This window comes from Hemibagrus wyckioides, linkage group LG13 (assembly GCF_019097595.1).
Source record: "Hemibagrus wyckioides isolate EC202008001 linkage group LG13, SWU_Hwy_1.0, whole genome shotgun sequence".
NCBI lineage: Eukaryota > Metazoa > Chordata > Actinopteri > Siluriformes > Bagridae > Hemibagrus > Hemibagrus wyckioides.
This window is the reverse complement of record NC_080722.1, coordinates 24,822,181-24,956,129: the sequence shown is the minus strand read 5'-3', so window position 1 is coordinate 24,956,129 and position 133,949 is coordinate 24,822,181. Positions and strand designations below refer to the sequence as shown.

General features: G+C 40.2%; 11 protein-coding genes across 14 annotated transcripts in view; 2 read left to right on the top strand and 9 right to left on the bottom strand.

Annotated features, from left to right (window-relative positions):
• slc35g1 (solute carrier family 35 member G1) overlaps nt 1-1,017 on the bottom strand; it is an 8,985-nt gene extending 7,968 nt beyond the window's left edge. Inside the window, exon 1 of the mRNA XM_058405929.1 lies at nt 326-1,017. Within this exon, the coding sequence (XP_058261912.1) occupies nt 326-635 (310 nt within the window). The 5' untranslated portion in view covers nt 636-1,017. The remainder of the gene's footprint in view (nt 1-325) is intronic.
• A 203-nt stretch (nt 1,018-1,220) lies between these two features.
• Nucleotides 1,221-7,118, bottom strand: lgi1b (leucine-rich, glioma inactivated 1b). The gene is made up of 8 exons (XM_058405926.1): nt 6,548-7,118; nt 6,390-6,461; nt 3,626-3,697; nt 3,464-3,535; nt 3,287-3,358; nt 3,037-3,206; nt 2,795-2,959; nt 1,221-2,619 (listed from the first exon to the last, which is right to left on the bottom strand). Exons 1-8 carry the CDS (start codon nt 6,739-6,741, stop codon nt 1,802-1,804), a joined length of 1,635 nt encoding a protein of 544 aa, XP_058261909.1. The 5' UTR covers nt 6,742-7,118; the 3' UTR covers nt 1,221-1,801.
• A 7,733-nt stretch (nt 7,119-14,851) lies between these two features.
• Nucleotides 14,852-30,459, top strand: fra10ac1 (FRA10A associated CGG repeat 1). Its single transcript, XM_058405930.1, has 14 exons — nt 14,852-14,989; nt 16,481-16,560; nt 16,862-16,954; nt 17,026-17,071; nt 17,972-18,048; nt 18,726-18,809; nt 18,886-18,970; nt 19,070-19,115; nt 24,407-24,520; nt 24,954-24,996; nt 25,129-25,259; nt 26,096-26,140; nt 26,898-26,982; nt 28,820-30,459. The coding sequence occupies exons 1-14, from the start codon at nt 14,960-14,962 to the stop codon at nt 28,860-28,862; spliced, it is 1,002 nt and encodes a 333-aa protein (XP_058261913.1). The 5' UTR covers nt 14,852-14,959; the 3' UTR covers nt 28,863-30,459.
• A 64-nt stretch (nt 30,460-30,523) lies between these two features.
• Nucleotides 30,524-41,905, bottom strand: pde6c (phosphodiesterase 6C, cGMP-specific, cone, alpha prime). Its single transcript, XM_058405923.1, has 22 exons — nt 41,282-41,905; nt 40,155-40,307; nt 39,533-39,622; nt 39,304-39,444; nt 39,145-39,219; nt 39,004-39,068; nt 38,840-38,906; nt 38,624-38,671; nt 37,646-37,795; nt 37,428-37,571; nt 37,291-37,356; nt 37,027-37,173; nt 35,888-35,995; nt 34,512-34,621; nt 34,347-34,434; nt 32,563-32,663; nt 32,373-32,480; nt 32,210-32,273; nt 32,063-32,137; nt 31,874-31,957; nt 31,617-31,761; nt 30,524-30,966 (listed from the first exon to the last, which is right to left on the bottom strand). The coding sequence occupies exons 1-22, from the start codon at nt 41,747-41,749 to the stop codon at nt 30,914-30,916; spliced, it is 2,550 nt and encodes an 849-aa protein (XP_058261906.1). The 5' UTR covers nt 41,750-41,905; the 3' UTR covers nt 30,524-30,913.
• Nucleotides 41,906-45,758: 3,853 nt separating this feature from the next.
• Nucleotides 45,759-47,253, top strand: rbp4 (retinol binding protein 4, plasma). Its single transcript, XM_058405933.1, has 6 exons — nt 45,759-45,904; nt 46,031-46,139; nt 46,228-46,364; nt 46,457-46,563; nt 46,773-46,985; nt 47,066-47,253. The coding sequence occupies exons 2-6, from the start codon at nt 46,038-46,040 to the stop codon at nt 47,080-47,082; spliced, it is 576 nt and encodes a 191-aa protein (XP_058261916.1). The 5' UTR covers nt 45,759-45,904; nt 46,031-46,037; the 3' UTR covers nt 47,083-47,253.
• Nucleotides 47,254-47,398: 145 nt separating this feature from the next.
• Nucleotides 47,399-52,976, bottom strand: cep55l (centrosomal protein 55 like). The gene is made up of 9 exons (XM_058405928.1): nt 52,851-52,976; nt 51,617-51,826; nt 51,260-51,532; nt 50,403-50,447; nt 50,141-50,291; nt 48,865-49,175; nt 48,599-48,670; nt 48,384-48,509; nt 47,399-48,187 (listed from the first exon to the last, which is right to left on the bottom strand). Exons 2-9 carry the CDS (start codon nt 51,812-51,814, stop codon nt 47,990-47,992), a joined length of 1,374 nt encoding a protein of 457 aa, XP_058261911.1. The 5' UTR covers nt 51,815-51,826; nt 52,851-52,976; the 3' UTR covers nt 47,399-47,989.
• Nucleotides 52,977-55,837: 2,861 nt separating this feature from the next.
• prrt2 (proline-rich transmembrane protein 2) lies at nt 55,838-61,799 on the bottom strand. Of its 2 annotated transcripts, none has more exons than XM_058405931.1 (5): nt 61,619-61,799; nt 60,644-60,949; nt 59,034-59,347; nt 57,704-57,833; nt 55,838-57,391 (listed from the first exon to the last, which is right to left on the bottom strand). In XM_058405931.1, exons 2-5 carry the CDS (start codon nt 60,873-60,875, stop codon nt 57,375-57,377), a joined length of 693 nt encoding a protein of 230 aa, XP_058261914.1. In that variant the 5' UTR covers nt 60,876-60,949; nt 61,619-61,799; the 3' UTR covers nt 55,838-57,374. The 2 variants fall into 2 exon arrangements, with proteins under 2 accessions (XP_058261914.1, XP_058261915.1); XM_058405932.1 differs by having other exon boundaries at nt 55,845-57,391; nt 59,034-59,344.
• Nucleotides 61,800-63,284: 1,485 nt separating this feature from the next.
• Nucleotides 63,285-72,309, bottom strand: kif22 (kinesin family member 22). The gene is made up of 13 exons (XM_058405925.1): nt 72,124-72,309; nt 71,463-71,655; nt 71,055-71,182; nt 69,432-69,586; nt 68,395-68,604; nt 66,899-67,292; nt 66,691-66,811; nt 65,304-65,424; nt 65,000-65,201; nt 64,595-64,680; nt 63,784-64,005; nt 63,632-63,691; nt 63,285-63,535 (listed from the first exon to the last, which is right to left on the bottom strand). Exons 2-13 carry the CDS (start codon nt 71,651-71,653, stop codon nt 63,506-63,508), a joined length of 1,920 nt encoding a protein of 639 aa, XP_058261908.1. The 5' UTR covers nt 71,654-71,655; nt 72,124-72,309; the 3' UTR covers nt 63,285-63,505.
• A 2,784-nt stretch (nt 72,310-75,093) lies between these two features.
• On the bottom strand, nt 75,094-101,715 carry arhgap27 (Rho GTPase activating protein 27). The gene is made up of 17 exons (XM_058406632.1): nt 101,554-101,715; nt 99,196-100,017; nt 84,458-84,925; nt 83,912-84,136; nt 83,738-83,818; nt 82,192-82,299; nt 81,046-81,117; nt 78,280-78,347; nt 78,067-78,154; nt 77,878-77,979; nt 77,693-77,791; nt 77,477-77,582; nt 76,529-76,753; nt 76,096-76,173; nt 75,883-76,011; nt 75,697-75,802; nt 75,094-75,518 (listed from the first exon to the last, which is right to left on the bottom strand). The coding sequence occupies exons 2-17, from the start codon at nt 99,958-99,960 to the stop codon at nt 75,344-75,346; spliced, it is 2,895 nt and encodes a 964-aa protein (XP_058262615.1). The 5' UTR covers nt 99,961-100,017; nt 101,554-101,715; the 3' UTR covers nt 75,094-75,343.
• A 3,724-nt stretch (nt 101,716-105,439) lies between these two features.
• plekhm1 (pleckstrin homology domain containing, family M (with RUN domain) member 1) lies at nt 105,440-116,371 on the bottom strand. 2 transcript variants are annotated; one of them, XM_058406960.1, is made up of 13 exons: nt 116,213-116,371; nt 114,673-114,770; nt 113,614-113,855; nt 111,274-111,798; nt 110,519-110,990; nt 110,237-110,411; nt 108,536-109,152; nt 108,201-108,459; nt 107,662-107,807; nt 107,383-107,576; nt 107,177-107,240; nt 106,625-106,782; nt 105,440-106,184 (listed from the first exon to the last, which is right to left on the bottom strand). In XM_058406960.1, exons 2-13 carry the CDS (start codon nt 114,760-114,762, stop codon nt 106,076-106,078), a joined length of 3,051 nt encoding a protein of 1,016 aa, XP_058262943.1. In that variant the 5' UTR covers nt 114,763-114,770; nt 116,213-116,371; the 3' UTR covers nt 105,440-106,075. The 2 variants fall into 2 exon arrangements, with proteins under 2 accessions (XP_058262943.1, XP_058262945.1); XM_058406962.1 differs by lacking the exons at nt 114,673-114,770; nt 116,213-116,371 and having other exon boundaries at nt 113,610-113,834.
• A 7,601-nt stretch (nt 116,372-123,972) lies between these two features.
• Nucleotides 123,973-126,008, bottom strand: LOC131363246 (interferon a3-like). Of its 2 annotated transcripts, none has more exons than XM_058405581.1 (5): nt 125,739-126,008; nt 125,566-125,640; nt 125,310-125,456; nt 125,091-125,168; nt 123,973-124,429 (listed from the first exon to the last, which is right to left on the bottom strand). In XM_058405581.1, the coding sequence occupies exons 1-5, from the start codon at nt 125,868-125,870 to the stop codon at nt 124,316-124,318; spliced, it is 546 nt and encodes a 181-aa protein (XP_058261564.1). In that variant the 5' UTR covers nt 125,871-126,008; the 3' UTR covers nt 123,973-124,315. The 2 variants fall into 2 exon arrangements, with proteins under 2 accessions (XP_058261564.1, XP_058261565.1); XM_058405582.1 differs by having other exon boundaries at nt 123,973-124,426.
• Between the last annotated feature and the right edge of the window lie 7,941 nt (nt 126,009-133,949).

Below are 133,949 nucleotides of genomic sequence, written 5' to 3'. Positions count from 1 at the left end.
GTTATAAAAGTTTAATAAAACAACCGCGAGTTTAATAAAATAAACGTTAATAAACGTCTCTAACGCCGTTCAGGTGACACAATAAATGACAACTTCTGGAGCTTAAATTTGAAAAAATAAAAACCCGCCTCAGCATCACTTTAAAATGAAAGTATTTAACTGAGGAAGTCATTTACAAAGAACAAGAACAAGAAGTTCCTCTAAGTGAATGAGGCGCTTTTAAAACATCTGCGATCTCTAACTCCACGGTTAAACAGATCTATTTAAGAGAACTAGTGAAGTTTTACAAGTACACTTGACCCGAACGGGAACGAGATCAGTTTACCGCTCGGAGCTGCGCGTGCCTCCGTGCCGTCCTCGTGCTCGTGCGCTTTTCTCACACACCAGCAGCCCGTCCAGTCGCGTGAGTTTTTCTGTGACATCTCGGCACCTCCATCACCTCCCTCGAGTAGTCTGAAACTGCCTCGTAACCGAGTTCCTCCGTCCTCCTCCTCATTCTTCTCATTCTCCTCCGCATCACCGTCAACTTTCAGAAACGCCGCGTCCTCCTCTCTGAAGGGGACAACCGATAAAACCGTGTGTCCGCCATCGTCGTCGTTTCCCTCTCTGCCATCCCCGTGTCTCAAATCATCCATATCAAGACGCAACAGGTGCTCATATCTCGGCAACGCGCCTCGTCACACTGTTCCCTGAGCTGCAGAAGTTAGCTTAATAATTAACCTTGCCACACGCTGACTGGCAAACGCCATGTTCTGCCACTAGAGGGCGAAAGCGCGTGCACGAGAGTTTTTCGGCCGTGTCCCAATCCACACGATACCTCACTATACTACGATTCCTGGTACCAATGTTGTTTAACATAGCAGTTTTTTGGAACTATAAACACACTTAAACACTATAGCGAGTACGTGAGCGGTTTTATGTGAGTTGATATCACAGATTTGCAAAAACACTTAACTTCAAACCGGAGCGTTTTTAAACACGACCGTCACTTTGGAAAACGGGCCCTAAAATACGGTGGCCAAACGAGCACTTTCCCTGCGTTTTCACCCACTGTAATGAGTGACCACTACAACGGCCAGGTGGTTATTAGTGCCACGTGAATATGATTTCTACTATCCAATATCATGCTTATAATTATGAATAACTTGCTTCATATTTAATAAACAAAAGCCACATCAGTTTGTAGGCTTCCCATGCTTAATACAACAACAGATATCACCTTTATATTAAAAGTGGTTTATTATTTCTACACAGTAATGACAAAGAAGAAACACATACAAGACTAAACCTTCTTTCTAAAATTACATCACCACACAAAACATCTAAATTCACTGCATTATGCTTAAATTAGCCTAAATTGTCCATTCAATCTACTCTAATTAGCGTAGAAAAAAAAGAAAACATTAGCCAGATGAACCATTTTTTTGTTGTATAAAAGTTACAAACTGCTCAAAACTACAGTAAAAAAATCTGTCAACAATTTACCGGCCAGCCTATCACAACGGGTTATTCCCTTAAATTTTCAGGTTTGTGTTTATTGTACCTCTGAAACGTCCCGCTAGCTTTTGTTAGCAGGAAGATAATACATGAACAACAGCTTTTGTTAAGAGGAGAAGGGGTTAAAAAGAGTAAAAAAACTGAACAGACTAGATGATGATAACAATGGTGAAAGACACAAAGGACTTCTAGAGAGGGAGTCATCTGGAAGCATCATCAGTCATCTAGATAACACGCGTGAGCGAGTGTCGGACAGCAAGCTCGTCTCGGTCAGTCTGTCCCGCTGCACTTTCAGCAAAAAGCCTCAATTACTCAGATCGATGATGAGGTGCTCGTAGATCTGTGTCCTCCCTTTGAAACTGGAGGCGAGCAGGAGCTCATGGTTGTCAATGGATACCATGGAGAAAGCCCTTGGTGCTTGGACGTTCAGCTCCTGGAAGTGGACAAAGCGGCCCTTCTTGGTGTCCCACTGATAGACCTGCGTGAGCGAGTAGTCGCTGCCAAGGATGGCGTACTGCCAGCTTCCGACTGTCACAGGCTGGAAGACCATGGAGCCGCGTGATGGCACACTCTGCACCTCGGTGAACATGGCACCATCCCATCGCATCACCTTGGAGTCGCCAATGAAGCGTGTCAGGCAGATATAAAGCTCGCCCCTGGCTCGGAAGTGCTTGACGGCATATACGTCCTCCGTCTCGGGGATGTCTGTCCGCCGCTCGAACCTCTTCGGGCCCCGGTTCCACTGATAGATAACGGGCCGCTGTGAGCTGCTAGACAGGATCAGATGGGGCTTGCCTCCGATCTCTAAGTACTCCACATCCGTGTCGCGGTGCCACAGGTGGAGAGACTGGTGCGAGTAGAATCCGTTGCCGTTCCACTTGTACACCGTGGTGGATCCCGCTTTGGAGCTGTCGGCGATGGCGAAGAACCACTCGCCGTCCAAGCGGAAGGTCTCGACGTCATTCGGCTTGCGGATCTTCAGGATATCGATGTCTTGGATCTTGATGAACTTCTGGGCTGACGTGTCCCGTTTGTAAATGTGCGAGCCGCCGAAGAGTTGGGCAACGATAACGAAAAGCTGCTGGTCGATCACCATCGGCTTACAGACCACGGTGGAGGTGCCTGAGGAGAGGCGGAAAGAGAAACCCATTAAACACAGCATCATGGTGTGACCTGATACGTAGCATTCAGCACAGGTAAACATCTCTACTGGAGCTTTAGCTGATTAAATCATTTTTTAAGACTTTATCGTCCTTTAGGGAACAAAATAAAGCAAACATTCAAAACCGTGTCTTACTTTCTATACTGTCGAAAGGTCTGAACTCCATGTTGACATGGTCCCATTCCAAGAAGCTGCACGTTCCCGCGAAAGGCTGGGCAAACACCACGTACTGATCGTTCCCAATGCTGAAGGTCTCTACTGAGATCGACTCAAATTTCAGGGTCTTCTTGGAAACGAACTCTGGAACAGAAAGCTGAATTTACTGCTGGATATTTCTCGTTTAATAAGCAGAGTATTAGAAAGGACCGTCGCCTCACCCGCAGTGATACAGTCAAACGCCTGAGGCATCAGCTCATTGATCTTCTTCCCTTGATAAAGCGGCGGCCCGCTGCAGTGTATCTGGTCCACTGTCGCGTTGGTGTTGTGCATCCACTCCACTAGCCATTTCAGTTTACAGTCACAGACAAACATGTTTCCTCGAAGATCCCTGAGAGTACACAATCTTTCCAGTTAAGCCGATGTCAGGAACATTAAAACCACAAATCATATTTTTGTGTCAAGACATACACTTTTGTTAAGGCATCCATCCCCTTGAAAACATCTTTGGGTAACGTCTCAAGGTTATTATAGGCAAGGCTCCTGATCAGTGTAAAAAAAAAAAAAATACAAGATTATAAATATTAACACATAAAGCTTTTACACACCTGATTAATCATTTGTTCTCCAGTAATAAATTACACTCACAGATGAAGGAGAGATTTCAAACCTCTAAAGGCCAAAGGTGACATGGACTCGATTTTATTGTTTTCAATAAACCTGTAATAGATTGTCACATTTAATGAAAGCGATTATATTCATTCCCTGCTTTAAAAAGTAATAAAATGGAACAAAACACACAGTACTCACAGATACTCCAGATGAGGCAGACCCTGAAATGCATCTTCATTGATAGAGTCAAATGTATTGGCTGTAAACAAGCTGTAAACCAAATCAGCATATTAATGCCACACACACACACACACACACACACACACAATTGTGATTGCTTTCATTTTCTCAAAATACCTTGCTAGAACTCCTGAATCTGTAGGGTATGAGCTTACAGAAGATGTTTGGGCTTGAGTAATCATGGCTTTGTATTATTTATCCCAGGAGGGCGCAGGAACATATGGTTATAGTCAGAGTAAACACATACATGCATCAGATTTCACATAACCACATGTGAAGAGCTTTTTTTTTTTCCTGTACTGCTCCAGGGTTTGGAGTTTGGATAAAACTACAAAAGACACACTTTCATTCCCAGCTTTAAATTTGTCTGATCATGTAATGCATGTGAAATGTATGTTTACTGAGAAATGCTTTATATATCTATATATAACTCTTAAAATGTAAACAAGGGAGGCGTTTTTCTGTATTATCCTTTTAAAGAATTGTTTTTTTTCCCTTACACTATTACTTTAAAAGGAAGTTTTTTCAGTGTTGTTACTATGAACAAATTATTTGTTCCACTTCTTTCTGGATCGTATCCTGTTAATATGCATTTCATATAAATCTCAGCTCCTTACAGTCAGACCTCAGCGCTCTGTGGTACGTGTTATAAATAAGACAATCTTCATTTCTTCCTGACATTTAACATCATCACCTATTACTAATGCTTCTGGTTGTCAAATGAGCCTTAAAGAGACTTAACATGTGGCTAAAATGTGTCCAGACCGCCGCCTCCTGAACTGGTTCAAACAAACAGACTGAAATCTGTTGCCAATGTGTCTTTGGATTGCATTCATTTTTATTTGAATATTTTTTTGGATAATCTGGATATAATCCTGACACCCAAAAGCAGATGAAAGGACCAAATGTAAAAGGCGGTACATACAAAATAATAGTTATCTGCTGTGTGTAGTCTACTCTGTGTTTCTGAACGCGTAATGTAAACGAATCGCAAAATTATTTGGGAAAATTCTCTTAAACTGGACATTTTAAGGCGGTTCTGGGAGAATTTTAATCATTCCATTTTGAGAATAGAGTAGTCTATGGGAGTATGATTGGTGTCATGACTTCTGATGTTTTTCTAAAAATCTAATAAATAATCATTCATTTATTCGAGCTGTGTAGTTGTATGCACACTGCCCACTGTTGGGCGATTGAGCAAGGCCCTTAACCCTCTCTGCTCCAGCGGCACTGTATAATAGCTGCTCCTGCCCTCTGACCCCAACTTCCTCAGCTGGGATATGCGAAGAAAAGCATTCCACTCTGCTGTAATGTATGTGTGGCGAGAATAAAGGCTTTATGCTCACAGTTCTTCTAAAACATACAAGACCAGACCAATAGAGCAGCTGCACTGCATAATTTACACACCACAACACACTGTCGTGTTGCCAGATTGGGCAGAATTTCTTTATTTCAAATATTTCAGTCACATTTAAGCTAGAAAAGAAAATGTCTTATGGCACTGGTGCTATATAATTTAACAAAATTTAGAAAGGGGAATGGTGGACTGCTTTAAGCCGTCATAAAAAGAGGCTTGTTATAGTCTACACATTATAGACTGAAGAGTTAGAGATAATTAATGTTGGGCGGAATGGGTAGTCTGAGAATCTAGACTTTCCTGCCATAAAACTTGGCGAAGTTCTATGCAAATGTGGTTGTAGAAACCTTTTATAAGTTATAGGAAAATATAATAATAGTAAGGAGCAAAGAAAAAAGGTGAAAAATCACAGCGTGAGCTGGTTCAACTGTTCAACCATCTTAAAGGAGTTATTTCCAGCTTCATGATTACTCACCTCAGCTGACCAGTACATACACTCGATGGTTGTAGCCCAAAGAAAAATAATAGTTTATAATAATATACACTATATGGCCAAAAATTCGTGGACACCTGACCATCGCACCTATATGTGTGATTTCTGTAAACTGTTACCACAAAGTTGGAAGCACACAAGTATATTGTACCGAATGTCTGGAAATAAGAGACTGTTCCAGCATGACAATGTCTCTGCGCACTAAGCAATCTTCATGAAGATATGATTGGTGCAGAAGAACTCAAGAGCCATGACCTCAACCCTACCGAACACACTTACGGATGAACTAGAACCCCGACTGTGCCCCAGACCTGCTGTCCTCAACATCAGTGCCTGATCTCACTGATCTCACAGCCCTTGTTGCTGAATGCTCAGAAATCCCCACAGCTACGCTCCAACATCTACTGAAAAGCATTCCTGGAAGAGTGGAGGCGGGACTAAATCTGGAACGGGGTGTTCAAATGGGTGTGATGGCCAGGTCAAACTTTTGGCCTTATAGCAATTTCGGATTGCGCTTCTGATTTAATTGCACTGTTCAATCTGGCAACCCTATTTAAGCGTTTTAAGTGATTAGATACGGAGCTTAATGGACTCCTTAATATTGCAGGGTTCTGGTGAAGGAACAGACAGTGCTTGTTTACAGACATTTGCATACCTAACATTGCAATCCAGCCTTCAGTAATCAAGAGCAGACCCACAATAACACAAAAGGTTACGCACGAAAGTAATGAATGAATGTTTCAAAGGAGAACGCGGCCACTGGGTTGCCATGGCGACGCCCAAGCCTGCGTGGGTTCCCTGTTAGATTAGTATTAAAGCCACTTTTCATCAGGGTAATTATTTGGGGGTAATTATTGCATAACAGAGCTCACAGAAGCTGAAGAGACGGCGTGTGCAGGAAGCTTCCTGGGGCAATTTCACTGAATCCAGACTTCACGAACGATCTGTTGGCGAGACACGTAAAAGTACATCATTTATTTATTTTTAATGTTTACGCGCAGCCCCTAGGCAAATCTCCAAGAAAACTTACAAGGAGACGACGTCCGGAGGGAAGGTGTGCGGAACGGTCCTGATGTTTTCACACAAGGCGTTATCTTTGGTGCATGTGCATCCCACAGGGCACCGGGACTGCTTATTCCCCCTGCGGCTCTCCGCCGAGAGAAAGACCGCGGCGGCGCAAAGCAGCGTTACCGTGAAGCCCAGCGTCCCGCCGCTGTGTCCCATCCTGATCCCCCGGTTCACTTCAGAGTCAGCGCAAGAGCTATTCCCGAGGATGGATGTCACTGCTGTGAGCTGTAGTCTTGTGAGGATGCGCCTCGGTCAATGGGTAAGGGCTCAGAAAAGCATCCAAGCGTCTCGACCCGAATATAAAGAGGCGCCAGTGCACATGTAAGACCTCCAAAGATAATACACCAAATCTAATACAATCTAATAACACCAATCATAACTGGACCAAAAAAACCCACCCAAAAAGCCCGTCAGCCTCGTGTACAGTCCATGCCAGCCCACCAAAGCGACACTGATACAATAAATAATGTGAGATGTGTCCAGGGTCTCAGCCAATGGTCTTCTCCTGCTTTCTCTCGTCTCCTGCGATTGCGCATGAGCGCTTCCTGGGAATTAAACTCATCAGAATATTCATGAGACAAAAAACACGCACCTGAGTCCCAAGCTGGGAGAAAAAAGGGACGCTGCCGGGCTTTGTAGCTTCATTACCCCGTGATTTATGTCAAACATTACACACAGAAAAAGCAGAAATAAATAATGTGCTTACTAATGTATTTACACTCATCTTGATGTTGTTATTGTGGCTGTAGCTGGCAGTGTTTTTGTTGTTGTAGCAGTAAGTTGACAAAGCAGTAGTAGGTTGTTTTTGTTATTGTAGCAGTACTATGTTGTTATTGTTGTTATTGTAATAGTAGGTTGTTGTTGTTGTTGTAGCAGTAGTATGATGTTACTGTTGTTATTGTAGCAGTTGTATGTTGTTATTGTTGTTGTTGTAGCAGTAGTATGATGTTACTGTTGTTATTGTAGCAGTAGTATGTTGTTATTGATATTATTGTAATAGTATGTTGTTATTGTTGTTATTGTAGCAGTTGTATGTTGTTATTGTTGTTATTGTAGCAGTAGTATGTTGTTATTGTTGTTATTGTAGCAGTTGTATGTTGTTATTGTTGTTATTGTAGCAGTAGTATGTTGTTATTGATGTTATTGTAATAGTAGGTTGTTACTGTTGTAGCAGTTGTATGTTGTTATTGTAGCAGTTGTATGTTGTTATTGCTGTTATTGTAGCAGTAGTATGTTGTTATTGTTGTTATTGTAGCAGTAGTATGTTGTTATTGTTGTTATTGTAGCAGTTGTATGTTGTTATTGTTGTTATTGTAGCAGTTGTATGTTGTTATTGTTGTTATTGTAGCAGTAGTATGTTGTTATTGTTGTTATTGTAGCAGTTGTATGTTGTTATTGTTGTTATTGTAGCAGTAGTATGTTGTTATTGATGTTATTGTAATAGTAGGTTGTTATTGTTGTAGCAGTTGTATGTTGTTACTGTTGTTATTGTAGCAGTTGTATGTTGTTACTGTTGTTATTGTAGCAGTAGTATGTTGTTATTGATGTTATTGTAATAGTAGGTTGTTGTTGTTGTAGCAGTAGTAGGTTGTTATTGTTGTAGCAGTTGTATGTTGTTATTGTTGTTATTGTAGCAGTAGTATGTTGTTATTGTTGTTATTGTAGCAGTTGTATGTTGTTACTGTTGTTATTGTAGCAGTAGTATGTTGTTATTGATGTTATTGTAATAGTAGGTTGTTGTTGTTGTAGCAGTAGTAGGTTGTTATTGTTGTAGCAGTTGTATGTTGTTATTGTTGTTATTGTAGCAGTAGTATGTTGTTATTGTAGCAGTTGTATGTTGTTATTGTAGCAGTAGTATGTTGTTATTGTAATAGTAGGTTGTTATTGTTATTGTAGCAGTAGTATGTTGTTATTGTAATAGTATGTTGTTATTGTTGTTGTTGTAGCAGTAGTATGTTGTTAGTGTTGTTATTGTAGCAGTAGTAGGTTGTTATTGTTGTTACTGTAGCAGTAGTAGGTTGTTATTGTAATAGTATGTTGTTATTGTTGTTATTGTAGCAGTAGTATGTTGTTATTGTAATAGTAGGTTGTTGTTATTGTAGCAGTAGTATGTTGTTATTGTAATAGTATGTTGTTATTGTAGCAGTAGTATGTTGTTATTGTAATAGTAGGTTGTTGTTGTTGTAGCAGTAGTATGTTGTTATTGTAATAGTATGTTGTTATTTTTGTTGTTGTAGCAGTTGTATGTTGTTGTTGTTGTAGCAGTAGTATGTTGTTATTGTAATAGTAGGTTGTTATTTTTGTTGCTGTAGCAGTAGTATGTTGTTATTGTAATAGTATGTTGTTGTTGTAGCAGTTGTATGTTGTTGTTGTTATTGTTATTGTAGCAGTAGTATGTTGTTATTGTAATAGTAGGTTGTTATTTTTGTTGCTGTAGCAGTAGTATGTTGTTATTGTAATAGTAGGTTGTTATTTTTGTTGTCGTAGCAGTAGTAGGTTGTTGTTGCTGTAGCAGTAGTAGGTTGTTATTGTTGTTGCAGTAGTATGTTGTTATTGTAATAGTTGTATGTTGTTATTGTTATTGTAGCAGTAGTATGTTGTTATTGTAATAGTAGGTTGTTATTGTTGTTGTTGTAGCAGTAGTATGTTGTTATTGTTGTTATTGTAATAGTAGGTTGTTACAGCATTGTGGCTGACCCCACACACCCCTCACACACACTCTTCATCCTCTTGCCATCTGGAAAGAGGTACCGGAGCATTCGGGCCCTCACAACCAGACTGTGTAACAGTTTCCTTCTTCAAGCCATTAGGCTCCTCAACACCCAGGACTGAACTGTTCTACACTCTCTCTCTCTCACACACACACACACACACACACACACTCAGGACTGAACTGTATATCAACTCTCTGTCTCTCTCACACACAGATACACACACACTCTCTCTTGACTGTGTAGACACGCACACACACACGCACACATAATTTATATTGTTCATTACTTATTGCACTACCTCTACCTGTCATCTGCTGCTTTAGTCATATTTATGTTTATTTCTATTTGCACTACCTCAACCGCTGCTGTGTATTTTTGCACAATACTTTTGCACAATACTTTTTTTTACATCATTTCACTTTATCTTATTTTATTTCACTTACATTCCATTACCCATGTTCTTTTCTTTCTTTTTCGGCGCTAAGTGTCCTGTGTTCTTTTGTGTTGTTTTTCTTGTATTTATTGTCTTTTGCACTGTCTTGTCTATGCTCTGTTTGCACCTAGCTGCACACTGTGCACTTTACGTGGCTAAGACAATCTTTGGTCCTAGCTCTGTGGTGTTGTTTTTGTGTTGAACTTGTTGTTGTATGTTTATGTAGCACCAGGTCCTGGAGAAACGGTGTTTCATTTCACTATGTACTGCGTCAGCTATATGTGGTTGAAATGACAATAAAGCTTCTTGAATCTTGAATTTTACTGTTGTTGTTGTAGCAGTAGTAGGTTGTTATTGTTGTTATTGTAGCAGTAGTATGTTGTTATTGTAATAGTAGGTTGTTATTGTTGTTGTTGTAGCAGTAGTAGGTTGTTATTGTTGTTATTGTAGCAGTAGTATGTTGTTATTGTAATAGTAGGTTGTTATTGTTGTTGTTGTAGCAGTAGTAGGTTGTTATTGTTGTTATTGTAGCAGTAGTATGTTGTTATTGTAATAGTAGGTTGTTATTGTTGTTATTGTAGCAGCAGTAGGTTGTTATTGTTGTAGCAGTAGTAGGTTGTTATTGTTGTTATTGTAGCAGTAGTAGGTTGTTATTGTTGTTATTGTAGCAGTAGTATGTTGTTATTGTTGTTATTGTAGCAATAGTATGTTGTTATTGTTATAGCAGGTTGTTATTGTTGTTGTAGCAGTAAAAGGTTGTTATTGATGTTGTAGCAGTAGTATGTTGTTATTGTAGTAGTAGGTTGTTATTGTTGTTGGTGTAGCAGTAAAATGTTGTTAGTGTTGTTGTAGCAGTAGTATGTTGTTATTTTTGTTGTTGTAGCAGTACTATGTTGTTATTGTAGCAATAGTATGTTGTTATTGTTGTTATTGTAATAGTAGGTTGTTATTGTTGTTGTAGCAGTAAAATGTTGTTAGTGTTGTTGTAGCAGTACTATGTTGTTATTGTTGTAGCAGTAGTATGTTGTTATTGTTGTTATTGTAGCAATAGTATGTTGTTATTGTTGTTATTGTAATAGTAGTATGTTGTTATTGTTGTTATTGTAATAGTAGGTTGTTATTGTTGTTGTAGCAGTAAAATGTTGTTAGTGTTGTTGTAGCAGTACTATGTTGTTATTGTTGTAGCAGTAGTATGTTGTTATTGTTGTTATTGTAGCAATGGTATGTTGTTATTGTTGTTATTGTAATAGTAGTATGTTGTTATTGTAGCAGTAGTATGTTGTTATTGTTGTTGTAGCAGTAGTAGATTGTTGTTGTTGTAGCAGAAGTAGGTTCTTGTTGTTGTAGCAGTAGTAGGTTGTTATTGTTGTAGCAGTAGTAGGTTGTTATTGTTATTGTAGGAGTAGTAGGTTGTTACTGTTGTTGTAGCAGTTGTATGTTGTTATTGTTGTAGCAGTAGTAGATTGTTATTGTTGTAGCAGTAGTAGGTTGTTATTGTTGTTGTAGCAGTAGTAGGTTGTTATTGTTGTTGTAGCAGTAGTAGGTTGTTGTTGTCGTGGCAGTAGTAGGTTGTTATTGTTGTTGTTGTAGCAGTAGTAGGTTGTTATTGTTGTTGTAGAAGTAGTAGGTTGTTATTGTTGTTGTTGTAGCAGTAGTAGGTTGTTATTGTTGTTGTTGTAGCAGTAGTAGGTTGTTATTGTTGTTGTAGCAGTAGGTTGTTATTGTTGTTGTAGCAGTAGTAGGTTGTTATTGTTGTTGTAGCAGTAGTAGGTTGTTGTTGTCGTGGCAGTAGTAGGTTGTTATTGTTGTTGTTGTAGCAGTAGTAGGTCGTTATTGTTGTTGTTGTAGCAGTAGTAGGTTGTTATTGTTGTTGTAGCAGTAGTAGGTCGTTATTGTTGTTGTTGTAGCAGTAGTAGGTTGTTATTGTTGTTGAAGCAGTAGTAGTTTGTTATTGTTGTAGCAGTAGTAGGTTGTTATTGTCGTTGTTGTAGCAGTAGTAGGTTGTTATTGTTGTTGTTGTAGCAGTAATAGGTTGTTATTGTTCTTGTTGTAGCAGTAGTAGGTTGTTATTGTTGTTGTTGCTATAGCAGTAATAGGTTGTTATTGTTGTTGTAGCAGTAGTAGATTGTTATTGTTGTTGTTGTAGCAGTAGTAGGTTGTTATTGTCGTTGTTGTAGCAGTAGTAGGTTGTTATTGTTGTTGTTGCTATAGCAGTAATAGGTTGTTATTGTTGTTGTAGCAGTAGTAGATTGTTATTGTTGTTGTTGTAGCAGTAGTAGGTTGTTATTGTCGTTGTTGTAGCAGTAGTAGGTTGTTATTGTTGTTGTTGTAGCAGTAGTAGGTTGTTATTGTTGTTATTGTAGCAGTAGTATGTTGTTATTGTAATAGTAGGTTGTTATTGTTGTTATTGTAGCAGCAGTAGGTTGTTATTGTTGTAGCAGTAGTAGGTTGTTATTGTTGTTATTGTAGCAGTAGTAGGTTGTTATTGTTGTTATTGTAGCAGTAGTATGTTGTTATTGTTGTTATTGTAGCAATAGTATGTTGTTATTGTTATAGCAGGTTGTTATTGTTGTTGTAGCAGTAAAAGGTTGTTATTGTTGTTGTAGCAGTACTATGTTGTTATTGTAGTAGTAGGTTGTTATTGTTGTTGGTGTAGCAGTAAAATGTTGTTAGTGTTGTTGTAGCAGTAGTATGTTGTTATTTTTGTTGTTGTAGCAGTACTATGTTGTTATTGTAGCAATAGTATGTTGTTATTGTTGTTATTGTAATAGTAGGTTGTTATTGTTGTTGTAGCAGTAAAATGTTGTTAGTGTTGTTGTAGCAGTACTATGTTGTTATTGTTGTAGCAGTAGTATGTTGTTATTGTTGTTATTGTAGCAATAGTATGTTGTTATTGTTGTTATTGTAATAGTAGTATGTTGTTATTGTTGTTATTGTAATAGTAGGTTGTTATTGTTGTTGTAGCAGTAAAATGTTGTTAGTGTTGTTGTAGCAGTACTATGTTGTTATTGTTGTAGCAGTAGTATGTTGTTATTGTTGTTATTGTAGCAATGGTATGTTGTTATTGTTGTTATTGTAATAGTAGTATGTTGTTATTGTAGCAGTAGTATGTTGTTATTGTTGTTGTAGCAGTAGTAGATTGTTGTTGTTGTAGCAGAAGTAGGTTCTTGTTGTTGTAGCAGTAGTAGGTTGTTATTGTTGTAGCAGTAGTAGGTTGTTATTGTTATTGTAGGAGTAGTAGGTTGTTACTGTTGTTGTAGCAGTTGTATGTTGTTATTGTTGTAGCAGTAGTAGATTGTTATTGTTGTAGCAGTAGTAGGTTGTTATTGTTGTTGTAGCAGTAGTAGGTTGTTATTGTTGTTGTAGCAGTAGTAGGTTGTTGTTGTCGTGGCAGTAGTAGGTTGTTATTGTTGTTGTTGTAGCAGTAGTAGGTTGTTATTGTTGTTGTAGAAGTAGTAGGTTGTTATTGTTGTTGTTGTAGCAGTAGTAGGTTGTTATTGTTGTTGTTGTAGCAGTAGTAGGTTGTTATTGTTGTTGTAGCAGTAGGTTGTTATTGTTGTTGTAGCAGTAGTAGGTTGTTATTGTTGTTGTAGCAGTAGTAGGTTGTTGTTGTCGTGGCAGTAGTAGGTTGTTATTGTTGTTGTTGTAGCAGTAGTAGGTCGTTATTGTTGTTGTTGTAGCAGTAGTAGGTTGTTATTGTTGTTGTAGCAGTAGTAGGTCGTTATTGTTGTTGTTGTAGCAGTAGTAGGTTGTTATTGTTGTTGAAGCAGTAGTAGTTTGTTATTGTTGTAGCAGTAGTAGGTTGTTATTGTCGTTGTTGTAGCAGTAGTAGGTTGTTATTGTTGTTGTTGTAGCAGTAATAGGTTGTTATTGTTCTTGTTGTAGCAGTAGTAGGTTGTTATTGTTGTTGTTGCTATAGCAGTAATAGGTTGTTATTGTTGTTGTAGCAGTAGTAGATTGTTATTGTTGTTGTTGTAGCAGTAGTAGGTTGTTATTGTCGTTGTTGTAGCAGTAGTAGGTTGTTATTGTTGTTGTTGCTATAGCAGTAATAGGTTGTTATTGTTGTTGTAGCAGTAGTAGATTGTTATTGTTGTTGTTGTAGCAGTAGTAGGTTGTTATTGTCGTTGTTGTAGCAGTAGTAGGTTGTTATTGTTGTTGTTGTAGCAGTAGTAGGTTGTTATTGTCGTTGTTGTAGCAGTAGTAGGTTGTTATTGTTGTTGTTGTAGCAGTAGTAGGTTGTTATTGTCGTTGTTGTAGCAGTAGTAGGTTGTTATTGTTGTTGTTGTAGCAGTAGTAGGTTGTTATTGTCGTTGTTGTAGCAGTAGTAGGTTGTTATTGTCATTGTTGTAGCAGTAGTAGGTTGTTATTGTTGTTGTTGTAGCAGTAGTAGATTGTTATTGTTGTTACGAGAATTTCTACTGGCATGTTGTGTTATTTTCTAAAAAGAAACTCATCTATGAGTGGTCATTTGGAAATGTTGTCCTTTCCACCACCTAAAATACAGATGTTCTACCAGTTTGATCATATTTTGGCAGCTGGTAGCTGGTCTGTGTGAGCTGGGCTTTTCAGTGGGGACACAAGAACCTAAACATTTCTGTTCATTCACTCCATTTATCATACCGTAATAATTTGACAGTCATGGTGAACTCCGTATGGCCGAGCCATTCTCTGTTCCGTTCACTGTGGACATTTTTCATCTTTTTCCCAAAACGATTTAAAAACAGTCAAGTTTTTGTTTCCAGGCTTGACCCGCTGCCCCTCTCTCTCTGCAGTTCATTCATCTAGAACATTTCACAGAATAAGAGAGCGGTTGTTATGGTCTGACAAGAAAATGCATCCAGACCTCCTCCTCCTTTTTCCTCTGTGAATATTTTCATTTAGAGATGAAAACAAAGCTAGTCTATGTGGCCGTGAGACCTTTTCTCCACAGACAATTTAGCATTTCCGTTTGTGTATAGTAAACAGATATTCTTATGAATAGATGAATCATATTAATTATTGTTTAATGAAATGCAGCACAAGCAAGAACCGTCTATTCACTAATAGCATAACTACTAACGAGAAGGGGGGGGGCTTTTCGTTTGATCAAAACCGGAAGTTGTGGGTGCGAGTAGCTTTTCAGACTGTAAGATGTGCGCTCGTTGTGTTTGGATTTTTTTTTTCATACGTCATCACTGCGCGCCTCGAACTGATCGCTAGCGCTGGCGCGTAAACACAGAAGCGAGGCATGGATCAGAGTGGGCTCGACCTCGTCAAGGTGGTTATTAATAACAGAGTTTAAGCGATAAAATGATGCAACCACTTTCTAATATCATATCAGATTGTAAGAGTTTGCTCTAAATAGGGTTGTGTCGCTTAGTTTCTCGTTTTTGTTTTGCTCGTGATAGTCTCATAATCCGATACATGTCTACTGCTTGTTTTTTATAATATTGGCGTACATACCCAATGCATATCCGATAGGAAATCATTTAATCCTCAGCTCTGATAGTTAGCTAACTATTTTGCATGGACGCACTGCATGCGTTGAAGTCACAGCATTTCTATCTTTATTGTGTTTAACTCTTCAGCCCCTCAACTGCATTCATCATTTATTGAAACCTCAGTAGAGTTACTGCATCTTATTTCTACAGCTGAGCAGTTGAGGGTTAAGGGCTCTTTAGTAGTAGTAGTAGTGGGATCTGAGTGATCTTTTGATCAGTAATCCAACGTCTTACCCACTAACCACTTCCCCAGTAACCACATTATCTTGGTCAGGCTGGTGGTGGATCTGGAGTCTACTCTGGGACCACTTTGTGCAAGGATGCATGGATACACCCTGGATCCATTTTTTTTCCCATTTCTATACTTGCTTTATTCCTAATTAGGGTCACAGGGATCTGACCTATCTCAGCACACATTGGGCGAAAGGCAGGGGTACACCCTGGACAGGTCACCAGTCCATCACAGGGCCACACATATAGACAGACAACCACACACACTCACACTCACTCCTACAGGCAATTTGGAATTACCAATCAACCTAATGTACATGTTTTTGGACTGTGGGAGGAAACCGGAGTAAACCCACGCAGGCACGGGGAGAACATGCAAACTCCACGCAGAAAGGCCAATGCAACAGTGCTAACCACTAAGCCACCGTGCTGCCCCACCCTGGATCCAGATGCACAAAACTTAGAATAGGCAATCCACCTACAGGAATGTTTTTGGGACATGAAAAGAGGAAACCCACATGAAAACACGACAGTAGCTGAAGCTCAGGGTCAGATCTGGGACCCTGGAGCTGTAAATTGGCTCCATCACGATGCCACTCCTCTTTTCCCAACACTAATGCAAGGCAGAACTGAGTTTTAAGGGAAGTGAAATGTACATCATTGTCATTTGTGAGTCTATCTTTAGTCATTCGTCTTCATTCCATTATATTCTTAATGACACAGAGGAAAGGGGAATTGAATGTTACACAAAACGGCTGATCCGGATCAGATGTACGGCACATTGCTGAAGTGGAGTTTCTAGTAGCTGACATTCACTTCCTGTACAGATGACAAAGCATTTCAACTCTTTGGCATCGTCTGTAAGCCTTTCTGCTTGATGACTCATGTCTCGTAAATGAAAGATGACCTTACGGATCTTTAAAACCCAATCGTTTGCAAATCCAACGATGAATCATGGCTCTGTTACAGGGGATAGATGTCTTGTGTATTGCTTTTCCACCAGTTGATGACGTGTTATAAATATCATTGCTGTATAGGTGCATGGAGGCGGTGGTTATGACTCGGATTTCAGCGACGATGAGGGCGGAGGAGGTTCATCACAACATGGAGGGAAGAGGTGAGGTGTTTTTGTTCTGTTTGCATGTCGGACAATAATGTTTCTTAGATATTTATATTTATAATAATAAGTCAGTATATCTAACAGATTCTACACTGACATTTCCTTAGTGCTGAAACCTTTTTAATCTCTTAAGTTTCTCCAGGTTTTTCTGAGCTCCTTGTCTCAGTCATGATGACTCCAAAATGTTCTTGCATCAATCAATAAAGAGTGTTTGCTGACTGATTTTTGTTTTTCAGTGAAGACGAAGAGAAGTACAGACACAGGATTGTACTGATCTGTAATTTCACCTCATTAACAGGGCACGTGAAGATGAGCTGCTGCAGAAGCCTTTCCAGAAACGGAAACACTCCAAGGTCGCTCACAGAAATGTGGCTGCGGAGGAACTGGACAGGTAGAAGAGACAGAATACAAGGTGTAAAGTGTTGGTCTGTAGCTGTGTACTAATCCCGGTTGATGTTACAGGGAGGAGGCCAAAAATCGGCGCCACCATCTCATATCCATGAACGCCGTATCCTTTCAGCACTGAACACTGATGCATTTCCCTGGAAGAGTATTTGATAAAATTTTGCAGTTTTAACCGAATATGTCACTTTAGGTTTATGTTTATGATTCTATAACCTGGGCCCGTATTCTTAAAGCTTCTAAAAATCATCTCAGAGAGTTTTTAATTTAGATTAGGATTCTTAGCCTAAGAGAGATTTAGGACTAAACTCTGAGCAAGGAAAAGACAAAAACTTTTTATCTTAGAAAGGAGGTGGCGCTGAACCCTTGGCTATGTCTGACACATTCCTTTCAAGACTGTGAGCTCCAAATATCTTAACATGTTGACTACTTTCATTTCTGCTGCTATAGGCATGTCTGGGCTTTGTCCGAGAGTGTATATCTAATAGGGTTGTTCATGATCATAATCCATACACAATCTAATCTGTTGCATCTTATTAACTGGCTGTCATTATTAAATACTCTCTGCAACATATTTCTTCTCCCTCTTCACATTTCAGCCATTTCCTCTTTTGCTAAAGAAACTCTTAACCCTCTTAAAAGTCCTACTCCTAACACCTTTTGATCTTAAGAGCTCTTTTAAGGGTTAAGATGCTTTGTGAATAACTTTTATCTTTACTATCTTTATCTTCCATTTCATTTTAAGCGGAAACGCCCACATTTCCAAGAATTTAGTTACTCAGGTGTTCAGTATTTCATTAAGCAGCCCTAGGTTTACAAAAAGCTCTGTGTTATCTAACTTAACGATGATTGTGTATTCGTTAATGCAGTGACATCCTCGTTAGCTGTTCTTACAGGACAAGGTGGTACAGGTCATTGTTCAGAGTCTAGTATGCGTTATAAATGTTTGATCTCACTGGCTTGAAGGTTTCTTCAAGAGCTGTTGATCCTTGATGCTGGCTTTCAGTTTGACAGGCATAAGAAGTTTGTCAGCGATTACATACTGTACTATGGAGGAAAGCTGGAGGACTTCAGAAGATCCATGTGAGTATCAGACACTGGATTTGACTTGATATTTATCATATAATTAATAAATTATATTATTATAATTAATAAAACCGCAAGCATATACAGATTCAGAGAAAGGATTCTTGATCTCTCTATGTTCATGATGACGATGGGGGCGTGTCCTTTGTTTGTCAGTCTCAGTGAAGGAGGCGTGGCCTCACAGTGTTACCTCTTTTTTTTTTTCTTTTTTTTTTTACTATAGAGCTGCGCAGCATGACAATATAATCTGAATATTATGGTAAATTATGTCACAGTACACTTTTCTGGTATATGAGCTAAAATGATATTTTTTTTGTATTATTCCAAATTTATTGGAAGCAGCAAATTCCTTTAATATTAAAAAGAAGAAAAAAGATTTAGTATTTCTTAAATATCTTTTAAAAAATTAATATTTTTTCAGTGTTAAATAAATAAATAAATAATTCCGAGACTATTAAGACTCGTCTACTGTAAATATGCTGGAAATTCCTTTACTATATAGAGAGACATATTTTATATCGTAGAAATGTCTTTGTCCCATCAGTGTCTCCGGTATGAATGTATTTTGTATACAATGTTTATCAGATATTAAGTAAGACACATCCGTCATCTTATTCACCTCATTCATTTTGCTGTGAGTTTAACCCGTCTTACCCATCCCACACTGCGTGCAGGGCAAAAGACAAGACGGATCTGGACGTGGTCCGAGAAAATCACCGCTTCCTCTGGAGGGACGAGGATGAGGACGATATGACGTGGTAAATTTTCATCTTACATTCCTAAAATCTAGTTAAATCACCTACTTTTGTTCATTAACAGATTTGCCCTTTCCAGGGAGAAAGAGCTGGCCAAGAAGTACTATGACAAGCTCTTCAAGGAGTACTGCATTGCTGACCTCAGCAGATACAAAGAAAACAAGGTACGTCTCCTTCTGCATTCATGCCCGACTCACCCATCCGTTTCAGGAGATGATGATGATGATGATGATGATGCGCTTTATTATGTTTTTACATTGTAGTTTGGATTCAGATGGCGCATTGAAAATGAAGTAATATCAGGAAAAGGTCAGTATTATTAAGGCACTAGTGTGTTTCCTTACACAGAAGAATTTATGCATATGAATTTCCCAATTAATTAATTGATGTTATGCTATGATATTACTGGAACTAATTGATATTATTAATGAATAGAATTATATCATGCTATTATCCAATCATTTATCCAATCATTTGGCAGAAGAAATATATCAAACGTTTAGGTAGTTTTCACATAAAAACATCACAATAGGAGAAAAATATGACTCATGGAATTGTTTTTTGGTGCTGGTTTGAGTTTTTAAGAAATTTCTGATCTGCAATTTTTACACACGACAGTATCTAGAGTGACAGAATGGTGTGGAAAGCAAAGAGGAGAGAGAGAGAGAGAGAGAGAGAAAAGAAGATCGGTTTGATCTGTGGAGAGCAGAAACGCAGAAAAATGAGCTACAGCTACAGAAGATTATATCGAGCTCCACTCTTTTCTGTACAGAACAGGAATTTCTGGCTAGTTAGCACAGGCTCAAAGAAATCAGGCAGTTTTAAGACCGTAACCAGACCAGGTGATGTCTGAACCTGCACTTACTGTATCCTCAGACTGGTTTATTTACATTTTACACACAAACTGAACACTTTATTACGACATCCTATACACCTCCACATTCAGCTTCAGTTAATCATACGTCAGAATGGAGTGTCATGACAAGGTTGTTGCTTTGAGTATTTCATAAAGTGCTGACCTCCTCGGGTTTTCATACACAAGAGAGACATGTTTCTGCAGGTGGAAATGCCATATTGATGAGAGAAAATAGCCAGATTAGGTTAAGAGAAAGGATATAATCACTATTTACAAATGCGGTGAGCAGAAAAGCATCTCAGCGTGTATAACACATCAGAGCTTGAGCTACAAGAGCAGAAAAGAAAATGTCAGGATTTACTTCTATCTGCCAGGAACAGGAAGAGACTCTGAAACTGGATGGAAAAAGACCAGGAGATTTTATTCACTGTATTATTTGAGTCTGTGACCATAGGTGGCGCTGGTGGCTCAGTGGTAGGCTGGTGGCTCAGTGGTAGGCTGGTGGCTCAGTGGTAGGCTGGTGGCTCAGTGGTCGGTTTCTCGCCTACCATGCAGAAGGCCCGGGTTCAATTCCCAGCCACTGGATGCAGTGCCGGACCCAAGCCTGGATAAAATGGGAGGGTTGCGTCATCCGGCGTAAAACCTGTGCTAAGTTGTTGTGCGGACCAGTTGGTCCACTGTGGTGACCCCTCACACACAGGGAGCGGCTGAAAGATCAACAACAACATTTGAGCCCACTGTAGCCTCGGATTAGGTGAGGTTATGTGGTGTGTCGCTTTATCCACAGACTGAACCATGTTCCTAAACTAGAGAAAAGTTCTGATATTTGGCTCTTTTCTTGTGGGATCTTCATCAACATGTGAATCTCGCTTCACTCTTAGTAGCTCTGAGGCCTAATAAACGCTGCCACTAGATGGAGCTAGAGCTTCAGACTTCATGATCAATAAATCACAAACACATTCTTATTAATCACAGCTTCTTGACTTTTGCAAGAATGTTTGCACGACTTATATATTTTATGTCATTCTATGATTGTGAACTGAAATAATCCTTACTTTTCTTTTTTTTAAATTTACATATTAAAATGTACAAAGTGTGGCCATTAATTAGTATGTAAAGGCCATGAGTTATCCTTCTTGAGATCTATTTTGTGGCCCCAGAGTATGGTTCCATAACATTTTTGAATAATTTAGACACAGATAAATGAATTGAATTAGACCATTCTGACATTTTTGGAATAATACATTTTCGGTCAGTCCGGGACACTTCAGTATGTTAATACGTGGTTGTTTATAGAGACGAAGAAACCTTTTTTGATTATGCAGTCATTTCTTCAGTTGCTAAGTAACAGATAGGTCAATCAATTGACTCCTAGTTTGTATTTCCTGAGCAAACCTGAGCTGAGATGCTGTAATATACCAGGGGTTTAGGTGCAGATCAGAGGATTGATATACTGTGTATAGATGATATAGCCAAAAGTTTGTGGACACTTGAACATCACACCTTTAAATCTTCCTTCTCCAAACTGTTGAAAGCACACGTCTACAATTTCCCTACACAGGAACTAAGAGGGTCCACAATGTCCGCTGTGCACAAAGTGAGATCTGTGACCAAACGGTTTGCCCGTGTTTCCTTTTAGAACCTTGACTGAACCCCCCAGACCTCCTCGCTTCAACATCAGAGTCTGACCTGAGTAATGCTCGTGTGGCTGAATGAACACAAATCCTCACAGCCACAATGCGACATCTATAGAAGAGTGGAGGTTATTATAAGAACATCTAGAGAGAACATCTAGAATGTTCAGAAAGCACAACAAGGCAAATTTAACGGTCAGGTGTCCACTAACATTTGGCCATTTAGTGAAGGTTTGTGCCAAGTAAGTTAAAAATTTAGATCTGGAAAAATGCTGGTGATAAAAAGGAAAAATAATATATAAATAATGAATAAAAAAAAAAAAAAAATTAAATAAATAAATAAATAGAATTTGAAAATAATAATAATTTTTTTTAAAGTGTAAACAAAATGCCAAACTGATATGAGCAAGAAAAACAAAACTTTTATGAAATTTTAAGACAAATTAAAGCACACCCAGAGATGTTGGTTAGTTTAGTTTCCCTGAAAATAACATTGCAAACACCTACAGCTATTTGATTATTAAAACCATGACTAAAGACTTAGATTTGACTTAGACCTTTCTGGGGGGAAAATGTAACTTGACGTGATCCCGGCGCTGACAGAGAGACACTTTGTTGTCCTTTACTTCAGCTCAGATAAATGCTCAGCTGCCTGAATTCTTAAAATGGCGTTACACATTTTAGCTTTCCTGAACGAATAACAGAAATAGTGTGTGTTTTTTATTTGGTCATTGGTGTTGTGTTTGTGTGGCATTTATCCAGGACCTATGTTTTAAGACCATCTGTTAACCCAGGTCAAGCTGGAGGAGTGATGTGGCATTAACCCCTCCCACAACCAAAACACACACACACACCCTAAAACCAAACACACACTTACAAGCTCAAGCAGCCACTACAGAATAAATCTACAGATGTATGTAGTACAGGTGACGACGAGGACTGTTTGTTCTGAAGCAGAGGATAAGGGGGGTAAATTATGTTAGAGTGTTTTTACTTGTTCCTCACGATGCTTTTTGGCAGATTTGCAAGCCTTAACAGCTTGACCACAGCTCACGTGAGCTTAAGCAAAGGGGAACCAAGTCACAAACACGTCACTGCCGAGATGAGATAATCCGTGCAACATGATTTGCACTAAGTCACTCTCGCTACCTGAAAATCATTCAGAAGCGACTAAAGGTCAGACCTTGCTCGTGTAAATGGAGAGCCTTTCTGTTCTCCAAACAGGTCAGTTGAAATGAGATCGAAGGTTAGCAAAATGTCAACAGCATGCAGGCTGCAGAGATAAATACTTCCCTTTGGATCATTTTTAAAGGTGTCAGTCTGTAATCATCCACTCCCCCAGCTCATGGCTCCATTCCAAACCCCCGGGCTCCGTCCTGTTAGCTCGGAGCTTGCCTAAACGTGCCTGAGGTTTCTCACAGGTATCTTGAACAGGATTGTTCAGATCCGTACTCCTGATGTGTACAAAGGTCACTACGAAACATCAGTGAGTGATCCGTTAGTCATGTGAAGGGAACGTGAAGGTGAAGCTGTCTTAGATGCTTGGGAAAGCCCAGCAGTGGTGTTCTCCCTTATGACGCACTTTGAAATCCAGCAGCAATCTTGAGGATCCCTTATTAAGCCTCGGACGGCTAAAGCTAGCCTTCTGCTGTCCACGGAGTAAAAGGCCGAGTAAAGGATAAAGGGAGCGTTCTTTGTCTCTCTCTGTCTCTCTTTGGTGCCTACATTCACGGTTATTATTTACAAATATCCACATAAACAGCTAACATGGCTGACGACCTTCGAATCCCCAACCGTTATTAATTAGAACCGTATGTAGTCAGTACGTTTTTGTTGCACCCTGACGTTCCTGTCTACTCCTTTTGACTTTGAATTTGAGGCGTGAATCTGTCTGTTTTGAATTCCGCCCAGGTTTCAGCTCCTTTATGCAATTTACCCACTCTGCTAACTCGCTCCTGTAGCTTCTGTTATCTTTTTTATTCTTTTTATTATTGGCGTTGCATAATTTATAACAAACCTAGTTGGTTCTGTTTCCCAAAATAAACATAGAATTGAAACATTGCCAGGTTTTTGTCATACACTGGGTCTTATTTGTCTTCTAGTGAAGTTGTGTAGGACCAACCTGAACTTCGAGGCTTCTGACGGAGTTAAGAATTCTATGGAGCGTGTGGATTTAGTGACAGACAAAACTCCATAAAAGTGCACAGAGAGCTGGGAGAAATATTACAATCCAGTTAAAGGATAAATAACAGAAGTGGAAGTTTTTGACTTACTTCTGTGCAGCTAAAAATATTTAATAGTATATAATAATAATAATAAAAATAATAATAATTAGTGATATGTTACAGATAGATAGCAGCATTTCCTTTGTCATAATTAATTTTTTTTTTTTTTTTTATTAAAAAAAAAAATCTAATTTAATTGAAAATAATTAATTCAATTATTATAATTAATTTGTTTTGTCTTTCTTTTTTTCTGATGTTTGTTACTGCTAGAGGGTTTTTCTTTTTGTTTTGTTATTTGTTTTGTTTTTTTGGCTGGGTCTGTATCCAAAATGCAAATAGTGCAGATTGACGACCTCACCATCATATTTCACGTCTCCTCAGGGCTGAGGCGTCAGATAGCTGCCAGCTTTTATGTAGGATGCATTTTATCTAATAAATTACAACCTGCAAGCTAAAAGAAAAGTAAACAAGGTATAAAAAGATGAAGTGTGAGCCAAGTTCCAGAAAAAATGTGTGCGTGTGTGTGTGTGGTGGGGGAAAAAAAAGAAATTTATGATTTGTTACAAAAGTATAGAATTATTTATAAAGTGTATAATTATATAAAGTATAGTGTATATATATTTAAAAAAGCTTTATTAAACAATAGATTTTATTTGTTTAATTGCTATTATTTATTTGGCATTTAATTACCTCAATTTATTTAATTCTATTCCTATATTTATATAAATTATAATATTTTTGTTTAACTCATTTTTCTTTTATTAAATATTTTTAATATTATTTAACACCACTGTGCCATCTTGCCTTCCGTATTTTAAAACAACATATAAGTAAAATTATTATTATTATTATTATTGTACATTATGTATGCTGGTGTGTTTGCAGGTCAGTTCCTGTGTGGGAATAAACGCTGTGAGAAGAATGAGGGTCTGAAGAGCTGGGAAGTGAATTTTGCTTATGTGGAACAGGGCGAGAAGAGGAACGCTCTGGTGAAACTGCGTAAGGCGGCAAAACGCTTTTAAACTTCCTCTGCATGATCCTCCTCAGCAGGTCCTCGGTGGATCTCAGCTCATTACATTAGACTTGTTTGATAAATTACTGGCATACTGACCGACACTTTGGAGAAATAGAGTTTTAAATCACTCGAAGAACAAAAGGTTAGATCTTCGGCCTGTCTCTCTTAGAGAACGTTCCGAGCTGAATTTTTTATCAGCTTAGAGCCAGCAAGAACTAAACGCTTCTGTCTATTTAAGACATAAATAACCCTTAACAGTACACAAATTGAGTATTCATTTTATATTAAAAATTCCTTTAATTAATACCATTTAATGTTTTGGGAGAAATTCTATATACTGCTGTGCTCTTGTTCTATTTATTGTATTATTTAGTAAGATTTTGGCTCTTGGGTCACTCTCTGATACTTCTTCTGTAGGTCTCTGTCCAGAATGTTCCTTCAAACTGAACTACCATCACAAGTAAAGAGATCTTCTTTACATTTTATTCACTTGATCTAAAATAGCCACAAGGCTAAATATGAAACAATTCAATTGGTTATCATGATTAGATCTGTCTGTTGGGATTCCGATCTATTTTCGTCTCTCTTTCAGGAGGAAAGAGGTCAAGGTTAAGAAGAAACGCGGACCGAAAGAGAACGAAGATGAGCCACAGGCTAAGAAGTCCAAGCGCAAGTCCAAACACAAGCCCAAAGAGAAACACAAATACAAAAAGAGACGAAAAGGCAAGACTTGTTTTTATGTACACTCTCCTTTTTATCAGAGGTTTCACGTGCCATCGACCTTTGAGTTATTGATCGTTCATGTTCTCTGAAATGCCTTCAGGTCAGAACCCATATAGACAGATTCCTACAGGACCTGCAGTGTGGTTCAGAGCATTCTTTACAAGACTTCTGTGAAAAACAGAAGCAGGAAAGCATTCCTCTACCTGTCCGTACTTGTAGTTGAAATCTAGCTTGTTGATGCGTTTTGCTGAACACTCCTATTACATTTCAGTGCTTTAGCAGTGCAGAGTCATTTATTAGAATGGTGTTTAAGAATGAATACAGTGGAACCTTGGCATAGGAATGTAATCCATTCTGGAGGTGAGTTCTTGAGGTGAAAATGTGTATAGAAACGAATTTTCCCATAAGAAATAATGTAAATGCAGATAATCCGTTCCAGCCTCCCAAAAATATGACCAATATGTATGTAAACTGTATGGCTGCTTACAAAGAACTGACCCAAGCCAAGCATTCCATGTCAAGGCTCCTCACAGGAAGTAGTGCTAATAAGCTTGGGCTAAAAATAGAACAGACCGCCCAATCTGTCAACAAAAAAACACCTGAGAAATCACCTAGCTTTTGAACGCATGCTGAAGGCTACGTCGGTATTGTGGGTTGGCTTTGATTGGCTTTCCACTTCAGTTCGGTCGTATGCCAAAAATACTTCGTGTGCTGATGCAAATTTCTTGCAAAATATCAATTCTTAAGATGAAAATTTGTAAGGGAGGGCATTCGTATGCCAAGGTTCCACTGTAATATAACATGGTGTAACAGACTACATTTTCCTCTATCTACAGAACACTCTTCCTCTAGTTCTGAAGATTCCCATGAGTCTGAGAAAGGTTTGTGTTTTTTTTCTGTTTCTGTTCTGCTTTCTGCTAATCACCTAAGCACTTAGTAAAAACATCCTGAACTCAAAGTCTAATTGTTTATTTACTGTTTATTATTTATATATATATATATATATATATATATATATATATATATATACACAGTATATATATACACAGTATATATATACACAGATCAGGCACAACATTGTGAGCAGTGAGAAGTGAAGTAAATAAGACTGAGTATCTCCTCATCATGGCACCTGTTAGTGGGTGGGATATATTAGACAGCAAGTGAACAATTTGTCCTCAAAGTTGATGTTAGAAGCAGGAAAAATGGACAAGCGTAAGGATTTGAGTGAGTTTGACCAAAAGGGCCAAATTGTGATGGCTAGACCACTGGATCAGAGCATCTCCAAAACTGCAGCTCTTGTGGGGTGTTCCTGGTCTGCAGTGGTCAGTATCTATCAAAAGTGGTCTAAGGAAGGAACAGTGGTGAACCGGAGACAGGGTCATGGGCGGCCAAGGCTCACTGAACGACGTGGGGAGTGAAGGCTGGCCCGTGTGATCCGATCCAACAGACGACCTACTGTTGCTCAGATTGCTGAAGTTAATGCTGGTTCTGATAGAAAGGGGTAACAGTGCATGATGGCAGGTGGTCATAATGTTATACCTGGTCAGTGTACAACGCTACTGTGTTTGGGTTGGGTTCGATCCAATCTATTCATTGTTCAATCAAACCACAAATTGAAACTTCTCTTATTATCAGATTCAGAAAGTGAAGAAGAGACTCAAGCCCCATCAGATTCAGACTACTGGAAAGGTCCAGCTCCGACTCTGGAGGAGAAATCACGGTAAGTTTTCAAGTTCTGCTATCTTACTGAGACATATGGACATATTTCCACAAAAATCTTGCTCCAGGGGTTTCTTTGTAAAACCTATTCACGCATTTACTGAAAATTTGAACCGCTGACAAAGGAATTCCTGAGCTAAAATAGAAGGTGGGGTTGACCACCCCATATATATATACAGTGAGGGATAAAATGATTTGATCCCCTGCTGATTTTGTACGTTTGCCCACTGACAAAGAAATGATCAGTCTGTAATTTTAATGGTAGGTTTATCTGAACAGTGAGAGACAGAATAACAACAAAAAAATCCAGAAAAACACATTTCAGAAAAGTTCTACATTGATTTGCGTTTTATTGAGTGAAATAAGTATTTGACCCCTTTGCAAAATATGACTTAGTACTTGGTGGCAAACCCTTGTTGGCAATCACAGACGTCAGACATTTCTTATAGTTGGCCACCAGGTTTGCACACATCTCACATCTCAAGGAATTTGGGCCCACCCCTCTTTGCAGATCCTCTCCAAGTCATTAAGGTTTTGTGGCTGACCCTTCAGCTCCCTCCACAGATTTTCTATGGGATTAAGGTCTGGAGACTGGCTAGGCCACTACAGGACCTTAATGTGCTTCTTTTTGAACCACTCCTTTGTTGCCTTGGCCGTGTGTTTTGGGTCATTGTCAGGCTGGAATATCCATCCATGATCCATTTTCAATGCCCTGGCTGAGGGAAGGAGGTTCTCATCCAAGATTTAACGGTACATGGCCCCGCCCATCATCCCTTTGATGTGGTGCAATTGTCCTGTCACCTGGGGATGGTGTACTTGGGGTCATAGGCAGCATTCCTCCTCCTCCAAACACGGCGAGTTGAGTTGAGCTGGATTTTGGTCTCATTTGACCACAACACTTTCACCCAGTTCTCCTCTGAATCATTCAGATGTTCACTGGTAAACTTCAGATGGTCCTGTACATGTGCTTTCTTTAGCAGGGGGACCTTGCGGGCGCTACTGGATTTCAGTCTTTCACGGCGTAGCGTGTTACCAATTGTTTTCTTGGTGACTGTGGTCCCAGCTGCCTTGAGATCACTGACAAAATCCTCCAGTGTAATTCTGGGCTGATTCCTCGCCGCTCTCATGATCATTGAAACTCCATGAGGTGAGATCTTGCATGGAGCCCCAGACCGAGGAAGATTGACAGTCCTTTTGTGTTTCTTCCATTTGGGAATAATCGCACCAACTGTTGTCACCTTCTCACCAAGCTGCTTGGCGATGGTCTTGTAGCTCATTCCAGCGTTGTGTAGGTCTACAGTCTTGTCCCTGACATCCATGGACAGCTCTTCGGTCTTGTCCATGATGGAGAGTTTGGAATCCGATTGATTAGTTCCTTCTGTGGACAGGTATCTTTCATACAGTTAATGTGCTGAGATTAAGATCACTCCCCGAGAGTGCTCCTACTGTAATCTCAGCTCCTTACCTGTATAAAAGACACCTGGGAGCCAGAAATCTTTCTGACTGATAGGGGATCAAATACTTATTTCACTCAATAAAATGCAAATCAATGTAGAACTTTTCTGAAATGTGTTTTTCTGTTTTTTTTTTTGTTGTTATTCTGTCTCTCACTGTTCAGATAAACCTACCATTAAAATTACAGACTGATCATTTCTTTGTCAGTGGGCAAACGTACAAAATCAGCAGGGGATCAAATATTTTTTCCCTCACTGTATGTGTGTGGGTGTAGATATCTATTTTTGCTTATTTTTTATGAAGTGTCTTTATAATTCCGTTCCTGAATGCTCAGCTCTCAATAGTGTCCAACGTCATATGACCGATTCGTTTCTGTTTTCCAGGGAAGAGGAGTTCGATGAATACTTCGAGGGAATGTTTCTGTAAGCAGGAGCAGTACTTAGCTGACCGACCGAATGACCGTTTCATCAATGCTTATGTACAGAGAGAATAAAATGCCCACTGCTGTGCTTTTCTCATGTAGATTAAACAGTGTTCGAGGAACATGTCCATGTCACAGATCTGCTACTAATATCATATGTTGAATGTTCTGAGTTTTTTTATATATATATATATTTTTTTTTTGTAATAATTCTTGTGTATTTTAATAAATAGTAGCAGAATGTTTGAAACAAAGTAAATTGGGGCCGTCTACAAAGGTGTATATCTGTTATCATTTCTCTCCCAGACTGAAGAACATTGTGGGTTCGTAGACCATATCTACAACTTGTGTGTGCTCACAGAGACATGGAGGTGAATATTCTGCCTACTTTACAATCAGAACATCTAGACATCCATCCATCCTCTACACTGCTTATCCAACTGAATTGTGAGGAACGTGGAGCTTATCCCAGGAGAATCTAGGCAGGGTTCACCATTTCACAGGCTGTAGATTCCAAACAAACTCCATTGAAAGCTCTTTGCACTGTAATGATTTGTGATTTGAACGGCAAGTCTGACCTTTAGAGTTCGAAAGATCCAGGGTTTGACTGAAAACAAGCTGCTTCTACTCTCGGCCACCGGCCACCTGAGCCTCTTTACTGTGAGATGATCCAGCTTTACTAGATAATCCCTGAGTTGATAGAGATGTGTCTTGGTACCTTCCAAGTTCTCCTTGTGTCCTTTAAAGAACCTGACAGAAATAGCTAAAGCGTATGTATGAAAAGATCAGTAGAGAGCGGATCTTCGGGAGATCGTCGAACCACTCGTTTATTGATGGTGTGTTTTTAGAGCAATGTGTACACGTGTCAGAGGACATTTGATGGAAAATCTTTTCTTTCAATTTTACACAGGGTGGTAATTTGTTCCATCAGGGTATTAAATCCAGCCAAGCATTTTCCTATCGAAGGAAACGTATTCCTATCAAGACCTTCATGACGAAAGGAAGCAGCATCGGTCAGTTAATGGATCAGAGGTCTATATCGATTTATCGGCTGTTTGGTGTTGCGTACATCGCAGTGTAATATCCTGATATCGCGAGCAACTGTGAGATTAAATGCCTGTTTTTAGATGTAAACAAAGTCCTGTAGGTGTTCATGGATCTGGCTCACACTTATATAACACAGGTCCTGCTCTAGGATGAAACATGAAGATTAAACCCGAATGAACTCCTCTCAAGTCAGTACAATCTTCTTACAACATTTCAGTTCTGTCAGGACTTGCTTGATCCTATACTTTGTTGTTGTTTTTTTAAGAGTACCACTTTTTTATCTTATACCCTAGATCATAAATCATGTCTGTGTAATGTGTGTAGCTCTGTCAGTCTAGATCTGAGCCACTGTTATCTCCATGCGTTATCATGCCCCATTAAAGAAGTGACGATTACAAAATCCTGTGCATCAACCTGAAATATTTCCCTCCTTTTAGTCATGTTCTGGCCTGGAAACCTTACATCAAGTCATTCTAAATATTTTTTATTATTATTATTTTTTCATTTTTATTATGTATCAGGCAAAAAAAATAAATAAATACAAGTTGGCTCTTGGTTGTTTCTTTCTCTGACACTGTTTCTTCCAGTTTAAATAAATACATTTCTTTTTGATATAAATATATATTTAATATATAAATATGATCGACCTACTAATCAAGTATTATGGACAGCATTTCTTTTCTGAAATAATTCCACGTGGTACAATTTAAGCCGCTACACTGCAGCCTTTGTGGTAGCTACTGAAAAGTCCATCTTAGTTAAAAACTAGTGGTACGTGAAAGAAACAACAGAAAACGACTGTACATTATGTTCCGGTTTGGCCGGTGTTCTGTGTAGACATGCCTTCCACGCCAGAAGCTGTTTTCAGAACCAGCCCTTTCATCTGTAATAGATTTAGTGTTTTTTTTTTAAAAGTAAGGGGGAAAAAAACAATCCTGAGGTCCAAAAAGACCTTCCACTTGCTGTCACATGGAACTGACTGGTCAGGATCTTTGTCCAGTGGTGCATTTTAAAATATGGTGCATGTTTTAGACTTCCCTCCTTCAGTAACTTCTGGTCCAGCTGGAGAAAGAAAAATGTAAGGGTTAAAGCAAACGAATGAAATGCTCTTATCATCACATGAACATCTTTAAAGTCTTTAAAGTCATAGGGTCACCGATCAGGTATAACATTATGAGCAGTGAGAGGTGAAGCGAATAACACTGAGTATCTCCTCATCATGGCACCTGTTAGTGGGTGGGATATATTAGGTAGCAAGTGAACATTTTGTCCTCAAAGTTGATGTTAGAAGCAGGAAAAATGGACAAGTGTAAGGATTTGAGCGAATTTGATGAAGGCCCCAGTTGTGATGGCTAGACCACTGGATCAGACCATCTCCAAAACTGCAGCTCTTGTGGGGTGTTCCCGGTCTGCAGTGGTCAGTATCTATCGAAAGTATCCTTTAAGACCTGTAAGTGTCTTTGAAGCCCATGGAGGCTTGCAACTTAAAGGATCAGCTGCTAACATCTTGGTGCCAGATCCCACAGCACACCTTTAGGGATCTAGTGGAGTCCATGCCTCTACAGATCAGGGCTGTTTTGGCAGCAAAAGGGTGACCAACTCAGTATTAGGCCGGTGGTCATAATGTTATGCCTGTTCAGTATATGATGTGATGGGTTTAAAAAATGAATTGCATCTAAGTGAAGCATGTTGATCAGTGGCTTTAAAGACACCTTTTTTGTCTTCCAGTTTCTTCTTTTCATTCTCAATGGCATCTAGTTTAGCTTGATATGCATCAGCCAGCTCTTTCCAGTGGGCTCTGTTGTTGTTCAGACCATCAAACATTGGCTTGATCTCCTTATGGAATCTTGAAAATTCCTATGTGAGCAAAAGAGTTCAGTTTCTCCACATGTTTAGAATCTTGCCTGCTAGGAGCTAGAGCTTAGACATGATCTGAACATCTCACAAAACAAAAAACAGGTGAATTCACCTTGTACACGAACGAGCAGACAAAATCAATGAAGCCACACTGCATCTTGGGCAGCTCATCTGCCTTCTTCCTGTCCATCATGGGCTAAGGAAAGATTTCCCAACAAACATTTATCGGCTGCTGGACACAACTCTTGAGCTTTCAAGATTTATTATATTTGGATACATGCTAAAAATTTCAATTGCTCACAATAGGTTCTTGCTCAAGTACACTCCTCTCTAGGTCTCCCTGCTCCCAGAATTCAGCAGCCACCATCAGAGCCACCTACGAGAGAAAATAAACAGTTGCTTGACAGATCAAATACATCACCGGTTTGTAAATCTTCAGTTATTATACCTTGCTTTGGACCTCCCATGGTTTTGTGATGGCAGACAGATCACAGCCAGTCATCATCATCGCCCTTACATTCAGCCAGAAAGAACAAAATTATTACTGTGTGTCAAAAAATAAAACCTGATATTTTACCAATATTTCATAAATACCCCGTAATATTATTTACATGATGATCTCTTTCCTTATGGGATTATTGGCTACATAATTAATGGCTTCCTTCTCGTCTGTCATCGGTTCTGTGGCATCAACAATCTTCTGGAACATTGTTCTTTTTCTGTGAGGTATAGAAACATCCGAAAAATCAGTGTTTTTTAGGACAGATTGATGAGAAGGAGAAGAATTGGAGCAAGACCTACTTGAAGTACAAAGCCAGATCTGTGGCAATAATGCAGACATCGTGTAAATGCTGTACTGTTTCAAACTGCCGTTTCTGTAGGCTCTGAAAAATGTTTAGGTTCTGCGGGCGAAAGAGAAGAAAACGGATCATGAGATGGACCACACACACATACATGTCTACACACATACATGTCTACATACATGTATACACTCTGGACAACGGATCATCACAACCATATATGGTTTGTCACCAAATTATCACCATAAAATTGGAATCATTGTATGCAGTCACTGGAACATTGGGACTCAAACATGAGCATGAAAATGGTCCTGTTCATAAAGTATGGTCCATGAAGATGAAGGTTGGAGTGGAAGAACTTGAGTGTCCTGCACTGATCCATGACCTCACAAATTCTCAAAAAAATCTAATGGAACACCAGCAGGTTATTATAACAGCAAAGAGGCGACTAAATCGCTTGGAACTGGACTCGGATGTCCAACAAGCACATCGCATGGACGTGATGGTCAGGTGTTTGCAAACCGGACATACACTACTCACAAGGATATTCGGCTTTCGGGTGAAATTTCAGGATGCACCTAAAATGCACTATAACCTTTACAGGTGAACTTAATTTGACCTTCTCTACACTTTTGAATGCACATGTCCAACTGTTCAGTGTTTCAGTACTTTTTGCATAGCTTGCTGTTCTCTAACAAGGTGCTTAACGGCAAAATTCACAACTGGTGTTTGATCCATGAATCGACCAATAAATTTTCTGGTTCAGTTAGAATTGTTATTTATCCTCTTCATCATGCTGTTCACATTTTGACATCATGAGACCAAGACCACACCTAACAATTGATCAACAGTACCTCTTCGAAACCGTTTACATCAGCGTGGTCTGCGTGCTAGACGACCTGCAAGAGTACCTGACCACACCACCAGGCACAGGCATCGGGCCAGGGAGCATTTACGCTGGACGAGGGACCAGTGGGCCTCAGTGCTGTTCTTTGATGAAAGTCGATTCACATTGAGCAGAAATGATGGCCGCCAACCATGTTGGAGACGTCAAGGAGAGCGCTATGCATCCGCCACTGTTGTGGTGGTGTTACAGTCTGGGCAGGTGTGTCTACTCAATACAGAACTGCCCTACATCTTGTGAATGGTACAGTGACAAGCCAATACTACCTGAATAACATGATTAATCCAGTCATTGTGCCCCTGCATGAACAACACAGGCCTAATTTCATCTTCATGGACGACAATGCTCCAGCTCATCGAGGTCGCATCATTAGGGAACGGCTGCTGGAGGCTGGGGTACCTCAAATGGAGTGGCCTGCACTTTCTCCAGACCTGAATCCCATAGAAAACCTATGGGATCAGCCGAGTCGCCGTGTAGAGGCGCGTAACCCTGCACCCCAGAACCTCAATGACCTGAGGGCCGCCCTTCAAGAAGAGTGGAATGCCATGCCTCAGCAGACAATAAGTCGACTCGTGAACAGCATGAGATATTGTTGTCAAGCTGTAATTGATGGTCAAGGGCACATGACAAATTATTGAGACATTGAGATTTTTTGTTGTGGTATACCCACCACTGTTGTTGGCTTTTGTCTCAATAAATTGTTTGAGATGAGGAAATCACCATTGCAGCTTCTACTTAAATGCCCTACTTTCATGATATAATATCACTGTAGCATGAACTTTTTCCATTTTCCATAAATTTCACCCAAAAGCCAAATATCCTTAACTTTTTGTGAGCGGTGTATATTCTACATAGCAGATATACGGTGAAAGTTTCCAAACCTCTTCTGCCATAAGAGTTTTGCTATATTCAAGATGATGCCTCTCCAAAATAGAGGATCCATGAAGTTTGGCCAAAGGTGAAGCACTCCTGCAATGGAAATGGAGATTATTATAAATGAATCTGCAACAAGGACAGGTCAAAATTTGTGATTAAAAGATTCATACTTTGTCTGATAGAGATTGTTGGTACCCCTGTGGTCAATATCATGGCAAAAAGCAGCCGCCACCATCGCAAAGGCATCGAGGTCTGAGTAGTATTTTCTCAGCTTTCCAGTCTGTTTGGAAAGGTCAAGTAACAACACACTATTTAACACCAGACAGAGTAAAGGGGAAAAGGGGAACAAATAAATAAATAAACTTGCTTATTCAAAAGATATATCATGTCCAGAGGTCTTTGTCTTCCTCAGATGATCTGTACTCATTATGAATGCTCTTGTGAACTTGTACCCACTGGGAAAGCTACATGTTTGAAGAGATCAAGGTCAGCGTCTGTTATATACTGATGCAACATGACGTGACTGACTCCACTTTCGAGAGCTGAATGATTCCCATGCCAATAACACACCTTACTCATAACTTCTGTAAAACTGGTCATTCTTGTAATTATCCAGTCAGTCATGTGGTGGATGGATTTCAGACACTGCTGATTCACACACTGGAGTCTCACAGAATGGTGTGAAAAACATTTCCGTTAGTTAAAGAGGGAGGTACTGGTTTGACCTTACAGGAAGGGCAAATCTTTTTTTTTTTTTTTTTTTTTACAAACAATGGTGAGAAGAAAAGGATCTCAGAACAGGACAACACATCAAACCTTTAAGCAGATAATAAGCTACAACAGAAGAGGACCACACCAGGGTCCAATCCTGTCAGCCAGGAACAGGAATCTGAGGCTATAGTGGGCTTAGGCTGACTGAAAGTGGACAGATCTTCTGTGACATGCAGATTTAAGGGTCAGAATGAACTCATATTTGTGCAAAGTTCAAGGTGATGGTGGTGCTGGTGGTTTCTTGAGCATCTTTCCCTTAAAGGCCACTATATAAGGACTACTTCCAGCAAGTCACAAAGTCTTCTGAAATGGTTGCTATAAACCTGAGTGAAGCATTATTATAGTAACATACACATCACAGCACATCTTCACATATCCCAACTTAAGGGCTTTGCTCAGGGTTACGGTTCTTGCTTAGGGTCTCTACAGTGGCAGCTTGGTGGTGCTGGGGCTTGACCCCTGAACCTCCACTCAACATCCCAGAGCCTTAACCACTTGAGCTACCACTGCCCTGGGTACAGTGCACTTCCGTGGCCTCCTCAGTCACCAGATCTGATTCCTGAGGACCTTTTGGATGTGGTTGAACAGAAGATTCCTAGCATCACTGTGCAGCTGACAAATCTGCTGCAATTACATGTTGAACCAAAATCTCAGAGGAACGTTTCCAACACCTTGAGGAATCCATGCCATAAAGAACTGAGTAGCTCTCAGGCTGTACTAAACATAGATAGGATTATAATATCTTTAAATTAGAAACTGAGTAGAAACGACTCACCTGCAGTAAACAGAACATGGTCTGACCCACGTTGAAGCCATGCCTCCAGTTGTGGTAAGTTATGTCTCTGTAACCCTTCCTGACTGTGTACATCCATCTGGTTAGAACCTAAGGTATGTTTTGTGAAAGTCACAAGGAGATGCAAACTAGAACTTCTGACTTCTGACCATTCTACGGATTAACGTCATATCAAAATTCTGACTAGTCTGGCGTGTTCAGCAGTTTACCAACAAATAACAACAGCAAACTAAACAATCACATGAAATTACCAGCACATATAATCCCCTTAGGATCTTTAAATTTATTAACTGATCATTGTAGAATATACCCCCACTGTCCACTTTACTAGGAACACCTGTAGACCTGCAGTGCATACAATGATGCAGATTCAGGTCAGGAGATTTGGTTCACATTTACGTCAAACATCAGAATGAGGAAAATGTGATTTCTGTGGCTTTAACTGTGGCGTGATTGCTGGTACGAGATGCCTTGAGTATTTCAGAAACTCATTTCAGTTTACTCATAATGGTGGTGAAAAGGGAAATACCATGTTCAATAAACATTCTTTACAACTGTACTGAGCAGAAAAGCACCTCAGAATGGAATGTATAACACATCAAACCTTAAGGTGGATGACCTACAACATCAGAAGACCTCATCAGGTTCCAATCCTGTCAGCCAAGAACCTGATGTGGTCCCCTGTAGCTTATCCACCTCACAGTTTGATGTTTTGTTCATGCTGGGATTCTCACCAAGCTGTTAAAGTGTAAAACTAAGTGAAAAAAAAAGTCGCTCAAAGTAATCCTGGATGTTTTTTGTTTTTTGTGTAAACTCTAGAGACCATCAGCAGTTTCTGAAAAACTCAACCCATGTGGAAACATTTCATTTGTAAAGTCACAGAGATCAATCACAATTTTTTTCCCATTTGACGTGAACATTAACCGAAGCTGTTTCTTGGTGAATATTATGTATTGTACAGCCGTTCCTAATAAAGTGGACATCGAGCATATGTCAGTGCTGTTTTAAATTAGATAGAAACATCTAATATCTGTGTATGTAATATTACAATATAAATGGCCAATTATGCATAAAGTCTATTCACTGCAACAGAATGCAAATGAGATGATAATGTGTCTGACCTCTGGAGGAACTTTGAACTTCTCCACCACACCGAGTTCGAAGAAGCAGCGGATGCCACACTTGATGAGGTCGACTTCAGACAGGGGAAAGTCACTGAAGTGGAACTCCAGCAGCTCAACATCCTTGGCTTCAGGTATGTTTGCCCTCTGTTTATGAGCATGTGCGAGAACATAAAGCCCACCGTCGGGAATCACGCAAACCTCTTGAACAAAATATCCAGCGAGTGGATTCTCATTGTGGAAAGACTAAAAAAAAGGGCTTACCAAAAGTTTGTACAATTCTTTTTGATCACACTCCTCGGGTTCTTTGTCGAACTTCTCCTTTGTGTTCTGCAAGACAACGTAAGATGGATAAAATAATGGCCTGTACTGAAAATAAACTCACTGTATAGTGGACTCACCAAGATCTCCTGGACCTCACTGTTGGTTGCTCTTGTTTGATAAAGAACCATTTCCTGTGCAATTTCTTTCCTCCACTCCATTCTGTTCAGCTTATCGTAAGTGTCACAGTTGAGCACGGACCAGCCCAGAAATTGTGTGAGAGCCTGCGGGAGAAGTAGCTTGTGAAATCAAACTCAACAACTTATCCAGCAAGCGGTGATGGTTGTGATGGTCTCACCTCAGTGATCTGCTCATCTTGCTCTTCGAAAGGCTTCCCATCTTTCCGGTTGAAGAAAGTGGCAACACCTACGATTTCCTCTTTTTTGTTGACGATCGGAAGAGACAAGACGTTCTTGATGACGAAGCCCGTTTCGTCCACCGCCGTTTTCTGAGGTCAGAATAAACAGAGAGACACTGACACAGATGCATATAATAAAATCTGGACTGATGTTAATATTTTGTTGTGTGACAAATTAAATGAAAAACAACAACGTCAAGTGTGTCTGTAATGTTTTGAGCCACAACGAGTGCCTGTTAATATACAGGACATGTTCCATCACTTGGTCTTTCGGCGCTCCGATATAATAGGGATATATAATAGGGACAGATATACAGTATATAATAGGCAAAGTTATATATATATAACTTTACAAATAAAATTGAATATATTGCTGATACTATCGCTACTTTCTGCCCAAATGTATGGAAATATAAAAATTCTGAATAAAAGTGACAAATTCATATTTATCCCTAATGAGCAAGCCTGAGGCAAAGGTGGCAAGGAAAAACTCCCTGAGATGACCTGAGGAGGAACCTTGAGAGGAACCAGACTTGAAAGGGAAGCCGTCCCCATCTGGGTGACACCAGAGAGTGCGATTATAAATACTTTTTTTTTTGTATATAGTTAAGTAGAGTTGTGTATCTAGGAGCAACTTATATAAATATGAGCATCGGTGTAGGAGGTAAAGGGGGCGGAGTCCAGGATAGAAATATTTCATTGCAGGATAAAGCTGATCTTTGCACATCCTTGAACCCAAACCTTGCTAGCAAAAATAAATAAATAGGCCCAAAAGTATAACATAAATTTTTTTCTTTTAATTTGTCACCCATTTTTATAGTTTTTATTTTGAGATTCCTTAAATGTTATAGTTGAGGTTAACAGTATAATCACGACATATTCTATAATAACATGGGTTCTGTGTTCTGTGTATCATACCTGAAATGTGAAATATTCATCAGCAGCAACGTTCATCATGTTACAAATCTGCAAACGGCAAACAAACACACTTTTTATTAATTACAAAACACAAATACACAGCGAATCTCACATCTAGAGACTCTCATTTATAGACCATATGGTAACCCTTTTAAGACGCTTAGTAAGTATTATGTGTCAGCATGAGGGTATTATTTTATAAGGAAAAGAGCTTACAAAGCCATTTTCAGCTACGTAGCTGGGGAGTCCACTAACAAGGGCCCAGTGATCTGCAGGCGGTCCCCTATCAAGAAATTAAAACCAAGGCACAATACAGCTTAGTGATCCTGCGCAGCGTACAGTGAACACAGCGGCTCTGCTAAAATACAAACAGTACTTACGGTATGACTTTGATTTCTTCCTTCCCTTCTAAAAGATAATCAATGATTTTGTAGAAGTTGATTTCCTGTGAAACGAAACAACAAGATCAATCCAGATTTTTAAATAGAATAAAATAATAGCGGAAAAAAGAAGACACGTACCCTGCCATCAGGTGTCTTGGGCCCCTTGTACGGTTCGACGTCTCCGAGTTTAATCGGCCACTCGTCATAGAATTCCTAAAACCGGAGCGACATAAGGAACGAATGAGAACATGAGAACATGCGCTAAAAAGGTCCTCAGGTCCTGTATGAATGTCATACCTTCTCTTTGGTCATATCCAGTAGCCCGACAGAATACCTCTCACACTGCAGGTAGGTCCTGACAGTGTACAAAACTTTGTGAAACTGTCTCTCAATGTCTGTCAGCTCCTCGAACACTTTGCTGGCAGACCAGAGAAGAACCTGAGAAGAACGACACCCGTGTGGTCTCGCTGTTGGCTTTAAACATTACGGCAAATTTACGGAAAGCTTTCATCTGCTGACGAGTTACCTGACTTCTTCTGGATTCCACGTTCCACATATAATTGTTGTAATGCTGAAGAGCTATGACCGAGGCAAAGTCTAGGTACTTGTTGAAGAGCTTTGAAGAGAGCAAAATATATATGAATAGGTTTTAACAGATTGTGGAAATCGAATCAAAATTACATGAGCAATTTAAAAGGAAAGGGCACATTGTGGCATTCCTGAAGACAATGTCCTAAATCCATTTCCATAGCAGCCTGCCTGGAATTTGGGAAAGTTTGCTTTCCAGTTCATGGTGTTTTAATAAAAGGCCTGCTTGTGTAGTGATGAGGTCACTTCCCATGTGAAATATATATGACTCTAGAACATATTTCATCTGAAACTGAATCTTCAGCTTTATTATAACAAATATCATTTTGGTGGATTGTTACACCTTCTATTAATCTCCTTGCAAGTTAGTAGTCTAGTTTGCAGATGGACCTGCTGCTTAGTGACACTAGTGTGACCCTCGGTTACTCGTTACTGGTCAGTCTTGTAGCAATACACACTAGATGCTAGATAGATTAATATTTCAGATAACGGTATACGCCAAATGAACACACATGAAATAATATGGTGCTAATTTGACCGTCCGAACTATTTCCACTTACTAATTCGTCTGCTTTGGAGAATTCTGTTGCTCCAACTTTGTTTAACGCCATGATGACTCCCAGCAGATCCTTTCCACTCAAAATGGGAGCAGCCATCATGTTTTTGGTGGTGTAGCCTGTCTGGTTGTCTACAAAGTCACTGAACCGGGGGTTCTTGTTAATAGGGGAGAAAAGATTCAGAAGAACATTTACTGAAATGAACTGATGGGGTCATGATCATCACATGTCAAACTGCAATAAATGAACAACTAATTAAATGGAGGAATAAATAATGAGAGAAAATGAATTTTTAACTTCTGGAACACTGCAGTCTTTTATGAATAATTATCTTAATGAATGCAAACTACAGTTTGGTGGAAATTTGGGAGCTAGGAGGTATCAACAAATGAGCCGAATGAAAGGCAAAAACAAATCGTAACCCTAATGACACGCAGGAAAAAAACGTACAGTTTTAATCGGCCTCATTCATTCATCCACCATGACATTCTCATAACTATAACTGAATAAAAAAATTGGAATAATAATTTCTGCTTACGCCTCTTAAGATCTAGCACCTATTTATGCTCTCTTGCTGGCTGCAGGCCAAACAGAGTTTAATCTAATTGGCTTTGTCCATGTAATGTTAACACACCATGAAGTAATGCTGTAAAACGAGTAAACTAAAACAAAACAAATGATACCTTATTAATATTAATAATGCCTTCCTAAAAAATCATTAATCAATACATATGAGCCAACACTTCATATCATTATGACACTGTTTCCAAGGAAACAGAGAATCCTCTCATTCCAAAACCCAAAATTTTTTAATTTCCTTCGGCACACTGAGATAAAAGACACAAGCTATTTGCCTCCTAGGATACTTGCTATCGTTTATAATGACTGAAATCCATGTGTGTGTGTGTGTGTGTGTGTGTGTGAGTAAGGATTTAGCTTCATTTAAATAATTCTGGAAAACAGCGCCTTAAACAGTACAAAGCTCATTTCACAGGTTTTTCTGAATTTTTTAGGATACAACATACAAAGTGGTGTGTCTCTGTTTGGCCGAATACAAAAAAAATCATTATCAGTTAGCCAAAGGAACACATTATAATTTTTTATTTAAATGTTCGGTATCATGCGCTCACCTGCTTCACATCAGGTATGCTAACTCCTTTTTTGTTCGTGGCTATTTGCCCGACTATGCCGATGTCAGTAGGGAACACGATTTCAGAAAAGGGGTTGACCAAATTGCTCTCGTACGTGGAGGTAGCAGTAACATCAAAAAGACATGTGGCCAGCTCGGGGATTCCGTTCCTAGCTCGAGATATAAAGTAGCTGCACCGATCTGCGTTCACCAGCAGACATATTCTCTGGAGGACCTTGTGCATGCTCTTCTCCATGACGATTTCACCCTGCAATTCCTTGACCAGATCAAATATGATAGCAGCCTCCTGGACCAAGGAGACATCTTTGTAGGAGGACGGCTCTTTGATCTCGAGATTCTCCGTAAAAGCTGCGGCGATGGCTTCGGGCCGGATCTTCTTATCAAAATACTCTTTTGCAAACTGTGGGTTATTCTCCAGGTATTTTTCCACACTGTCCTTGTCTGCCATCTTGTATCAGGTGTATAACTCTCAGGACGTCCTTAAAGAAGATGCATCACATGCAGAACTCTAGACGGGAGAAGAGGAACCGGATTGCTTGATTTATTGGACTTCTCCTGCACCCAATTGCATCCTACGCTGTAGAGCTGCATAAAGGACGAAAGGCTCCCGGTCTCCTCTGTCAAGCTGGAAGACTACGGTGGCTTACAGGCTGAAGGGATCAAAGCAACCGCTAATTAAAGTGACGTCATGACATTAAACCTCCTAAGCTTTCTTAACCTGCAAATCCCCACACTGATCATTTTACGTTCTACAATCCAATCAGCCGCAAGTCTTGTTTTGTGCCGTAAATGTCAGGATGCGATGTGTTACACGTCGTCCGTGTCTCTGAAAAAAAGAAAGACGCTTGAATATTATTGATAATCTCTAAACTTGGACCAGGGTAATGGAGCAGTTTTCCTTAATCTGGTCCTCGGATCTTTCAGGTATGTTCACGGCATACCTGAAGTGAGCAATCAAAAACACTGAGCGCCTTCTTTATCCGTCCAGTTAATCCCAGCTAAGTCTTGAACTGACACTACTGGAAATGGACACAAACTTATAAATGCTATAAAAGCAACAAACTTTTATAGTTTTGTATGTTACACTGATGAAGACAATTTGCATTACTGTCGTCAAAAACCGTCCCAATAAAGTTTTGGCTTAAGAGCAGCAACGAGAAGTGACATTCAAAACCGTGGGCTATATTTAGCCAAGTCGGTGCCAAGGATCTATTTCCAACAATGGGATTAAGACGGACTCATTATGCTGCTGAATGTAAAAAAGGGTACAGACTTTTTGAGGGGGAGGCAGAGGATGGACCAGAGTCAGACAAGCAGGAGGCTTTGCATCTTTGGTAACTGGCACAGAAAATCCAGGATTAAGTAAGAGGTGATTACTAGGATGTCCTCGCTTTGCACAGCTGATTGTTAACACACTGAATTTTACAGGCTGGAGCCTCCAAATAGCAAATAAACCAGTGTTGAAAAGATTGATGTATTAAAAAATGCAAGCTCTCAGAACCATGATGTTAAGGATTTTGACAGCTGAACATAGACGCCCATATAGAGAGCAACTTGCATTATATCTCCATGCATCTTCTAATTAGAGTCACACTGGGCACACCCGGGACAGGTCGCCAGTCCATCACAGGACCACATATAGACACTTTGGAATTACCAATCAACCTAACGTACATGCTTTTGGACTATGGGAGGAAACCGGAGGGACGAGGAGAACAGGCACTCCATACAGAAAGGCCCCTGCCTGTTTAAACCCGGGATTCGAACCCAGGACCTTCTTGCTGTAAGGCAACAGCACGAACCACTAAGCCACCATTCTGCCCCTTGCAATAGTTCTCATTTTATACAACTGAGCAATAAAGAGTTAAGCCCCTTGCTCAAAATTCAAATCAAATTCTAGTGTTATTCGTCACATACATAATCATACACAGTATGATATGCAGTGAAATACTTACACGACTGTTTTGGCCCTTAAAAAGAAAAGGATAAAATATAAAATATAAAAATCTACAATTTTTTTTATAGTAGGTAAAATAAAATATAAATAAAATTTATATAAAATATATATAGAATAAGGTATGGTATAATATGTATATAGAATATGTATAAAAAAGTAAAATGTAAACAACTGTAATAAATAACAAAAGTATGTAAAGTGTGTGGAATGTGCAGACAGCAGCAGTACGGGGTGGTCATGGAGTGAAATGAGATGATGAGCAGCAGTGTTATTGTCCAGCTTTAAAGTGCAGGTGTGCACAAGTCCTCTTTATGAGTAAACAGGAGCTGAAATGTACAACATATATGTTTTATGTACTGTGTACTTCAGTCCTGCAATGTGCAAATGTACGGTGTGGTTGGTTTTGGTGTGTTCCAACACATGTGTGAAGGAAACATCGTGAAACATTGAGTGAAGGTCAGGGAGCTTGGTACGGATGATGCGCTCAACTGATCGCACCACCCTCTGAAGAGCTCGTCTGTCCTGCATGGTGCTGTTCCCGAACCCAATGGTGATGTTTCCCATCAGGATGCTCTCTATGGTGCAGGAGTAAAAGTTCCTAAGTACCTTAGCGGGCAGCCTAAAGTCTCTCATGCGTCTGAGGTGGAAGATACACTGTCAGGCCTTTTTCACCACAGTGTCGATGTGACAGGACCATGACAGATCCTGCATGATGTGAACACAGAGGTATCTGAAGCTGTCCACTGGGCTCTCGTCGATCACGGAGGTCTGGTAGTTCCTCTCCTCTCCACTATCAGCTCCTTTGTCTTGCTGACGTTAAGGAGGAGGTTGTTCCTCTGGCACCAGTTCTCTAGATTGATAATCTCCTCCAGATAGACCGTCTCATTGTTGTCGGAGGTCAGTCCGACCACAACGGTGACGTCAGCAAACTTGATGGTGGAGTTGGTCAAACTCACAACCTTCTGATCGAAAGTCCAACACCGAATTTAGCACCAAATCCAATTTCACATCAAAGTCAAAGTGTTTTTCAATTCTATCAATGTCTTTTTGCCACTGTAGCATCCAAATATCTCCTGAGAAAAACCCTTCCATCCATCCATCATTACTCTGGAGGATCATGATATTCCTATTCACACTGAATCCAAAGATATAAAAATGCTAGTAGCCTTGGAGTTTAGGCTTCTGCGGGTGATTTCTACAGAACGACTACCAAAACATGTACAAATCTCCTGCTCCAAGTCGTCCAAGGGTACATCCACATAAAGGGAACATAACTACCTAGGCTTAATGAGGCTGAAAATGGGACAAGTAAACGTTTTTCAGCTTGCAAACACTCTCACCACCCTGACCCGGGTTTGATTTCCCAGGCAGGGAACCAACCCAGTTACCGAGGGGGTTAACTCTCAGTGCCGGTCCCAAGCCCTGATCAAATAGGGATGTTGCATCAGGAAGGATATATGACGTAAAACAGGGGCCAAATCAAAATATGTGGGTATCAGTCACTGTGGTGACCCCGAACAGAGATCAGACGAAGGACGACAGCAACAACACATATTTTAGTAAGTACAGATTATCAGCGTGGAGCAGAAGATAGTGTTGTTTGCCTTAGCTCCAGGATCCCTGGTTTGATCCTGAGCTTGGGTCTAAAGAGTGTCTGTCACATGCTCTTTCCCTGTCCAGTTTGATTTCCTCTGGGTTTCCTGGTTCGCTCAGACATCCTGAAAACCTGCTGGTATGGCAATCAGCTACACCAGAAGTGCCCCTATTTATTGCATTGACTGGAATGAAGGATTCTCATCCAAATAGTATTCCTGTCTCCAGTGTTCCCAGGATATCTCTGTGAAACAAATGTATCTGTTTACACACTGTAACGAACTGGGTGCGATATTATTTCATTCGTACTTTCAGCAGAATGGAAGGCTTACAAGAATTTCTGCTAAAAGCAACACAGTTTCCTTCATAAGACTGTATATATAATCTATTTATGAAGATGTGGTCCTTAATCACAGCAGAATGGGACAGACAGTCATGTTTAAAAGGTGGTAAACAAGAGGAAATGAACAGGAAGAACAAGTCAGAACATGCAGCCAGGGTTGATTCTTTTTCCAGTGATTAAAAAAAACCCAGAGCTCTGTTCAGAGACTGCTGGTGAGTGAATGTATTCAGTACATGCTGAACAACAGAGCTGAGAAATCTTCTCACAAGTCTGGGAGACTCTTGTTGGATGTATGGTTAATAAAATAAAGAGCTAAAAAAAAAAACAACAGAAGCCTATTGACCATTCTTTTCTTTTCTTTTTTTTTTTTATCTCAGTTTGGTTTCACTGAAAGTGTTGTAAAAGACAAATATTGATCATATGTACAGGAACAAAGTGTTGTTTTCCAGATGTTTTATTACCTTTAACATTTTGTAACACAGTTATGCAAGTTCTCAGGGGAGGGACAGATCAAGTTGTGTTGGATATATGAGCTCTTTCACTTAGTTATGCAAAAAATACTGTCCAATGAACAAAATGCTTAGAGAGAGAGAGAGAGAGAGAGAGGGCTTGTGGTCTCTGGGGTTGGGATTGCGCAATTCTCAGCAGAGAGTCTGCCTTATATAAGCCGAGTCTATAACTGTTGCGCTTGTACTCGTCTAATACTCCTGGTAAGCTACGGTCTAGTCTAAATGATCCTTAGGGAAAAATCTGGAACACATCTGTGAGGCTATTGAGTGCTTTATTGTGTTAGTTGAACTCTAAAAAAAATCTGTGACCTTCATGCTGTTTTGCAGATCCAACATGCTGAGGCTCACTATTGCTCTTTGTGTCCTGGCCATAGGCTGGGCACAGGATTGTCAAGTTAGCAACATACCAGTAAAAGAGAACTTTGACAAGCACAGGGTAAGTAAAGCTTTTATTTACAATAAACCTATTGATTCTATCCATTTGTGTGCTGTTCTGTAGTCTCAGTCCACTCTGCGTGTTGCAGTTCGCAGGAACGTGGTACGCCGTCGCCAAGAAAGACCCTTCAGGACTTTTCCTTCTGGATAACGTTGTGGCTAATTACTATGTGGACAACGAAGGCAGGATGACCGCCAGTGCTTCCGGCAGAGTCATCATCCTGAAGTTAGTTCACTTTTTTTTTTGTTTCGAACACTTTTTCCAATTTCATGAATTATTATAAATTTCACGTAATTGAAATTCTGCTTTCCTTCCAGTAACTGGGAGACATGTGCCAACATGTTTGCCTCTTTCGATGAAACCCCAGACCCTGCCAAGTTCAAGCTGAAATACTGGGGTGCAGCCGCATATCTCCAGAGTGGATGTACGTAAAACTGGGATAGAATAGAATATATAGAATACTTCATTTGTAAATAAAAGTATTACGAAATAGTCTGCTTTCTTACGTAAAAAGAATTACAAACATATTGTAATAAACAGGTCATGTCATACCCATGAGATCATTTCATTTAACACGTTTAACTCATTTGACACCTTGTATTTTAACCCTGTTCTTTTGGACTGTCCCACCAGCTGATGACCACTGGGTCATTGATACCGATTACGACAACTACGCCGTGCACTATGCATGCAGAGAGCTGGACACAGACGGCACCTGCCTGGATGGCTACTCCTTCATCTTCTCCCGTCACCCGACCGGTCTGAGGTCTGAGGACCAATTGATCGTGACACAGAAGAAGCAGGAGATCTGTCTCCTCGGAAAATACAGACGCGTCGCTCACAATGGTAAGCATGACGACTATGGCTTTCTAAATAAACCACACCGCTCTCTCATACGATGCTAATCTCCTGGATTTTATTTGCAGGTTTCTGTGATGCCTGATTCCATCCTGCTTAAGGATTTCCTATAGCTTTTTTTCTGTAAATAAAAAATCCAAAATTAATCTGAATATAATCCCTTCTCTACAATAGGAGCATGTAATTAAAACGAGTACATAATAACTCTGATGTATTCTGTAATCTGAACTTTTTAAAATAAAATGTTTTTTTTGGACATGATTGGGTTTTTATTGCTAATGTAGTAAAAACATACAGTATTATGACCAGAGTTTGTATGTGAAGGTGTTAAGAGTGTCTCCAATCCAGATGTTTAGCTTCATAAGGTGGAGCTTTTTACCAGAAGCAGATGAAGTGGAAGTTCTGGTGATGTCATAAAACCATAGAAAATCAGAAGCCTTTCTCTTTAACCTTACTCAGCAGTTCCATGTGAGGTTATCCCACCTGGGTGTGTTTTCTGAACCGAGACATCCTTAGCCTCCTTTCCCCTGCAGTCTCGCTAATCTGCTTGCTTTAAATAGGTCTAATACACGGATTTACACACATGCAGCCTAATTCAAGACGGATCTGATTTCCAGCAAAACTACTGAAAGGGGAGTCTCTGTGTGCCACTTCAACACCTGTAAGGGAAGTGTGCCACCAAAAAATAAGACATGATGTGAGTTTAATGTATTTAAAACACATTATGAAGGAAAAGGTACGTTATAGAGATACACCAAAAGCACGAACATAAATTAAAAATTTACCTTAAATATGCTCCACAATAATACACATACTCGAGAGACTGTCACACACAATGCTGATCAATCCAAAAACAGTGGAAAATTTCTTTGGAATACAAAAATAAAAAATTCTGATAAAAAGATATAAAATAGGAAGGGGGGAAAAAAAAAAAAAAAAAGCATAAGCATAATATTAAACCCTAATCCTTGTTTTTTTTTCCCTCGGTAGTCTTAATTAAAGCAGTAGTCGAGATGTGCAAGGAGCTCTCGGTGCTGGCTTGTACGGTACGAGGCCCTGCAGTTGGGACACTCCAGAAAGCTCTCGTCCAACGTGTTGCTCTTTAATGGAGATGTGGGGTTCTGAATGGTCATCTTATCCAAATCCAGCCTGGTGTACGAGCTGGGCTCAGAGAACCGGCTCTCTCGTTTCTTAAAAAAAAAAGAAGAAGAAGAAAAGTTGATTTGGATTGAATAGTTAAGGATTGTGTGTCTGCTCAAGAGACTAGCCGTGTCTTAAATATCAGTTTAGATCCCCTGATGGTAACACCTACTGACATTCCAAATTAACCACTCGGCTCACATAAGAGCCAAGATGATCAAGCATCTCTTTAGAAAGTGGACTCACCGTCGTCTCCAAGCGTGTGATCTGGTCTCTAGCTTTGCGTAGCTCCTTTAGCACTTTGTGGAGCTGGTGCTGTAGACTTTGACGGTCCAGTCTCTCGTTCTCAAAGTCTCGAGCGGACATTTGGATCTGCCAAATGAAATTAGAAATGCTTTAGAGAATCTTTCCAGGATCTGCTCTGGGATTGTAAGGGGTCATTGAGAGAAAAATGTTTTCACCTGTTGCTCTAAAACAGCCATCTTTTTCTGATCTTCATGCTGAGTCAGTAGAGATTTCTGAAGAAGGTTCACCTTTGAAAAGGAGAAAGCAACATGCTTGACATGGACAGTGTAACTGACCTGCGTTATACACATCAGGTGTTTAGTGATGCTTGGAAAAGGTCTTAGGATCTAAAGATTTGATCTAAAACATCTCAAACATCCTGACACACATCCAAAAATGGTATCTATCAGTATAAATGCCCATGCTGCTCAGTCCAGCGTACCTGCAGTAGCAGCTCTGCGGCTCTCTTCCTTTCCTCGTCAAGCCTTACGTCAGCCGCCTCTAACTCGCCTTGCAGTCTAGCTACACGCTCCATGTTCAGCTTCCGTTCCTCTGCCAGAGTCTGTCGGCCACTTTTGCGCTCTTCTTGCAGCTCCTCCTGGGCTCGGGTCACCTCACGGCTCTTCTCCTCATACCTGGCCTTCAACTCCTCGAGCTCGGCCTGCAGATGGCTCGTCCTTTTGCGCTCCTCCTCAGTCTCTTTCTGGATCTCCTGCAGCTGCTTCTCCTGCTGCTTGGAGGCAGATGATGGACCTGGAACCCAGTAGAAACAGAGACCTTTGATGAAGTTAAGGGAAAATTTCATGAATTTAAAGAAGCTTAAAGCTTTGATAAACCTCAGTTAATAATGCAAGAGTATAATGCAGCAGCATGATCTTGTTTCTTTAATGCTAACTACTGTGTCAAGTCTCAATGATTCATTATACCACACACTATACACTATATTCCCAAAGGTTTTGGGACACTCCTCCAAATCATTAAATCCAGGTGTTGTTTTTCAGGGCTTGGACTCGGCCGCTTAGTTCCAGTGAAAGGAACTCGTAATGCTTCAGCTTCGTACCAAGACATTTTGGACAATTTCATGCTCTTTGTGGGAACAGTTTGGGGATGACCCCTTCCTGTTCCAACATGACTGCACACCAGTGACCAAAGCAAGGTCCATAAAGACATGGATGAGTGAGTTTGGTGTGGAGGAACTTGACTGTCTTGAAAGAAACCTGACCTCAACCCCATAGAACAACTTTGTGATGAATTAGAGTGGAGACTGCGAACCAGGACAAAACTGGGACATCTGCCTTTACATGTACATGAATGTAATATGGAGTTGTCCCGCCCTTTGCAGCTATAACAGTCAAGTTCCTTCACACCAAACTCACTCATCCATGCTCTACGTATGTGCAAATATTTTTTGTCCACTGCTTGTGCAACCTACTTTTCTAAATATCTAAATATCCCTGCCCTTTAGCTGTTTTGTTGCACTGTGCACTAGCTGAATTGATCTGACGTTTGTGGACCATGTAGAGAAGACAAAGGTGAAAAAAGGTAGCATATACATGGAAGATTAGGATGTCAGCTAGAATGACTTACTATCCATCAATGAGCATGTGGTCACTGCTTAGATAACAGAAGACATTTATCATTATAGAAGAAAAAGAGCAGACCTTTAAAAACATCTGTACAGTTTCAATCACTTCCTGTTATATTCTGTGAGGCCCTACCTTCTGAATTGGCCTCTTTGTGCTGTTGTTGGAGTGTTTGCTTGGCTTGGTTTAACTGCTGTTCGAGCTCAGTGCTTCTGGCCAGAATCCCCTGAACATAGGCCTCTCTCTGCTGGTCATAAACAAGCCATTGCTGATTTTTTTCCAGAGCCTTACACAAGGGGAAAGGAAAAAAAAAACCATGTCATTAGGTAATGTCTTTGCCTTTAAGAATCGCTGAAAAGAAACAGAGAAGAAAATCTCATGCTGTTTGTCGACTCACATCTCGCAGTTGCTCCTGGACCACGGCAGTCTCACCTGAAGGAACCTGTTCAATACAGCCATTTATGTGAATCTTCAACTGAAGCAGGATTAAACTACAGCCGCATCATAAAACATTTCATTTAACTCACTCGGAATTATTCAATTAAAAAAAAAAAATCATTTATCTGGACAGTGGATTAGTCTCCAGAGGAAACGGCAGGCTGATGACCGGTCAGTCCAGTGAGGGTTAAAACACATTAGCAGAAAGATTCAGTTCGTTCATTATACCTTTCATTATCTTGCTATTTATTTGTCTAACACACTTACGGAAAGTCTAAACATATAAATCAGAAGTTAGGAGTTGGGTCAAGATTTTTGTGGCTATTGGGCAGTCCTGGAATATGAAGTATTAAACCGTACTGGACAGTAGATCCTACATATCATCTGTTGATTTAAATTGCATAAAGGTGAGGGGGAAAAAATATGTATTAATAAATATATTCCTGATATTTGTAATATGCTATTCGATTTAAATGCAATTTAATTTAGATTTAAAAGGCACGTGAACGTGTTGTATGGACAAGTGACAGGGATTATAAAAAATAAAAAATAAAATAATGCCATCTAGTGGTGTGAATAGAACACATCATACAAAAAAAAAAAAGCTTTTTAAGGGAAACAATAAACAGCATGTACTAACAGAACACGTCACTGTATATAATGCAGGGGCTTTAACAGTGTTAAAATATCCACCATGAACACCACTGTGCCAATATGAAGAATTTTGGATGCTAGTTTTATTTCATCATACACTAAAAAAATGAGGAAAACCTTCACAGACAGGTTCTGGTTATATGCAGACAGGAAGTTACTGACCTGTATGTCAGTACTGCGATTTTCGAGTGTTTTGCACTTCTCAGTGATTGCCAGCAGTTTGTTTTTCAGGTCCTCAGTCTCCTGTGAAAGGTTGTGAAACAGTTTCTCTCTGTGTTCTGCCTCCTGCCTTTTCTGATCCAGCTGGTTCTGCAGTGAAGCCACCACCTCTCCACCTTCAGCTTTCAGCTGCTGTTTCAGCATGGAGACCTCCTTTTCCTTAGCCAGCAGCTGCTGTGCGTTCCTCTCCCTCAGCGTCTCCAGTGACAAAATCCTCTACGGCACACAAGAGCATTCAGTTGTGTTAGGGGGAAAAAGAGGAGTCCATCGTTTATAGTCTGCAGACAAAAAGAAACTCACCTCCAACAGCTTGGTTTTATCCGAATCAGGACGTGTAGGATGAGGTTTTCCATTTCGTTTTGAAATTTCATCCAAAGTCTTCTTCAACTGGCCATTTTCCTTCTTCACTTTCTCAAGCTCAGCTTCAACAGCCTTTGAGCCGCTGCTTTTGAATCCTAGTTTATTTGCGAAAGATTCCTTGGTTGCTTTAGTTGCCATCGTTTTCGTTTCCTAGAAAACAAATATTTATATATCAAGTACCCAACAAATACACTATATTGCCAAAAGTTTTGGGACACCCCTCCAAAAATCATTGAGTTCAGGTGTTGTTTTTCAGGGGTTGGACTCGGCCCCTTAGTTCCAGTGAAAGGAACTCTTAATGCTTCAGCTTCATACCAGGACATTTTGGACAATTTCATGCTTTGTGTGAACAGTTTGGGGATGACCCCTTCCTCCAGTGTGGAGGAACTTGACTGGCCTACATGCACATGAATGTAATATGGAGTTGTCCCGCCCTTTGCAGCTATAACAGCTTCAGCTCTTCTGGGAAGGCTTTCCACAAGGTTTAGGAGTGTGTTTATGGGAATTTTTGACCATTCCTATAGAAATGCATTTGTGAGGTCACACAATGATGTTGGATGAGAAGGTCTGGCTCACAGTCTCCACTCTAATTCATCCCAAAGGTGTTTTATGGAGTTGAGGTCAGGACTCTGTGCAGGCCAGTCAAGTTCCTCCACACCAAACTCACTCATCCATGTCTTTATGGACCTTGCTTTGGTCACTGGTGTGCAGTCATGTTGGAACAGGAAGGGGTCATCCCCAAACTGTTCCCACAAAGAGCATGAAATTGTCCAAAATGTCCTGGTATGAAGCTGAAGCATTAAGAGTTCCTTTCACTGGAATTAAGGGGCCGAGTCCAACCCCTGAAAAACAACACCTGAACTCAGTGATCTGGAGGGGTGTCCCAATACTTTTGGAAATAGTGTAAGTGTTAAAGAGAACATTTATTCACACCAGAGTGACATTCAGAGAGCTAGAAGTATACTAAAAGTAGTAATTTTAACATTATATGTTAATTTAAATGTTTAGAGTTCACTTTTTATTATAGAATTTTCCCAGAAGAATCTAGCCATAGCTCAGGGTGTAATAAAGCTACACAACATAGCTGTCTGACTCGCTGCTAAAAAGCTAATAAATCACTCTAATCCTATTTTAAATAGAAACGAGCAGAAAAATAAACCCAGTTTTCACTTACGGATTTGGTGTTTGATTGAGAATGTGAAGCTTAATCACAGTAAAACATCGCTCGATAACAGAAACGGTCTCCTGATGTCACACTTCCTTATTGAGAACAAGTTTAAACGCGGCGCCGCGTCTTGCGTCACTTCCTGTATATTTAAATTCCGGGTGTGTTCTTGATGCGGACTTGTTTTTCTTACCCGTATTCCGACAAACTCCGCCCCCTCTCGCGAGCTGGTTATGCGGTGTTTATTTATTTATTTATTTATTTAGACGTGTATTTTATTTTATTTCAGATTAGGTTATAAATTATTGTTCATGCTGGATGTTATGATGATGATGCAGTTCTAAATTGCGAATATTTAATGTAAATATGTATTACTGAGCAGAAAGTCTCCCAAATATCCCTAAACATAATTTATAATAGGTTTATGTGTATGAAATACCCAGCGGTTTAAACAGTCTGTAAACATGACACAACTGGGTTTTTATATATATAAATTTAGCATAATTTAACACAACTTCAGCAAACAGTGTGTAGAAACATGCTTTTTCAGTAACATTGAACATAAAACTACCATTGAACCAACTATACAACAACAACAACAACAATTATGGCGGGTGTTGTTGTTGTTGTTGTTGTGTGGTATTAATTATTGGATTATTTTCCTATAACAGCATGTCCTGAAGTGTTTTATTCCTCTTATACCACACTGATTTCTCAAAAGTGACCTTTTTAAATTATTAAATTAAATTAATTATTATTATTAAATTATTATTAAATAAAAACACGCATCATGCTTTTCAACCTTTTGCAATCGTCAAGCGTAAATGTGTTAGCATGAATAGCCCTTACCTCATAACAGGCATAAACAGTTGTTACCTCATAAGCCTGACTAGGTCAAAAGCACAATCAACAACAACAACAACAATACAATAACACTTATAGTTCATGGAAAGTCCGAAAGGAAGAATTCTGTCAGGAAATAAAATACACAATATTGCCAAAAGTATTGGGACACCCCTCCAAATCATTGAATTCAGGTGTTGTTTTTCAGGGGTTGGGCTCGGCCCTGGCCCCTTTCTTAACTCTTAATGCTTCAGCTTCACACCAAGACATTCTGGACAATTTCATGCTCTTTGTGGGAACAGTTTGGGGATGACCCCTTCCTGTTCCAACATGACTGCACACCAGTGACCAAAGCAAGCTCCATAAAGACATGGATGAGTGAGTTTGGTGTGGAGGAACTTGACTGGCCTGCACAGAGTCCTGACCTCAACCCCATAGAACACCTTTGGGATGAATTAGAGCGGAGACTGTGAGCCAGACCTTCTCGTCCAACATCAGTGCCTGACCTCAGAAATGTGCTTCTAGAGGAATGGTCAAAAATTCCCATAAACACACTCCTAAACCTTGTGGAAAGCCTTCCCAGAAGAGTTGAAGACATCCCAGTTTTTGGAATGGCTCAGAGTCTTTGAACTAATTCACTCCAAAGGTGTTCTATGGGGTTGAGGTCAGGAATCTGTGCAGGCCAGTCAAGTTCCTCCACACCAAACTCACTCATCCATGTCTTTATGGACCTTGCTTTGGTCACTGGTGTGCAGTCATGTTGGAACAGGAAGTGGTCATCCCCAAACTGTTCCCACAAAGAGCATGAAATTGTCCAAAATGTCTTGGTATGAAGCTGAAGCATTAAGAGTTCCTTTCACTGGAACCAACCCCCGAAAAACAACACCTGAATTCAATAATTTGGAGGGGTGTCCCAAAACTTTAGGCAATACAGTATAGTGTAGTTTTTATTTCGTTCTCTCACATAGACACTAATTACTGAGAGACACAAACTGTGTGACTGTATCCTCAGGATCACAGCAGGGAGATATGATGAAAAGACATTTGTTATGCAACAAAACTAGAACAACACCCATTGTTACAGGAGTTAATATTATTTGTGTAGGCTACTGTGAAAAAATAAATGTTGTGAATATTGTTTATTTATTTTTCATTGCTATATATTGTGTAGGTTGCATGCCAGTATAAAACAAGTAGCACTCAGCAGTGGTTAGTTTAAGATGTTGTCGAAAAGGACAAGGAAGTGTACAGCTGTGAGATTTGGGCAGCCATTTTCTTTGGTATTCTGCTGAACCCATCATTAGCCTACATGGTCTTGTTTCTGCCAGCAAGTATTTGTAAATTCTCAGTGATCAGGTGGTTCAAATGTTGTTTCCAAACAGTGACGCCATTTTTCAAGATGGTGAGGAGCACCAGTATGAACTTCAACATCCAGCTCAATTACCTGACTTGAATATCATCAGACCAATGTGTGAAAATTTGGAGAGAAGAGTGAGAAGCACTTGGATGCTCCAACCTCTCTGAAGCAACTAGAAGATATTTTGCTACATGAAGAGATCCAGTAGGAAATGCAAATGGTGGTCTAACCCCTTATTAATAAAGAGATATTACATTACATTTCATCTGTGTTCACATTATTTTGTCCAACTCCTGTATGAGAATACAAAGCAATAAACATACACATTGTTCTAAAGACAATACAAATGATGAGAATGTTCCCTTTTAAAGCTTCTATGCTACCTCTAAAATATTTCCCCATTCATCTGTAGTAAATTTTAGCCCGGGATAAGACACATACTGCTGGACGTCTGCTTCCTTTCCTCTCTCTCTCCACGCTTCACTGGGTAATGTCCGACAGCCTCACCTCTTCCACTCTCCCCTCTCTGGTGTATTTATTTCTTCTCTCGTGAAGATCTCCTGGGAGGTTTCCTCTCCATTTCAGAAAGAGCTCTTATGTTTGTTACACACTGGTTTTATTTCCTTTTCTTCACAATTTCATCCTATAATGCATATAAAGCCACACAGATACACAAACAAACTGGTATTTGTCATCTGCCGAACTTTCCATCTCCATTCTTGCCACTAATAACATTGTAAAGTTCAATATGTCATTGAGAACTTAACAAAAGCTGACAGTTTTCCAAGCAACCGAAAAATCGATCAATCCGTCTCACAAAGAGAGAAAGAGAGAAAGAAATGGCTTCTTAGGCGTAATAACAGATATTTACAGCAGTTTATTTCTCTTTTCCCTTTCAGATACACACTGTGAAGGTTACAGGACTTAGAAAAAAAGATCATGCAAATATAAGTGCCATGCTTGTTTTATACAATGCAAAAAATTGTAATAAATAAATAAATCAAGCAAAATCTACCATGTTGTCTTCTTAGGGCAGTTACTGTCCCGTAGATTTAAAAAATACAGCCAGTTCATCAACTTTGTGACTAGTCATATCATATTGTGTATTAGTAAAATGATTTTTTTTTACTGTAACTGCATTACAACACACAACGTTAGAATTAAAAATACTACTCTAAATATATATATTCTTTTAAACTAATATAAACTGAAGCTCAGGAATCTGGTATAGAAAGGGTTAATAATTACGAGTAATAGATAGTGTGAAAAAAATGAGGTTTTGTTGTTAGTCCACGAGTGATGAAAGTTGGAGTTTTAAAGGTTACACAGTGCTCATATGTAAGTCCTACAATACCTTTCAGTACAAAAAAATCACAGCATAGAAAGTCTATATACAACAACGAGTGGCACTGGTGTCCTAGGAAACCCTCCGAAAATTTTTTCTTGCATACTTTCTATGAAACAGGCTACATCACAGCTTAGATATTTTGTAAGAAATCAAGAGAAGTGAAAATTGTGTAACTGCGTTATTGCATTTTTAAGGGCTAGATTTGTGACACTATTGGTTTAAATGAATACAAAAAGGAAAATCTACGGAAATCTGTCAAATTCAGGCAAGTTATTCACTACAGTTTGTGAACATCGGATCGATCACAGTGAAGAAAATAGATTAAATACGTAAAAATAAATTTCTTAAAAAGGAAAAAAAATGACAACATATTTTTTCAACATGTTTAAAACAAACTAAAAATATTTGAACATTTTATATTAACAAATAAGCTGCCGTCTTTCTGCCTCAACTCCAGCAGGGCAATGCCTCGTTCGTTTTTCACATTAAAAAAATGAGTAATTTTTTTCACGTCTGCCAATGTGGCCGTATCGTTTTACACTCTAAAAGAGCATTGTGTATTCTCCTCCTCTTCACATGTCAAGGGAACGTCTCAAGATTTATGCTGCGTGGGTTTGCGTGATGCAGAGCCATTCTCACAAGTAATCTGATCTGAAACGTGCTTCCTGACCAAGCCCTCCAAAAAAGAAAAAAAAAAGAAAAAACAAAACCCTGGACTGTGTGTGGACTCATGATTTTCATCAAGTGCTTTTGGCTAGAACGATCTTCAGCACAACTTCATGCATTTCTCCTTCAGGTCTCATGATTGAGATTCAGGTTGAACGTAGCCTTGAATTAGTATTGTTATTAGTTAGAGTGTGCTAGAAGAAGGGAATAAGGTGTCAGCTTACTTATTAGCCATCTAGCTACAACTGTGATCACAGGATAGCCAGATGTATGGTCTTCTGGTCAGTAGCGTGATGTGAAGCCGGATTTCAGGCTCGCCTCAGGATTTCATGTTAACTGCAAAACACACAGTAAAAAAAAAAAAAAAAAATCAAGCAGATGAATTTAACGGGTTAATGTAAATGAAGTAATCTGATTAAATAGAGCTGCTTAGTTGTTTTTGAACAAGACACGCAACATTAAAAGGCACTAAATATTTAAGTAGCTCTAAATCATTTATACTGACAATCGATGTGCTTGAATAACTGAGGCACTTAAGATATGGCAGTGATGTCTTTGGGAAGAAGAGCTTAAAAACGTTCATCACTAAACAGTGTATTAGAAACTGTATTCATACTTTAATAAATAAAAATGGAAGCGGTCACTTACTTGATAAATTGACAGCACATGCCACTATGATGATAACCCCGCCCACGATCGAAACGACGGACAGTAGCTTAGCTACCCGGCCCAGCCGTATGGCCCCATCGATATTCCCCTGTTCCAAGCTGTTGCGAGACTAAACACAGACAACAGTGACAGTGATGTCAATGACATGTTCTGCCAGACACGTCTACACACAAGCTGACTGTAGCGCTCTTCTTGGAATTTAGACTACAACCTTCCACAAAACCTTAACAAGTGAATTACTATATTGTCTTCAAACTCCATAATAAACTAGTCAGACCTTTAGACAGAAGGTCTAGACTCCATAGCAGCTATTTTTTTAGCCAAGGACCACCCAAGAGGTCTGACTGACATGTAAAGCAACCAATCACAGCTCGTTTTATTCAGCTTCAATGTTTAGGGACGTGAAAATGTAACCTAGATGTCACTACAAAAACAGACCACGGATCTGGCGTTTAGCTGACCCTCATAAGCGCTCACTGTCACAGTTGTAAACATGACAACTTCCTTCTTCCATGACGGAAGTAGAGCATCACGAAGGCAGAAAAAAGTGACACACGTTTTCCAGAAATCCTGCAGAATCCAAAACAGATGACGACCTCGAAACTCCTGAGGTGTCCGGTGTGCATCAGATGTTTAGCCATCGGTTCGTCTGAAGCTGAGACTAATAATCAAACGTAACCAGTGCAGTCTCAGAAGCTCTGGATAAGGATGTCTGACGAATGAAACATATAAATGTACACGTACACCTCAACACCACATCCATACGTGTCTGGTTTAAACCCTGGGCATAGTGGGGGTATTTATTTCTATAACCTCCACTTTTCTGGGAACTAGATATTAGAATGTAACTGTAGGAAATTGATCATTCAGCGACAAGAGCATTAGTAAAGTCAGGCACTGATGTTTGCTGAGGAGATGGTGTTCAATCGGCCTATTCAATCGGTGTCCAATTCATCCTAAAAGAGTTCAGTGGGGTCTTTGCAGGACTATCTTCTTGAACCTTAAGGTGAACCGTGACTCATGGACCTCACCTCACCTCACCTCATTACACACAGGGAGTGACATACTAGAACAGGTATAGGCCTCTTAGTGCCAGTGAGAGGAAAGACAGTTTATACAATTATGTGCTTTCTGGCAACAGTTTGAAGACCAACATAAGGCTGTGATAGACACCATAGTGTATCAACAATCATACTGGTTTTAGATTTCTACATGTAAATTGGGTTTAACAATATTTATGTACTTATGTATTTGCTTATTTCTCAATCTCACCAAAATGAAACAAACCTAACCCTAAATCTTTGCTCACCATGACAGAGTAGACAAATCCCACAATGTTAATTGGCCAAACCGGGCAGAAGCAGGCAATGATTGCCAGGATGAGGTAATCTTTGGGTTTGGAGCGATCCAGTGGTGGGTTGGTTGCCAAGCTGGAGTGGCGGGAGATTGAGGGCCGTGGGGAGAACGCCGTGTATGCAATGGAGCTTGATCTGCTACCTTTTCGTGTGCGTCCAAAGTGAGGAGGTTGTGCGTGGGGTACGGAATGATGACGCCGAGGTGGAGAGGTGAGTCTGGGAACTGATGTTTTTGCTTCTGGAGGAGAGGAATAACCTCCTTGACCTGCTGACAGAGATTAGGGATCAGTACAGAATAATCACTTGTCATGGAACAGCTCTTCTCATGATCATACACTATACTGCCAAACGTATTGGGACACCCCTCCAAATCACTAAATTCAGGTATTGTTTTTCAGGGGTTGGACTCGGCCCCTAAGTTCCAGTGAAAGGAACTCTTAATGCTTCAGCTTCATACCAAAACATTTTGGACAACTTTGTGGGAACAGTTTGGGGATGACCCCTTCCTGTTCCAACATGACTGCACACCAGTGACCAAAGCAAGGTCCATAAAGACATGGATGAGTGAGTTTGGTGTGGAGGAACTTGACTGGCCTACACAGAGTGCTGACCTCAACCCCATAGAACACCTTTGGGATGAATTAGAGCGGAGACTGCGAGACAGGCCAAAACTGGGACGTCTGCCTTTACATGCACATGAAATTGTACAAAATGTCTTGGCATGAAGCTGAAGCACTAAGAGTTCCTTTCACTGGAACTAAGGGGCCGAGCCCAACCCCTGAAAAACACCATCTGAATTCAATGATTTGGAGGGGTGTCCCAAAACTTATATAGTGTACATGATAAAAGATTAAATAAATAAAAGGTTACTTGAAGTCTGCCCTGATCACATGTCCTTCTATTCTATCTGAGAGTGACAGAAATCTTAGATCGTGTATTTTAACTAACCACCAAACAAAATAATGAATGTGCCAATCTTCATAACATCAGGATCTCCCTCGCTGCTCCCGACAGGACGCTTTTAATTAGACTGCACAAATTTAATTACATTAAGTGTGCACACTCACGGAGGAAAAAAAACACATCTTGCTTTTTACTCGAAATGACCTTATAAACGACCGTCTCACTGGCCTTTTAAATAACGCAAACATCCGACTCAGCAGCCTGTCAGCTCACCACAAACCATGCAAATATACAGTGGCTACTTACAATACACTGTCACTCGTAATGAATGGCAAACTATTTATAGGATGCTACATTGACTTAACAGTTAACCAGAGTTTCCATCAGCCTTGACATAAAGTGCTCCCTGAATAAATCACTGTTGCTTTCAGGTACACAAAATGCTTGTGTGGTCAGTCCAGCAGAATAATTTATTGCTGTTTATCTACAAGCATCTGCAATGAAAAGAAGTCTTTTATGGAATATCTATCGCATTCTAATGTAATGTTATTATGAGAAGCTTATCGTGGTCATGGTGCCAGGCATTTAAGGATAAATGAACAACCCGAGGAGACAAAACATGCATTTCATACAAGAAGAAGGAGAAAGATCACACTACTACCATTTGTAGTCTTTTGTTTGATGACTACTACGACCTCTCCAGAGTCGTGTACATCTCCCTGGGCTTGCTGATGCAAAGAGAGGGGTTGAAGGCAGGGGAATGAGTCAGATTTGCGTGCACAGAAGGCTGCCTCGGTCGGTTGAATCGTAACAGGGCCTGGGGTCTGGCTGACTGATTGCTCTCTGTCCTGGGGTCCAAGCAGTGAGTCTGTCAGTGTCTGGTGGTTGTCCATTTTGTTGGAGAAAGAGGTCAGAATGTCCAAATTGATGATCGTCTGTGAGGTCTGAACAGGGATAAGATAACCACCTACAACACAGCACAGAGCAATAATCATCGGCACTGATCTGATCAGAAATGTGGAAATATTGAACAAACAAACAAAAAAACCCAGCATTTTTTCTTTTTGCCCTTTTCCTTTTCTGTATTTTCACATCCTGTCTTTTTCGAATCACATCATCACACTTTTCTCCCTTCCAACCATTCGGTGAATATTTCAAACAGATTAAGCTACAGAGGATCATATATAGCTTGTCATAAAACCTTTACCATAAAGAGACGAGCTTTTTTAAGGGATCATGAGAGTGCATTACGTGTGTATGATGACTAGTCTAGAATAAAAATGAAGATCTGAAAAGATTAGGGCAAAGGAACAAAGGCACAGGAAAGAAAAAGAGCCATTTTAAATGTAGAAACACGAAAAATACTCTGGAATGTGAAAAATAAAAAATGATAGATCACATCGTGCAGAAGAGACAATGGGTGGGGAAAAAAAAAGAGGATTTAGATGCTCGAGACAACACCACAGGTAGGATGCACCTTAGGAGGATACAAAACAAGACAAAGAGCCCCCTCCCCCAATCCAAACACACACACACACACACTCACTCTCTCTCTCTCTCTTTCAAATGCATTCCTATTATCCGCACCTATTCAGTCCAAATGTGTTATAAGCTGTTATAACGTCTATAAACATACCTTATTCACATTCTCCACTTCAAGCCAAAACGCAGATTTCTCGTCTTTCACCTTTAACCCTTCAATTTGCATTAGTAAAAAAAATCCTTCCAGTGTGTATTTGTCCAAAGAGCATATTTGTTTTGATTAGATCTGAAATTAAGAGATGCACGAAGGCAGCATCCATCCCAGAGAGGCTACTACTCACAGAATGAGAGAAACAAGGGGGTGGGGTGGGAGGGGAGGGGAAGACACTAGGGCTACGTCCCAATTCACATAATACCTTTTAAGCAGCCTGTTAAAGTAGTGCCCGTGCAGTGTATACGCACTATTTAGGTAGTGTGAGGATTGTGACCAAGCCAGACCGATTGTTTATTTACTGTTTGATATGGATAAAGGACTGATATCCAGGTCACGTGCTCAATGCATTATGGCTGTGACCAGACACTGACCATTTTTTCTCCCTTTGTGTCTGTTTGGACATTGTGTGCTACTTGGACATACTAGTGAGTAAGGAAGTGTGTATTTTGAGACACTAGCTGGGGGAAACCCCTGCATGGAGGAGAGGAATAACCTCCTTGACCAGCTGGGGGATATGAATAAAGGACTGATATCCAGGTCACGTGCTCAATACATAAGACTGTATTTATAATAACCAGACACTGACCATTTTTCCACCCTTTCTGTCTGTTTGGACATTGTGCACTACTTGGACTTACTAATGAGTAAGGAAGTGTGCAATTTGGGACACGAGATGGGGGAAACCCCTGCATGGAAAATTGTGGATGGAGGTTGTGATGCATGAAGCATTTCTTTATTATTATTATTATTATTATTATTATTATTATTATTATTATTATTATTAGAAAAAGGTGAGGCAATTTCTTCTGGGTAGTTGGACCCAAAAAAATCTTGATAAACACAAGCTCAGCTCTTAACGAGCACGGGACGAACAATGCAATCTTTTTAAAAGGTACTTTTGTGCTTTTACGCCCCCTATGGACTCAAACAAAATATTACAGTAAACGTGCAAAATAACACGTTGGTCTTTTACACGTACACAGAGGATCATTTAAAGGATTAAGCAAGTGTTAGTAATGTAACTGTGCTACCATGAGCCCCCTTTAGCACTGGTTATACATCTTAACATTAATACATGAAATATTTCTTTAGTGTATTGATGGTGGTGGTAGTGGGGTCAGAGGAGGAGGTCTTTAACCAAAATCTCCCATTAGGTTGGGATCTGGTTTCGCTGAAGGTATTAGGACATGATTTACATTCATTTCTTCCTCATCCTGCCATTCAATGAGCTCTTCTGCCCTATGGGTCAGGGTGGGGTCTTTGTGGCAGAGCTTCACACTGATTCACAGTGACTCATCTCTCTATAGGGAATAGGAGGCAGAAAATATCAAACACCCAGGGCTAAGTCACTATAATAACAGGATAGGGAATACTTTCTTTCTGCATTATTAATTATATTAGACAGGTTATCATCTACACAAGACATTTCTATTGCTGAATGGTGAGTATTGTTCATGTCTTTCCATCAGGTCATGAGATTCAGCTAGACAGGGAAAAAATTGCAATGTTCTGCCCCTTATTGATGAAACAAGTCTGGACAAATGTCATCTTAATAAAAGTGAAACCATCAAGAACAAATAAACATGACAAGTGCAATGCGACTCTGCAGCAGCTTTTATTAAGCAAAATGTTTATCGCTGGATTAAATCACATCATGAACGTATAGTGACAATTAAATACAACTCTAAATGTAACCACAAATGTTAAAATATGTACAGAAAAATTCAAGATTAAAAAAATGGAACATTTCTTCACACGTGGTGTCTCTCTCTGACTCATTCACACGCCCACCCCACCCCCAATTCACACACACACACACACACTCACTCACTTCCCCATGGCACTTAGAATGTTGGCCTGTGGAAGAGGAAACAAAATGTATTAATTTTACAGACATGAAATAGAAAGCAAACAGTCCATTTATTTGGTTTCTATGTTTATGTGCAGTCATACCTTAATAAAAGACGAAAAACGTTTATCTGTAATGCCTTCGATTTTCTTTAAATCTTCCACCTAGCAAAACAGCAGCCAACACACAGTGAACATCAATAGCTCAATTGCATGCTTCAAATAATTCATGCCAAGCTTGGGCTTTGTATCCCTACCTGTGTGAAGTCTCCATTGATTCCCCTCCAGCCCAGGATGAGTTTAGCCTTCTTGTCCCCAATGAGTTGCAGACTCTTCAGCTCTTTGAGCGAGCCCGAGTTGAGTGTCTGGAGAATCTTTTTCTTGGACTGGTCTAATAGCGACGAGTCTAACCTCGACTCCCAGTTTGCCTCTTCCTCACAGGCTGGTTCCAGACCGCTGTTCTCCTTACCGCCCGAGATCTGGACAAAGAAACCATGATGGCACAAGATGACTTCTTAGCACCTGCAACTTTTACATTAGAAAAACTGAAGCATGGTATCAGTAGCACACAAGCCTAGGACAGCATACATCTTTAAAAATATGCTGATTTCAAGCTTGCTGGATTCATTTTAATGCATTTAGTAACGTTTCAGGTTTGAAGAGAGTGTAACATCAGCTGTATATATTTAGAAACTGCTGCAGCAATCATGAAACCCGAACTCGACTGTGGGTTAAGTGACACTGCAGTATCCAAATTAATTGGCCTTGCTGCTTAATAGTTTTGGAGGAATTGATTGTGAGCACCGACACACGCAGTACCCTGCACAGGAGAAGCACAATCTAACATCAAATTTGAGGACAAAATGTTGACTTGCTACCTAATACATCCCACCCACTAACAGGTGCCATGATGAGGAGATCATCAGTCTTATTCACTTCACCTCTCACTGCTCACAATATTATACCTGATCAATGTATAGCTATCCTTATACATGTATAAGAGATTTTATCTCTTATGTGTTTGCATATATATATGCAAACACACAATACTAAAAAAAAAATACTGACCTCTGTCTTGTGTTTTTTCTTCTTGTGGATAGGTTGAGAAGTCTTACAGACCACAGCACAGTCCTGCAGGGGCTGCACCTGGGACACTGGGCATAGAGAGGACAAAAGAATATGAAGGATACACATGCTTTAAATAGCAAGCTATTCCCAAAATAAGTGATGAATATAGATTATCTGGTTTTCAAGAAATAAGCTTAACCCACCAAATGTTATTTTGTTCAGTTTACAGTCCTTAAATCTTTGCTGTCATACATGCACAACATTGTTCAACACCTAGTCCAGTATCCCACAACCCCTCCATCCCTCCCCAAAAACAGTACTGTTCTACATTACAGAATATTTTGTTGGTACATCTCTGGGTTAAATTTTAGTTTATTCCTGTTTACTACTTCCTGTGGATCTTACCCTGTAATGGGGTGACAATTGCCTGCTGTTTCCTGGGTCTTGCAACTGACTGTTTCCTCTGGAGGGGGGGCAGATCTGTTTTGAAGAGAGATAAGCTACTTGTGGTGTCCACCTTTTCATCTTTTGGTCCGTTTTGTCCTCCTGTTAGTTTGTTCAACATCTCTGCCTTTTCCTCCAGCTCCTTTTGCTTCTCTTTTAATCTCTGTAAACAATACAATTCAGATGAAGCACCTCTGAGTAACACAGAACCAGAGCTATATCAGACTAACTACAATAAATAAAGGAAGATTTAGCATGCAGGAACCTGTATCTCTTTGCGGGACTGGGCAACAGTTTTGAGCAGCTTGAGTCTCTCTCTCTCTGGCGTGCCCAGCATCATTTTCTCCAGAGCCATAAGTCTATCCATAACTGAGGAATCCACTGGGCTGAAAGACAGGATTACAGAAAGACAAGACAATGTAGCTCAACACTACGAGACGTTTGTATTCATCAGTACATCAGATGTTAATTAGCATGTACGCAAATGTCACATGCTTTAAACCAGACTCATATTTTCACAAGGCAGAAACGGACCAAACTACAGCTAACCTTGGAAGTGTATCCACATGAAAAGGGTCAGACAGGCCATAGATTTTGTGTTTGATAAATAATAAATTGATAAATAATCAAGTGGGTCCAGATTTATACATCTCTTCTAAATACATGCCTTTCCTCTTGGTTTCTATGTGGTTACTGAAACATTTAATATTATTCATATAAATAGTAAATATAGTATTAATATACCAACCAGGCATAACATTATGACCACCTGCCCAATACTGCATTGCTCCCCCTTTTGCTGCCAAAACAGCCCTGACCTGTCCTGCACTGTGTATTCTGACCCCTTTCTATCAGAACCAGCATTAACTTCTTCAGCAATTTACTATTTTCTTCAAATAACAGGTGCCAAGATGAGGAGATACTCAGTTTTATTCACTTCACCTCTCACTGCTCACAATGTTATACCTGATCAGTGTATGTAGTAGTAATAGAGTATTTCTTCTGACTGTGCTAAAAGACTTGAATTGATATGAGAAAATCAGTTAAGCTACAATCACTTGAATTTCCAACCATTTCATCCAAACCTTTAAATATAGAAATGATTAAAGAGTCACAGAAACATGTCGTCCCCAACAATGAACCAAAAGGTAGAAAGAACCTCTGGCTTTCGCTATGGGGACACATTGCTTTAAGCACCAGCTACCAAATCATGGCCTACTGCACAAGGCCAGGACCTGTTAAAGTGCTATATTTAATAATTTTTTAAACATCCCTGGCCATACAGAACCACATTGGTCACTTTTCTATGGTGATGGTCACATCTATCATATTAACAGATCTCTATCATGTCTGGTTTTGCTTTATCAGACCTGCTTCTGAGAAGTGTCCAAAACAAACTCAGAAATCATGGAACATTGTATGTTTCTCAGAACATTAGAAAGATTTGACCTGTCTATGAAAAACAGGCAGGTTTTTACCCTCTCACTTAAATTTTATGTGGACACTAATAAAACTATGCTCCCTAGCATCCAAAAACGTTAATTAGCCATGCTGTTTTAAGGTAGGTGTTACGATACAATATTTACATATCACCAATTGCAGGCTCAAGAGTGGTGTTGGCCCTTAAACCCGTACTGATCTACACGACATACCTATGAGGGTGTGTGAGTGGGGGTGATGACTGCTCTACTTTCTTGCCTTCCTTCAGCTTCTTATTCTGGGGTTCTCCAGATCCCCCAGCATCTTGCTCGTCTCTGGATCTCTTTCCTGCAGCTGGAAAAAAATGAAACCACATCTCTGTTGAATAAATGTTTTTGCCTAACTAAACAAACATGAACCCAGAGCTTTGAAAACGCTCACCATTCGTTGGGGCCACGACCGTCTCTCTGACAAACGGCCTGTTGATGATCTGCTTGGATTTGGCGGCAAAGTTGAGAGCAGTGAACGTATCGAAATAGTATTTGTATTCCGGAGCAATGTTTGTGATCATGACCGAGTGAGCCGAACCACCTAGCGAGTCCTGTAAAAGGCGAGTGAGCTTGCTATCTCTGTAGGGCACACGGCCGCCGGTCCCCGTGTTTAGACAGTCCACAACCTTGCTCAGAGTGAAGAGAGACAAGTTTATGGCACCGCTTTCTTTCAAGCGGATGCCCTGGTTTCCTGTGCGTCGGTTGTCCTCAGAGCCAGCAAGATCCACAAGATACAGCTTCCCTGTCTGCTGGCGGTGAGGAGGAGCACGCTGACATTTCACCACCTGAGGTAAAACACAGACAAGTTCATGTCTTCAGACTAGTCACCGATCTCAAGAATTCACAAGAACAAGTGCCACCAGAAAGGGTAAACATTCCTTTACCTTTTTATCATTAACACCTTTCATTCATAACTAATGCAAAAAATCATGGTATTAAATATGCAAACCATCATCAAAATTCTGGGTAATGCATAGCTTCTTACAGCGTTATATTTCAAAATAACCATATTTAAAGCCATATACACCGATCAGGTATAACACTGTGAGCAGTGAGAGGTGAAGTAAATAAGACTGAGTATCTCCTCATCATGGCACCTGTTAGTGGGTGGGATATATTAGGCAGCAAGTCAACATTTTGTCCTCAAAGTTGATGTTAGAAGCAGGAAAAATGGACAGGTGTAAAGATTTGAGCGAGTTTGACCAAAAGGGCCAAATTATGATGGCTAGACCACTGGATCAGAGCATCTCCAAAACTGCAGCTCTTGTGGGGTGTTCCTGGTCTGCAGTGGTCAGTATCTATGAAAAGGATCCTTTAAGTCCTCCATGGACCCCAACTTGCAACTTAGAGGACTTAAAGGATCTGCTGCTAACATCCTGGTGCCAGATCCCACAGCACACCCGAGAGTCCATGCCTCGACGGGTCAGGGCTGTTTTGGCAGCAAAATGAGGACCAACACAAAATTACAAAATCACAAATCTTTTAAAAAATATCATAATCACAAAATTAGGCAGGTGGTCTATGAAGCAATGCAAATACAAAAGACCATATTTACCATATTTAAATTATTTCTTATTCAATTTTTTTCAGTTATTCGGAAAAATATTCCAGTTTTCCTGATCATATATCAGACTGGACTACAAGACAGAAGAGCAAGATAGGCACTAGTATATTCAGTAGTACCTGGTTACCAGGTCAGACAGTGTGTTTTCACCCCAAATTTTCCCCATCAGACACACTAAGAGCCAGTGGGTTTTTTTCCAGGGAGAACATTGCTTTTAGCACCAGCTACCAAATCATGGTCTACCACACAGAGACCACAACCTGTTAAGATGCTTTAAGTGAAAAGGAGTCTGCAACTACAGGAGGCAGAACTGCTGACAGTACCTTGATGAGGAGGATCGCATGACTGCGGCTGGAACGCTGGTTGAGTTTTGTAGAGGCTGTGGTGCGATTCAGACTGGCCGGCACAAAGTGGGTGTGAAAGTCGGAGAAAGATGAGAGGGGAGTGTGTGTCAAGCCTGGAATGATGATGTTTTTATCCTTATCTTCACGGATTGGTAGATCCTGAGAGCTGGGGGACAAAAGGTCCAAAACCTGCAAGCACAGAACAGACTTTAGCAGTCCAAACCACAAATAAATAACACAACATACACTATATTGCCAAAAGTTTTGGGACACCCCTCCAAATCACTGAATTCAGGTTGGGCCCCTTAGTTCAAATGAAAGGAACTCTTAACACTTCAGCATATCAAGACATTTTGGACAATTTCATGCGCCCAACTTTGTGGGAACAGTTTGACATCGCATGGATGAGTGAGATTGGTGTAAAGGACCTTGACTGGCCTGCACAGAGTCCTGACCTCAACCCTATAAAGCGGGCCAGGCCAAAATTGGGACGTCTGCCTTTACATGCACATGAATTTAATAATTGACTGTTGTCACTATAACAGCTTCTAAACCTTCTGGGAAGGCTTTCCACAAGGTTTAGGAGTGTGTTTATGGGAATATTTGACCATTCCTCTAGAAGCGCATTTGTGAGGTCAGGCACTGATGTTGGACGAGAACTCAGTCTCCACTCTAATTCATCCCAAAGGTGTTCTATGTGGTTGAGGTCAGGACTCTGTGCAGGCCAGTCAAGTTCCTCCACACCAAACTCACTCATCCATGTCTTTATGGAGCTTGCTTTGTGCACTGGTGTGCAGTCATGTTGGAACAGGAAGGGGTCATCCCCAAACTGTTCCCACAAAGTTATACAACAGCTTACATTTCTTATTTGTTTAGGGTATATGAAACTGGACTACAGATCAGAAATTAATCAAAATGTGTGTGAGTAAGATTTTGCAGCATGTGGGGTCATAAATTAGAAAGATTTTCATGTAGGTATAAATCAGAATAAGGAAACCATAATATCAGAGTATTACCTTTTCATTGTAGATTTCCAGATACGACATGCCCACAGAGAACTCCCATTCATCCTGGTCTTTCACTTGAGTGCGCACCAGTTGGAAAACCTCACGGACAGCCCTGGGGATCACACCCGGCTGCTCCTGGCTGCCCAGCATCGTGTGGGTCTTTCCTAAAGAAATAATTAAAAAGTAGTAATACATGGTCCTTAAGCATAGTAAATATCTAGAAAATCTACAGAGACTCACCAAACAAAATAATACAAAAACATAAGATTGAAAAACAAAAAACTCTAAAGCTAAGGAACTAACACCTCTGTGTAGATAATCAGACTGTAGAGGTGCTGTAGACAGATCCTATTATTTTGATTCTGTCTTACATTCTAGTGTCCAGTGAAAAATGACAACTGAGCAGATGAGGGTTAAGGAGCAGCTTGGTAATGTTGGGCGTTCAACTGAAAACATTTTAACCACTGTGCTACTGCTTCCCTTCAACTTATTATATACTCATTCCGTCTTTGACAGAGTATATTACTAGTACCATAAAGTACAATTACATTATCCAACATTTTAGTCCAATCTCTTATCACACAGAAGCCCAAGTAGTAGTAGTAGTGCTGTTGTTTCAGCTGCTCCCTGTTGGGGGTCACCACTGGGGATCATTGGGTCCGCATTTTTAATGAAACAGAAAATGAATGAAACAGCCTTTATTTGTCACATATACATTACAGCACAGTGAAATTCTTTCTTCGCATATCCCATCCTTGGAGGTTGGGGTCAGAGCACAGGGTCAGCCATGATACGGCGCCGTATCATGGTATGGAGCAGAGAGGGTTAAGGGCCTTGCTCAAGGGCCCAACAGTGGCAACTTGGCGGTGCGGGGGCTTGAACCCCTGATCTTCCGGTCAACAACCGAGAGCCTTAACCACTTGAGCCACCACTGCCCACCATGTTTCGATTTGGCACAGGTTTTTACCCCAGATGCCCTTCCTGAGGCAACCCTTCAATTTTTTTTAATCCGGGTTTGGCACAGAACTCTTCAGTGGCCGGGTTAGCGCCCTTCCCGGGAATCGAACCTGGGCCACAACAATGAGAGCGCAGGATCCTGCGGCTGGACCACCAGAAGGCACAGAAGTCCAAGTAGCAATATGTATAAATTAGTAGCATTAATTGCACATTTTATTGCCTAAGTGACTGTACCTGTCTGTAGAAAAGACACTGTTCATAATCACACTCTCCCGTGTTTATAATAATTTATAATCACACTCTCCGGTGTCACCCAAATGAGGATGAGGTTCCCTTTTGAGTCTGGTTCCTCTTAAGGTTTCTTCCTCATACCATCTAAGGGAGTTTTTCTTTGCCACAGGCTTGCTCACTAGGGATGATTTTGTCTAACATCTAGTACTTTTGTACCATGTTTATGTTCTGTAATGCTGCTTTGAGACAATGTCCATTGTTAAAAGCGCTATACAAATAACAGCAAATTGAAATGATTCAAATATTAGGAATCTCATCAAAGCCTACTCACAGATCCCTGGCTCTAAAGAACTAATAAATCTCAGCATTCTGATGCTATAATGAACACGAGACAGTTTTTAACATTGTCTTTATGAAACAAAAAACAAATCTGTATGACCGTACCGGCTCCAGTGGGTCCGTAAGCGAAGACACTAGCATTCTGACCATTAAGAATGTGAGGGATAATGGACTTCACTGAAGATAAGAACACTTCCTGTTGAGTGGTCTGTTCTCCATGGAACACGTCAAACCTACACAACAAAGTGGACAAACGCACAGCCTGAGTATGATCAACATTAAATCGCCAGACAATCAGAAAAGACTAGATTATGAATGTTTTCTCCCCGATTGTCCCCAGCAGGCACTGTAAGAGCCAGTGGATGAATTAAAGGGAGAAACCTGATCTCAGCACCAGCTACCAAATCAGGGTCTACCACACACAGACCAAGACCTGTTAAGATGCTTAGGGTCATAATAATAATAATAATAATAATAACAATAACAAGAAGAAGGAAATATTCCCAAACTAACTGATACTGCAGAGTCTCTGTGGCATTCCTCCAGTTGACGATCTCCAGAGTTTGAGGTCCAAGTCCTCGGACACAAGGCCCCTCGCCTTTCTCGTCTTGTTTGTCCATGTAGGGCCGCAGCCGAACCGCTACTCGAACCCTGGCGGTCCGTTTAGACCCAGCGGCTTCATTCACGGCGACACGCTGTGCCATTACTGACAGAGGAGAAGAAACATGGCGGCGATTTCCATCACACATTATTACTGCAGAGTTAGATAGCCATACTAGTCAGAGCTAACCAACTAACTAGGTGCTACAAACTTTAAAGTATTAGTTTAGTTAATTATCTATGTAATTATTATGTTAGACAGCATGTTTGTTGTCTGGTTTCACGGTTTAGTATCTAAATATCGGCTCCATGTATAAAAAAAATCACACGAGGCCTCTGTTCGTTATATTAGCTATTAGAACTTTTTTAATTTAAGTCGTAACCCTATCATGTGCCATAAATCAGTTTTATTCACACAGCATGCCCGGTACTAAACTATTAAGACAGATAAAGTTAAATTCAGAGCGTAAACATCTCTTAATGGTCTTATCTGTTTTTGCTATGCTATGTTAGCTAGCTAGCTTTCTTGCTGGACGTTTGCACGCACAACACCGGGACTTTCAAACAAACTTACCTCTTCACCAGCACAACTACGTTTCCAGACGCTTGTAAACGCTCCTAAGTTAGATAAAATTATTTATTCATGTATTTTATGAACGCATTTGCCCGCCGTATATAAATATATATATATTGTTAGAGATAAGAGACTTTTAGTACGCGCGCCTGCCCCCCCTTACAACGGCTATTTTCAAATACAGTGTACCCGCCCACTTACTGGGTAACGGACCAATCAGCTGCCGACTTACACGCACGCTCATTTCCTTCGGCGGTTCTGTGGGGTTTAAGGGGATCTGTAAAGCGAGAGCGCCAGCTGTAGTTTTAAATGGACATGTAAACATAATTTTTTTCCCATATTGTAAGAAATTATTATTATTATTATTATTATTATTATTATTATTATTATTATTTAGTTTTGTCATAGTTTTATTCCTGTAACTAGAAACCTTTTTTTGATCATTTTACTGACTGTTGCTTTTTTCCTCCATGGATTATTTATTCTTTATGTGCCTCCCTGGTCTCCAGTTTATATCAGGATCTTTCCTCATAAGAGCATCAAAAGTCTTTTCCCAAATCAGGTCGACAAAATTAGTAGTGTTAGTAGTAATTATATATATATATATATATATTCAACATTTACTAGCTGTGGGCAATTAGGATCTGTGCACATTTGATCTAAAACCTTAAAGTTTAAAACTACAAATTCGTAACAGATGTTACACACATGAATAGTGGAGCACCGCACAGTACATTTTACTCAGTGTGTGTGTGTGAGTGTGTGTTTAATTTCTTTAATTTCCAAAAACTGGAAAGATTAGTACACAAAAGAAAAATACTAATCAATTAGGATGCTGTGAATCGTTGGACAGAAAAGTAGTAAAAAAAAAAAAAAGGAAGTAAAATGTAATCCAGCGCCTTAGACCACTTGACCATGGGGCTCATGGAGGCCTGCAGGGTGAGAAAGAGAGTTTGATCTGTCAGGTGGTCATAATGTCTGCACCATGCACGCTTCCTTTATCAAACACGCTCTTTGCAAGATCAGCACGACGCAAAACCCACAAGGGCCGTGTGCACAATCAAACTAAACCACACAACTAAACAAAGCCACTGGAGCACACTACATGCTTTATGACATGCTGAATTTAATCAATAACAATACTTCCAGTTTTCTTGCTTACTCAGAAAAAGTGTACGGTGTTAAATGCTGTCATGGCTAGTCTTGCCGGAGCACTTTACACATAATCTATGTTTTTAAACATCAAATGATCACAAGAATACCTAATATTTTCTCTCTCTGTCTGTCTTTGTCGAGCTATACGTCCCACTCCCAATCTCCCAGTGTTCTGAGTTCCCAGTGTGACCACTTCTTCTTCCTGGACCTGCCTGATCCATCCAGACGCTCTACCCCTGCTCAGAGTCTCATCACTTGGTGGTGGTCACTGCTGCTGGGGATGTATCTGCATGGACAGCCTGTGACCCAGTGGACTGCTGTGGATAAAACCACTTGGAGACGATCACACCGTCTCTGAACTGTCGTTGTCAGCTTTATACTGTCTATAATGATAGACATATATTGTAGAAAGGACATTATTTAGTTATAGTTACATTACTTAGTGTCCAGTGTCCCCCAAATGAGGATGAGGTTCCCTTCTGAACCTGGTTCCTCTCAAGGTTTCTTCCTCAGATCATCACAGGGAGATTTTCCTCACCACCGTCACCTCAGGCTTCTCATTAGGGATAAAATAGTAACTTAACTTTAAACTTTATATTTACTCTATGTTTCTATACTTCTGTAAAGCTCCTTTGAGCCAATGTCCATTGTTAAAAGCACTAAACAAATAAAATTGAATTGAACTGAAATGTTTGAAACACGGGACACACAATAGCATGACAGATTTTAAGGTGGTGGATAGCTAAGATTTTATTTAAGCTTCTATACTCGTGTTTATGACACACACACACACACACACAGGATCAATCTCAATTCTAAACCTCATGCATAAGAATTCATTTAGATCTTTGACAGATGGACATAGAAGAAGCCATTCTGCATTGATCTATAACCTATAGCCAACACGCCACTGTGTGCAGGAAAGCAACCTGTAACGATCAGACCGCCTAGTTTCTACACTCAATACAACCATTTTGAACAAATACCAACAACATGACATGACTTGTAAAAGTTACTTTATTAAAAATTCTTTATAAGCAATATGTAGCATAAATATGCCTCCAGTATGTACACCAATCCAAACACAAACATTATGCCTTATGCATTTATTTATTTATTTATTTTTTATAAAATATTAATGCTTTACAAATCTTTACAACTACGTTCTTCATTTCTTTCAGGATTAAACGTTTGTCTATGTGCAAATAAATTTTTACATTTTACTTTTGTACTAATAAATACAGAAACTAATAGCTCTAATAAAAGACTGTACAATCTACTGCCCCCCCCCATTTATGGTAATATATTGTATGATGAATATAGATGGCAGTATAACTGGACCAAAAACAACAACATAATAAAACAGAAACAATCCTTGGCTACAATTCTAAATAAAAAAAATTAAAATAAAAACCCTCAGGTTTCTAAAAACTGCTTTTAATCGTTATATAATATATTAAACCACTTGTATGTTTGATACTAGTTAAGAGTTAACCAGTTTGAATTCATCCAGCTGATGTATTTATTCCATATTATGGCTAAATCTAACACTAAAGCAGTGTTACATCCACATGAACATGAAGAAGATATTTCCATTTGTGAGGTAAGTGGTCATTACCGAAATTATGCAAACGACATATTAGATCTATGCAATACATGCTTTATTGATTATGTCTGAGAAGAGCTGTTTCATTTTTCCATTGCCTTTTGCACATTTTCTAGTATTTCACATTATGTCTTGAGAGCTATATTTCCTTACACCAAATGACTCAGGGCCAACATCTCATGTACAGAATATAATTCAAGTTATTATGACTATATATATATATATATATATATATATATATATATATATATATATATATATATATACGGGCACTTCCATCTAATCTGATCGAGAGAACTAAATATGAAATACTATGCCCAAAATACTAACATGGCTCACAGCAAGAAATCTTATAACAACAGCTGACCCTTAATTTACTTTTTTCCTTTTTCTTTGTTCAAATATTTCGTAATATTCCTCTCAAATAATTTAACGTTGAGCCTTTTTTAGGTGTTCAGGTCACATATGAAAGATTGTTTCGAATTCACTCAGGATGAACTCGATGATCTGATTCTGGAAGACCATGTATGCCGTTATGTTGGCCGACTCCATTTCGGGCCTGAGCAACGTTGGACCGAAGACAATGGCCACGTTCTGCAAAGTCATCCTGTTCTCATCTCCATGCTCGATAACTCTGAAAGAAAAAACAGAGAGAGACACAGGAAGTGAATCAGGAAGATTTTGATTACAGAAACTGGCCAGAAATGATCAAATCATGTGGGCTACTTTTACTCCCTCTGTAACATAAAACAAACAGAACACTGTGAAGGCTGTAAATTAATAATAATAATAATAATAATAATAATACTGACCTCCTTAAATGACTAAAGAGAGCCTCCATTGTGTCATGGTTGTATGGTGGTAAAGATTTCACCAGATCACGTATATAGGACACCCTGCTGTTGTAGTCTGGAATTTCTACAGCAAAATAAAAAACGTTAAGCCTTCAATGAACGTTAACAGTGTAAATTCTGCCATGTTTGTATGAAGGTACTTACTGATGCCCTGGACAAAGCTGTTGAAGTGACTGTAAGGGAACAAGGGCTCTTGTAATTCCCTGAAAAAGAGCTTCAAGGCTCCTGTAATGACATGGATGTCCCAGTGACCCTCCTCCAGATCTAGATCCTCTGTTGGTGTACATTAAAAAAAATATGAATATGACTTGTTGAAGGAAGAGAAGGCTGACAAGCATTACAATGCAGAGATCTTACCGTGATCAGCCTTGAAACGTAGCTTCTGAATCACAGCTAAGTTCCCACTAACTCTGTAGATTCCATCCACCCCCAAACCTGGGAGAAAAAAAATAATCACCATCCATCCATCCATTGTCTATACCCGCCTTAATCCTAATTAGGGTCAAGGGGATCTGCTGGAGCAATTTAGAATGACCAATCCACCTAATGTACATGTTTTTGGACTGTGGGAGGAAACCGGAGTACCTGGAGTAAACCCACACAGGCATGGGGAGAACATGCAAACTCCACACAGAAAGGCCCCTGCCTGTTTGACCCCGGGATTCAAACCCAGGACCTTTTCACAGAGGCAACAAGCACTAAGCCAATGTTCTGCCCTGAATATATCACCAGTTAAATGTAATAAAAGTGAATTAAATTGTGATCTAGTACACGTATAAACACAGCATACCTTTTTTCTCCACCATCCGGATGCACTTCATCACGAAGCTAGGCACGGTACTCCTCTCCTGATCACACAGATTTTGCAGATGACAGCCGAAGACGTTTTCTCTAATATAGCCTTTTTCCTTGACTGACTGCAAAGTAGGCCTCTTGAGGAGAAACTTCCGGAGCTTGTTGCGGACCTTCTTCTGGTCTGACTCGGACGCGGAAGTAGTAGAAAGCTGCCGACCTGCTAACAGACAAACAAGGTAGACAAAAGGTAGAAAGGTTTACTTGGGCTTTTATTTTTTTACTATCCTGAAACCAAATACAAAATACCATATACAAAAAAAAAGTTTTCTGACAAAAATATGTATACGATGCTTTATGATAGCAGTTTTACTTGAAATCTTTTGATTTTAATGATGACTATTACAGTTCAGCCTAGTAGACTCTTCTTTAGGAAATTAAGACAGTAAACTACATTGCCAAAAGTATTGGGACACCCCTCCAAATCATTGAGTTCAGGTGTTGTTTTTCAGGGGTTGGCTTTAGCCCCTTAGTTGCAGTGAAAGGAACTCTTAATGCTTCAGCTTCATACCAAGACATTTTGGACAATTTCATGCTCTTTGTGGGAACAGTTTGGGGATGACCCCTTCCTGTTCCAACATGACTGCACACCAGTGACCAAAGCAAGGTCCATAAAGACATGGATGAGTGAGTTTGGTGTGGAGGAACTTGACTGGCCTGCACAGAGTCCTGACCTCAACCTGATAGAGCACTCTCTGTCCTGGCACAGAGGTGGTGGAATGAACTTCCCCTAGATGTCCGAACAGCCGAGTCACTGACCGTCTTCAAATGACAGCTGCAAACCTACCTCTTACTGACCCAGTGTAGGCCAGATATAAAAACCCCTTTCTGGGTTAAGAATTCACTTCATTGTCCGCTAAAGTGTGATATCTCTGCCCCATATTACCATTGCTTAGCCGTCGTTTGTCCGCGTATGATTTGTCCTCCTTTTCCGTGTTAGAAGACTTTTCACTGGTTTCCTCGTCATCATCTGAGTGATGCTGCTCCATGTCCTGAGCCAGAGAGAAATAAATACATTTTAGTATTACTAAAACCTCTATTAATTATCTATAAACAGAATCAGATTGTTTGGACGTTGATTATGGATATTAATCGGACTTACAAGTTGCCGTATGGTGTCTGTTATTACTTTATGCCAGTCGGTGATGATGCTGTCAGTGTCGTACTGGATCAGGAATTCTGCTCCAGCTCGACTTTTTAGCTAAACAAAACGAAAAGGAACATTTGAACCCCAATCATCCAGAACAATATACACCAGGAGTATATGAGTTGGCCTCGTTTCTATACCTCCAACACATTTTTTTTGCTGGACTTCTCCTTTGCGGCCCATCCGATTGTCGCTCCTTTTAATTCCACAGTGAATTCTGGAACGATCTGATTGGTCTTGCTCTGTGATACAGAAATTTATTCGTAAGCTCTTGGTTAAAATCGCATTCAGTGGCATCGAGTCATGAGAGCTTATTATGAAGCGCGTACCGATGCTCCTGTCGGGTTGGACTTTGGATCCTTGTGGAATATTAGAACCCCTCCGTGAAGAACCGTCCATGACTGAGCCCAGTTCTTTCTGTGGAAACGATAATGACGAGCAAGTTATGTTAAACGAAATCCTGAAACCCTTTTCTACCTTTATTTGTTAATATCCCTTATAAATCACGGCAAATCGAGGCAAAAACAATCCTTTGTCCTTACCGTACTTTTTTCCCATTCTCAGATATCTTGGTTTTGTTAAGGATTCCAGCTTTCTCCAAATTTGAAACCTAGAAATGGGAATAAAGGATATGGGTTTCAGAGTATATGATGGTTTTCAAGAGGCAGCACAGGAACCTGCAGACTGCTTGTGTGTAATCAGTTGCTTATGTCAATTTTATTTATGCCACAATTCTCATCTTAGCATAAATTTACTCTCCAGTTATTAGTACACAGTGTGGCTGTGTCCTTCACCAGCCTTACTTAATATGGATACAGATTTTGCAAATTATGACAAGAGTTCCATCAGTAAATAACACAGAATATACACCGATCAGCCATAACATTAAAACTACCGGTCTAATATTGTGTAGCTCTTGTGTAATCTGAAGCAGACTCTGGCAAAAAGAATTTCCTTTGGAATTAATAAAGTTCTATCTTATTTTGTCTCATCTTATCTCCCATTTGCTGCCCAACCAGCTCTAACCCTCTGAGGCATGAACTCCACAAGGTATCTGACACCAAGATGTTAGCAGCAGATCCTTTGACTGCTGTAGGTTGCGAGGTCAAGGTGAAGCGTCCGTGGGTCGGATTTATTTGTGTCCAGCACATCCCAAAGACACTCGATCGGATCTTAGGAAGAAGCCTTTATTATCACCACATTACAGCACATTGAAATTCTTTTCTTTCTATATCCCAGCTGAGGAAGATGGGGTCAGAGCACAGAGGCAGCTATGATGCAGCACCACTGGAGCAGAGAGGGTTAAAGCCCAACAGTGGCACCTTGGCAGTGCTGGGACTTGAACCCCGACCTTCTGATGAACAACTCAGACCTTTCACCACTTGAGCCACCACTGCCCCTGTTGTTGGGAGATTGGAGTCCAAGTGAACTCCCTAAAACCATTCCTGAACAATGTCTGCAGTGCATCAGGGCGCCACCAGATGGCACCTTTCGACCATATGAACATTTTAAGCAATTTTTGCTACTGTAGTTCTTCGGTGGGATTGGTAGATGGTTAGTAGCATGGTGCAGCTGAAGCATGTTGGGTCCATAATCCAGAGGCTGATGAATCAAAACTATCCACTGCTAGGCACTGCCTGACCTATGGCCTATTTTGCTTGGACAGTGGGAATTGCTATGCATGCAAGGTCACACTGTCATGACCTTTACAGCACCACTGGTGTAGTAATATTTACATTTTTTACATATTTTAATAACATTTTTATACAACTGAGCAATTAAGGGTTAAGGGTCTTGCTAAGGGGCCTAGCATTGGCAGCCTGGTGGGCCTGGGATTCAATCAGTAGTCCAACACCTTAACCACTAAGATATCACATCCCCATATCATGCAAGATTCCCATTCTTGGGACGTGGGTTCGATTCCCAGGTGGCGAACAAGATTTAGTGACTCAAGTGGTTAAGGCCCTTAACCCTCACTGCTCCATGGCTGACCCTGTGCTCTGACCCCAACTTCCAAAGTTGGGATCTTCAGAGAAAGAATTTCACTGTGCTGTAATGTATATGTGACAAATAAAGGCTTCTATAAGATGACCTAGTCTTTGCTCCTCACATAATGGATATTTGGAAATGCTCTGTCCAGTTTTCTAGCCATCACAACTTCCTCCTGTCACTCAGATCCACTGTATTGTAGTTGTATTAAAAAGCTGACCAAAATAATATAATAATAATAATAAGTAGCTACTGATTTTTTTTAGTTTCATGTATTTCATGATTATATAAGTGTCCATCTTCCATCCTGTTTATCAGCAGTTTAAACGTAAACGTTATCTAGACTGAAGTTGGCTTTCACCTTCCTTCAATGAGCCATGTCTCTACTGGCCTGTAGATGGCGCTGTGAAGTGCACTAATATCACGTACAGCTTCCTGCTTCAAATCTAAAAAAAAAACTGTTTGAAGCTAAGTGTAATGAAAATCTTTAATATGTAAATATTTTTAATTAACAGACCTGCATTTAAGATTATTGAATGCAAGACAATTCACACTTATTTTCATATAAAAAAAATCTGATTTCTTTACAGCCTTGTGCTTATGGCTGAATCCCTGCCATGCTGATAGTCACTACAACACTAGTGCACATGTCGTACAATATTGCTTAAATACACATAACATTATGACCACCTGCCTAATACTGTGTTGGTCCCTCTTTTGCTGCCAAAACAGCCCTGATACATCCTGCACTGTGTATTCGAACACCTTTCTATCAGAACCAGCATTAACTTCTTCAGCAATTTGTGCAACAGTAGCTCGTCTGTTGGATCGGATTCACCACTGTTCCTTTCTTGCACCACTTTTGATAGATACTGACCACTGCAGACCGGGAACACCCCACAAGAGCTGCAGTTTTGGAGATGCCCTGATCCAGTGGTCTAGCCATCACAATTTGGCCCTTTTGGTCAAACTCGCTCAAATCCTTACGCTTGTCCATTTTTCCTGCTTCTAACATCAACTTTGAGGACAAAATGTTGACTTGCTGCCTAATATATCCCACCCAGAATCTTACATCCAATCAGTGTATATATTAATACATTTTTGCTCATTTTCATAACAGGTACCATTAGTTCTGGTTGCCACTGTATGTATGTGTTATGGTTATAGTATAAGCCTGTAATTCTATGACAGCCTGCTGCTAAGGATTAAAATGTTCCCTTTACTACATATCTATAACACCATGAAGCAGACCGGATAAATTTCTACTAACATGGAACATTAACGAAGTGGACGTATGAGTGGACGAATCAGAGACTTACATTATGCATCGTTTCTGGAGCGCCGAACATATCACTGTCTGAAGCGTTCCTCCGATGATTTAAGGGAAATTTCTGTCAGGGAGAAAAAGCCATTTACGTCTCCATCAAATTGTTTATTTTTTTTTACAACCAGTGTTACTGAAATTAAGAAAATATGTAATAAATATTTATATATGTATGTATCATTCAACTGTATCTTAGATGATGGAAAATATAGTAGGAAAATATCTAACCATGACAAACATGTTAAAATCAAACAAAATCTTAGTGATAAATATTATTTTCTTATTCTTGTTTCAGGTAATCACATAAAAAAGATGGACATCCTGCGTAGCACTTTTACTTTATGGTCAAAGATTTTGTTTCAGAAATGAAAAAAAACCCAAAACAAATAAATTCTGTTGTTATGGCATTACTTTTCAGCCCCAACAGGATTGTGAACTTGATCATGACCAAGCAAAAACTACATTTCCTGTTGTTGTACTTTTTTGTTAAGAGTGCTGAAAAGCTCAGATTAAATAAACATGAACCCGTGGCTCGGCTTAAATTCTACCCCGTCTTCCTCCACCCTGACACACACAGATCTAGGATACTGAATTATTATGAATTACTCTAAATCATCGATTTCGGAACATAATATAATACAGCAAAAAATAATGAGTGGATTATTTAGTTTTATTTCTAGTTCTTATAGAATAATATTCTTATAGATTAGCTTGCGCATGGTGACCTGGGATGGACGCACCATCCATGTCATAGTCCTGCTGTGTTCCTAACCCAGAGTCTCCATGACCCTGACCAGGATACAGAAGCTATTGAAGATGAATGAATGATTTATGGAATCTCACAGGAAGCCTATATGATGTCAAAATAAATAAAATGAAAGGGTTCTGATCTTTTTTCTGAAAGCACCGACAAATCAGGGGTCCAACATCGTCCCCTGGTGGGACAAGCTGCATTGGAATTTGATGGACGGCTCATAAATCACACATGTAAGTCTATGAAGTGATGATAAAGCAATTCTGAAGATGAGTGAATTTTATTCATATTATTATGCATCATGCTCCAAGGGATAATATACTTCACTGCATGGGCTGCAGCAGCACTTAAGTGTGTGTGCGTGTGTGTGTGTGTGTGTGTGTGAACCTCGTCTTGAGATCCTGTGCTATTCCTCCAGGTTCTCACTGATCCAAGTCCATCCTGCCCCACAGTCCCACCATTTCCCACTGTGCACTGTCGCAAACCAGCAGAGAGCTGAAATGAAAGAAAAGAGAGTCTTTCATTAACTTCTCTCTCATTTTAAAGGCAAAAGAAATAGAATATAAAAGTATAATATAATATCATGAAAATAGTCATGGACAGTTAGTGCAGGTCAGAACTGGTTGGAAGTTTGTACACATCTCAGATCTATCGAACTTCATCAAGTACCACAGTTAGGTATTAAAGAAGTCAGGTGAGAGCCAGCAGCCAATCAGAGCGAAGAGAGAGAGAGAGAGAAAGAGAGAGAGAGGGAGGAAGAGGGAGGGGGGAGGGAGAAAAAGGAGAGAGAGAGAGAGAGTCTGATCTATAATGATTCATCCAGCTTTAATAGCAGCTTAATCCCAGTCAGGGTGAAGCTGGATCCAGAGCTTATACCTTATACTGGAACCACTGGATTCAAAGCACACACCCCAGATGAGACACCAGTCTATCACAGTGCACCATACACACACACATACACACACACACACACACACACACATACATACAGCGCTAAGGTATCTGATGCACCGATGGAAGTTAAAGCCTTTTTCTGTGTAATAGAAATGTATTTATTCTCTAACGTTTTTGTAAGAATCTAATGAATAATTCGGATTTATATTTTTTTCTGTGTGGAATGTTTATTGTTACTCAGGTTTGCAATGTTGTTTCCAGCCAACTGACTGACCACTAGCTACATTTGGTGTATTTTACTAATTCATACACTTAATTCACTATCTGGATTTAATCCGCTTATCTAGATTTATCTTGCTTTATTCACCAGGCTGCGTTTTAGCTATTTTCTGACCTAAAAACAATTTCAGGAAAAGGCTAATGAATGAAATACGGGACAAATACATGTAAGTACATATTAAAGCCCATGTATTGATATATTTTTCTGCACCGAAAATTTTATTGGGTAGTTTTAAATTGCTTTAAAACTGAGGAGAAGTAGTGAGGAGATCAGCCTTTTTTTGGGGAGGTTTAGGAAAACTCTCCTGGGTGAAGCTCATTCCTGAAGCTTCACCCAAGAGTTTGGGAAAAAGTCACTGTTAAAATAGTTCCAGGGTATTATATCATGATGTTAAAGATCCAGCTGCAGGATCCCGTTCTCTCTTCGACTCCACAGGCAGGGAATAAACCCAGACACTGAGGGGTTAACTCTCAAGCCTGGATAAAGTGGGAGGGTTGCGTCAGGAAGGGCAAAATCTGAAATACGCGGATCGGATAATCTGTTGTTCTGACCCCTAGTACAGAGCAGCTGAAGGACAACAACAACATTTTCATGTTAAAGTGATCTGTTTTTGTGTTCCCAGAAACGTCTGTGTCATCCAGGTGAACAGGGGTCTACATATGTGTAGAAGCAAGAAGTGGGAATCTTTTCTGAAGCAGATTAAAAAAATAAATAGGAATAAAAAAAACATTCATTAATCAGAGAGTAGGTTTCACTTACTTCAGGTAAGTTCCACTCAGACTTGGATCCATCTTTCAGGTAGTAATATGTCTGTCCCCGGTCATCCAGAGACTTGATCCACTGTCCAGACAAACATCCCAATTATAAAAACTGTGAAAAGATGTAACTCAGAAATGGTTATATTCTGTAATAAAAGTCTAAACTAGCACTTACCTGCTCTTGGGTATGATTGTTGGTGAAGATCCAGACTCCATCAGGGTCAACGTTGAGCGTCCAGCCTGCAGGAGCACTGTGGTCTAGACACGCTCTGGGAATGAGCGCTTTTTTCACGTGAGCCAATGAGTATTCTGAAGAACCGGCAAAGGATAAAGCATCCTCCGTCCCCAGAGGTGGTGGAATATCTTCTTCATGAGGGTAGTCTTCCTCAGGGAGGGGAGGCTAAAGTTGGATGGAAGGTAAACGTGTGAAGATTAGACTGTGATAGACTGAGTTTTATTATAAGCCTAAATCTTCCCTCAGATTGAGATGAAATCTTAGATATTTGTCTACATGCAGACATCACTCTGTGTACTCTAAAAGATCTAAAACGTTTTCCCCCCTATTTTAGCAGTAACTCACAGTGTTTTTAATCAAGCTTGATCATGTTTTGATATCTAGCATGAAGCTTCACACCCTTATTTTACCTTCCAGGAGCTTATATATGAACTGAAAACTACAGGCTGCATGTACAGTGGAAGTTTCTGTGTGTGTTTTTAATACCGGTGCCCCTTCCTGCAGACTGTTTCCCGATAAAGGTGGAGTCAGCAGACCATCCGGTGGGTCCCAGGAACTCTGTCCAGAGACGGGGTTAAAAAAGTAGTGTCTTCCAGTCTTCTCATCCAGCACCTTCTGCCAGTCTGATGTCCATTTTCCTCCATCTGTGGGTGAACATGCTGGGGACAGGGATGGTGTCGGGGAGACAGGAAGATCCTTAGCTCCCACGTCAGACCCCATTGAGGAGCTAAGAGGGTAATCCCAAGTGCTTTGACCTGTACTGGGATGATAGTAGTACTCTTTTCCACTTTCCTCGTCAGTGTGGACCTCCCATCCCCTGGAGCCTAGAAGGAGAGTGTTGTGGAGTCCAGAAGGGTCTGAAACACCCCAAGCAGAAGCGGAGGGCAAGCTGCCGATGCTTTGACGGACCCTGGGCAAGTTTACGTACACGGCCGACAGATCTTCATCCTCAACCTGGATAGAAATGAATCGATAAATAAAAATCTAGATCATATATATATTCATTTTGTGTTTACACTATATTGCCAAAAGTTTTGGGACACCCCTTTGTGGGAACAGTTTGGGGATGACCCCTTCCTGTTCCAACATCACTGCACACCAGTGCACAAAGCAAGGTCCATAAAGACATGGATGAGTGAGTTTGGTGTGGAGGAACTTGACTGGCCTACACAGAGTCCTGACCTCAACCCCATAGAACACCTTTTGGATGAATTAGAGCGGAGACTGAGAGCCAGACCTTCTCGTCCAACATCAGTGTCTGACCTCACAAATACTCTTCTAGATGAATGGTCAAAAATTCCCATAAACACACTCCTAAACCTTGTGGAAAGCCTTCCCAGAAGAGTTGAAGCTGTTATAGCTGCAAAGGGCGGGACAACTCCATATTACATTCATGTGCATGTAAAGGCAGGCGTCCCAAAACTTTTGGCAATATAGTGTATGTCTCTGTTTAGGACAAGTAAAGTGCTCATGTAACTGACACAGCAGGAACACAAATACAAAGAAGCTTCAAGGTTTGAGGTAACAACATTTGTTTAGTCAGATGCTCTGTGCTAAAAAAATCTCTTCCTGTAGACAGAGGAAATAAAACACACTGAGAATACAACCACTGCAACCTAATCACTCCGGTTCAGAGACAGCCACGTAAGCCACAGATAGAACAAAAGAAAAGACTAAACCATAGTGTACACCAACACATGCAGGGCATCTTCCGATAGTTTAGTGTACTTTTTTACACAGCAACAACTTGGTGTTAAGGATTTTTCCTGGAAAGTCATAACAAAAAATTCTCAGGAAACAGGGAGGAAATTTCCCAGGGAACGTATGTTCAATGTACATTTTGGAAGTTTTTACACAACAGCAAGAGATGAATGAAAAAACACACTTGTTCCCATGCGAGTAGAGGGTTTTGGAACCAGCGCAGATGCCTGAAACACTGTACTGAATTTTTGCATAATTCTACCCACAGATTTATTTATACACTTAGAAAACATCACGTGTTTTTCTCAAGTACCTGCAAATGACCGCAATGTCTGAATAAACATGTATTTATACTGCGTCATCAGATCTATTTTAGATTCATTAGTGCAATAAGGAATAATAAAAAACATCTCAACACCTTTAGGCTTAATTTCTACGATTTTGTTCCATCTTTTCATCAATATAAAACATACAATCAAGTTGATAAATCAAGTTGATTAGCACCAGATGAAACTGCAGTGATGCAACTTGCCAACTTCTGCATGTATTTTTACACGTTTACGTTGATGAACTCGCAGACGTGTATTAAGACTAGTGTATCGCAGGCTTTAAACAGATCAAGAAAAACGAAAAGCCACCAGCTAGACAACGTGTCAGCTAGACAAACTGTCATTAAGCTTTCTAAAGGCTGAAACCTGAGTAGTATATATAAAAAGTTGCTACCCCCAAAGCCCACAGCTATTTCTGTTCACGCTCATAGTGAATCTCACACACTGTCTTAACAGCATCGTGCCATAATTCAAATTACATATCAATAAATCAATATTGGACCAATACCTAAAGCTCTGTCATATTGGCCGGTTTGATTAGCTGAAAATGAACATCTTGGAAATATACACCTTGTTGTAGTGCAAGAAACTGAGGATTAAACATCACCCATGACTCAAAACCAATGTTTAGACGCTTAGACTGACATGGTCTTCAGCCCACCTGTATCCCAAAGAGAGATTTCTGGAAAGTCACACCTCTTTTGATGAGGCGTTTCTGAAAGACAGAAAAACAGAGAGAAGGATGGACAGATTGAAAGAAAGACAGAGAGAAGGGCAGACAGATTGAAAGAAAGACAGAGAGATGGACAGACAGATTGAAAGAAAGACAGAGAGATGGACAGACAGATTGAAAGAAAGACAGAGAGATGGATAGACAGATTGAAAGGAAGACAGAGAGATGGACAGACAGATTGAAAGAAAGACAGAGAGAAGGGCAGACAGATTGAAAGAAAGACAGAGAGATGGACAGACAGATTGAAAGAAAGACAGAGAGAAGGGCAGACAGATTGAAAGAAAGACAGAGAGATGGACAGACAGATTGAAAGGAAGACAGAGAGATGGACAGACAGATTAAAAGGAAGACAGAGAGATGGACAGACAGATTAAAAGGAAGACAGAGAGATGGACAGACAGATTGAAAGAAAGACAGAGAGATGGACAGACAAATTGAAAGAAAGACAGAGAGATGGACAGACAAATTGAAAGAAAGACAGAGAGATGGACAGACAGATTGAAAGAAAGACAGAGAGAAGGGCAGACAGATTGAAATAAAGACAGAGAGATGGACAGACAGATTGAAAGGAAGACAGAGAGATGGACAGACAGATTGAAAGAAAGACAGAGAGAAGGGCAGACAGATTGAAAGAAAGACAGAGAGATGGACAGACAGATTGAAAGAAAGACAGAGAGATGGACAGACAGATTGAAAGAAAGACAGAGAGATGGACAGACAGATTGAAAGAAAGACAGAGAGATGGACAGACAGATTGAAAGAAAGACAGAGAGATGGACAGACAGATTGAAAGAAAGACAGAGAGAAGGGCAGACAGATTGAAAGAAAGACAGAGAGATGGACAGACAGATTGAAAGGAAGACAGAGAGATGGACAGACAGATTGAAAGAAAGACAGAGAGATGGACAGACAGATTGAAAGGAAGACAGAGAGATGGACAGACAGATTGAAAGAAAGACAGAGAGAAGGGCAGACAGATTGAAAGGAAGACAGAGAGATGGACAGACAGATTGAAAGAAAGACAGAGAGATGGACAGACAGATTGAAAGAAAGACAGAGAGATGGACAGACAGATTGAAAGAAAGACAGAGAGATGGACAGACAGATTGAAAGAAAGACAGAGAGAAGGACAGACAGATTGAAAGAAAGACAGAGAGATGGACAGACAAATTGAAAGAAAGACAGAGAGATGGACAGACAGATTGAAAGAAAGACAGAGAAATGGACAGACAGATTGAAAGAAAGACAGAGAGATGGACAGACAGATTGAAAGAAAGACAGAGAGATGGACAGACAGATTGAAAGAAAGACAGAGAAATGGACAGACAGATTGAAAGAAAGACAGAGAGATGGACAGACAGATTGAAAGAAAGACAGAGAGATGGACAGACAGATTGAAAGGAAGACAGAGTGATGGACAGACAGATTGAAAGAAAGACAGAGAGATGGACAGACAGATTGAAAGAAAGACAGAGAGAAGGACAGACAGATTGAAAGAAAGACAGAGATGGACAGACAAATTGAAAGAAAGACAGAGAGATGGACAGACAGATTGAAAGAAAGACAGAGAAATGGACAGACAGATTGAAAGAAAGACAGAGAGATGGACAGACAGATTGAAAGAAAGACAGAGAGATGGACAGACAGATTGAAAGAAAGACAGAGAGAAGGGCACACAGATTGAAAGAAAGACAGAGAGATGGACAGACAGATTGAAAGGAAGACAGAGAGAAGGACAAACAGAAAGAAAGAAAGAAAGAAAGAAAGAAAGAAAGAAAGAAAGAAAGAAAGAAAGAAAAAAGAAAGAAAGAAAGAAAGAAAGAAAGAAAGAAAAAGAGTTAACAAATAGTTCAAAAGCATAATAAGAAAAGAGAAAAGCTTATACATTGTTATATTGAAGCTTAATGATACGAGATATTCATGTGGAATTCCTTCATTTATTACTGCCATTAAACTTAACTTACATTTACAGAGACATTTCATTTATTATCTGTTGGAGTCCATCACAGACCATCGCTCCAGGATAAACTCCACTGAGCATTATTACACTTAATCACAAACCCAAACCATACACACAAAATATTATATATTACATAAAACTCTTCTTTTACAGTGTTTGCAGACTGATGCAGGGCTGTGAGCTTTAACGGGATGTCCAGGGTCCATAACAATACCTGATCAAGACATTCGAGAAAAAAATAAAGACTACTGCAGCTATTAAGCTTTGAGGGAGGAAACCCTACTGCTTATTTCTGTAAAATACTGTCGAATCTCACTTTAGTGCATCTCACCTACTTAACAGCATTGTGTCTGTGTGCCATTTACTCAGTAACACATCACTTACAGGCTGTGAGACTGCCATTTTGAGTAACATCATTATTTGGAAAGCGAACTTCTTCGCCAAGTTCTCCTGTACCATCCGTATTGAACTGGGGTTGCATCGGTCAGCATTCGGCAGGAAGGAATTGGTGCTAATGAACTCAGAAACTATGCTGACCTGTCAGTTCCTCAGGAGCTCCTGGTTGCACAACTGCATGTGAATATAAACTGTTGCAGGACTGTCCAGTATCACTGTCCAGTGTCACTCAAATGAGGATGAGGTTCCCTTCTGAGCCGGGTTCCTGTCAAGGTTTCTTCCTCATATCATCTCAGAGAGTTTTTCCTCACCACCGTCACCTCAGGCTTCTCATTAGGGATAAATAATAACTTAATTTTAAACTCTGCTATTTTTATTCTGTGTTTCTGTACATCTGCTTTGAGACATTGATGTCCATTGTTAAAAGCGCTATACAAACAAATTAAATCAAAATCATTGCCTGATATCTTACAGCAAAATATGCCTAAGATATGGTTGTGTGACAGAGGAGGAACAAAAGAGAGAGAGAGAGAGAGAGAGAGAGAGAGAGAGAGAGAAAACAAGTTCTTAAGGGAGATATGCAATTCCCAGAATGCATGCCACCTTTTTGAGGATAAAATTAGATGAGCTGAATGTGTTGAGCCAACAGAGACACGGATATACCCTGCATATGTCACTTTAGAAGTAGGCTAAAGAAGTGAGTTAAAGAGAAAGATATATGAAGAGACGGAGCAATGAACGAGCAAGAACGAGATGAATGGAACAGACAGAAGATAACTGACTGGACACAGAGATCTACTGGAAGGCCAAACAGAGGAATAGTAGATGATATCCCTTCACTGTTGGCTTGATAATGACACACACACACATTTGGTGTAACACACCCAAGCATTCTATGAAGAACACGAACATCTAATTTCTTCACACCATGCAGTGAACACACACTTTGGCACGCTACACCTGCCACGAGGTTTCTAACAGGAAGAGTGCAGAGTAGCTTCTAAAAAGCATTAATATGTCGAAAAAGTTACGCTAAAAATTACGCTCAAACTGTGTTATTAGAGCAGAGATGATGCTAAAATCACGATGGAACTTGTCTGGCTTGAGGTGTGTGTTTACGGGCGGTTTTATGAAAACTTCTACCTGCTTTCAAAACCCCAACAAAATCTCCGCTAAGCTTCACTCCAATGGCGCCATTTGCAGTTTTACTCGTACTAAACATCCAAGACATAATTAGAGTCATAAGATCATACATTATCAAAACAGGTCATCATCCCGGGATAAAGCCCCGAGCTTACCTGGGGATGCAGAGAGATGGCCGTTTTGGGCCGGCAGCTGAGCCGAACCTTGGAGTAATAATCCATCATGGTTCTGATCAGGAAGCTCCAAAATGTCAAGAGTGAACTTTCATGGTGGTAGATAACCTTATTGCTACCTAACCTAGCGTAATAATCAACATCCAAATGAAAACAGCAGCATCTTCAGGAAGCTGCGTGCTCAGTGTTTTGTGGACAGAGGAAAAGAGAAGTGCTTGCTCTGTGCTAGTGGGGGAGGGGGGAGTAGTGTGCTATTGAGAGAGTGAGACAGAAACAGAGCGAGAGAGAGAGAGAGAGAGAGAGACGGGATGGGACGGGTAGAGAGAGCAGGGTGTACTTTTGCAAACTAAAGCTGAACGGATGAAACGATCGTATAATCATACTGAAGGAAAATACTGAAAGAGAGAATGGGATGATTCATTTCATTACACTCTCTTCTCCTCCTCTCAGGGCTTAAGAAAGTGTCGGAGGAGAGTGTGAAGAAAGAAAGCTTGCCTTCAGAGATGCAAATTCAGTTTACTGTTGCATTCTCTCACGTACTCTCGCACAGACCCAGCAGAAGTCAATGGGTTCGTTTCTAAAACCACTACAGACTATCCAGATACACCTTCCTCGTGTCTGTTTCCTCATCTCAGAAACTTGAAATTAAAATTTACACCGATAACTTTCATCTGTTTTACATAACTGCCAACAATATCTGTGACATGCTCCATATTAAAAATAATCGTATAAAATTTACATAAAATATTTGAATCGGAAAAAACAAAACAAAATCACATTTGGACATTGTAAAATTCGACAAGGTCATAAAAAGAAAATATTAAGAGACTAACATGATACTCGTGTATGAATAATAAATAGTTCTGATTAGTAGGAAAGAGACTGAGCTGGGATAGTAGCTTAGTAGCTTGAACCCCGGGCCCACCAAATTGCCCCTCCTGGGCCCTTGCGCAAGGCTCTTAACCCTCAGGTGTATAAATGAGGTAAGTTACATCATACATTATTGCACAGTGAAATTCTTCCTTCTTATATCACATCCTTGGTGGGTTGGGGTCAGAGAACAGGGCCAGCAATGATGCATTACCCCTAGAGCAAGGGTGGGGGGGTTAAGGGCCTTGATCAAGGGCCCAAAGGTGGTATCTTGGCAGTGCTGAGGCTTGAATAACCCCAGAGCATTAACCAATTAAGCCACCACCCCTGCCAGTGTAAGTCTCTTTTGGTTAAGGGTGTCCTGCCAAATGCACTGAAAATAAAAAGCAGCTAATAATGTGTGTATAGAAAAAGTGAGCGGTTCATATGTGTGATTGAGTGTGTGCTAGCTAGAACAATACACAGGATAAAGAGTGTACGTTGCTAAACAGTTTCCTTTCAGTTGCAGTGAGGGTGAAACAACTGTGTGGGTGTGGCTAGAGATTTTTTTTTTCAAGGACGCGAGTGAGCGTGTGTGTGTGTGTGTGCTTCTTAACTTTACTTTACTTTACTCACCCCCACCCCTCAAACTAACCAAACAACACATGCACACACACTTCCTCTGAAATGCAGAAGGTTTCCACCAGACAGACGATGCTAAAATGATATCAAGAGCCACAGAAATCTTGGTAACTGATTTTACTACTGCACATTTATTCAATCCTCAACTCTTGAGTTCCTTCTCATAACTTCCTTTTCACACTTCTACTTTGAGCATATTTACCCTGATAATTTTAGACTCTGACTTCTGCCTACGTTTTCCTCTCACTAGCTGAGGCGTCGATGTTGATGCCCCCGCCGCATGTTGTTCTTCGCACTCTATGATAAAACTCAGACGCATGCCAGACACGTCTGGTCCATTTTAAAAATCGTGTATTTTCCTCACCCTGTGGTTGAGGCAGCGTGTAGTAGCTGGCTGGGGGGTTAAAAACAATCAGGCTTCCTGGTGTAGGTGTAGTTTGTTATTCAAATTTTCAGCTTGACAACCTAAACCTACATGACCTCACTTCTATAGAGTGCAGCGCTTGTGATACCAGTCAACTGAACACTTTCCCTTGCATATTCACTTAAGCAAATATGCTTCCTAAGGCAGCACAAGGATTCGGCCTGTCCTGCGATTTTAAAAAATGGTCAGATTACTGACTTTTCCATCAGTAGTTAGGTTAGTTTGCTCAAGCAAGTCATATTTATTCATCCAGATCTGAATAAATGTAATGAGTACATTTTTAAAACAGTCAGTCGAACCTCAGGAGAGATCTGCTTAATGAAGCCAGAGCCCTCGAGAGGCGTCTCGTCTTAAAACGGCAGTAGCACACGATGTACTATAATTGAAAGTATTTAACCTAGAGAACGTGGACATTATTGTGTGAACACACACACACACACGTACACCTCGTTGGATTTGACACCAGTAAATTGTTTCCACCCATAAAACTGGATTTCACCAAGACTCTTTTCGTCTTGGGAAACATTCAATCTAAAGACAGAAGTGAATCGAAATTCTAGATCATCACTTTCTAAAATACTCAAAATAGCCTTTTTTTCAATGTGAAAACGAACTGAAAGTCTCTCACGCGTTTATGCTGCCTAATAAAGTGACCAGTGAGTGAACCGATGTTTTTTTTTTTCAAGGAAACATATATATTTATTTGATTTACTATACTTTAAAAGGCAAAGGTTAGGATGTCCCATAAAATGTGACCTAAGTTAATAGAAAGCAGCTGAGAAATACAGAATATGACCAAGAATCTTCATGCTAGTCCGTCCGTCTAGCGGAGACGAGGAAGATGATAGAAATGAATGAGAGACATTGTGGAGGACAAACTGAGAAAGCATACAACTGCTTACTTAATCAAATTACTTCTTTCAATGGAACAGCGCCTGACAAGGCAGACAAGGACCCGATCACACCACACACACACATGCACAGTCTCTCTTTCTCGCACAGAAGCACTATTGAGGCCAAACTTCCCTCTCCCCCTTAACGTTATATCATCAAGCGTGGCCTGGAATCTGGATTAACTCACTGATGGTCTGGTTTAGTGCACTGTAGCAGTCTAGGCAGCGCCGTAGTATCGGTTATACAGCGATGCCTGGGAATGCTACAGATAGAAAGAGTCTGATTATCAACCACGCACTCTCCTCGGGCAGGGGACGGAAATATGGCACGTTCATCTAAGATTTCTGGTCGAAATACCTCGATATCATGATCTGAAGTTTCAAAGCTGAACAGAAACCAATCTCCTGCAGGTTAATATCCATCCTAAACATCCTGAAAATTTCCTGAAATACAAATCAGGAAGGACTGCAGTGAATACAGTAGAGCCCTCGTGAAAATATGTAAAATATTTGTACCCCATCTGACATCACAAACTGTTTTGAATGGCAGGGCCTTGCAGGACAGGCAGGGTGGTTCATCGCAAACCCCACCAAGTACCATTTGAAACAAGGAAGTGAGCACACAGGAACCAAAAACGGATGTTACTTAAAAGCACATTGACACAGACTCAAGAGACACAACCTAATTTTGGTTTTAATCGAAACTAGACCTGAACGAACGCATTTTCCATAACGAAGATTAAGACAAAGAATCCGAATTAAAAGCCAGAGATTTTACATGATAACAGATTAACCAGACTTTCATCAATGCTGCCTTTTTTTTTTACTGATGTTGGCTTAGAGAAATCCCCTTTAATAGAAATGCTGACAATCCACCTCAGTCAGCTGACACCTGCAGATAAATATAGATTTGTTGTGTTCGTTTGTTGAGCTCAACGACGTGAGCTACTTCATCTGAAATAACGTGATTAAGACGTACAGTAACGACGTAGCACACTGTATGTTTATATGATCGTTGCTCATAGTGGGGATTTGACAGCTCGTTACATTACCCATTGACACACAAGTCATAAAGGGTGGTGATTAAAGGCTGAAGCCGGGCGAATGACACATTTAATGTGATGATCATTACAACACTCAGTGATGTTCCATGTTTCAGGTCATGGTGGATGGACAAACGCTCAAGCCATAACATCAGGGTTTTATGGGATATACCTGATTTTAACAGCGTTTATAGAAAGTTTCGTCTGATCTAAACAAAAATCAGACAATAAGCAAACGCCAAGGAGTCATTATGACACGACTAAAGAACCTTATGGATGAAACATATAGAAAAAGCACAACAATTAGACCTTAAAGTGCACATATTCTTCACATTTCTTTGTCTACGCTAATCTATACCATTGATACTGTTGTCACTGTAATAAAACACATGTGAACTAAACCCAACATCACATATTAACCAAGCACAGACTGGGAGAGACAAACCGTTTTGCTCAGATTCTTCTTGGTTCTTCTCTTCCTTTTCGCTGTGCTCTCTGTACTCCAGGCTCCATGTGACATTTACATGCAAACCAAATTGTTGCCTGTTGCTTTGATGTTTCCTGGGCAGAAGGCTGAGGAGCTTAAATGCAGGGTGGTACAAAATGCTAGGCCACAAAACAGATAATATGTCAGAGCAGATTATTCTAGGGGAAACTTAATGATCACGAACTACAAACTGTACTTATGTTAATAACAGTATGGAACAATAGCAGCAGGGTTGTTGAATGAATCCATTAAAATGGAATTGACATTGAAAGTCCTTTGCACAGAAATGCCTATTATTTACATAAATTACCTAATGTGTAAGCAGAAGCTAAACCTCCCCATGTGCACAAACCACACACACACACACACACACACACGCAACTGGTCTGAGCAGTTCTGCTGCATTTGTAACGCTCCACAATACAGAAGCTACAGATGTGCTTGCACTGAGACAGCTCTGTGAAGCAAACACGACAAGTCGATTCCACCTAGTGAAACCCGAATCCGCTGCATGAATGTCTGTAGTCTTTATTATGTTTATTTGTTATGACCGCATATAGGGTCATACCCAGGTTTTTTTTCTTTCTTCATTAAACAGTAATAAAAATAGCTTTGATGTGACACCGAAGGTCAGCAGTTAATGGTCAGAATCATATTCCTGGATGTTACAATCGCAGCCACGTTACAAAACAAAGTCGACTCTCAGAAAAGCTGAAGTGTTGCAGCTACGAAAGTATTCCTGAGCGTTTTGTAATCAGGTCAACAGTGTTATTGGCAACTCCCTTAATCACACCATTCCATTTCACAAACCATACAGTTACACACAGACCTCTGACCCACAAGATGAGACATCACATACGTGTTCTCTTGATGAAAGAACCCTTCTATATTTACCACATGCCTGATTTCTAAGCAGAAGGTGAAGCTTCTCCGTTTATAAGAAGCAACTTAACGTGTGCGGCGTTGTCAGATCCGAGTCCAAGCGACTCCTAATATAATATAGGAATAATACTGTTCACAGATTTGGAAATATAATTGGAGTAATTATCTTAGTAAATTGTAAAATGTAAAAGATGAACAGTGCCATCAGCTATACAGTGCATCGTTTGTGCTCTACAGTATATACACAAGCTGCTCTATTACAAAAAGTACACAGAAACCACACTGGCATTAATAGAAAAATCTTCCATCCATCTATCCATTTTCTATACCCACTTTATTCCTAATTAGGGTCACGGGGATCTGCTGGAGCCTATCCCAGCACACACTGGGGGAAAGGCAGGGGTACACCCTGGACAGGTCACCAGTCCATCACAGGGACAGACAACCACACACACTCACACTCACTCCTATGGGCAATTTAGAATAACTAATCAACCTAATGTACATGAGTTTGGACTGTGGAAGGAAACCGGAGTATAGACAAATCAATAGAATGAAAGTTTTTACCCAGTCTGAAGTTTTTTTTTTTGTCGTATCTTTCCATGAACCAAACTCTTTGTGTACCCCTTCCCATGGACTCATGGGACATGATCACACACAAAGATGCAGTCACAGATATCTGTGTACATTAGGTCATAGAGAAATATTATGTCAACAACAGTCCCAACCAATGCACTCTCACACACAAAAGACAACCACAGTCATAAGTCAAGCTCCGGTGGTGCAGTAAGCAGCTAGAGCCCAAATTAGCATAAGTTGGCCTGTAGCCTGCTGCACCTCGGCTGGGCCATACTTGGACCTCTGATCGCCATGGAGACCAGAACTTCGGTGGCAGACTTCCAAAGGGGCCTTTAGTTCTTTCCAAAAGAGCTCTGGTTCACTGTGGAGTGAGATTCGCTTCCTCACTTCTGTTTATTCATCTACATGGACGTGTGAGAACAGAGTTGTGCTGAAAACTAATGAATTGTATTAAAATATTAATTAATAAATTAACCGCTGAGAATTTCTTACGTCACAAAATTGTTATTAACTGGCATTAATAGAAATTGCACCGCATACTGTGTACTTCTGTACAAAATATTATCTATCTATCTATAATATATATATATATATATATATATATATACACGGTCGCCATGGCTACCTGCTACTTTTACGTCCCTTTTAGGATGCGCATTTTCAGAAACGTAGATTATCCGCGAAAAGTCATTAAAACGCAAAAGGAGAACTTACTTTGCTGACATCAAAACCTCTGGTGTTTCAGGAGCTGGAAAAAAGAGGAAGCAGATAAAGGCTAAAGGCGCTTCCTGATTCACCTGGATTTCCTACATCCTCTACACCAGAGACAGTGCCGCAACCTACCGTGCAACAGGTGTGTGTTTATTCCCCGGTCAAGAGCCTTCAGAAGAACAATGTCCTTCTGATTAAATCCTCCTGAAACTACGAGCGAGCTTAGAGCAAGATGATGATGATGTGTGGAAAACAGGTAGTCGGGTTTGGGAAGCTGGTCCGTAGGGAGTGTTTACGCACTCGGAGCGCTTCAACTTAACCCTTTCAGCGCCTTGGCACAAAAAAAAGCAGCTGGACTGTGTGGACTGTGTAACTCCATCCAGGAAGAGGAAAAAAACAAAACAACAGCTTCACTCTTATACACTGAGTTATTTGTAGTAGATTTGACCACATCATAGAGATAAATAAACAATAAATCTGATGGAAACACTGTGGTCAATTTGGGTCAGTTGCTTCACCATAGTCAAATAGACTGGGTGAAGAAATCAGTTTAGAAGATTAACAAATCCTCTTAGATGTGTTCAATTCTGATGATGAGGATATCAATTACCCACAAAAACAGATTATTAGTTATTACACTGAACTTTATTAGGATAAAATATAACACGGTTTGCTAATGAAAAATATGACTTAGTGCATTTTGTTAATAAGTTAGTTTAGACATGGTTTATTAATCTATTTTGCCCTCTAGTGGAATAACTGACATGGCTTGTCCAGGTGTTTTTGACACGCCTGATCAGATTATGTGAATTTATCCAAACACCCTCAGCTGGTCATTTCACAAAAGCCAGTGTCAAAATATCTGTTAATACATTGTTAATACAAAACAACATTTTTTTGTAGTTAAAAAGCACAAGAGTCTGCTTAAGGGCCTGTTTCTTTGGGTGCCCCATAGCAATAGAGCAACCAAGACATGCATCTCATTCACATGCAGATCACTTGGCACATTACACCATGGTGATGAAGGCTTTACTGACTGACCACTTGGTAATAAATCAGTGAACTCTAATGTTTACAGAAAGGGAAGTTAACTGAATGCACACACACACACACACAGACACACACACACAATCTAAAAATCGTATTTGTGTTGTAAATGATCTACCATGGAACTATATGGAATCTTAACAAATAAAATAATGATAATAAAGTAATAATAAATATTTTATTTTTTTAACACAACACATTATCACTTGATAATACAGTCACAGGTCACTTTAGGAATCTGCTGTTGTGTGATGAAGAGAATTACACAATTTCACATACACTAATCAGGCATAACATTATGACCACCTGTCAAATATTGTGTTGGTGCTGCCAGAACAGCCCTGACCCGTCCTGCACTGTGTATTCTGACCCCTTTCTATCAGAACCAGCATTAACTTCTTCAGCAATCTGAGCAACAGTAGCTCGTCTGTTGGATCGGATCACACGGGTCAGCCTTCGCTCCCCACGTGCATCAGTGAGCCTTGGCCGCTCATGACCCTGTTGCCGGGTCACCACTGTTCCTTCCTTGGACCACTTTTGATAGATACTGACCACTGCAGACTGGGAACACCCCACAAGAGCTGCAGTTTTGGAGATGCTCTGATCCAGTGGTCTAGCCATCACAATTTGGTCCTTAGTCAAACTCAAAGCTCAAATCCTTACACTTGTCCATTTTTCCTGCTTCTAACATCAACTTTGAGGACAAAATGTTCACTTGCTTCCTAATATATCCCACCCACTAACAGGTGCCATGATGAGGAGATACTCAGTCTTATTCACTTCACCTGTCACTGCTCACAATGTTATGCAATGTACATAATTCTAAAGCCAGTGCACAGTCCCAGGCTTTAACCTGAGGATACCTTAGTTACAAGTTACCTTGTACATCCTGACACCTCAGCATCAGCTCTACTTTTTAAATTTAGTTGATATACAGCGCCTCACAGTGGTCAAGCATATGACAAACACTTTGTGAATGGACTGATTGTGTTTCACTCACACAGGCCATCCTTTAGAAACAGAAATGTGTTCCAATGCAAATACCTTCATCAAAATTCACAGTACAAAATTTACTTGAGTATAATATCTGTACAAGAACAGTTTTTTTAATGAGACAAATACTTGTTTTGCAGTTTAGAGCAGGAATCACTCTGACCTGAACAGAACATAATATATAACTGCAATCAATCCTCATGGTGATGAATAAAGATAAAGATAAAGATGGACTGTACCTTCTCAGAGAGTGGAGGTGGTATGTCAAAGGGAGATCCAGGAGAAAATGGAGGGGACATTGAGGAAGTAAAATCTGGAGAGACCAGCGCTGAGTCTACCTCCACTTTCCTCTCATGGTCTTTATTATCCTTAGACACCGAATCATATATATGGTCTTCCTTAAGCTCCCATATTTTTGGGTCCCAGCCGGCCCGTATGAGCATCTGAATATCCTCGCTGAGGTCAGTAGGACTAGGATTTTCATTTGACTGAATCTCTGTTACTGTTTTTTGCAAGGTAGAGGTAGGGATGTGAGGAAAAGAATTTGTTGAACCATCTTGGCTAATATCCACCTGAATCGCTTCTTTATACGAATTGCAAGGATCAATCACCGGTTCTGTTTTAGCCTCCCAAGGCTCATTGTCAAAGGATTTGTTTTGGTACTGATCACTTGGAATGAGAAACGTCGGGATTTGGTCTTTAATGGACACCTCCAGAGACACGGGAGGCACTGGGTCAGAATATGTTGTATCCTGAACTCCATAATTTAGAGTATCCTGTCCACTTGAAGGTCGAGTAGTCTCATTTCCAGAGGGTAACACCGTGACATATTGAGCCGGGATAAAGAACGGCTTGGTCGCCTCGTCTTTGCGTACGTGCCACCAGTAGTCATTGGTCTTGGCCACCAGCACATAGCGTTCGTTGGGTTTGATGGACACTTGCCGGCCATCACGTGTCTGGTATTCGAACTGAAAGTTCACTAGCACCAGCTGTGGGAGTGACATGGTTTCGTAGCTCTCAGCGTCCACAGGGTCAAAGCTCACACTGGACAATCATTGCAGCTGGAGGTCAGAAAGACAAATGTTTAAAAGAGACAAAAAGATATTTGAATGAATTTCAATCCAAATCATGAACTGAAATGAAAATAGACCAAGACTTTCTTTTTTTGGGATCATCAAATCAATCAAACTATTCATATAGTTTGAAATATTTTGGTCCTAATAAATTCTTCAACGTGTTTATCAACCTTTCCAAAAAAACCTCATGTTCTTTTAGAAAAGAGGAATGTGGATAGACAAGAGGAACAAAAACCCTACTTCTGCCGGATCTATTTCAAGTGCAGTGAGCAAAAGGGCGAGGCCGGCTATGTGATGCACTAAGCCTTAACAACAGACCTGAATCACCTGCAAACATGAAGAGCTGGTTCTCCTCACACAAACTCAGTCTAGTCAGGAAGTACTCATTTTCAGCTTAGATATATTTTATGACAAACACCTCTTTTTTTTAGGAAGTGTTTACATATGATCAAATACTGAAACTGAGTGTATACCACAGTAAAAGCTCATGACTCATATATCTACTGGTAAACAAATATATATGCTACCAGAAATCTATTACACCAGTAGATCCTTGCTGTTAACACTTTATATATTAGCACTACATGAAATAAGTGAAATATTCACATATCACAAGGTATCACTTGCAGGAAGCAAGCAGAGACATTTTACCGAAAGGAAATGAAGTCACAACCCACAGAACAGGAAAGAGTTCAGCTGTCTGCACGATGTGCCATGTACACCAACCTCTGGTTCCCACAAAAGCACTGTTCTAACATGACTGTACACTAAGCTCCTGTGCAAATATTTTTGCTTTATCAACAAAACAAAAATGTAATAAAAGTGGATATATTTCCATGATGGTAATATCGGTATCTTTAAATGTTATGCGAATTATTCAGACATCTGCTTTGAAGCTGATTGTTAAAAAAATGCTGATTAGGAATTTTTTCCTAATAATCACTGTTATTTATTAATTAATTAATTAATTTATTTATTTATTTTAAATAAAGTTGCTTTTTTTGTACTTGGATTAAAAGACCAATCAAGCCCGTGAAATCGTTTGCTACACAAAGCAGACGAAACCAAATCAAGGAGAAGGTTATACATATAAATACAATGAATATATACTATAAAGTCATTTGTCATTAGATTACATGTCATCAGTGATTTACCCAACAGTGTCTGTGTGGGTGATGATGTCACACCAAGGTGTTTCCAGGTGTGGCATGTCACATATGCCAAAAATGTGAAAACACGGTAGAGAAAATTAAACTAAACTAAAAGTGTTGTCATTTCATTATCTTTTTTATAATTCCTTTCCATAAATTATTGCTGTTTATCTGTGATCCCTGCATTATGATTATGATCTTCAACAATATTATGGTTTTATGGTGAGGTAAACATTAACAGCTTCCCAAAAGGAGACAACTCTCTGTTTATTTATCACACACACACACACACACACACACACACACACTCTACATGAATGGATTTGGCTTCAAAGGGTGTAAATGAAATGTTCGATAATAAAAGTCTTACCTATAGTGAGCATGGAGCAAGCTTCTTTGCACAAACACAACACACTGACAGGTAGCATGCCTTCACTTTTTCCGCAAAATTTCGTTGGAAGAATAAAAATTATAAGAGTTCAGCTCAGTGCACGACGCGTACTGTGTGCAGGCGGTGTGTGTGTGTGTGTGTGCGTGTGCGCGCGCGCGTGAGTGTGTGTGTGTGTGTGGAGGGCGTATCGAATGTGACTGCTTGCCTGGCGCCTGTGTGAACATCTTCAGTACTTTTATCATATCAAACCTACACTCAGAAATCAGATGAGAAATGCTACAGAAGAGAAAAGAGCTGAAAATAAACATGGTGAAGAAAAATACGAATTAGATACGAAGAGAAAAAGCAGTGGTGTGAATTATTCCTTAAAAACTACAACACAAGGACACATTAAACAGCCTTAAAACTGACTAATAATACTGGCTGGACTATATATATATATATATACACACACACACTGGTCAGGTATAACATCATGAGCAGTGAGAGGTGAAGTGAATAAGACTGATGATCTCCTCATCATGGCACCTGTTAGTGGGTGGGATATATTAGGCAGCAAGTGAAAAGTTGATGTTAGAAGCAGGAAAAATGGACAAGTGTAAGGATGTGAGCTTTGAGTTTGATGAAAGACCAAATTGTGATGTCTAGACCACTGGATCAGAGCATCTCCAAAACTGCAGCTCTTGTGGGGTGTTCCCGGTCTGCAGTGGTCAGTACCTATCAAAAGTGGTCCAAGGAAGGAACAGTGGTGAACCAGAGACAGGGTCATGGGCAGTCAAGGCTCACTGATGCACGTGGGGAGAGAAGGCTGGACCGTGTGATCTGATCCAACAGACAAGCTACTGTTGCTCAGATTGCTGAAGTTATATATATATATATATATATATATATATATATATATATGTTTTATAAGGTGTTACCTGAAGAATTTCTAGAAAAAATAAAAAATATATAATATACCATAGAATAATCTTTAGTCATGGTATCACACACTACTTACATATTTATAAAATCCTATTATATCTTATTATAAACACAGACAAACTGTAGCAGTGGATAGTGAGTAGTTGGGAAGTAGACATGAGAGAAAGGAGTTTTAGAGTGAATAATTTGCTTTAATTATTGCTTTTAACACAATTAAATAAATACTTTTCAAATACAGTGCTTCTTATAGGGTGCTGCAGCACCACCAGCTTTTGGGATTATTTAATAATAATAATAATAATAATAATAATAATAATAATAAGTATAATAATAATAATAATAATAATAATAATAATAATAATAATAAGTATAATAATAATAATAATAATAATAATAATAATTATTATTATTATTATTATTATTATTATTATTATTATTAATTTAATAATTCTTTTATTTTTAAATAACTGGGGTCATAACTAATTCAGAAATATGTGGGCTGGACAGAGCTGTAATATAACGATTAGGTTAGTCTATTAAATATTATCGTGACTAACTACATAGACAACTAATAATTATTAAACTAGTTGTATTTCTTGATATCTAAAAATTGAAAAAAATTTATTAACATTTTATCTAGGATAAGGATTTGCTGTTTAATCGTTCTTCCTTGAGCTACAGGCATTTCACACATTTTCTGATTCTGAACCATCCCTGAGACTCAAGTTTACGTGACAGAAGAGTTTTCGCTTTCTGATTTCTGTGTAAAATGAATAGCCGCATTAACATCAAGAGAGACCAAAAAACAACTTGTCACAAAGTGACAAAGTGATAACAGGAACTAATCCCCGTGTCAGGAAACATACTGAATTTTTACAAAGTGCTGACACGCCTTTCACAGATGTGTGTTAAATGTCTCCCTCACCATATGAGAGAGAGAGAGAGAGAGAGAGAGAGAGAGAGAGAGTGAGAGAGAGAGAGAGAGAGAGAGAGAGAGAGAGAGAGAGAGAGAGACTGACAGAAAGAGAGAGAGAGAGAGAGAGAGAGAGAGAGAGAGAGAGTGAGAGAGAGAGAGAGAGAGAGAGAGAGAGAGAGAGAGAGAGACTGACAGAAAGAGAGAGAGAGACCAGTCCGCTGCAATGTGACTGGAAGAACGAGTCCAGGCCTGAGGTGTTGATGTGCATTAAAGCAAACAAAAAAAACCCCTCCTGACTGCATGCACACTAACAAAACCCTGAAGCTTTACTCACAGTTTTGTTTCAGTGAAGCTGCATTTTATATACACCTTTAATTCTCTGAAAGCACACACTCTGTCATTTTATCCTGTACTTATCCTTAACACCTAAAGAGTTTCATAAAACAGCAGCACAGAGTCTCCCACAAGTCCAGCATCATAGAAACAGACCAAATCCTGGTCTGAAAAATATCAAGATGTACATGCTGATGCTGGACTAATGGGACACTAGTTCTATCATGGGAATGCGATTAAAGATGAGGAGCAGGAAAGCGAGTAGAGGTTCAAAATGGCTTTTAGTCATTCAGGATCAGAAAAACTGAAACAAGAAGTCACAAAGCCTTATATCCGAATGAAGCAGAATTCAAACAGTGAGAGAAACAAAAAGCTGTATTAATAATAAAAATTCATTCGATTCACTTTTATTTATATTATATATTATTTAATCAGGGTAACATAAGGCAATGGTTATGAAAAAGCACCAATAGTAGATCATGTAAAGAATTTCAGAAGGTAAAAGAAAAAGTGCTGTATGTGTAAAATAGGTAAAGAATCCTGCTGTGCAAGATGCCCTGGAGTCACTACCCTGGAGTCAGAGGCAGAAGAACTCCTCATTTACCTGGCATATTTATATTAAAATATTAATTTCAAATATATGTTCTATTACATTTAAAAGTGTGGCAAACAATGGCACTAATAAATATCCAACACACTTTGTTGCCAAAAGTTTTGGGACACCCCTCCAAATCATGGTGTTGTTTTTCAGGGGTTGGGCTCGGCCCCTTAGTTCCAGTGAAAGGAACGCTTAATGCTTCAGCTTCATACCAAGACATTTTGGACAATTTCATGCTCTTTGTGGGAACAGTTTGGGGATGACCCCTTCCTGTTCCAACATGACTGCACACCAGTGACCAAAGCAAGGTCCATAAAGACATGGATGAGTGAGTTTGGTGTGGAGGAACTTGACTGGCCTGCACAGAGTCCTGACCTCAACCCCATAGAACACCTTTAGGATGAATTAGAGCGGAGACTGTGAGCCAGACCTTCTCGTCCAACATCAGTGTGTGACCTCACAAATGCGCTTCTAGAGATGAATGGTCAAAAATTCCCATAAACACACTCCTAAACCTTGTGGAAAGCCTTCCCAGAAGAGCTGAAGCTGTTCTAGCTGCAAAGGGCGGGACAACTCCATATTACATTCATGGGCATGTCCCAAAACTTCTGGCAATATCTTGTTTTAAAGGCGAAAAACATTTTCAATTTTCAATAAGTCCAGGCATGACCGTGATGCATCTTCAAACTGATCATTGTGCAAATAACATTCATATAAACAATAATTCATTTGGCAACAAAACCTGGAAGTGTGCAGTACAAGACAACACACTTCCTACGCAGTGTGCTACACGGAACTAATATCTGTAATACCCTCTGCAGTGTGAAAAGAAGGGGATCTGACCTCTTCATGAGACACTGAAACATTACATCACTGCATGAATTGAGTAATTACCTTTTAATTACTTTATAATAACAATAAAAACAAGTGTGAAAAGAAAGAGCGTGTCATGTGACCGTGTACAAAGTGTTAACATTCGTGTTAGGTTTTTTTGGCAGAGTTAAAAAGAATCGTACGACACTAAAAGATGAAAGATTTTAGGACCTTTCGTGGTATAAATTAACAGAAAGCTACAGAGTCTCTGCCACATTAGATCAGATCTTCATTTCTATTAAGAACAAATCACATTAAAATACAGACCCGTTATAAAACAACGCAAAGGTAGATGTAAAAACATGGGGTCATATGATCCTTGGCAAAAACACTGCTTCCTGTGTTTCTTAAACAAGGTAAAAAAAAAAAAGAAACTTATATGATCGCTAATAATAAAACCCTTGAAGTGCTTTTTCTCCAAGGAGTATGCGTGTCTCAAGGGTACTGAATAAAAGAAAAAGCATCTTCCGTCCGGTAGAGCTTCATCTCATACTGACCGAAGAGACGTTACTGGTTTCTCAGTTAGTGCAAGTTAAAGAGTTCTCATATTGTTTGCTTGGCAATACACACCCACAGTGCATAAGGTCAGTCTATACATATATAGATTATATAAATAAGTGCACTTAAGGCAGTGTAAATAAATACATTAAGATTAAACTCCAGGAACTGCTTGAGCTCTGCAGCAGTCAGATCACAGCTAGTGGTGGTTGTGAGGAACATTCTGTGCCACGGGGTCAGTTACACCGGTGCTGGGGAATGTGTGGAGAAGTTGTTGTTTAAAACATGTTGAACATGTTTAAAACAATAAAAACATGTAAAAACAATATTGAAACATGTTTAAAACAATAAAACATGTTTTATTCCAGATGATCTCGTTCCTTATATCTCTGCAGACGTTCACAGCGAGGACAGGTGACGCTCTGGGCTTTACAGGACGAGTGGAAAACAGTTTTGCATGCCTTACACCTGAGAGAGAGAGAAAAGAAAAATCAAGAACAAAATTAGATGATCGTGAGGTTTCAAGGGCAAAAACTGAATAAAAGAATTGACCTCAGTGTGCAGATTTGTCCAGCTCTTTTTCAGCCACGCCTTTATGATATTTTTTTTGTCATGTCCGGTTTATTTAAAACTGGTGCGTATTTGTAGTTGATTAAGTAATGTGCATGGTCTTAAAGAAACATTTTGTTCCTATGTATTTATGTATGTATATATATATATATATATATATATATATAGAGGAATGACTTTAAAAGTCTTTAAAATCCTGTGACCGGTTGCACAGTTTGTGGTTCAAAGTGAAACTTTCACATTTCACAGATTTCATAACTGAAAGAGGAAGGTGAGGCTTCGCCCTCAGCAAACCATGCTGCTCCATACTAAGGATTCGGGCTGCATTTTGCGCGTACCTAGATGTGGTGTCAAACTGAAAAGGAAAAATGATGTTGTCTGCGTTGCAGATCTGGCAGATAAACCCTCGCTGAGTGCAGAGTTCACAGTGCTGCACGTGGCTGCACGAGAACTGGATGAGAGACTGCAGGAAGGACTCATACTGGTTGTCTGCTATCTGTGTGAAAAGAATGGGAGAGAGGTTAAAAAGGGACTTTTTAGCAGAGGTACAAATCAAAGAACTGTTATTGGATTCCATAAAGGAGACACGGCTAAAAAAAAAAAAAAAAAAAGATTTTATTTGAGTTATTATTCCTTAAATACATCCATGGACCAAATGTCTTGTGTGCATAACAAACATGAGCTATTTTTTGCACTGCCACTAGACTGGTTTATTTCTAGACTATTCACTTCCTCTCGCTTCCTCATAGCATGACAGGAATCATACGCTGTTCATAAGGCCTTCATCAACAGACCTGAGGTTTCATTTTTTTATTCTGAATGGGTGTAAAGACTATCAAGTGATGTCTGGCTCTTTCTAAATGACTGACAAGTTTACGGAACATCCTTACCTGCCTGAGGTCCAGCACGCTATAGAGATGACTCCATTCTAGCAGGTAGGTTCTCTGCTGCAACCTGCAATGAAAAGAACCATCTTAGATTGAATTTCATTTAATTACAAAATTCAACATGATGAATAATTCCTTCACCTTAACAAAGAAAACAAACGAGTTTAGGAAACCATGTATTAGTCATTAATGTGCATACACACACACACCTGGCCTGAATTTTTTTCCGGATTCCACTCCGACAAATGAGCAGGTAATCTCCAAGGAGGCGGAGTCTTTGTCTGAAGCCCTGCACTTTGGCCATGGTTTCAGTGTGATCAAACAGGTCAGGGTTTAAGACGTCAAGGTCTAGTAAGGGCTCGTGCTCAATATCGGTCAGCAGCTTCATGGCCTGCCTGGAGACCTACATGCATTTATACACACACACAGTGAAACAAGGAAGTGCAAATAATTATGCCATTGTGGTGAGGCACACTGACAGAGCTCACCTCACGTGCAGTGAGATCCCAGTTGTGCACCATGCGAGAGGGGATGATGGTGGTGTCACCTTGGTGACAGTTTTCACAGTAGTATTGACCCGAGAACTCGCAAAGCCTGGCTCGTCCCAAAGATACACCAATCTGTCTGGGACAGCCTACACACACACACACACACACACACAAAGAGAAATTTTAATACTAAGAAGTCAGTCTAAATCATTCTCACCGGTGGTCTGCAATCATGCAAACACATAGCTTAAGTATTTGCCATCCCTATATATATTTAAACTCATCATACACCGATGGAGCATTCACATACATCACTACTGAGCCTAAAGAACTATTTCCGAGTTGGGATATTCAGCTGAAAAAAAAAATTAAATTAAATATTATTCTCTGGTCTGTGAGTTGTCACCACCACCATGCTTCCTATTAAGGTACGGCAGCCCCATGTTGCCATATACACAAATTACCTCACAATAACGGTCAGAGAAACAACTACTAGTTTAAGGATGTTGCTGAAGTTGATTTATAACCACAAGGCATACCTGCACATTTGAAGTTCTGTGCATTTAGCCCTTTTTCATTAGGCACAGCTTTCAGATAGGGCAGCAGCACTGCATCTTCCTTAAGACTGTGCTGAACGAGTCTGTGGATGTTGCCTCCACTCAGTGATGTCCTGTCACCTCCTGTCACATTCTCATCCTCCAGGTACGAATCCAGCGCCACGCGGATACAGCTCCTCCAGGCATGTGCCTCCTCACCATTCTCCGCCTGCACAGTTAGTGTCTCCTTTGCTGTCAGAACCTTGAAAAACAGCCCGAAATCAAACATACTGGAAAAACGTCATGTGATATTGAACATAGCTTTGTTCGAAGAGTACCTTGAAGAAGGCAGGCCCACCCAGTGCCACAGCAGGCACCACATCTCTCACAGCATCGATGCCGTGGGAGAAAAGGCGCGTTTTACACCTGTTCTGCATCGAAAAACCTTGAAGCACCTCCAACGAAAGAGATAGCACTACCAAACACCAGCCTTGCTCGTCCCGGTTCAGGAGCACCACGGCCTCCTTTAAGGCATCGGGTTCTGGCTCACAGGGCCTGTTCCAGTCTGTCTCGGGCAGACTGGACGGCTCAGTGGGTATAGAGACAGGCATGACAGAGGGCGAGAGGTCATCCCAGTCATCCTGTGGTTGGTGCCGCACATTACTCACGGCCTCTAAAATGCGCTCCACCCAGTCCTCAGCCTCAGCCTTGCTTGGTGCTCGCAGCTGGAGCTTCTTTCCGGGGAACTCGAGATGGAAGCGGCCATCGGAGCCCAGGTGTACGTCTTCACAGCGTAGCAGCGAGCGGTTTTCACAGATGTTACGCTCCTCATCATCGGCATACAGGCGCAGCTCAAATGGTGACAGCTCGCAGTGACAAACACGCCACAGACCCACAGGACCACGCCGCTCCAGCTGACCCAGCTTTAGAAGACCTCGAAATGGGTTTGATAAGCCTTAGAGAGAATGCAAAGGGCAAAGTTTGGTAAAATTATTTTGATAATAATAAAAATTATTTTGAAATAAGGGCATAGCAACTACTTTTGCAAGTTTAGGCCAAACATATTCAATTCCAAATAAACCCCATTACAACATAGGAACAGGAACCTGACGAGGGTGAGCTTTCCTGCAACTCACTGGTCTGAGAAAGGTTTTTTGGTTCCCCAATTTAGGCTAATTATGAGGTTTTTTCTAACACAAGCGCCGAAAAAGGACACTCTCCAGCTCACACGTTCCTGAGGCTGCCACAAAAGGAGCGTAGGCAACTTTAGAAGCGCGTCCAAATCCGAGCCTGAGCCACTTCCCTAATCAGACACATGATCAAAGTCCCACAGCAGAAGTCACATTAGATTTGCATTCTCATTAATGTAAGCAGTTCCTTCTTGTGTGGCTCAGTTTGTTCCACAGAGTCAGACATACTTTTTATACGCTTTGTTGGTCATAAACATTTTTTTTATAGCCTGCTCCATAATTATTGGCACCTCAGCTATTTTCTGGAACAAAGATGCCTATAAAATGTGTGCAGGTAATACTCTTAATTTCATACAAAAAAGAATCGCCAAATTTAATTGAAGCAAATTTAATTGAAGCAAATTTATTAAAAATAAAAATTCACAATTAAGTATAAAAATGTCACAATTACAGACGGACCAAGAAAATATTAACACTTTAGTTTAATTAAATATATTTAACAGCTGAGAGTTTAGGAACTCTTTAGTGGTCATTAACTTATTGTCTCACTGCGGTGTAAATTGAAGCCAATTTCTCTTTTATCAAAATGAGGAAGATTAAATACACACACACAATATCTGAGACTAGTCAGCTAAAAATGTCAATATCCAATGCTAGGGCAGAAGTTGAGAAATAATCAGTGTCAATGTCTGGAAAGCGAAGCAAAATAAACACAATAAATCTTTTTGTCTTGGCATTTTTTGGTCACTGCAACACAACTCCCCCCACTAGTGAACTAATCACCAAGAACCATCTTAGAAAATTTCTAGAACATCTTCAGTGTAACATGTAACGGCATCATCTCCTTACCAATCTGTCTCCGCCGAACCACGCTAGGTGGAGATTGGTGGGATTCAGGTTCAGCAACAGCAGGTACCATCCCATTGACCAAGACGGACTCTAAAACATCAGACTCTTCAGAATCGCAGCTCGCGTAAGTGTCTGGCTTGTAAATATCTTCGTCTGAGATCCAGGACCTGGATTTCTGAGAAACGTGAGTTTCATTAACATGCATTCAGTTTAATAAAAAATGTGAATTATTTTCAGAAGCTGATGGATCCTGTCTGAGATAATGGAACAGAAGAAACTTACATGGTGAGAACTGACAGAGCCTGCAGATGTTTTCTTGCTCAGATCATTAGAAGCACGGTCCAAGTTTTTTACCAGCTCGGCGTTATTAGAAATCGACAGAGTAAGAGTGTTTGGAGGAGTCGAGGAGTCAGAAGTCACCTGACAGGTTAGCACGGGGGTGGTGGTGGTGGTATCAAAGGAAATGGCAGGAGAGTCTTCATCCTGCTTTACGTCTTCTACATCCATCGGGCTTATTATATTTACAAGGGCAGCTGAAGGCTCTGCGAATTCTTCTCCCAGTGGCTCTTCTTCCAAAACCACTGAGTGTGCGTTAAAGACAGAGGACTCCATGGAAGGTTCAAGCATTTGGTTTATATCCTGTTTGTTGGATGAATCTTCATCGCTACTGCTGTGCATGGAGGACTCGATCATACTGTCTGCAGCGGGGCTAAGCACATCGTTTATAATATCCTGGCTGGAGGAGCTACTCATTCTGTGACGACAGAGAGAGACATTTTCTAAGACAATATCATTCAAGAGGCTTTCAGAAACATGCTTCAGCAAATCCACAGACTTAGGTATTTGTAATTAAATAAAGACTTCATCAGATACTTGTGTCATCTCATGCAATAAATAAATGAACAAAGTCACATTCAATGCAAAACATAATACTGAAAATATTACTAGCCTTAACCCCGCCCCTTTTATCCCCCCACCCAGGTTTTAGCTAAACATTTCTCCAGTTATTTCTATTATTTACGCTTTAGATAACTCACTCTTCAAGTGCGCTCTTGTTCTCCGTTTGGCAGCTCCAGCTCTCTTTCTCCGAGCCAAAGCTGGAAGAGAGATGGCAAGACCCAGTGGTGTCCAGGCTGATGTCTGAGGGTGTCCTTCCTTCCTGACCTCTCCCAGAACCCCCGGATCCAGATGACTGCGATGCTGTATCCCAGGATTCTCGGCGTGAAGCGGGAGGCCACAAATCATCCGTAGGCAGAGGTGGACATAGACCGGCAAGTGCCAGCGGTGTTGTGGTCCACTCATTGAGCACTGCAGATTTGTAGGAGAGCTGGAACGCAAGCGAGGCGAGGCCCTGCAGAAGGCTGAGCAGCACCTCACGCTCCTCAGGGTCAAGGAGCAGTGCACCAGGTTGGTAGTGGGCACCCAGTTTGGTGCTCTCTCTGAGAAGTGACGTCAGGTAGCACTCCAATAGTCCGTCGTTCAGCGCCAAACGCACCCATGCTCTGCACCGGCCTACGTCCGAGTTGATGAAGCTCAGACCCTCCAGCTCCAGGATCACGTCTCTGAAGGAAGAAGAAACGTTTTAAGACCATTTCATCTACACCATTACCAAACACATGGTTTTACATTTACCTTTCAGAGCTAGAAAATGCAGAAATGCTACAAAATCTTAATCTGGTCTTGAGAATAACAGCTGGAAATACACAGATCAGGCATAACATTATGACTAATACTGTGTTGGTCCCCATTTTTGCTGCCAAAACAGCCCTGACCTGTCGAGGCATGGAGTCCACTAGATCCCTGAAGGTGTGCTGTGTTATCTGGCATCAAGATGTTAGCAGCAGGCCCCACCTCGCAACTTACAGGAGTGAAAGGGTACTTTTGATAGATACTGCCCACTGCAGACCAGGAACACCCCACAAGAGCTGCAGTTTTGGAGATGCACTGATCCAGTGGTCTAGCCATCACAATTTGGCCCTTTTGGTCAAACTCGCTCAAATCCTTACGCTTGTCCATTTTTCCTGCTTCTAACATCAACTTTGAGGACAAAATGTTCACTTGCTGCCTAATATATCCCACCCACTAACAGGTGCCATGATGAGGAGATACTCACCGGTTAGTGCTCATAATGTTATACCTGATCAGTGTATATTTCACCCAGTTTGAGAGAGAGGACGCTCTGGTTATAGGCTGGATGAAATCTCATGTCCTCTTCATGGAACAATATGACGTGATGCAAAAGGGTGGAACAGAGCATGAATATTTTAACAGCCTTCTTCAGAGTGACAAAGTGCTCTGTGCTGTAGCCTTAAAAATGGGACTAGCAGCTGGATATTGTGCTTTCTGACCACAAGTTCACTGCTGATGTGCTCCAATCTCAGTGTACTATCTTATAACGTTCTAATATTTCCGTTAAGTTATTCTGTTCATTCGGTCAATGCACAGGGTATCTGGAAATGACCGGAATGCGGGTGCCGGTTTTTATTCCACCCAAGCAGAAGCAACACCAGAGTGTACTGAAACCTAAGATCAACTGATGAAAACGGTGGAATCAGGTGCGACTAGAATGAAACCCTGCACCCACACCCGAGCCTTTATGGAGAAGTCTGGACCCTAGCAGTATTCATGTGGTCACTGTTTATTCACCTTATGACCGATATTACTGACCCGACGCTCTATTAGACAACACATTCTTTTATTCGCTGTTGAATTTTACTTTCGGTTCAGATGCTAACTACTGAAAGTGTCTCACACTGAAAGAAGAAGAATGAAACCTACATCCAGCCGTCCCACACTCACAGTCTTGTCATGCTGAATTGACTAAACTAATGAAACAAAATAAAAGAAGTCTGAAAGTTGTCTTAACCATGCCCCATGTGACAATCCAGTCTGCTTGTACAGAATTAATTGGCTCCACAGTGAAAGAGAGGCCCATCACTAATTCATTTAATTCCAACTGGCTAGCAAAGCACGTAGGGAAATGTCTCATCATCATGAGAGCAAAGGAGGATTTAAATAACCATCTGAGAAACTAGTTCAACATGCACTAAATACAAATGTAATATGAACGACATGGACATGACTAATCACAAAACCCTGAGCTGTTTGAGTAAAGGGAAGCATTTCACTTCATGTCAATAACAAGAACTGAGTGACTTACACTGTGTGTCCGAGTGAGAGAACAGAACAAGAAGCCATTAAATGTGACTAAAACTACCTAAATATACAAAGCAGGAACGAATCACATGACTTACTGCTTGTCACTAACTTACCTCATGGTCTTGTGAGTATGGAAACGTTTCCACATGAACCAGGTCATTCTGACCAGAAAAGCTGAAAAGATTTATGTTGACAGGGGGAGTAAACATATCACCTGCCTGTGAGTGATGGTTTTAAGCAGGTTCCAGAAGACGGGCTGAGGAAGTGAGCCTCCTTTTCGGTTGCGTGCTCCCGCTCCATCCGTGCGGACGTGTTTACTCCGAAGGCCGTGAATGAAGACGGCTTCCAGAGCGCAGCAGAGCTGGTTGGCCTCTGAGTCCTCGCTGGTCACCGGTGCATCTGTGGTCACGTAGCGCTTCTGGAGCGTCTTCAGGGTCTGTGCTATCTTCTCCTTGATCCACTGCAGAAGGGATGGACAGGGATTATTGCGCAAGATGAAGCAAGAGTATCGAACAAATACAGAGATGATTACTGAACAAACACAAAAGATGACCACCATTTCGCTACTGTTTTTTAAATGAACGAAGAGATAAAGCTAGAAAAATATATATATATTTCTTTATAAAGAAAGAAAGACGGATAGGAGAAAGGAATATAACCAGAAATTGGTAATGGAATTGGAAAGCATCCCAACAATTTGCATAGAAGTGCTTTGCTACCATTGATATCTGAAAATGTGGAAAGAAAAGCTGGCCCTTAGACAGATTAAATGTCCATCCCGCTTTTTATCTGTTTTGTTCAGGGAGGAAGTGATGATCAGCCAGGGCCGTGCCACATGAACATGACCCACAGGAACAGTCTGGCATGTCACCTGATGTCAGCTGACTGACCACACATAGGACCATGACCTGAGTGTGAGAGCCAGTAAGCAAGGCTGCTGAGAAATGTGAGCATATCATGTGCTTAATCGGCACCGGAGATGCGCCGAAATCTGCATTTGACAAAAATTTCAACATTCGCTTTATAACATACGGAATAAACAATGCAAATGAGGAAGGATACAAAATCCAGACAACTAGAGTTCTTATCTCCGGTCATAATGCGGCAACCTTTGACCTTTCAGAGACACTGCACCAGTGCCAGCAGAGCATTAGTGTTACTGAGAATCAAAACACCGGCACAGTGTGATCCACAAATGCAAAACTTTCTGACCTGCTTTGTGATAAAATATCAGATGAACAAGCTGCTCCACAGGTTTAGGAGATCTATATACAAACCTGTTTGACATTTTTGGCCTCTTGAACAGAGTCAGTGAGCTGTGTCGCAAGCATGTCTCTTACTTGTCTCTTATTTCTTCTTACTCCCATTTGACAAACTGAGAAGGGGGAAAAACAAACAAACATGGCACAAAGTTAATTCTCCTTCCGAACTTGAATACATCACATCTATGTCATTATAATGTATAACGGAAGTTTAGTTAATGTGAATCCTTGTTTACTTTCAATTTCTGGTCCTAATTCATTAATAAACACAACTTAATGTCAGCCAGACGCAACTTGAAGCATCGAAATCGCATATTTTTCCAGCTGTATTAAATACACTATATTGCCAAACGTTTTGGGACACCCCTCCAAATCACTGAATTCAGGTGTTGTTTTTCAGGGGTTGGGCTCAGACCCTTAGTTCCAGTGAAAGGAACTCTTAATGCTTCAGCTTCATACCAAGACATAATGTGTTTCACAGTTTCATGCTCTTTGTGGGAACAGTTTGGAGATGACCCCTTCCTGTTCCAACATGACTGTACACCAGTGCACAAATCAAGGTCCATAAAGACATGGATGAGTGAGTTTGGTGTGGAGGAACTTGACTGGCCTGCACAGAGTCCTGACCTCAACCCCATAGAACACAAACTCACTCATCCATGTCTTTATGGACCTTGCTTTGGTCACTGGTGTGCAGTCACATTGGAACAGGAAGGGGTCATCCCCAAACTGTTCCCACAAAGCATGAAACTGTCCAAAATGTCTTGGTATGAAGCTGAAGCATTAAGCGTTCCTTTGACTGGAACGAACACCTGAACTCAAGGAGCTGGAGGGATGTCCCAAAACTTTTGGCAATACATTATATCTCATGTGCCTGGAGTGTCCTCTTGTGCCGCCCCCTGCTCTGTGATTGGTTAACAGGTCACGCAGAGAGATAGGTATTTAACCAATCACGACACAGAAGACGACATGTGGAACACGGGTGCAGGAAAAACACATTCGGTGCAATCAGGCAGACTTAATGAGATGCAGGGACACTACAATGACAATTATAATCCTTCCTTAAATTATAATCGTTCAGTTAGGAGAAGTCACAATGACACAGCGTTTGGTTCTGACTGACTGATTAATGGTTAAGATGAAAAACACGGGGAGAGAGAGAGAGAGAGAGATTCTGAAGAGCTAATTAACTAACTAATTAACTAAACTACAGAGCTTAAAAATAGAGAAAACAAAGATCAAGAAAGTTTAATCGTCTATAAATCAGACCTCAGTGTGCAGTATAATCCTCTACAATCAATACAAGCTAGCTATGCCCAAAAAACTTAGAGAAACATTTCTCTGTTATGAAACATTTTAAATAACATTCTGTTGGCTTTAAGTCATTATTTAGACGATTTACAATAGTGACTTTTAGTGAACAGTATAGTGAAAATATTTTGACGCTAAAAACCAGAGCGTTTGTTTGTAGCCACTGAAGCTGTTGCTAGCAAGCTAACCTGAAAATGCACGCTAATAAACTCCAGAGAAACTGCCTTTTAAATTCAGCTCTTACCATGCTGGGAGTGGATCTCATTTCCATCAGATTGCACAATGTCAAAACCAGTACTAAACTGGGATTCAGACGGCGATGACCTGAGCACTAGATGTTGGAGTCCACCGGAATCTCTGCGCTCAGATGAGAGTGCACCGAGGCATCATGGGGAAAGGGTCACGCGCTTCCTGTTGACGACCGTTCAGTATTACGCAATCGCAGATCTGTACGCGCGCGCGCGCGCACGCATACACATATACACACACACACACACACACACACACACTGTGTATGTACAAGGTCACATTATATGCGGTGTGAATTTATGTATAAACATAAACAGCAATTCCTGATTGCAGATTTTATGCCATTAAATACGTTTGTTTGTCCCTTGAATAATTAAGAACATGCTCGGGTTCTGGTGGTTCTGTTTCCTCCTCCTGCAAGAAACATCCGGTACTTCTTAGAATGGAACATCAATATCCCTGAGCTTAGATTGTGGCTCATGTTCATTTACCAGTTGCAGTTGCAGTGACAAGGAGTTCTGGGAACACAAACACACACACACACATGTTCATTTACCAGTTGCAGTTGCAGTGATAAGGAGTTCTGGGAACACACACACACACACACACACACACACACATGTTCATTCACCAGTTGCAGTTGCAGTGATAAGGAGTTCTGGGAACACACACACACACACATGTTCATTCACCAGTTTATCCTGAGCAGTGAGGAGGAGTTCTGGGAACGCTGGCTGCACCACACACACACACACACACACACACACATATCATCCCAGCATCTACATGATAAAGTGTTTTATCAGGTTTTAATTAGTCACTATGTTGAGTATAAAACAAGTCTTAACAGGAAATCTTCACTGTTCTCAAATCCTGGTATTTTACAGCCCTTTTTTGTTTTATACCCCTTGCACACCATCACTGCTCAGAATAATGTTAACTGTCATCTGTATCATGGTCATTTCTAAGACTTTGTATTAACTGGCATGTGTGTGTACATTGACATTAGACTCTTCTCACATAATGAATAATTACAATTAGAGCTAGGATAAATATCATAGGTTACATCGGTTACTTTTGTACTTTAAAGTCTCAAAACCTAATTTGACAATGAGTGCGCTTGTTGAGCTATTTCAAGCACACGGGCACACATGGCTTCTAATGAGTATGTGTTTTGACATACATGCCTTTTTATTACTTTTATAGCGATGTTGAAATGCTAACCAGCCTCATCACTGAATTGAGCCAATTAAAAGTGCCCGAATCCCAGAAGTTGGCATTCACAACCTGCCAGAGCACTGCAGCATGTCCATCCACAAAATGCTGTCCATTCCAATGTGGCCAGAGGAACAATTAGACTCACTGTGACCACATATGCTGCTAAGCATATCTGGTAGCAGAACTGATCTCACTATAGTTTCCAAAAGCACTCCCAAGGCTCATAATGGGCATCAGAGCTTGCATCTTTTCCTGTTTTTCAACACTGGTAAACGTCTCCCACGCTTCCTCTAGAGCAGACTTAACCATAGTAGGTCAGTTAGGGGCTTAAATTTGGGTCAGCTGTGTGGGAGTTGAGTCCTCAAACTGAGAGCCAAAGGGAAGGCAAAGCAGGTGTGAGCAGGTGAGAGACACAGAGCAATAAAAAAAACACAAGGAAAGTACAGACAAAAAACAAAAATAAACATGGGTAGGCCTGCCGGGTTACCCCAGTGGAAGCTGGAATGATCTGACTGGAGTTTATATACACTTTGACTGGGAAAGGGGAAACAACAGGACTCTATGTCTATGCAGTTTCTATGGCCCTAAATGTCCTCCAAGGACAATCATCTGTCCACATGGGTTTCCTGCTGATGACTCTCTAACAGCTGCAGGAAAAGTTGAAGAGGCTTCAGTCGATCAGCAAAGTCTGTGGACCACTCCTTAAGATCCATACAACATGGCATTCAAAAGTGTTTTGGGTGATGTGATGTCATGACCCACAGTGCATTGCTGCCTCCATCCTCCTGCCGAAGCTCAGTACAGACTGGACAAAAGAGCATCTTAAAAGCCGGTAATAAATATTCATTCAGGAGGGAGGGAATTCTTTGGCTGCTATTTAGATTAGCCTTGATTTGGTTTGTATTGTCAGTAGAGAGTTTTAGGAGAAACTTTAAAATCACACACACACACTCACATATTTATACATATATATATATATATATATATGTATGATTATGATTTTAAATTTTCCTAAAACAGTATATATTTACACAGGACTTGACTACATTAGAAATCACCTCAATGCCAACAGCAGAGAAAAAGATTCTCCTGCAAACGAGACTTGCTCTGATGAGGATGACTTCTCTGCATCCATGAAAGACTCTTTAGTCATGCAGTTGTTCTCTTCACTGTCCAAAAGATCAGGACTGGAGTGCAAACATCTGGAGACTGCTTCTGAAGCTGAAGTGATTTTACAAGACAAGACTCAATTCATAGCTTTTTAAAACTCCTCACAGAGATACACTCAGTATTGTGTACAATTACAGACAAGATACACAACAAATAACAAACATACAAAAAGACACAGACTGACCAAGCCTTTTCTTATGTATATATACACACACACACACTACCGGTCAAAAGTTTTAGAACAACCCAATTTTTCCAGTTATTTATTGCAATTCAAGTCGTTCAAGTCCAATGAATAGCTTGAAATGGTACAAAGGTAAGTGGTAAACTGCCAGAGGTTAAAAGAAAAAGGTAAGGTTACCCAAAACTGAAAAATAATGTACATTTCAGAATTATACAAAAAGGCCTCTTTCAGGGAACACAAAATGGGTTAACAATTTAAAGCTGTTCTGCAGCAATGGAGGTTGATCAAGCCTTGAAAGCTGGCGCTACCAAGTCCTACAGGTGTACCAACTTTTCTGGATTACTTACAAACCCCGCTGTCTGAATAATAGCAGTATTGTAACACACTGTGGTACCATACCCTCGTGAGCATCAGTTGAACAGTATTGTACTGCAGAAAGTAGTGTGTTGCTACAAAAATGGCGAGAAAAAGGCAATTAACAATGGAAGAGAGACAGACCATCATAACACTTAAAAATGTAGGTCTTTCCTACAGAGAGATTGCACTTCACCTGCCTGTGACAGTGATGCCTCCCTTCCAGATGCGCTGAACGAATTCTACGCTCGGTTTGAGGCACAGAACAACACAACAGCGAGGAAGACCATCCCTCCTCCTAATGACCCAGTGCTCTGTCTCACCACGGCTGACGTGAGGAGAACTCTATGCAGAGTTAACACACGGAAGTCTGCTGGACCAGACAACATTCCTGGCAGAGTTCTCAGGGAGTGTGCAGAGCAGCTAGCAGATGTCTTCACTGACATCTTCAACATCTCGCTGAGCAGCTCCATCATCCCTACGTGCCTCAAGACAACGACCATCGTCCCTGTGCCAAAGAAGTCTACGGTTTCCTGCCTCAATGACTATCGTCCCGTCGCACTCACACCAATCGTGATGAAATGCTTCGAGAGGCTCGTCATGAGGCACATCAAGTCACAGCTACCACCCTCGCTGGACCCCTTGCAGTTTGCGTATCGTCCTAACCGTTCCATGGACGACGCCATCACCACAACCCTCCATCTGGCCCTAACACACCTGGACTGTAAGGACTCCTATGTTCGAATGCTGTTCATAGATTTCAGTTCAGCATTCAACACTATCATCCCTCAGCAGCTGATTGAGAAGCTGAGTCTCCTGGGCCTGAACACCTCTCTCTGCAACTGGATCCTGGATTTCCTGACTGGGAGACCTCAGTAAGTCCGGATCGGGAGCAGTATCTCCAGCACCACCACACTGAGCACTGGAGCTCCTCAGGGCTGTGTGCTCAGTCCACTGCTGTTCACTCCGCTGACTCACGACTGTGCAGCAATGCACAGCTCCAACCACATCGTCAAGTTCTCCGATGACACGACCGTGGTGGGTCTCATCAGCAAGAACGACGAGTCAGCATACAGAGAGGAGGTGCAACGGCTAACAGCCTGGTGCAGAGCCAACAACCTCTCCCTGAACGTTGACAAGACTAAAGAGATAGTTGTTGACTTCAGGAGAGCACAGAGTGACCATCCTCCGCTGTCCATCGACGGATCCTTGGTGGAGGTCATCAACACCCCTCACACACACTCTTACACACCCCACACACCCCTCACACACACTCTTCACCCTCCTGCCATCTGGAAAGAGGTACCGGAGCATTCGGGCCCTCACAACCAGACTGTGTAACAGTTTCTTTCCTCAAGCCATCAGGCTCCTCAACACCCGGGACTGAACTGTTCTACACTCTCTCTCACACACACACACACACACTCAGGACTGAACTGTATATCAACTCTCTGTCTCTCTCACACACAGATACACACACACTCTCTCTTGACTGTGTAGACACGCACACACACACACACATAATTTATATTGTTCATTACTTATTGCACTACCTCTACCTGTCATCTGCTGCTATAGTCATATTTATGTTTATTTCTATTTGCACTACCTCAACCGCTGCTGTGTATTTTTGCACAATACTTTTGCACAATACTTTTTTTTTTACATCATTTCACTTTATCTTATTTTATTTCACTTACATTCCATTACACATGTTCTTTTTCTTTCTTTTCGGCACTAAGTGTCCTGTGTTCTTTTGTGTTGTCTTTCTTGTATTTATTGTCTTTTTTGCACTGTCTTGTCTATGCTCTGTTTGCACCTAGCTGCACACTGTGCACTTTACGTGGCTAAGACAATCTTCGGTCCTAGCTCTGTGGTGTTGTTTTTGTGTTGAACTTGTTGTTGTATGTTTATGTAGCACCAGGTCCTGGAGAAACGTTGTTTCATTTCACTATGTACTGCGTCAGCTATATGTGGTTGACAATAAAGCTTCTTGAATCTTGAATCTTGAATCAAAGAAAGTCAAGGTGTCAGTGAGTACAGTTTCCTTCACCATCAAAAGGCACTCAGAAACTGGGGCAAACTCTGACAGGAAGATGTCTGGCAGACCCAAAGCCACAACTGAATCAGAGGACAAGTTTCTGAGAGTGAACAGCTTGTGTGATAGGCAGCTCACAGGACAACAGCTTCAAGCACAGCTTGATAGTGGTCGTAGTAAGCAAGTCTCAGTTTCAACTGTGAAGAGAAGACTTCAAGCTGCAGGTTTGACAGGATGAGAAAGCCATTGCTAAGACGCCAGAATAAGACAAAGAGGCTTGCCTGGGCCATGAAACACCACCATTGGACTACTGAAGACTAGAAGAAGGTATTATGGACTGATGAATCAAAATTTGAAATCTTCGGTTCATCATGCAGGATCTTTGTATGCCGTCGAGTAGGCGAAAAGATGGTTCCACAGTGTGTGGCATCAACTGTCACACATGGAGGAGGAAGTGTGATGGTCTGGGGCTGTTTTGCTGGATCCAGGGTCGGTGACTAGTACAGAGTGAGAGGCACCCTGAACCAAAACGGATACCACAGCATTCTGCAGCGCCATGCAATACCCTCTGGTATGCGCCTAGTTGGTCAGGGGTTCATTCTACAGCAAGATAATGACCCAAAACATAAGTCCAAGCTATGCCAGAACTACCTCAGGAAAAAAGAACAAGATGGTAAGCTTGAAAACATGGAGTGGCCAGCACAGTCTCCAGACTTAAACCCCATCGAGCTGGTTTGGGATGAACTGGACAGAAGAGTGAAAGCTAAGCAACCTACAAGTGCCACACATTTATGGGAACTTCTGCAACAGATTTGGGAAGAACTTTCTGAAGAATATTTGATTTCTATTGTAGAAAGAATGCCACGAGTGTGTTCAGCTGTTATATCTGCCAAAGGTGGCTACTTTGATGAGTCAGAAGTTTAGAATACATTTTGGTCTATAAATTGATTCCATGATTTCTTTTGAACTCCAATTGCTTATTTGTACTATGCTTTCATTTCAGAGTGCAATGAGACATTAAACTGAATAATTTTCAATAAAAAACTGGAAAAATTGGGGTGTTCTCCCAGAATTATCACGCATGATTGGTTCACTGTCTGACCCCACAGAACTTGATCAGGCGACTGATTACCTGGAGTCAATGTTTCGCAACACCCTAGACACTGTAGCTGCACTTAAAAGGAAAATAATTAAAGAGAAGAAACTAGCACCCTGGTACAACGACCACACACGAGCTTTAAAACAATCAGCTAGGAAACTAGAATGTAAATGGTGTCAAACTAAATTAGCAGTATTCCAGATTGCGTGGAAGGAAAGCCTTCTGAGATACAAAAATTCTCTTAGTGCTGCTAGATCAGTGTATCTCTCTGCCCTAATCGAAGATAACAAAAACAATCCAAAATTTTTATTTAGTACTGTAGCAAAACTAACTAGGAGTAAAACCACTGTAGAAAAGCGCACACCATCTACATTTAGCAGCAATGACTTCATGAAGTTTTTTAATGGAAATATGGATAATATCCAGCTGATGGAAATATGGATAATATTCGGCTAATGTCCTCCGGAGATTGCAGTTTGCTGCATACGGCATCAAGAATGTCTTTTTGAGAAAAGTAATAAAATTGACTATTCCTTGTGAGGTGTGAAATACTGTAGACTAATTTCTTTTTTACTTAACAGTTTCAGTTTAATTTCTTAACAGTTGATTAGTATCTATTGCCATGGCGTCCAGGGGCGATTCTAGAATTTTCATTTGAGGGTACTATAGTAAAAAAATAAAAATAAATAAATCAGTAAAATAAAATAAAGGTTTGACTAACAGGGTAGGATGGTAAACTTATTGCAGCATTCCACTGTATTGCATAGATGTGTTTTATAACATTTCAGTACTGAACAAGCCAAATAGGAGTCTTCCTGATCACACACACACACACACACTTATCCTCTGATCCTTGCCGCAGTCTGTGGATTGAAGAACTCGCTGAAAGACGGGGAGGAGCCGAAAGTCTGCCGGAGTTTTCATATGAAATTTAAAGGGGACTGAGGAGATCACCAATTTGTGTACAGTTTATGGAGAATCGCACCATTTTAGGAGGGCTGAGTTCAAAATGGCCTAGCCACGCCCATGGTGGCGTCATAATGATGGTATAGAGGTGGATTAATTCAGGAAGGACACCAGTGAAGGTCTAGGTGTGAAATGCACAGCCTGCCACTGCTAACAACGTAACACACACCTATAGTGCAGCTCACTGGATGTACTTTTTATGAAGGTTGTTATGGTGAAATTACTGCACAAACACTGTATTTAATATCAGATATGATCTGCACAGCAATTCCACTGTAAAGATCAGGAACGGTCGTCTGAGTTATCGTAATATTGCAGTAAAAGGACTGAGTTTAATTTTTTCCAGAAGGCCTGACATCAATTTCTTTATGGAGAATTTTCCTGGCTGTTTTTTGTGGTTTCTTGAACATTACTATGAAGATAAAGCTGTTACAGACACCGACTTTTAACTACATCATTAAAAAATCCAGCATTTTGTAATAAATGAATAACACGTACACCACTGAGACATTTTAAGATCATTTTATTATGATGAGTTCACTAGCAGTGTAACTGTAACAATATGTTGATGGACATCTTCACAATTTATAAATATTTCTTAAATCATCTTCAAATAGTTCACAGTCCAGGTACATAAAGCATGAATAAATAAATACTCCTAATGATTTATCTATAAAACATTTTAAAAAACAAATACTTAAAATTACTCAATAAATAAATAAATAAATAGTTAAGGCATGATCACAGTTTTATCCTTTAACAGACATTTAAAATAAATAATTTCATTAAAATGAGATAAACAGCAAGAGTAAACTTCATGTAAGTGTTGAAAATGTACAGAAATGCACTTCTGATGTTGCTGTGTTTTTGAATAATACAACACTGACTGATTAAATACAACTGAACCCTTTGACTGCATTTTGATCCAAAGTGATAGACAAGTGCAGGAAAACCCAATTCAAGTAAAAGCTGAGCAGCTGGAGGTTAAGAGTCTTTCACCAGAGCCAGTAGCTTTTCTCTGGGATTCCATCTCACAGCCTTCTGGTTTCCACTGCACATCTTCAGCTTCTTATTGATTGTGGTTTGCAGCAGGATTCACAGAGACAGCAGGGAAAAAGTCCAACAGGCCGAAGAGTTGAAGCAGCTCTTTTCTGATCCACTCCCAGGCCTCGTTCTTCTCCTGCTGGAAAGTTTAAATCCCAGTCTTTTAGCATTTCAGCTCATCGTCACACCTTTACATTAAACATCTTTCTGTCTCTCTAATAATGTGTGTGTGTGTGTAACTGCTGCCTTTATATTGTTTATACAGTTTATATATTTTGTAAAACCATTTAGTAGTTAAGCTGTGTTTATTTGTACTTTTATACATTGTTTTGTTTGTCGTATGTTTTGATACCTTTATTTTGAAGCCTCGTTTGGGGGTCGCGTGCGGATGCTGATTTAGCAGTTTTATTTTTGGTCAAAAAAGTCAGCAGCGAGCAGAAACATTACGGATGCTTCGTTACAAGTTTGTTGCAGCCATAAAGGGCATAAAGTATTACAAAGAAGAATAAAAGACTATTTCCCTTCTTTATTGCATGCAGCCAACGAGGTATTTGTTTTTGTCAGTATTTTATGTCTGTAAATCTTCATTTCACATTTTCACGGTGAATTTAGTGTTTGTTGTATTCGTCACCAGTGTGTTTAGTTTTCACGGTGGATTTGAGGAACTTCTTCGAATAAACCAGTTGCAAGAAAACCACTTGTGTCTGTACGTGCTTGGAGGGAGATACAGTGTGTGTGTGTGTGTGTGTGTGTGTGTGTGTGTGTGTGTGTGTGAAAGGAATGTTGACCATATTGCTGACCTTGTCGTTCTTGGTGAGATCTCTTAGTCTTTTGAAGTATAAGGGCAATCGTTTGTTCTTTTTCATTCTGTGATCAAGCTGTGTTAAAAAACAACAACAGAAAGAGTACATTATGTTTGGATCACTTCAAAATCAGGCGATAAACCAGAGCTCTACTTTCCTGTACAATATTCATCTCACACCTGATTGAGACAGATGGTTTAGAAAAGGAGCACTCACACAGGAGCGTAGTCCGTTGGCCTGCTGATCCAGCATATGTAAGAAAGTTTCCAGCTTGTCCTTGTTCCAGGACACAGAGTCGGACTCTTCCAATAGTCGGGAGACCTCGTCCAGAGTCTGAACCATGAACCAGACCTGTTTCTCTGGCTGAGGGAGAAGGATGGAGATGAAGATGAAGGAAGAATACACACAGAGACAGAAGAACAGGATAGATAGAATAATTTCTCTATGTGAACATCATCATTAATGTATTAACCTGAGTAGAGCTGTGGTTAAAGAACCAGTGACGCCAGTTATCCGGGACGGAGGCGTTGACGCTGATTTCCTCTTCCTGAAGGAACAGAGACAGGAGGATACTGGTGTTAGATAGATAGATAGATAGATAGATAGATAGATAGATAGATAGATAGATAGACAGACAAGCCTCACCATTTCTCTAAGCAGTGTTAAACATGTCCCATGGTGCTGCTTGAATTTCAGGTTGATCCATCGGCAGCTGAAGCCACAGCTCACACTGCACAGAGTCAGAAGGACACAAAGGTGCACCAAGCGTAGAAACATTGTATTCCCAGTATACACACTCTACTCTCCAGTACAGCAGACTGGTCCTCCTAATAAGAGTGTCAAGTGCTGTACACCAGAGCTTCCCAAACCTCAGAGGGGTAAGGCCCCCCAAATACATAGCAAAAGCTCCATGACCCCCCCCCACCTCTTTGTTGAAAAAATACAGTATATTGATTAATAGTATAAAGATATATTTATACATATATTTGTATATTAGATATATTTAATGAAGCAGATTATTTGCACAAAATTATCAACATTTGTTAACCAGTTTGTAAGAATTTTATGTGATTTATGAGAACTACCATAAAATGTAATATTTTTATATGCTGGTGAAAATAAGATGATTTAAACATTCTTTACAAATATATTTAAATCCTTAACACTACATACTGTCGGCATACTATTTACAATTATATTGAATCAAAGTGTGTAACAGAAGCTTTTTATATTCTATTCTAAAATATTTTAATTATTTTAATATTTTGATTTAGCCTAGCTACGGCCCCCCTGCAATACCGCGGCCCACAGTTTGGGAAGCACTGCTCTACACTTTACTCTCACCATCGTGTGCTCTGTTAATACTCAGTATTTATGGGCAACAAGTGAGATGCACGATGTAAAGAAAGTCTTACGAGTCGAAATTTCACTTTCTGAAACCAACCATAAAACCAAATGTCATTGTACCTATGCAGATGTACCGCTAGGGTGTGTGTGTGTGTGTGTGTACTGTAGAATATAGTGATGTATATGCTTACATTTAATCATCTCAGATTATTCTATTTATTAATGATGTTAAATAACTGAATTATTTAGATATTAAAATATTTTTTTATTGAACTAGAGATGACTCCATTCATTTTCTCAACGTAAACAATGCTGACGCAATTGTGGGCGTGTCCAGGTCTGACGTCCTCCCCCTTCATACCGTGTAGTACAATAGTATGCGGTCATCGCGGCTTTACCTGTGTGTGAGGTTCACACCGGAGTTTGGAGGAAATTCCTACTGACCAGTTCTGATGAAAGCTAAACAGAAAGCGCAGGAGGTCAGACAGCGAGTGAGAAACATCACCGAAATGATGATGGACAAGAAAAACCTTTGCAGTTTCTTCATGAAGGTGAACTTTAAACCCGGAAACTAGTCGGGAAGGTGAAAGTCACTTTAGGTAATAAAACGTGACAGCATTCGGGTTTTCTTTTCGTTCTGGTCACAAAGGTTATGTTAAGTCCAGTGACACCGCTGAATAAAACATATTGCAACATCTAGTGACAATAATCCACTGACACACACCTGAAGACACAGGAATTACGTCAAATAATTATTTGTTATTTTATACGTTATTTCCTGTTTTAATTATACGTACATCTGATTACACCTGACTGCAGCATCCTCATCATTTTTAACATTTTATTTTAATTTTCAAATTCTATATTTCACATATATTCACAAAGTGACATATTTCTATTGTTTAATTTCTGCTATTTAAATATTATTGGAAGAAAAATTCAACAAGTGCACAAATCAACAAAAATCTCCATAAAGACATGGATGAGTGAGTTTGGTGTGGAGGAACTTGACTGACCTGCACTGAGTCCTGACCTCAACCCCACAGAACACCTTTGGGATGAATTAGAGTGGACTGACTGACAGACAGACAGAGGTGCTTGTACAAGGACCACATGCAGCTAGAAGTTTCATCATGTCCAGCAGTGTAAGGTCTTGGTGTGATTATTGACTCTGGTCTTTCATTTGAAGCTCATGTAGATAATATCACTTCTTTCTTCTCAGAAATATTGCTAAGATAACAAATATGATGTCACTTAATGATGCAGAAAAACTCTAGGTTGGATTATTGTAATGTCTTACTGTCTGGATGTTCCAGTAGGAGCAGAAACAAGCTCCAGTTAGTCCAGAATGCAGCAGCTAGAGTCCTAACTAGAACCAGAAGATATGAACACATCACTCGTATCTTAGCCACACTACATTGGCTCCCAGTCAAATTTCTCATTGATTATAAAATCCTGTTACTGACCTATAAAGCACTAAATGGTCTTCTGTCACAGTACATGAGCAATTTTCCGGTTATTTATGATTTTCCACGCCTACTCCGATCAAAGGGTGCAGGTTATTTGCTAGTACCTCAAGTAGCAAAGGCTACAGCAGGGGGTGGAGCTTTTTCTTTCAAAGCCCCACAGTTATGGAACTAATTAATGTTCAGGATTCAGACACAGTCTCAATGTCCAGCACTACGTTTTCTTAGGTAAAGGAGCAGATCTGGAAGGTTCATGGCATAGAGTGTTTGGTGTACTGGGATGTTTGGATGCTGTCACCTTACCACCCTCACAAGTCGCTCAGGTTTGCTGACTGAAGTGGTTGGACGCTTTATGTCCCGGGAAGCCTTCATGTCTGTCACCTTCTGGTTCTCCCTTTTAGTTATACTGTCATAGCTAGTCTTGCCAGAGTTCCTGCCCACACTTTACACATAATCTACATTGTCTTTAAACATCACATGATCAGAAGCATACCTAATATTTTTCTCTCTCTCTCTCTCTCTCTCTCTCTCTCTCTTTGTCTGTCTGTCTGTCTGTCTTTCTATGTCGAGCTATATATCCCACTCCCGAGCTCTCAGTAAGAGGAAAAGCAGTAGTGATGTGGAGGGGAACTGCTAGGAAGCACAAAGCAGTAACCATGGACACAAAAGTGACAATAATTGAGAGGTTGGACCGAGGCAAGAAGATGGTAGAGGTCGCTCGTTATTATAACATGAATCGTTCAACCATTGGCACAATTCTAAAGAACAAGGACAAGATCATGGGGGTTTTTATGCTTTACATTGTATATTGGTGTTAAAGGTGTACAAGACTCATTCTGTCGGATTTACAAACCAGTTCCGATCTGGGAGAAGGTTCGTAAGTCAGTTCTTGCAAATAAGAAACCAGAGGAAGGGAGGACTTGAAGTATTAGACTTTTATGATGTCAACCATGTGTTTAAGATAAATTGGTTAAAATTTAAATAAACTGGATAAACCCTACATCTTTATGGGTTTTTTTTAATACCAACTCACATTTTCAACAAAACTGGTGGTTTAAAATTTTTGTTGTCTTGTGATTTTTCTCCATGCAGATTGACTGATTAAACCGTCACAATTCCACCAGCGAGCACCGTTAGCCTGGAAAATCTCTCAGTAATTTTTCTCCACATAAAGTTTTATTATGGAACAATTTGAATACTACCATCCAAAGAAATTCACTTTTTCTTTCCATGTGGCATCTAAGAGGTCTTGATCACATATCTTTACTACTTGATGGTTCAGGTTCTGTACTTACATATGAACAATGTATGAACAAATACGAATTTCCTGTTCCGTTTAGAGAATAGAAATCAGTGGTTAATGCTATCCCAAGTGGCTTATTACATCTTTGTGAATCTCGTCTAAGTTTGTGTGAAATAGTAACTACATTCGACCAACCAACCATCGGAGGTGTTTTCATCACTGATAGAAAATGTAACAATAAACATATCTACATCAAACCATTCAGGACCTAAACAAGAACCTTCCAAAAAGTCCATTTTATTGGGTTTCAATAAATAATAACATAAATTGGAAAAAACACGTCTCATTTCATACAAATATCCTATTCCTAACAAGGTTAAAGAAATTCACTTTAAAATACTACACTGAATTTATCCTGTTAATTCCATAATTGCGAAAAATATGTGGACATTGTGGATCTACATTCTGCAATCAACAGAAAGAATGTATTCCTCTTCAGTGAACATCGTGGCATGAAAAATGGTGTGATCATATTTGATCATACGCCCCATTCAACTAAGACTAGTGCAAGTGACCGTATGTCCATTATTAGACATAGTAAGCCATACTTTATATCAGTGGCAGGCCGTGCATTTCACACCTAGGCCTTCACTGATGTCCTTCCTGAATTAATCCACCTCTATACCATCATTATGACCCCACCATGGGTGTCGCTAGGCCATTTTGTACTCAGCCCTCCTAAAATTCTGCGATTCTCCATAAACTACACAAATTCGTGATCGCCTCAGTCGTGTTCTTCAATCCGTAGACAGCGGCTTCGCAGAGCGAGGATCAGAGGACAGGAGAGTATGTGTGTGTGTGTGTGTGATCAGGAAGATTCGTATTTGTCTTGTTCAGTACTCAAATGTTATACACATCTATGCAATACAGTGGAATGCTGCAATAAGTTTACCATCCTACCCTGTTAGTCAAACCTTTATTTCATTTTAATTAATTAGTTTATTTTTGGGTTTGGGAGCAGTTTTGAAAGCATAATAAATACAGTACAAGGAGATTTTTCTAGAAATCAGGTCCTTAGCCAATCCGAGCTCAGTAAAGGAGGCACAGTAAAGGAGGTGAACAAGAAGTCCAACGCAATGGGAGAACATGCAGTAGGAACCGACGCCACATCCTTCCCATTGCAGAGCCCATTCCATCATGGCTCTCCCCTGAGGACATTGACACTTAAAATACCACTACACATACACAAGACTGTGCTCTCCCTGCACCACATTCACCACAAATACATCACCCACAACTAGAATCCACACCCAGTGACTTGCCAAAGCACACAGTACAGTCGCCTACCAAGGTCAGCAGTGCACACAACACGTTCAGGTCGTATTTGCAATCCTGACCCTAGATGTGAACAGTGAGTTTCTACTATTGGTAGATCTAGTGGCACTTTGGTTATTATTTGTAATACCTGTTAAATGTGTGTTTATTGTGGCTATTTGCATATTGCCAATGTCATTCTGTTGGTTGTGTTTTCTCAATGCATGAGATCATCTGTAGATTTGTGTCTGCAACAGTTCAGTCATTTACTGCAAGTTATAATAAAAGTCATTCATATCCATGGTTGTTGACCAAGTTAATGTCATGCCACAAATCTGTTCATTGTTAAATGTTTTTCTTTCTTTTGATATGAGATTTCAGCTAAAGGACAGGGATGTAGATCATTGTGATACACTATCTGTTCAACAATACCATGTAATTTGTAAGAAGTTAAATAATCTTCATTACTTTGCTCTTTTCATGAACAATATTTAGAACTAGGCATAAAGCTTTTAAAATGGCAATCATTAAGGATTCTGATAACTATAACCATGACCATCACTATGGAAGGTGCTGAGTTAGGATTATGTACATGAAGGATAGCTCGCCTAAAGCCGGGCTTACACTGTGCGATTTTTAATAGTCCTTTGCGATTGTTGCTTGTCAGACTGTACGAACATGATTCCGGTGTCACACTGTAGGATCTAAGGTGTCATAATGTCAGACTGTACGATAGTCAAGACGCGTAAAAAACGGACACGCACAAGTCCGGAGTTTTACCTCATCAATCCGTGACACGTTCAGACCCGTGTTTTCTCGCTAAATTGGTAACTAGCAGCAAACAAAAACAATCTGTAGCGTTAATTTTGTTAATGACATGCCTTGAAAATAAAAACAGAAAAAAACGAAGACGACGTGTCTGGAGCAAGTCATGGCTGGGCAAAAGAGGACGTTATGGACTTCCAATTCTACAGAGCAAACTTGAGGTAATTTATCAACTTTAAGTAAACTTTATTTTGTTCATATTTTGCCTTTACAAATAATGACATCAAAAGTGTCCCCATATGAATAGTTTATTTTTTAGAGGTGACTTTGTTAATATATGTATGAATAGGTACATCCACTCACTCACACGGCAATAACAGTATTCACACAATATTTTTCTGTTCTCCAGAGTGATGACACACAAGGGTTTAGAGATCTCCTTCGCATGAATGTACAGGAATTTTAACATCTGCTGGATTTGGTCTCTCCCCACATAAACAGGACACACACAACTGAGAAGAGCAATTACTGCTAGGGAGAGACTCTCTGTGACGCTTAGATTCTTGGCCACAGGTAGGAAATTGTGATTTTCAAGTGCATAACATTATAAAAATGAACTTGATGATGATGATGATATATTTTTGTAATCTCCAGGGGAATCATTTGCCTCACTGAGTTTTCAGTACAGAATGGGACGAACTACTGTTTCAAGGATTGGTCAAGAGACATGTGAGGTGTTGTACCATGTGCTTAAGGAAAAGTACATGAAGGTAAGACACTTTAGAATCAGAATCAGAATCAGAATGAGGTATTCGCCAAGTGTACACAATCAGACAAGGAATTTGTTGTGGTTTTTCATGAGCGCTTGGTACATATATACATATACTGTATATATGGCACAAGAACAGAAAGACCATTTAAAGGCTACGGGGGAAAAAATTAAATAATACTTTAAACAGGACAAACAAGCTATGAACCGAGGCATCCTTTTGTGGAACCATCTTGAACATGATAGAGGCCTAATGTACAAAACACTTTACACCCTCACCAGTCCCATTTTTCTATCTTGCTGATGGCAGTTGCTGATTCACAGTACAGGTTTTTGTATGCCGATGTTGGCACTCAGGGAAGAGTGTCTAATGGGGGCCTCTATGCCCACTCCGATCTTCAAAAGGCAATGGACCAGAGGGTTTTAAATGTTCCTACAGCTGAAACACTGCCAGGCATAATTATTGAGATACAATAACATGCCTTACATGTTCATCGCGGATGAGGCTTAACCTCTTCGCACAGATTTAATGAAGCCATATCCTTCAAGACACCTTGCTCATGACCAACGCATTTACAACTACAGGCTGTCACGGGCAAGACGTGTCATTGAAAATGCCTTTGGAATACTGGCCAACCGATTCCGAGTATTTCTCTCTACCATCCATCTGGATCCAGTGGCAGTGACAAAGATCACCCTGGCTGCTCTTGCCCTTCACAATTACATGCGAGAACATGCCCTGGAGACATACATCCCTCAAGGATTTGCCGATACTGAAGATACAGAACACCACATCATCCCTGGTGAATGGAGGAATGACACAGGTCTCCTGTCTGTACCTGTACCTACATACCGAGCTAGAAATGGGTGTGCAATTGCTAAAGATCAGAGAGACCTTCTAAAGGCATAATTTATCTCAACTGCAGGGTCAGTCCCATGGCAGGAACGATAGTGAACCATCCACACAGTTCCACACATTTGCAGTACATAAATCACAAGCAGCTAAAGTTACTTATATGTAGTTGCAAACCATTTTTATTTTTGTCAGCATCTTTTTAATGCATAGTTCACCCAAAAATGAAACTTTTATCATTTGCTCACCCTCATGTTGGTCCAAACCTGTATGAGTTTGTTTCTTCTGTTGCTAAAGAAGATATTCTAAAGAATTTTGTTAACCAGGCAGTTGACGGCAGCCATTCACTTTCATAGTAGGAAAACAAATGTTTTTTTGTTTTTGAGCTGATAAAGGTTAAAAATCACTCTTTGTAAAATAGTTAATTTTACTCAATTTTAAAACCCAATTTTATTTATATTCCAGTGTTTACTGCTAAAGTGTCAATGCAGTTACTGTTGCAAAAATGTTAAAAATGAAACTGTTACTGTTAAAAATGAAAATTGTCATCATTTACTCACCCTCAAGTTGTTAAAACCTGTATAAAATGCTTTCTTTTAATGAACACAAAGGAAGATATTTTGAAGAATGTTAATAACCAAACAGATCTGGGGTCCCATTCATTTATTTATTCATTTGAACTATCCTTTTAACACAAAACATTTACTCAGTACTATTTTTATCTCCTCCCTGAGTATAACGTCCATCGAGCAACTGTGTGTAGCTTGTTGATTGAGGAGTCTGTTGGTAAGGAGAAACCTGAAATAGTGGCTGATGTGGTGCTGAACGCTCCACAAAGTGGGAAAATGTAGGCTGAGTAGGTGGGCCTGGAGGATAAGGTACTTGCTCCCTACACTGTGCAGACGTGAAGCTATCTTGTGCTTCATATAAAACTCTCATTATTGCTCGCCTAGCCTGCATTTTCTCAGTTGTATTTTTAAGAAGACGCATTTCACTGGCTACTTGTTTGCCAAAAATGTCATCAGAATCTTCAGTGTTGCTACAGACAGAACTAGCAGCTTGCTTCAGGATGTCCACCTTCTCCCTCTCCAACTTTTCC

Excerpts from the sequence above, each read along its gene's own strand:
- kif22 (XM_058405925.1), bottom strand. The coding sequence starts at position 71,653 with ATGGCACAGCGTGTCGCCGTGAATGAAGCCGCTGGGTCTAAACGGACC. Across the intron at positions 65,202-65,303 it reads AGTCCCGCAAAGAGATACAG|AGATTAAAAGAGAAGCAAAA; the intron begins GTTCCTGCATGC and ends TATTGTTTACAG. Across the intron at positions 64,681-64,999 it reads AATTGTCACCCCATTACAGG|TGTCCCAGGTGCAGCCCCTG; the intron begins GTAAGATCCACA and ends CTCTATGCCCAG.
- plekhm1 (XM_058406960.1), bottom strand. The coding sequence starts at position 114,762 with ATGGGAGTAAGAAGAAATAAGAGACAAGTAAGAGACATGCTTGCGACA. Across the intron at positions 108,460-108,535 it reads GTGGGCCTGCCTTCTTCAAG|GTTCTGACAGCAAAGGAGAC; the intron begins GTACTCTTCGAA and ends CTGTTTTTCAAG. Across the intron at positions 107,241-107,382 it reads CGGAAAAAAATTCAGGCCAG|GTTGCAGCAGAGAACCTACC; the intron begins GTGTGTGTGTGT and ends TTTTCATTGCAG.
- LOC131363246 (XM_058405581.1), bottom strand. The coding sequence starts at position 125,870 with ATGTTTCTACGCTTGGTGCACCTTTGTGTCCTTCTGACTCTGTGCAGT. Across the intron at positions 125,641-125,738 it reads TAACACTGCTTAGAGAAATG|GAAGAGGAAATCAGCGTCAA; the intron begins GTGAGGCTTGTC and ends CTGTTCCTTCAG. Across the intron at positions 125,457-125,565 it reads TTAACCACAGCTCTACTCAG|CCAGAGAAACAGGTCTGGTT; the intron begins GTTAATACATTA and ends CTTCTCCCTCAG.
- arhgap27 (XM_058406632.1), bottom strand. The coding sequence starts at position 99,960 with ATGTCACTCCCACAGCTGGTGCTAGTGAACTTTCAGTTCGAATACCAG. Across the intron at positions 77,980-78,066 it reads CCAACCCGACAGGAGCATCG|AGCAAGACCAATCAGATCGT; the intron begins GTACGCGCTTCA and ends TCTGTATCACAG. Across the intron at positions 75,803-75,882 it reads CAGCTTTGTCCAGGGCATCA|AAATTCCAGACTACAACAGC; the intron begins GTAAGTACCTTC and ends ATTTTGCTGTAG.
- lgi1b (XM_058405926.1), bottom strand. The coding sequence starts at position 6,741 with ATGGGACACAGCGGCGGGACGCTGGGCTTCACGGTAACGCTGCTTTGC. Across the intron at positions 3,359-3,463 it reads TTGAAATCTCTCCTTCATCT|GAGCCTTGCCTATAATAACC; the intron begins GTGAGTGTAATT and ends TACACTGATCAG. Across the intron at positions 2,620-2,794 it reads ACCTTTCGACAGTATAGAAA|GCACCTCCACCGTGGTCTGT; the intron begins GTAAGACACGGT and ends GCCTCTCCTCAG.
- prrt2 (XM_058405931.1), bottom strand. The coding sequence starts at position 60,875 with ATGGACAACCACCAGACACTGACAGACTCACTGCTTGGACCCCAGGAC. Across the intron at positions 59,348-60,643 it reads CAAACAAAAGACTACAAATG|CAGGTCAAGGAGGTTATTCC; the intron begins GTAGTAGTGTGA and ends AATCTCTGTCAG. Across the intron at positions 57,834-59,033 it reads GATTTGTCTACTCTGTCATG|TCTCGCAACAGCTTGGAACA; the intron begins GTGAGCAAAGAT and ends GTCTGTGTTTAG.
- fra10ac1 (XM_058405930.1), top strand. The coding sequence starts at position 14,960 with ATGGATCAGAGTGGGCTCGACCTCGTCAAG. Across the intron at positions 14,990-16,480 it reads GTGGGCTCGACCTCGTCAAG|GTGCATGGAGGCGGTGGTTA; the intron begins GTGGTTATTAAT and ends ATTGCTGTATAG. Across the intron at positions 16,955-17,025 it reads GCTGCGGAGGAACTGGACAG|GGAGGAGGCCAAAAATCGGC; the intron begins GTAGAAGAGACA and ends TTGATGTTACAG.
- cep55l (XM_058405928.1), bottom strand. The coding sequence starts at position 51,814 with ATGGCAACTAAAGCAACCAAGGAATCTTTCGCAAATAAACTAGGATTC. Across the intron at positions 48,510-48,598 it reads TGGCTGTTTTAGAGCAACAG|ATCCAAATGTCCGCTCGAGA; the intron begins GTGAAAACATTT and ends TTCATTTGGCAG. Across the intron at positions 48,188-48,383 it reads TCACACGCTTGGAGACGACG|AAACGAGAGAGCCGGTTCTC; the intron begins GTGAGTCCACTT and ends TTTTTTTTTAAG.
- pde6c (XM_058405923.1), bottom strand. The coding sequence starts at position 41,749 with ATGGCAGACAAGGACAGTGTGGAAAAATACCTGGAGAATAACCCACAG. Across the intron at positions 40,308-41,281 it reads GCATACCTGATGTGAAGCAG|AACCCCCGGTTCAGTGACTT; the intron begins GTGAGCGCATGA and ends CCTATTAACAAG. Across the intron at positions 39,445-39,532 it reads TGGAATCCAGAAGAAGTCAG|GTTCTTCTCTGGTCTGCCAG; the intron begins GTAACTCGTCAG and ends CGTTCTTCTCAG.
- rbp4 (XM_058405933.1), top strand. The coding sequence starts at position 46,038 with ATGCTGAGGCTCACTATTGCTCTTTGTGTCCTGGCCATAGGCTGGGCA. Across the intron at positions 46,140-46,227 it reads AGAACTTTGACAAGCACAGG|TTCGCAGGAACGTGGTACGC; the intron begins GTAAGTAAAGCT and ends TGCGTGTTGCAG. Across the intron at positions 46,564-46,772 it reads CGCATATCTCCAGAGTGGAT|CTGATGACCACTGGGTCATT; the intron begins GTACGTAAAACT and ends CTGTCCCACCAG.